The sequence below is a fragment of the Onychomys torridus genome, chromosome 18, assembly GCF_903995425.1.
Source record: "Onychomys torridus chromosome 18, mOncTor1.1, whole genome shotgun sequence".
Taxonomy (NCBI): domain Eukaryota; kingdom Metazoa; phylum Chordata; class Mammalia; order Rodentia; family Cricetidae; genus Onychomys; species Onychomys torridus.
In genome coordinates this window covers 50,546,588-50,690,766 of record NC_050460.1, presented here as the reverse complement: position 1 = coordinate 50,690,766, position 144,179 = coordinate 50,546,588, and the positions used below count along the sequence as shown (strand labels likewise).

General features: G+C 40.3%; 1 protein-coding gene across 1 annotated transcript; it reads right to left on the bottom strand.

Moving 5' to 3' along the window:
- Positions 1-74,971: 74,971 nt before the first annotated feature.
- Tmem26 (transmembrane protein 26) lies at positions 74,972-126,025 on the bottom strand. The gene is made up of 6 exons (XM_036168509.1): positions 125,592-126,025; positions 107,799-107,877; positions 101,901-102,014; positions 97,633-97,853; positions 80,006-80,082; positions 74,972-77,114 (listed from the first exon to the last, which is right to left on the bottom strand). Exons 1-6 carry the CDS (start codon positions 125,780-125,782, stop codon positions 76,699-76,701), a joined length of 1,098 nt encoding a protein of 365 aa, XP_036024402.1. The 5' UTR covers positions 125,783-126,025; the 3' UTR covers positions 74,972-76,698.
- Between the last annotated feature and the right edge of the window lie 18,154 nt (positions 126,026-144,179).

Sequence of the window (144,179 nt, the reverse complement as noted above, 5' to 3'; positions counted from 1 at the left end):
CTAACCTCTTGGACAAAGTTTTAAAAATAACGTATGTATGACAAAGATTGGACCAGAGTTGTACTAACAGAAGGCCCCATCTGTTTTGTTAATCTGAATGGTGTTTTAAATTTTTGCTTATTCAGTTTCTCCGAGAGCTTTTGGTAAACTCATAAATCTTTTGACACATATACATGCCATATATATATATATATATATATATATATATATATCCACTTTTAAAATCTCAACAGTAAAATACAATCAAATAACTCATCCCTTTCCTTCTCTCTCTTAATTTCCCCATTTGAGAGGAATTATCTTTGTGAAGATTTTTGATGGCAGAAGAATTTGCTTCTCAAATAGAGCTCTCATGTCTGTGTTTGTGCTGAAGGCTGCAGGCGTTGGAATGCCTGTTCGCTTCACAGATTCCCATAAAATCCAACTTCTCCTCACCATACATCTTTCTGATTACTGCTCAGCTATATTCATTTTGACAAGGAGAAAAACAGGCTCCATTGTTAAGACCAAAAAGCCTGAATCATTTTGTTTCAGTGACAGCATATGGATCTATTTAGAGGCTGGGCTCCTTCACACGCTTTGTGCCTGGATTAAAATTTCACTTTCTCAACAAGTATGCATGTTTTGAGACATGAATGTTGGTATTAGTTGAGGAAGAAAATCCTTATGTAAGTATCCTACATTTGTACATATCTTATTATGTGTACATGCACAGTATGTGAGCATATGCACTATGACCAGCTCTCACCAAAGAGACCGTCTCCAAAACGACTGTTAAAACTATCACATCCTGAAAATCTCAGCCCTTGGGTCCTCTGGAGAATAAGGCATTGTGGTTTACTCATGATAACCAGAAACAGGGAAAAGTTAACTGCTTGGCAGTGGTGGATCATGTTTCTTCAATAATCCATTACGTACTGGACACTGATTTGTTTCAGGCTTAGCCTTTATTCAGACAGCAAATGTAGACATTTCTTTAGCTGCCTGGCAGTGGGTTTGCCCATGAACTTGCTTCAGAGGACCCTTCTTCCCTTCCTTGTCACTCATGGCAATGGAGGCGGGCATCGGGAGCCCACGTACAGTGAATGTCAGTTTGCAGCCCTGAAATTTTGACTGAAATCCAAGTCTTTTGGCTCTTTACTGCATTTGCCTTTGGCAAAAAGAAACTGTTCTCCAAAAGAAACGAGTCGTAAGAGGACTTTATTAAAAAGGGCTCAACCAGCTGCTTAAAAGGCTATTTTGATGATGTCAGTGCCCGGGAATAAAAAACACATGGGCTTCAATTCCATTTAACTATACAAGCCTTTAAAAATTAAAGGAATTGTGTTGAGAAAAGTATGTTGTGGGCTTATTAACTGAGAATCAGTCTTCCATGGTTTCTAAAGAGCCTCTTGTTGGGGAGACAACCACAACTATTGTTAAACATGAAGACACAGGAGAACGGCTGAGTAAGAACCAAGAGGCTCATGTTTGGGTACCCAATTGAGAGTGGGTCCCTCACAGCCAGCAAAAACACTCATAAAGGCCACCCTCCCCTTCCTGCCCAATAATAAAGTAGTAAAGGAGGGAGACTGAATGACCCTCTTCTAAGGAACAGCCACACTTTCTGTGGTGAATTATTTCCTACGTAAGTGTTGACTCGCTTGTGGTGTAGACAAAGCCCAGAGTCTAGGGAACTGTTGGGTGTTTACTGTCTATGGAAAGTCATGGAGCTTTCTCCATGTCACCCTCAAGTCATGAGCTCATTCTGCTGACACTGAAGGGGGCTTTGGCTTCCATAAACTGAGTGAGAAGAGAGAGTCTAACAATTCACTTCTCAATTCTTAAGGTGACATGACACCTCTTTGCAGGCGAAGATGTGGTGGAGTTTTGACAAATGAGTGCATTCATACCCGGATGCTGTAGCAAACACATTTGGAAAGCATGATTGATGTTCCTGAACAGCCACTGCTTGCTCTTAATTTGGTGAAAAATAAAAGTATGTGTCTTCACCTGCTGGCTCTGAGGTCTCCTGGCCATCTCTTTCAAGATGTTGTAATAGGATGCGGGGAATCTGAGGCTGGGGACAGCAGATGGAAATAACCAAATCAGATCTGTCCCAGCAATATCCCAGTGCAAGTTCTTAGCATGACTTTAAAATGGCACTATCTCTTTAGTTCAATTAGACATATCGGCCCAGTCTGAGCAAAGTGGCAGGATTAGCCCACCTCTGTTACTCTGCAGGATGCCGGCTGTTTAGAAGGTAAGGGAGGGGTTGGCTCTCCCCATTCTTGCCTGGGAGTACAGCGTGCTATGCTCCCCATTGTGGTTAAATGCACACCAGCCTATGGGAGATGCTTAAGAAGAAGTTATCATTTTAAGTAGATGACTGTTCACTTGTCATTCACAGATGGTTTCCATGAAGATAACCGTTTCTGTTGCCAACTGGACAAGAAGCAGACCTAAGAAGCAGAGAGGAGACGTGACTTGCTTGTGTCCACACACTCTGACAGAAAGTGACCCAAGGGTTGTAAAAGTCAAATCCATCTGATTCCGAAGTTCACACGTTTGAAGTTGAACATAGCCACAGAAGCAGCTAAAATGGAAAAGACTGACAATTTGATAGCATGGAGGGACCGGATCTTGCACACTCTCCTGGTGGGAGTGTAAATCAATACAACCACTCTGGAAAACCACTAAAAGATCTTGACTTAGGTTGAGCATCTTCACACCTTCACAGTCCTATCACCCCACTTTTAGGAATACAAGTGTAAAATGTGTTTTACTGAAGTGGACATATAAATGTTCGTAGAAGGCTACCTTATTTATAGTGCCCCAAAGCAGAAACAACCAAAATGTCCATCATAGTAGAATTGGTACAAAAGTTTATTTTATTTATATAGTCCAGTGAAATATGATGCTAAAAATGAGGAGGCCATAGCAGTCAGACACCTGGGTAAAATGTCATATGTAAAGTGCAATAAGAGAAAGCATATATAAAGCAGTATGTTCTACTATAATTCATTTATACAAAATTCAAAATGGTGGAAGTCAATTAGATTGGATGGTGACATCACAGATGTCCCCAGGGGAAGAGGAGGTGGCTGAAGAGAAGCATGGGTGCATCTTCTGAGATAACTCGAAATATTTGTTTCTTATCTGGGTTCTAGTTACTTGGACACAATCACTTAGTAAAATTTTACTGAGAAATATTTGCCAGTGTTACATATTAATGTACAACTTCCCCTTGTAAGATCTTCAAAAACTAGATTTTTAGAGAAGTTTTAGATTTTACATCAGATAGAGAGGAGCCTGCAGTGATATTCCATGTACCTCTTTCCCTCACATGCACAAAGTCTGTACCCTTATCAGTTATGGCCAAGCACAGTGGTACATGGCTGACACCTGATGTTGCTGTGTTAACCAGTGGATTCTTGGTATTGCCAGTCTATTGGTTTGGAGAAATGTGCCTTGGAATTTATCTGCCACTTCAGGACCATTCAGAAGAATTTTTCTGTCGCAGCAATCCCCAAGTCTCAGTACACGAAGAGCATTGCCATGCAAGTGTGATGACCTGAGTTTTGCTCTCCATGTAGAGCTGGGTGAACTGTGTGTCTATAATCCCAGCACTCCTTTAGTGAGATGGAAGGGAGAGACAGGGCAGCTTTGGAAGATGGCAGGGCAGCTAGTCTTGTGTACTCGGCATAGACAAGAGACTTTTTCTCAAACAGAGTAGAAGACAACAATCACTTAAGGTTGTCCTTCCACTTCCATGCATGCATTGTGGCAAGTGGATGCCTGTGCACACGCATGCATGCACACATGCTCATACACACACATTTTGAAGCCTGACTTCTCCTTCATAACCTTTGTCAATCATTTAACGTTTTTCTGTCTATAGTTTGGACTTCTCCACAGTGCCCTATGGTTGACACCATTGCATGCTGGCTTCTTCCACATAGTTTTAAGATTCTGTTTCCTCTGCATTTTTTTCATGTTTGGAGAGCTAACTTTTCAATGGTAAATAATATTCCTCTGTTGGGATGCACTAAAGTTTAATTATGCATCCATTCACAGAAGGGTTCCTTGGTGGTTTCAAAGATTTAGAAATGACTTTTAAAGCTTCTATAAGTGTCTGTGTTCAGGGATTTTTGTGGATATCAATTTTCAGCTCCTTTGGATGAATACAAAGGGATGTAATTTCTTGATTGAAAGGTAAGAACATCTTCACACACATAGCCTTACAGATTGGCTGGTCATGTTGCATTCCCATTGGCAATGCAGGGGAGTTCATGTTGGCCTGTGATTCAAGCGGCTTCATTCTTTCAGATCTCAACCATTCCAGCAGGCTCTGTATGGAATCCTACTGTTGTAGTGAGCATACTCCGATAACCTGTGGGACAGGGCACATTATCCTGTGCTCATTAGTCAGTCTTCCACGTGGATGTTTCCAAGTGAAATTCAATTTATGATGGGGTTATTCATCTTATTGATGAGTTTTAGTTGCTTTTTCAAGTTTTCTTTTTTTGCCTTAGCACTTTTATTTGAAGATACAACTTTTTAATTTTGATGAAGGCCAATTTGTCACTTTCTTTTTCATGGATCGAGCCCATGGTGTCATAGCTAATGAGACACTGTCAAGTCCACTGCCATCTCTACTTTCTTCTATTTTATCTCCTAAGAGTTACATATACTTGGAGTTTATATTTAGGTCTGCTGTCTAGTTTAAGTGGAAATTTATAAAGGGTGGAAGGTCTGTGTTCTGATTTATTGTATTTCATTTTATTTGCATACAATCCACTTGTACCATTAGTTGAGAATGATATCTCTACCATATTGCAATTGATTTGGCTGCTTTTAAAAACAGTTATTGTTGTTTTCTTTTATTTTGTGTGTATGAGAGTTTTGCCTAAATGTCTGTGCTCCATGTGAGCGCAGTGCCTTTGGAGCCCAGAAGAGGGTGCTGGGTTCCCTGGAACTGGAGTGACAGGTGGTTCTGAGCCACTACCTGAGTGCTGAGAACTGAATCTGGGTCCTCTGCAAAAGCAGGACGTGCTCTTAACAACTGAACTGTCTCTCCAGCATGGCTCTTGTTTTGACATAAAGTGGTTAACTGTACAACTGGTGTGTATGGGGGGGTGGGGGAAATGGGGGGTCTTTTTCTGGACTCTGCTGTATTCCATTAATACGTTTTTTTGTTTTGTTTTGTTTTTTGTTTTTTGTTTTTGTTTTGTTTTGTTTTGTTTTGTTTTGTTTTTGTAGCTCCTCACTGCCTCGAGGTCTACAGCTCTGTCCTGAGGCTGGAATGTGTGTAGCTCTGTCCTTAGGCTGCAAGTTGGTGGCATTAATCCTTCCTCTTTTCCCTTCTTCAACATTCTTTTGTCTATTTTGTGCCTTTTTAAATTTTCACATGAATTTCAAGATACATTCTATTTTTAATCCATAAAACAAATCACTGGAGTTTTTAGTAAGGTTGTAATGAGTCTCTGGATCACTTGAGGGAAAACTGAACTCATAATATTGACCCTTTCTATCCATGAACACAGATAATTTCCCTCCCTTTTTGCTGGATATACATATATGTATGTGTCTATGCATAGATATGCATGTGTGTGTATGTGTATGTGTGTGTGTCCACTCATCCATGGTAGACACACGTTGAGACTGGAAGTTGATGTTGGGATGTCCCTTTGTATCATCCTCATCTTATCCCCTGAGACAGGATCCCTTGCTAAACCCAGCTCCCACTGCTGCAGCTGGACTGGCTGGCCAGACAACCCCAGGATCTGCCTGTCTTCAGCCCCCTCCCCGAGGGCTAGGGTTACAGGTGCTCAACACCATGCCTGGCTTTTTACTTGGGTTCTGGGGATCTGAATTCAGTTCCTCATGGTTGCACAGCCAACTCTCTTTACCCACTGAGCCATCCTTAGAGTCAGCCCCCTTTGTATTTTGGTTCTGTGATTTCATTTGTCAATGTTATAGTCTTCCTCTGGTTGACCTTGGGTATTTTTTTTAACTGCACACCCATTTTACTTTATTGTATACTAATACAAATGATGCTACGTCTTCAACTTCAACTCCTCCTTGCTCTTTTTCTGGCTTATAGGGAACCGTGACCTTTGCATAGTAACCTTGGGTAGGTAAGGAAGTGTGTTGGTAGAGACTGGGCTGGAGCCAAAAGTTCTGCACAATCGAGAAGCTGAAGGAGGAGATCCAGGAAGCTGCATGCTGTGCAGAAGAGAGATAAGAGAGGAGACTCATGGAATACTTGCTCAGTTGCAGATCCCTGTGGATTCCTCTATAAGGAGCTCATCTTTGCATTTGTTATTTTAAGATGTGGTGTGTGTGTGTGTGTGTGTGTGTGTGTGTGTGTGTATGTGTGTGTATGTGTATGCGTGCATGCACATATATCCTATATTGTTTTTATGCCATGATTCTCTTACACCTAACCCAGTCACAGGACGACCTAAAGGAATCCTCTCCTTCCACTGTGTGTGTCCCAGGGTTCGAACTCAGATAGCCTGGGTTAGCAGCAAGTACCTCTATCTCCTGAATCATTTTGTCAGCCCTTGCCTTTTCATTTAAAGAAATATTTGCATCTTATCTGGCATTTCCAGGTGTTAGTGAAGAAGTGTTTCTCATGACATTTCTGTTGACTTACTGCCAGCAACAGGAATCTTCAGTATATTCAATTTTTGAGCAAAATCCATTCATTTGACGATATATACAAATTATATTTAGCAATAATATATTCTTCTGACATCCAGAATGCAATTTCCAGGATAACTCTTGGAGGTGTAAATCCTCACAGCAGAAGTAATACTGTCACTTTGTAGACTGTGTGAGATGAATTGCTAAGGACAGTGGGGACGACCGTGGTAATGGCCAAATTGGTTCACTGGACCAGTTATCTTCTGATTTTCACCAGTGTGTGGACAGTGTGAACCACAATGGTGGAGTCCTTAGTGCATCGTCATAAGTGGGAGATGAAAATGAAATGTTTCCGCAAAGTTAAGGTGATAGTAACAAATAGCTTTCCTGGTTTTGCTCTTCCTTGTTATCTTTAAGAAAACAAACATTGGCCTAGAACTTTCTGCCACAATGTCATAAGCAGCTTTCAGGAGCTTTGGAGGTTTCTTTAAAAGCTTATTTTTTAGATTTTCAAAATTTAAATGTGTTTATGTGTTTTGCCTGTATGTATTTCTGTGCACCTGTTACTTGGTTGGTGCCCACAGAGTTCAGAAGTGGGAGTCAAATCCCCTGGAATTGGAGTTAAAAATGGTTGTTAACCTCCATGTGGGTGCTGGGATTCAAACCCAGGTCCTCTACAAGAGCAAAAAGTACTCTTAACACTAAATCATCCTCTCCAGCTATGAAGGAAAGGACATTTCCTTTTCCCACTTGGCCTCATCCCTGAAGCAACACAGAGGGGAATCTGTGATTCAAAAAATTCTGTTGTGATTTTGTGTGAAAATTTTGCGTGACTTTGTGTTGGGATTCTGTAGGAAAAAATGGAGAGGATGTGGAGCTTAAGGTCTCCTCATTGCCTAGTAAAAATAGAAATATGGCAGACAGAGAACAGGAAGGCAAAGCTGCCTTCTGATCACCCCAGATGGGGGAGTCTGTGGATTCCCTGTCTAGTGGCATCAGATAGAGGCTTTTCTTAGGTTTTTGTTTGACTGAGAAGAAATCATGATGCAAACAATACACGGGCAAGTTGAGAGCAGACATCAGCAGCCTTTTCCCATGAAGAGTCAGACAATGAATCTTTTGGGTTTGAAGGCCAGCAGTCTGTGTTGGAACAAGCCTCCTCCACCACTGAAGGGAGATCAGCTGCAAATAATTGGCCATGAAGAGGTTGGCTGTGCCGCAATAAAACTTTATTGACAAAAATAAGCGTTCGACTGAGTGTGGTCAATAGGCTTTTACTTTGCCAGACTCTGATCTGTGTAAAAAGGCTGAACTTCAGAGGAGAGAGGTTTGCCTACATCTGTCTTCAGCTTTCAAGATGATGGCTTCTTTACACTACCACGGTTGTCATTTTTTTTTTTCCTAGCGGTTCATAAAGACTTCATGGAAATTACATACATGTGCATGTATATGTATATGATTCATGCCTTCAGTAAATAAAAATCTCAGGATCACTTTTAAAGCACTACACTGTTTTAACTATTTCATTTTGACAGTTGTGTTGATGTCACTGTTTTTTTAAAATAATCAATATTTTTTACCAGGCTAAAAACTATACAGCTGATTGCCATATGATATTAGAATGAAAACCAAACCTTCTGGGTCAAGGGAGTCAAACACTGTAACAAATCTAATTACAGGACTGCTTGTGGTTCTGAAGGATGACACTGGTATGCTCTAACCCTCATCCCAGCCAGTAAAAACTGTGTCACTTACAGACTCGGAGGCTCACGTAATGCTTCTCAAACTGGATTTCCAGCCAGCGGGCTCAACATTTGACTCCCCAAAGCTAGTAATAACGTAGGACACTCGATACCTTCATGGAACTAGACAGGACTCAGAGACCAACAGCCAGTGCACGGCTCAGGCTCTGCTGCCACTATTGGTGACCCCAAAGGCTCCCAGTGACAGGCGTCTCTGGTTTGTGCCTTTTGTTTCTCTGTCCTACCATTTAAGATGTTATCACTGCACAGGAGCAAAAATGTGCCTTCCTTGAGTTCAAAGATAATAGAACTTTATTGACCTAACAAAGACTCGCGGGAACAATTCTTCAGATAATTAAGGATGACTAGCAATCTTTCAGGAGTAATTGTCCTTCAAGTTCAATGTCACTCATTGTTTCAAAACTCTCTATAATTGCAAAAAAGCATGTCTTGTGTCAAGGAAGAATGTGCATCGGGTAGGATAGTAGTGAACAAGGGAGGTAATGCCCCATAGAAGAGGCAGATGCCTTATCTAAACTAGCCAGCAACTCTGTAACAAAATGCAGGTTGAGGCTGCTAGCTTTTCTTTTTTTTTATTTTATTTTAAAGAACTTGAAGACCTCATTTTCTATTTGCAATATATCAACTTTTAAATTTCGTCCATTAATTTTTGAAAAATGCTTGAATGCGTTCAAAGCCTAATGAGACCCATCTGTGGGCCAGATTTGTCTTATGGGAGGCTAATTCCTGACCCTAAGGTTTGGAGTCTTCTTACCATCATGGTTGACATATTTTGTACACATCACAATTTAATCAGTTGTAACTTGAGGAATTTTAACTATGGGGGGGGGGGGGGGGCAAAGCAATTTCTTAACCGAGAGGCAAGACACACAGAGTAACTTCACCAGAAAGAAGCTACAAAGCTCAACAGTATGACATAATCAAAACTTAGTTCATAAGAAATAAGAAATACGAGGTTAAGTTTTCACTTTTTAAACCATGTAAACTCGAAAAGCAGAGACTACGTGTTAATGGTTGATGTGATGGGTTGACATGAAAACAGATTACTCTTGTCTAGAAGAGGTCTCCCCCCAAAATGGGGAAAAAAGCAGTTAAAGGAATAGAACGTAAAACCGTCACCAGGCCATATGTTTGTGATATAACATGTAGCGTTTTCTTGCCAGAGTATCACATCACTGTGGCAAGCTGCCACTGACTTCCCTCTCTACCATCAGAGAGAGAGAGAGAGAGAGAGAGAGAGAGAGAGAGAGAGAGAGAGAGAGATTCAGCAGACATTCTTAGGATAAATTATATTAATGTTTTATTGTAAGCATTTAACTTATAAAATACATTCCTGGCAGGGGCACTCACTGGACCGCGGGAATATTGTTCTGTCAGTCATGAGTCTGCTTTTTTCCTTGGCCTCAGGAAGACAGATCTCGAACGTGTTTCTGTTGCTCCACTTCCTGCCTGTCTTGCACATTTGGATTCTGAAGTCGGGTTGTCCTTTCCTGTTTCCTCCAGAGTCTGAAAGGCCACAATGAGTACCAGCCACCGCCCCTGAGAGTGGCCCTGGCAATGACTGCACATCACATCTATCAGCAGGCTGTCCAAAGCAAGAATCACCAGCAGGAAGCAGTAGTGAGGGGTATGAGAAGGAAGTCTACAAACTCCATTAAATGCATGTCAGGGGAAGATCCTCTAGAGTTTGAGACACCAGTGGACAAACTGGCAGCTGAAGGTCCCTCATGTGAAGCAAATCCTCCCTAGCCACATCTAATTGCCAACTGTTCCCTAGGGAAGGGTGGGTGGCCCTGGATGGTCAATGCTGGTTGACACCAGGAAATTTTCTTTGTTCAACATGGACAGCTCGTAGATCTCTGTGTGTGAGTGTGTGTGTGTGTGTGTGTGTGTGTGTGTGTGTGTGTGTGTGTATTGTGTCTGTATATATATATATATATATGTTATATATATATATATGTTATATATATATGTTATATATGTGTGTGTGTGTGCCTGTGTATATGTGTGTGTTTGTGTATGTATGTATCATGTATCTGTGTATATATATGTTTGTGTGTGTATGTGTGCTATGTGTATGAGTTGTGTGTCTATGTGTATATATGTGTACGCATGCTTTTGTGTATCTGTGTGCTTGTGTGTATGTGTGTATGTAAGTGTTGGGGACAGGAGTAAAGGTTAGTTTTATAGACTATCTTATTATAATCCACTAGTTTCAAAATAGCTTCCTCTTTAAAGTTCAAATAATGGCCTTAAAAATATTCCCTGGAAACAAAACTGTGAATACTCAAAGCTATCTTATTAAATTAAAACTTTGATCCGTTTTCTAGATATATCACAAAGCTGTTTCTGATAAATGTATAGATTGTGTTGTAGAGACAAATACATTTCAGAATTTAGATAATTTATTATGGCTAGGGTTTTTCTACTTGTGGTTTATATATATTTGGACATGTATATATATATATGCATATATGATGCATGAATATATGTATATATAACTTAGGAAAACTATTTCCCCTCAGCTAATAAGTAGAAAAATCAGGTATGCAAAAACTTGATTCACCTGCTGCTCCCCTCCCCCTCCACAGAGAAACCTGGTCAGTAGTGTTTATAGTAGCTATGGATGGTACACCTGCCAGTTGGAACCTGGAATAAATAACATAGAATATGAAACTTGGAAGGAAAATGCATATATTTTTGTGTTATGTTAACTTTCTCAGAATATTTAAATCAGTTGTGAAAAAAATAAGCAAAATTCACACAGATTAAATAGTCAGAAATTGCCTGTACTTTCAAGTTCTTTTTATAATAAGCCTCGTGACTCCATACAACTTCCCTTCCTGTGAGTTTTTTTTTCCATTGCATGTTGTAAGATGCAATCCATCAAAGTTTTGATTTTGCTCACCCACAAGTGTGTTTGGACTGATGGATGAGCTGTGGTGTGAGGCACAGACATCTCATCAATGTTGATATCCAAGGAAGCAATTACATCCTGATCTAGCTTCTGCCTCCTTGAGGCCACCAGTGCCCAGAGCTTCTACCTCCATCCTGTTCAGGAAGCTATTCTCCTGAGTTAAAGTGTTTTGAATATCTTAGCACACCCAGCCACCTACATGGGCAGTCTGCTGGGAAGAGCAGCGGCAGCTTGCCTGAGTGTTTCTCTGCATTGGATGCATCTTATTCCACAGTGCCTAATGTAGAATAAGCCATGGCATTTTCTATCTCACATGCGCTCACAAGACATAATTGGTAGAAAGCAGCATATTTTCTGATCTTGCTCTCAGTGCCTTTTGCCTCAACAGTTTAGAGAAATGTGCAGTGTACGTGTGTCTGAATAATATAAGTAAAGAGAATATATAAATTACATATATTAAAACAATTTATTTTATTTTTTTATTTATGTGTCTGTGTGAATGTGTGCCATGTGTGTAGGTGCCTGAAGAGTCCTGAAGAGGACATCAAGCTGGGTTTATAGGTATTTATGAATCCTCTAAGATAGGTGCTGGGAAGCAATATTGGGTCTTTGTAAAAAGCTATAAGTATGCTTAATAGCTGACCCATCTCTCCAGCCCAAGTTACACATGCTTATAAGTAAAGTGTAAACTATTCTCAGTGAAAGCGTCTATTAGGAGGATCAATAGATAAGGTTCAGACTGGCAGAAGCATCTGCAAATGATTTATATGACAGAGGACCATGCCTATAATATGTAAATCACTCTCAATCCATAAGAATGCAAAATTCAAACAATTTCAATAGAAAAGGGACAAAAGACATGAAGATATAATTCACTGAAACAGGACAAAGAAAGATGCACACCTGGCATGCCAACAAATCACGTGAAAATGTACTCAGAATCACTATCAGGAAGATGCAAATAAATCCACAGTCAGACATACTCCCGTCTCTTTGAACAGGCAAAATTAAAATGTAGAGCTCCAATTGTTGTCTATGAGGCTGGAAATCTGAATCTCCAATACTGCTGATTGAATGTCAGACCTGAAAACAATTCTGAGAAATAGTTCCGTGGCTTAATTACAGCAGTAAATACATTCTTACCCCGAGTCTGCTAACTGGCTTTCTGGACTCTTGCATTGAAATAGACTCTCTCAACAAACCTATTCATAATTATGACAGAGAATACTCCCCCAACTGGAAACGACCAAAATGTTCTTTGACAGGTCAATATTTAAGCAAAATATAAAAAAAAAATCATCACGTGGAATGCTGCTGAATGGGGAAGAAGAATGGACACAATACACCAGCCAGCTTGGATGAGTCTGAAGGTCATTCCATGCAATGAAAAGTGAAAGTTCCCAAAGGTTTCCTATTGCATGATTCTATTTCTAGAAGATGTTTGTGGTTGCTAAGATTTGGAGATTTGGGGTGTAGGTCTGGGTCTGACTGGAAAGGAGTGACATGAAGGGGATCTTGTAAGCACTGGTCCCTGGTGTCTTGGTTATCATGCTAGAAATTGTATGAACACACACATTGAGCTGATAGCAGCTGGCTCCCATGGGTCTTCCAAGAGTATGTTCTTGGAATCTCATATTTGTGTGTAATCTCAGCAGCGATTGCAGGTTCAATATCTGTGTTTCTCTGCTGGAGTGCAGCCTCTCTACAAGTAGTAATCCCCTGGATCTTGTTTCTGAACCATGAGTCCCATGATGCAACATGGTGGTTTGCTTGTTTTAGGCACCTTTAGGATTTGCCCTCAAAGCAAACTGGAACAATCTTCTCTCTCTCACTTTTGGGGAGAGAAATAGCCTAAGTCTTTGAAAGGGAGAATTTCCCAAATGATTGTGCATTTATTCTCTATCAAGATGTCCCATTAAAAATTGGGTACTTATGAGACAAGAGAGATGGCCCATTGGTTAAAAGAACTTCCTGGTCTTGCCAAGGACCTCAATTTGGTTCTCAGCTCCCACGTCTGGTCATTCACAACAGTCTATGACTCAAGTTTTGGAGAATCAAATGCCCTCTTCTGGCCTCCCTGGGCTCCTAAATGCATGTGCCCATACCCACACCCATACGCATAACTTAATACTAAAACCCAAATCTTTAAATTGCTAGTGCATTTTTTGAAAGATATTTATATTCTGAATTTAAAGAAAGAACTTAAGTAACCTCTGAATGTGTCAATGGGACAACATACAGATGTTGTGACCACTGTGTAATCCACTGCATTTAAATGTGGCACAAGATTCCTTGTCTGCACCAACAGCTCAGGCTTGTTGCTCTGGCTGGTTGAGATTACCTCATAATTTCAAGTCTGAACTCTGCCTCATGCTCAGCCTAATAAAATGCAAAACACTGGAAGTACCACTGGGCAATTCACAAACAACTACCATGATGATTGTGACACATATCATAATATTGTTACTAAAAATATAATTACATGAACAGACAATTTGTAAAAGAGAAGGGACCTCAGAGCCCTTGTGTTGTCAATCTGGCCTCTCTCCTAATCAGGGATAATAATAATAAAAGCTCCCCCCATCTGCAACCAGCTTGTCAACATGGCACTATTTATGGATGGCTGTATGTAACAATGCATTTCCATGCAGATGGATTAAGATTGAAGAGCAGCTGTAGACAGCTGCTCACTAAGTTTGGGAAGAAAATGAATCTGAACAAAGCCACTTATGGAACCCTAATTTATTAGCACAGTAACAGAGACGAGGAACTTCTGAATGGTAGCTGAGAGAGAGAGAGGTGACAAAGATAATTGCAAAAATAATACATTGTATGGCATGCATGTTCTGTAGAATTGCAGGGTCAACAGTCATAAGACCCCATATCTAATCCTCCATTAATTAATTACATCTAACAAAGCATTTGTTATCCATCTACACCCTAAAGTCCAATTGATATTCTGTCATAAAGCCTGCTCCATTCATACATAGAGCCACAAAGGTCTCACTCCCTTCTTGGTTATATTTAATACAGTGCAGTCACACATGCACACACTCACTACACACACACACACACACACACACACACACACACACCCCACACATGCACATACAACACATATTTGCACACATACATACACCACACACATACACTATACACATAACATATTACACATACACCGAATGCACATATTTACATACACATAAAACACACAGGCACACACCACATTAGTTGTGGAATATTTGTTTACACTGTGTGAAGATGTGTCACTGTGACTGGTTTAATGAAGAACTGAATGGCCAATAACTAGGCAGGAGAGAATAGATGGGATTTCCAGAGAAAGAGAGAGAGAGAGAGAGAGAGAGAGAGAGAGAGAGAGAGAGAGAGAGATCGATCTGGGAGGAAGAGAGGCACATGGATTATGCTAGTGCGAGATGCCAGCAGGATGCAGAACAAGTCAGACATACAGGACAGCGGAAATGTAACCAAGCCATGTGATAGAACATAGATTAATAGAAACAGGTTATTTGAGCTATAAGAGCTAGTTGGGTACAAGCCTAAGCTAAAGGCCAAACTTTTGTAATTATTAATAAATCTCTGTGTCTTTATTTGTGGGCTGATGGTCCCAATAAGAAAGTACTACTATACTTGTGCACACATGCATATACATATACATACAAAATACATACCACACACTACATACTACATACTACACACACACACACACACACACACACACACATTTCACTAAATGCTTTCTGGTGTGGCCCTGTGGTGTTTTGAATGACCCCTATAGACTCATATATTTGAATTGTTCATTAGGAAGTGGTACTACTTGACAGGATTAAGGGGTGTGGCCTTGTTGGAGGAAATGTGTCACTGGGGATGGGCTTTGAGGTTTCTGAAGCTCAAGTCAGGCCCAGTGCCTGTTACTCTTCCTGTTGCCTATGGATCAAGATGTAGAACTCTCATCTCCTTCAGCACCATGCCTGCCTACCAGCTGCCATGTTTCCCACCATAATGATGATGGACTAAACCTCTGAAATTGTAAGCAAGCCCCAATTAAGTGCTTTCCTTTATAAGAGTTTCTGTGATCATGGTGTCTCTTCACAGATAGCTTCAAATTCACTCCAAAATTGGATAAAACAGGTAGTATACATACCCAACAAAATGCCTGCCATGAAGATTTTTCATGTTTTTAAATTTATTTGTTTCCCTTCCATTACAGAGCTACCACATGACCACGAAAGTTGCTGACAACTTCACACCTCTGGTTTCTACTTCCCCCACCACTGATGTGATGTGTGGAAGAATCTGCCCTTAGTGGAGATCCATGTTCATGATTTCCAAAGTTGGATGACATTCATAAAAAGCAAACCAAAGCAACTGAGAAGTTTCTAGACAGCTAAATGATCCCATACAGCAGAGCACTGCACAGTAAAAACCCACCCACTACTACCACATGTAACAGCTTGAGTGAATTGCAAATTAATGACACTGCACACAGGAAGGTAGACTTTAGGACTACACACTATTTGACCCCATGTATGGAATTCTAGAAAAGAATAAGCTTAACCCACCGCAACGTGGAAGTGATTGGGAGCTGTGAGAGTGGGAGGTGGGGAACTCCTAGAGGCTGGGGAGAGATGCTTGCTGCTCATAACTCATAGTGTTCACCGAAGGTTGGCTTATTTACTGCATATAAATGATCACGAATACATTTATTTTTGAGGCTCATTTGGTCAAATGTTTGATACATACTATGTACTATAGCCTCTTCTCAAAAGTGTATTAGCCAAGTAACCATTTCATGTGTGTAATAACCATGTTACATGTAGAAGACAACATTCTCACCTCTCCATCCTACAGCTCTTAATACTCTTTTCAACTCCTTTTGTAGAACGTTCCTTGGGCCTTGAGGTTTGGTATGTGTGTTGATTAGGTGTCGGGGGTGCCTCAGACTTTCAGCTGAGGAAATTGGGCAGTTGATGTCACTTTTCTCTGTGGAGAGAGGAACTGTTGTTAAATTGCTCATGCCCCAGCAGAAAAGCCTAGACCCATGCACATAGGGGTAGCACTAATCAGAATGTGGGATATTAAAAATAAAGATATAAAATTGAGAGGGAGGGAGAGATGTTGTGTTGGGGACTTAGGGCAAATAGGCTGGAGGAAGTGGGGATGGATTTGATCAATACATACATACCTATGTGAAATTTTCAATGAACAAAGTAGTAGTAACCATAACAGTAAGTATGTGATCTGTCCATTAAAAGTCTCATTAAGGCAGTGGAACAGGCTTCTGATGGTTTTTGAAAGAAGTCCTCCTGCAGTGTAGAACATTAATGAATTATATCTTCACACACTCTGCGGGTTACATCACTTCTAACTGCCCTTGTGAAAAGAAATCTGGTCACTGTATGAGTTCATCATCTCTGAGACCATGAGTAGGAGACTTAAGATATTTTAATGCAATTTCTTCACCTGAAAAATGCTGGAAAATGGCATGTTAGTTCCTCCTCCAAGCTATGCTGGTGATTACACAAGGTAATGTTTGCAAGGTACTTACAGGAGAGCCTGGAACAACATAACGACTCTCCACTGCCAGCTTCTACTGGACCACGTTTGGGAAATAAAGCCTTTCTTCAGTCATCCGCTCAAGCTGCTGGAATCATGATGAATATGACAGTCTCATATATATCTGAGAAAGAGGGGAAAATGAGCTATATTTCCTAAAGAAGCTGCTTAGGTGACCACCCCATGAAACACACATAATGATGTGGTAGAGAAAATTCCCCCTAATCAGGTGCCCATCTCTGAGGTGTCACAGCTGCCTGAGTGACTTGGGAGTCAGGTTGTACGTCTAGCTTGATAGGGAAAGGAAGTACATTAGTGATTGTTAGAGTTGGTAAGAGGGAGGTGTGGTGAGTGAGCCTGGGGTCTTTGGAAGGGGAAAGTGGACGTTTGGGATTAGATGTTGAGAGACTACAACATTGTGAATGCATTAAGCACTACTGCACAGTGCACTGTGAAGCGGTGACATGGTGAACCTTATGTGGGTTTTATCACATTAAAAACATCAGATAGTTTTACTGGATGAAATGAAGATCCACAGTTCCTTTTTATTGGACTTTTGTTGTATGTCAAGCAATGTAGTACTCCACTGTGAGGAACAGCACTGAACAGTAAAGTCACATGGTGTTTTGAAACTTGTTCCCCAGTGTGGTGGAGTTGTGGTGTCGCTCTTAGACTTGGGTTCCAGTAATAAATGTTTAGGTCCCTGTGCTAGGATTAACGTAGTTCTCAGTGGACTCTTGTTGGTTTCTATGACTTCTTTTAAAAAGATGAAGCTGAAATCACTGATTCCCTGATCCTTCCTGTCTTGCTGAATGACTATTCTCTCAGTCTCTTGAATGCACGTCAGCAGATGCTATCTGTCATGGTGTTATGTCACTGAAAGATCTGCACCAGAGGCAAGCAAATGTTAGGATTTTCTGACCCTAGAACAAGGAGAGAAGTAATTTCTTTGTTTTTAAAGTATTCAGCCTCGAAGGTTTTGGTACAATAACAGGAAACTAACAGACTGTATCTTAGTTAGGATTTTTTTTGGTTGTGAAGAGACAACATGATCATGGCAAATCTTATAAGGAAAAATATTTAATTGCAACTGGCTCACAGTTTCAGAAGTTTAGTCCATTATTATCATTCCAAGAAGCATGGCAGCATGTAGGCAGACATGGTGCTGGAGAAGAAGCTGAGAGTTCTACATCTGGATCTGAAGGCAGCAGAAGGAGACAACTGGATTGAGCTTCTGGGACTTCAAAACCCACCAAGACAGTGGCCTACTTCCTCCAACACAGCCACACCTACTCCAACAAGGCCATACCTCCTGCTAGTGCCCCTCCTTATGGACCAAGCATTCAAACACATTCCTAGTCAGCCACCATAGACTCTCTAACCTTACATAAATCAAATTCTATGAGATTTACATCCTCTTGATGTTAGTAGTCTGAGGCATCATGATGCTTTTTCCCCTTTAAGTCAATGAACAGCTTTAGTGGTTAGAGAGCAAACTAAGCGTTTGGTCAAGGACTATTAGTTGCTCTCCCCATATTAATTCAATGTAGTACCTGAAGTTCTAGCTAGAGAAATAGTTGATCTCATGAACAGAAGAAATAAAAGGGAGGTGCCGGTATGTCCATAGACACAAATAGTGGTGTTCTTAATAGTGCCTAGTTTATTTAATACTTCTTATATTTAGGTAGATTGTGCTATCACTCACATGACATAAATAAAGTAAGCTGTGAGGTAGTTAAGTAGCTTTTAGATTACAGATTTTATAAGAAGAGCAGAGAGTTAAAACATAAATCCATAGATTTTTGTATAACATTACCTGTAATTTGTATAGCCTGACATCCTTCCTAAGATGTATAGACTACAAGTGCCATTAAGATTTGCAGCCTTTCCCCTGAGGTCCAGCCTCACTCTGACACATGCCAGCCAATTGGGCTAACACAGTGAAAAAAAAAAAAAAAAACTAATTTGAGGTCAAAGAACTGATGATGCCTAGAGAAACATGTTTTTTGTGGCCTTTGCATATTCAAGACAAACAGTTAATATTCAAAGCCATTGTTTGGGATGTTTCCTTTCATCCAAGGGTGAACATCTTTCTAAAAATTCTTTCTGCAACCCCTAAAAAGACTGTTGGAATGAATCTGTGGTCATTGTAGTTTTAACCACTACATACTGAACATATTTTGAAAGTCACAGAAAGAACCTCACAGGACATGCTCTCTCTGTCATTAACAGGTTGTACACACACAGTGTGGTAAACTGATGAGCAAACTGCCCAGGAATTTAAAAAAAGTTCAGACGATAAAAAGAAGTGGAAGAACACAAACATTTGCTGTGGTCTCTCATTCAGACAGGAAACTATTACCACCTTGAAGTTGTGTTACCAGTGAGGCTTTGGTGAACGGGCACGTGGTAGAGTGACGCTACATTAACCTTTCACTACACAACTATCATCTTACTGGCTCTAAAGGAAAGTCTCTGAGTGAAAGATGACCCTCTCTATTCTTTCCATGAGGTGGCCTAATTTCCATTCATTTCTTTTCCTCTTACTGTCTTGACTAAACTTGCCATTATAATGTGACAGAGACACATCACTTCTGACTTTAGAGAAAATACTTCTTGTATTATCAAATAGGAACTTGGCATTTTTAGGAGAGAGCTGCTGGGATGTTAAGATAGCATGCTTTCTGTGATAGGAAATCACAACATGTCTACACGGTTGGGCTTTCCCAGCGGACCGCCTAGTTATTTCCGGTTCAAAATAGCCATTTCCAGGTGAGAACATCTCGCATGACTAGGACTCCGTGGCTTTACATGGTTGTGTAAAGCGTGCGTGGCCATGTAATCTACGCACATGGGTGGAGTAGCCACCTGCGGTCCTGTACACATGCGCAGCTCACTCTTTAAAAAGCTGGTGCCATTTTGCACAGGTCTCTCCTCTCTTCTCTTCTCTCCTCTTCTCTCTCCTCTCTTCTCTCTCTCCTCTTCTTCTCTCCTCTCCTCACTCACGTGTGTGATTACACAGGCCTGTCACCTCTATCCTCTATCCTATATTAATAAACAGCTCTTCTGTGGATTTGTCGTGTTCGGGACGTGTTCCTCGTGGGGTAAGAGCGCCATAATAACTAACATTGGTGCTGTGAGGGAACGGGTGCTTCTGGGCACTTTGCGCCTGGGAACCGGGATGGAAACTGTGCTACACTATCCTGGAACTCTGCTCTGTTTGCGACAGACCCCAATCCATTAGCCTGGTCACACAAATCCACATGCAACACCGCTACTGATTGGTGAGTTTTTCCCCTTTTTGGCTAGCGTCTGGCACCTCACTGGTTATTCTTGAGACCGGGGAAGCCCTGGCCACAGTCTTCACTGGCTACAGTCGGCTCCCATTGCAGGCCCAAATTTCCAGCCACCTTCCACGTCTACAGCTTGAGATATTTTTCGTGATAGGACCACCACCGTCAGGTGCGTCCTGGGGCTGTGTGAAGCGGGCATGTGCTTGTGCCCGAGATCTGTCCAGCCTCCGGGAGGTCTTGGCTCTGGATCATGGTTTTTTTTTTTTGTTGTTGTTGTTGTTTTTTCTGCCTCTCGGCTGCAGACATGGGAAATAAGGCTTCCAACCTGATCAGTCCTTCCTCTCCCTTAGGCTGTCTTCTTGAAGCTTTACTTAAAGATTCCTAAGCTTATCCGTCTTTGTACTGAGAGATGGCCCAAGTATGCTTTTAAAAATAACAAAAAAAATCCCAATCTTTTACGGGAGTTATCTAATTCTGGCCAGCGAACAGGCAAATGGAAAGAGTTGCTCTTTATCTTAGCTTTAAAGCTCTAGAAAGGTAACCATGGCTTGTGATTCTTCCGCCAACCAGCTCGCACCCTCAGCTGGCCGCCGCTGGTGGTAAGCAGCCATGAGAATCGCGGCTTTCCACTATTGATACTGCCATGATTTTTCACAGTGAGTCTGCTGTTCTAATGGCTGAAATCTGAGCTATTTGCTTGCGACGGACAATCCCGGGGGTTGTCCAGGTTGTGCTGGCATTGGCGGGCACAGTTTTGCTCCCGAAGAGAAGGAGCAAAAATGGTGTCTGGGGTCTACCGGGTGGACCCACGGCAGCACAGTCGCAGCTCCTCCCATCCCTTGACGAAAGTGGGGGGACTTGAGCTGATCTTAGATCTTACTTCATTCTCAGGACGCCTGAGTTGAAGTCTGATCCCGGTTTGTTATTTTAATTTTTTATTTTCCACTCAGCCACAGCCAAGGGACAGAGGGCAGATACATTTACCACCTACATTGGCGGATGGGGCGGGTACCAATAAATCTGGCCGCTTAACAGCTTTGCGGTACTGGTAAACCTGACCGCATAACAGTGTGGCAGGTACTTCAGCCAGCGAACGGGAAAATAAGAGTTACTTCATCTCCAAGCTTTCTGCTAAAGCTCTAAACCCTTTCTTTCCTTTCCCACTAAGGCATCTGCCACATGTAACCTTTTCTGTCTGACTTCTGCACCAGCGGTGGGCGGGCTCAAATGCTCGGGCTTGGGCAGTTTCTAAGACTTGCCCTAACTCCACCCACTCATTCTCAAACTGCCTTGAGAACTACAGACGGGTCTAAAAGCAGCTGAGATCTAAACAATTAAGTTTACAATAATCAGGATGGCTCCTAAGCAAAAAAAAAAAAAAAAAAAAAAAAAAAAATCAGCTTATAGCCTCAGGCAAGTCTTCCAAAGGATCGGTTTACAGTCTGTCTACTGGCAGATCTTCCAAAAGCTGTCCTTAAGCCACCAAATCATCAGGAAAAATTCAGGACATAGAGTAAAATCCATCTCTTGTTCCCGGCTAAAGTTAAGTATCTGGAGAACAAGGCTCCTGACCCCATGGGCAAAAGAGTCATCTGTGGCATTTAAGGTGTGCCAGGGAAGAGAGAAGAGCCCGAAAACAAAATTGCCAAGTGCTGGTACTCGCTGACTCCTGAAAGCTGTTGGGTCCCTGTTTTAAGTAGAAAAAGTCACAGGCTAGTGAATGCCCTGCCCATCTACAGCCTTGTCCTTGTGCTGCCTAGAAAGACAACCAGTCAGCTGACTGCCCCCAGGCACCAAGAGGCATGGGTACATCAAGCTAAGACCTCCAACAAACCTAGGCTTGGCTACAGACACAGCAGGGAACCCAGAACTCAGCAGGGAAGCGATCAGTTTCTTTCCTTCTGGACACCAGAGCCATTGACTCAGTCAGTCCTGGGAGTTTTAGGATGTCACTCCTCCTTTCTATTGACGGGAACAGAGGACAGCCTTACTTCCCTCACCAGATTTAATTGTACTTTCAGAGTTACTTAATGAGAAAGATTTCCAACTAAGATAAGAGCTCATTGTCTCACTTTAAAGTTACTGCCTGTGTTTCTCATGTGCATACAGACAGGGCCACGATCTTTGCCTTGTCTCTAATTAAAAAAAAAAAAAAGTTCTCTTGCACTCTCAAGCTCCAGAGGACACCAGGATCCACTGCCTTGTCACCAATTCCAGAGGAATAAGGTATCACCCCTTACTTTCCCAACTAGACCACACAGGGCCGGAGGCCAAAGGGACCATCAAAATATCTAGGTGGTAAGGAAATAACAATCTATCACTGTTCAATGCTCAGCAACTGATCACCTGTGTATCCCAAATGCTAAACTAACAAAACAAACAGGTGCCTAAAATAAACTGCCTTAAATAAGGCTTGTCTCAGGTAAAAATTAAGCAGAGTACTAGAACATCACAGCCGCCTTTTAACATGTCTCCATCCAGACAGGCCAGATCTACCTCAGATAAATGTCAACTCCAAAAACAAAATAATAATGAGTCTTTTCTCTAAGCTTTTATGTCACCAGTGTCCTGTCAGACAGAAGGTTCCCAGCCACACCATGAAGGACAGACAGCTACAGGACAAGGCATGACAGAACTTCATCCCAGGACCAGCCACACCATGGAGGATGGACACAGCTGCAGGACTTCATCCCAGGACTTCAGGAGCCAGCTTCCCCATTTCCCCTCCAGGACCAATCAACGTCCACCATTCAGCCTGAAGCAGTCTTTGAGAGAAACAGCGCCCCATACCCACTCATCCACCTTTTTTTTTCCCTTTTTTAAGAGAAAATAAGTCAGGAATGATAGGAAATCACAACATGTCCACACGGTTGGGCTTTCCCAGCGGACCGCCTAGTTCTTTCCAGTTCAAAATAGCCATTTCCAGGTGAGAACATTTGGCATGACTAGGACTCTGTGGCTTTACATGGTTGCGTAAAGCGTGCACGTGCACGGCCATATAATCTACGTGCATGGGTGGAGTAGCCATCTGAGGTCCTGTACGCATGAGCGGCTCACTCTTTAAAAAAGCCAGCGCCATTTTGCACAGGTCTCTCTTCTTCTCTCCTCTCCTCACTCACGTGTGTGCTTCACACAGGCCTGTCACCTCTATCCTCTATCCTATATTAATAAATAGCTCTTTTGTGGATTTGTCGTGTTCGGGATGTGTTCCTTGTGGGGTAAGAGTGCCATAATAACTAACATTCTGACCCTTTGGTCAAGAGCTTTTTCATGAGTGTTTGGTTATATGCCTTTTCTGCCTCTGTTATCACACACTGCTATTATTGTGCCTTTCAGTGACATATTTCCTGAGATCGAACCATCCTCATACTCTTGGTAATTTGCTTCTCTCTAATAACAAACAGTTCCTGCCTACTCCTAATGACCTCTGTCAGAGCCAGGTACTAGTTCAATTTCTTTAGTTCTTTGAGTATTTTTTTCTTTACATCATAGTTTTCTTCCCTCTGGAATACATTTCTGGCATTTCTTCTCTTTCTCCAATATATCAACTTTATCAATTTACTGTCTATTACCTTCACACTTTTTTTTTGTGTGTGTGACCAGTTTATTTTGGTAACACCTGCACTCTGTTCTCTACAGCACCCACAATTAGTTCTCTGACAGCACTTATATCAAATTCCAATAAAGCTTAAAATTTATATTTCATCTAAGATATATTCTATACCATGTGGGAGAAGACAGTAGTTATTTGGATGGTTCGTCTTCATTGTCAAGTTGACTCTATTTGGAATTAGCTCTTGGCATATCTGTGAGGGTGTTTCCAGGCAGGTTTTACCAGAGAAGGGTAAACCCACCTTGGATGTAGATGTTGCTATCATACCAGCAGAGGTCCCAGGCTAAATGAAAAAGAACATGGAAATAATGAACAGAAGACTCAAATCCACCTCTCTTCTGCTTCCTGGCTGCAGACAAAATGAGATCAGCTCCCTTAGGCTCACCCCTCCCCCTTCCTGTCATGACTTCCTCACAATGGTGAACTGTAGTTACTCAAACCCTGAGAAAAAAATGAACCCCTCCCCACTTCTTTACATTGCTTTGGTCAGGTATTTTATCACTGCAATTTTCTCTGAACCCAAGGCTAGAACATTATAAGAAATCCGTATATGTTGTAAGGGAGGGAGGAAGTAGGAAAGGTGAGAAGGAAGAAGAGAGGTGGGGGTTGGCAATGAAAGGGCGCAGGAAGAACAATCAAGCCCGGGAAAGCAAGAGAATGTCTCAATCCAATGTAAACTGCTGAAATTGACAAAGCTCAGATTTCTTGTTTCCAGTCCCAGGAGCTCTGCTTCTACTCTGATTTATAGCTTCTACATTGAAAAGCACAAGAGAGGTTCTATTCTGAGCCTGTGACCAATGATGAAGAAGGAATGTGAAGAGGAAAGGGGTCTCTTTGTAGAATGCTCTCTTCATATAAATAAAACAACGCTGCAGTTATTCACCATTTATTTTTAAGACACACACCCCAACCCCCACCCCGACCCCCTGTGAAGAGTTGCAGGAGATTTGAGATTAGCACACTGGCAACTCCCATTGTGTAATGTGATCCCAGGAGCTGTGATACTCTGGCTTTGCCAATTAAACTGCCTGACATTGGAGTGCCAAGTATCATTCTGTTCATCACCTAAGGGTCAGCAGGACAAGGAGAAAAAGTGGAAGAAAGGACAAAAATAGGGTAATTATTTCCAAGAAGACCCTTGTCAGAATAAAACTCAAGGACTGTGGAAATAAGTGAAGAGCTGGCCTATCTGTAGACCCTGCAGGATACATAGTTATGCTTAAATGCCCATGTGCTTCCTCTTCCTGCTTTCTACCCCACCTGTCACTCATGCCCTGGTGATGTTCTCATTAGTTCACGCCTGTATCTTTGCCTTCCAACTTCCTGTCCTGTCTCTCTTTTCCTAGAAACATACTATTATCTCTTTTCCCTGACTCCCTTCTGGTACATCAATCCCCTCACCCTCACCACCATTGTAAATCCCACATCCCCAATGAAGGAAGAGCATAGAGCATTCTGGATTGAACCAAGGCTGTGTTTCTGCCTCGGGCTTCTTCTTTACCTTATTGATTACTTTCATCATTTGCTGTCACACACACACAAAATTACTTGACAAAAGCAACTCAAAGAAGGAGACTCTGATGTGGCTTTCATTCTGAAGAGATACAGTCCATGGAGGTAGGTGCATGAAGCAGTGGGTGACACTGCATCTCCAACAAAGAAGTAAAGAGGTGAGCCGTGCTTTAAAAGCCAAAGGCATACCCGAAATGACCCAATTCTCCTACGGAGTCTGTAATTCCTACCCATTCTATAGCCTTCCAAGGCAGCACCAGCATCAGCTGGGAACTAAGTGTTTAAACACGTGAGTCTATCCAGGGAACAACACACTGAACATTCCAACTGTACTTCCCAAGAAGGGTTGAGGGTTGCAGGTGCTTGCAGCCTCCACATCATCATGTCTGGGTCCAGCCTCATCTTCCTACCATAGGTTTTTCTAAGATAGGCTTCTCCATCCCCTCTGCCCACAAAGTATTCTGACCTTGTCCCTTCTGTAAAAATCCTATGTGTTTTTCAAGCAGCAGGGATGTCAGAAACAGAGTTAGTAAATAAAAGCCATCAAGGAAGGAGACTCAAGTGAGCTTTGCTGCCGTGGGCATGCTGAGTCAGAGGTGAGCTATTGGCTGATTCCTAGTTTCTAGCTCACTCGTTGGTCCTCCTTCTGCATCTGATCAACAGTCTCCATTCTGTCTTTTCTCCAACTATTTCTATCCTAAATATCTGCTTTTACCATTTTGTTTCCTTTCTAGTCAAGAACCCTGGAAATTCCACAGCTTACCAGATAGCATTATACTGGTTTCTTTCCCTTGCCAACTCTACATAAGAGAATTGTTCACACAGAAAAATGGGATGAGTAGACCCCCATTTGGATGTCCTTCAACACTTCTGTAACCATATAGGTTCTAGCAACAGCCTAGACATTCAAAGGATCAATGAGGAAGTTGTCATTGTGTTAACTCAACCAAAGCCGAGGACTTGGGACTTAATTGAAATTAAGGGCAGAGTCTGAGGGAGTGAAGAGTTTGGTGTAATTTTGTGGTCACACTGTGTTCTTTTGAAAATTTGAGTATATGATAACATAATAATAAATTATAAAAAGACATTAAACACCTTGGTACTGCTTTTATCTGCACTGTATGTTATGTGTATTGTATAGCTGCCTTGTATGTACTAAAATATATTCACATATATTTGTGATCCTAAATATATACTAGATATAGCTAAGTACACTCCCACAAACCCAGAACTATTCCTCCAGGTACCATTATTTTTCTAGTGAACACTCACAGTGTCCACATATTTCACTCTATAAATGAGAACAGTAATAGTCTCTGCACATTCCTAATCCCACTTCCATTTTTTTCCTTTTCCTTTTCAGCTTTTGAAATATCAAGTATATATATTTTGGATTAAAATGAAATGTCTCTTTCTGTTAGTAATCAGAATTAATCTCAAGCAAGGCCAAGACAAGAGTTCCTTTACAAATATGCCCCAGAGACCCCAGGGGGTATCTGATAACATTTAACCCTTCACTAAATACCCAGTATCTATTCATAAAATAATATCTCTGTTTGTATCAGGCTTTGCAATAACTTACTCTCACACACCGGCTAGACAAATAGATTGTTAAATGACGCTTGCATGTCTGTATCTACTGAGTAGTTTCTGCTATGGTGTAAGTACATTGTAAAGATATTATAGATGCCATTTTTTTAAAAAATAAGGAATACATTTTGGACTGACAGCCCAGCTCAACTTCATGATTTAAAAATGGATGAGGAAGCTTTTTCCTAAAACCGTCAGTTAAAAATAACAAATATCTAAAATACTGCCTTGCAAATACCGAGGTTGTGTTTCTGTTCCTGGGAATTTAGAAGCCCAGGGAGTCACTCTGAGGATCTAGGACATTATTCCATTTGCCGTTTTTCCAAACCTATAATCTGGGCAGACATTTGTAATAACTGTTTTTCTTAATCCCCTGCTGAACTGATAAAGGTGGGGTTTTTTTTTGTTGTTTTTTTGTTTTTGTTTTTGTTTTCTTTTCTTTTCTTTCTGAAATCAGGAAGGAAGAGGCATTTCAAGTCATGGCTGACAGTAACAATTGCTGGACAGACTTCAGCCATCTAAAAATAGGAGGACATTAGTTCCTCCCATTACAGAAAGATTCTGATGTCAGCGGTGTCAGGGAATGCAGCCTGAGTGGAGTGGAAACACCCGTGGGGTTCTATAACTCACCAGAGTCATTGTCGACTTCCACATGTAAATTGTATAAAACTCCCAACAATATAATCCTCGGGATATATGGATGATTGGCGGGCTGCAAAGATTTTCCTTTAGACTCAAACAGTTCTTTGATACAAACAATATTTTTCATTTCAAAGGCAATTGTTGATAGCCAATAGGCCCCGATAGTCCCATGTGGGCAGCACAATAAGTACATCGCCTTTCAAAACACAGTATTGCTTTTCATGTGATGGAGACCATTCGTGCAAATGAAAACCCATTCAGAAAACCCACTGATAGACAGGCCCTTTAAAATTCCAAGATGTAAATGCACTGAAGGGCACTATCAGACAGGCGTTTGCACAAAAGCCCCTAGGAAGATAATTTAATGTACACATTCAGCCATCATCATATTTTTTTTTCTGGAAATAATTCATTTCCCCTTATTTTCCAATACCCTCTTTCTTTTCTTTTTACAGAAAACCTCAGCTATGTCTCAATTGAAACAAAGGCAAGGCACAATGCCAATTTTTCAATTTTTATCATTGTCTCAATTACTGTTTTCTCCCTAGCCCATTTTTTTTAAACAAGAGAATTGCAAACAACATACAGGACATTGTGATTACAAATGACCACACAGCCCACCCCTGGGCATCTGTGCCAGGAAAATGTATTTTTTCCAGTGAGTATTGCACATTATCTCTTTTTTATCTCCTAGGGTGAATTTATTTTACACAAGATTGGACTTTTATCCCTTTTTCATTTTATTCTCACTAACACTACTTTTGGAGATAGCAGGCCAAGGAGAGACCATTAGAATATTTGTATGTATTGATGGGGGGGGGAGAAATAGTAACAGGTTGCCACAAGATGAATTATTAAAAGCATAAAGCCAAGAATAAAGCTTTCGGTGTTAGCATACATCAAAAGGTGAGCTATAATCCTATTAAGCAACAAAGTATAGTTCTAAGAATTCCACACTCTAAACTGAATGATTGTGGGCTGAGAGAAAAATCAATCTTTATATTGTATCAAGAGCGATGTCTAATGAATCCCTACAAAAATATCGACAGCCGTGCAATTAAAATAACAAAAGTTCAATGATCATCTTGAGGCATTACTCCATCAATTCTCATAAAATGAAAAAAATGAAAAGCTTATTTAACTAGGTCTTGGCACCTATGGAGAATTAGATCACAATGAGAAACTAGTGTGGGAATTCAATCATGATTTTTCCCCTCCTTAGTGGGTCACTGTGCTACCTGAAGGTCTTAATCTGTTTTCTTTTTAATTCCTGTGAAAATAAGATTACTAAAGCAGAGGTTCAGAAAGACTACTGTCATTATTTTCCTAAAAACAAATCAAAGTAACACCAGTAGTTACCGAGAAACATTCATCCATCCCCTCGAACAACAAATCCACATTTCAAATTAAAGTTGTACTTGTTTCTGTGTGAGAAGGTTCCAAGCGTTCTAATATGAAGGTGAGACTTCTAATGTTATTCTTAGTGATTGTCCTGAGACTCTTTCTGGTCCTCCAGGGGATTGTAAATTGTGTTCCTAATCTAGGAACCCAGCTATTCTTTTGATCAAAATTAGCTTAGTCACCAAATAGCCACCTAGAAACTTGGTGTGCACCCCAGAATATTAGTAGTTATGCTGTATAGCCATTCCATTTTGTGTTCTACAATCTTATTTGCATAATGTTCTCTAGATTAGTGAAAGATTATGTTTGAAGAGTGATGGTTCACCTGTGGTGAATGTGCAGTACTATGTAGCCAGGCTATGGAATGTGTGAAATTGACCTTCAGGGAATCCATAAGGTGAATTCTGCCACCTCCACCAAACTATGTAGCTCAGAAGTAGAACAATCTTCATTGTACAGAATACCAACACATTTGGCTATAGTGGGGGGGTATGAATTCTGTTACCCACAGTAGTCAAGAATCTAACAGGTGTTCTTTGTTTTTGAGATTATAGTACAACTACACCATTTCTCCCTTCCCTTTCTTCCCTCCAAATCCTCTCAAATACCCCTCCTTGCTCTTTCAAATGCATGGCCCTTTTTTTTTTTCCTATTAATTGTTGTTATATACTGTACTGGTGGTTTTATGTGTCAACTTGACATAAGCTAGGGTCGGTCATCAGCAGGGAAGAAAGCTTAGTTGAGAAAATGCCTCAGTGAGATCCAGCTGTAAGGCATTTTCTCAATTAGTGATCAATGAGGGAGGGCTCAGCCCACTGTGGGCAGTGCCATTCCTGAACTGGTGATTCTGTGCTCTATAAGAAAGCAGCCAAGGGAAAGCCAATACAAAGCACCCCTCCATGGGAATAGAGCAGCAATAATCATGGCTGAGCACTTATCCATGGAGTAGAATGTTGGGTCCTTTGGTTATATGCCAAAGAGTGGTATAGAAAAATATGTGGTAAACCATATGTTTTATTTTTGGCTTTTGAGAATTTTCACACTACAGGCCAATATCTCTGATGAACATAGACTCAAAAATGCTCAAGAAAATACTTGCAAATGGAATAGAGACATACACCAAAAAGATTATCCACCATGTCCAAGTTGGCTTTATCCTTGAAATGCAAGAATGGCTAAACATTTGAAGTCAATAAATGTAATAAACCACATAAATGGACTTAAAGACAAAAATTACATGATCATCTCAATAGATACAGAAAATTCATTTTGCAAAATCCAACATGTCTTCATGATAAAAGTACTAGAGAATGTAGGGCTAGAGGAAACATATCTCAATATAATAATGGCATATAAGAGAAGCCCACAGCTAACATCATCCTAAATGGAAACAAGTTTGAAGTAATTCCACTGATGTCAGGAAGGAGTGGATGCCTGCTACCCCTACTCCTTTTCTATTTTGTGCTAGAAGTACTAGCCAGAGCAATAAGACAAGAAAAGGAAATTAAATGTCTATAAATTGGGAAAGAAGTCAAACTATCAATATTTACAGATGACATGATACTACATGTTATAGATTCTAAAACTTCTACCAGAAAACTTCTAGAAATGATAAACAAATTCAGCAATGTGGCAAGATATAGGATCAACTTGCACAAATAATAACTTTTCTTTACACCAACAACAAACACACAGAGAAGGAGATCGTGGACACACTCCCATTCACAATAACCTCAAAGAAAATAAAATATCTACAAATAAGCCTAACCAAAGAAAAAGAAGAAGAAGAAAAAAACCTCTACAATGAAAACTTTAAACTTCTGAAGAAAGAGAAAGAAACTAGAAAATGGAAAGGCATTCCATGATCAATGGCAAAATTAAATATAAAAATGATCAGTTTACCAAAAATTATTTACAGAATCTGGCCACCCAAGAAAAATAAGCCTAAGAGCAGATATTTCTGTAAAAATTTAAAGTAAAATAGTAAATAATGAATAATGAATAAAAAAAAAAAACATATGTGAGAAGTGTCTTTATTTTTATTCTTTTGTATGTGTGTTTATGTGCAGTATGTGAGTGGTATTGTGTTGGTCTGAGTGCACAGGAACAGGGAGACCAGAAGACAATCTCAGGTGGAGTTCCTTGGGAGTTCTCCCTTTCTTCTTTTTAAGACAGGGCCTCTTACTGGCTGGGAACAGGCTCAGCTGCCTTCCTAGCAAGCCCCAGGGATTTGCCTGTCTCTATTTCCTATGCAAAGGTGACATGAACATTTTAACCTATTTTCCCTTTAGAGCACACTTTCAACAGCTTTGTCATGAAACACTGGATTAGGCTACAAGGCCAGAATGTTTCTAGACCAGGAGTCTCCAATGAATGAACCAAAGTCAAACAAACATCAGTGAGGAGAAACGCTGCTACCTAAGCAGCAGAAAGGAGCCTTCTCTCTTCACTTGTTCACAATTGACTTAGAAGTCTGTCTTTTTGGAGGCCATGCAGTTAAGCTATTAGTTTTCTGTAAGATGACGCATCTGATGTGTGGGTTATCATCGCAATTGCCTAGGTTATTTGGGAGAAACTTGAGGGTCACTTATGCTAAATCTCTCATTAGAGCCTGTGATGGTGACCAAAATAAAACAGCAGATGGCTTTCTCATCAGGTGGTCCCTGAGACTGCCTCAGAACCCTGGAGGCAGACTCCACTAAGCTCCATATGTAGACACACTAACCACTTGAGAAATGCTCTGCCCAGGCACAGGGTTAACCAACTTGGGCTATTTCCCATCAGAGGGGATAGTTTTCTTCTAGGCCGTCCTTGTACATTCTCTGCAACTTGAGCACAGTTCACCCTTCAGTATCTCTGTAAGTCAGGGTGTTTATGCACCGTGATGACTCCAGCTAGGACTCAGCAGTTCCTAAACTGACCATTCATTAGCCCACCAAGTGCAAGGCCAGAGTGCTTACATGCAGAAAGTGAAACATCTTTTGAAACCGTGACCTTGACTAATGGGCAATTGTCAAACTCCAGCTCCCCACAAAATGTCAAATAAAAATCTGCTGTGCCTTCTGTTGATAGATCCTCAGCTTGCTCACTTTGAGCAGTGTTAACTCTCAGAGGAACTGACTTTGTTCTTCCATGGTGATACAAGTCTTAGTCTCATCTCTACTCTTTCCATGACACAAGGTCCCACCATTTGGCATCATTGGGACACGATAGTTATAGTACTAGGAATCTCACATGATCAAGAAACGAATTACAAAAATCATTGTTTCCAAGGAAAGTGGAAAGTAAATGTTCATGAATTTCTTCCTCTTTAACCAAACTCTCTCCCCTGTAGGAATAATTTCTTTATAATTTTGGCTTTTATAATTATAAGTGTGGGATGGTGATATGTGGTGATATATTGCATACCCTAATAAACTTATCTGGTGATCACAGGACAGAGCCAGCCACTAGATTAGACATAGAGGCCAGACCATAGTGACACACACCCTTAACCCTATCACTTGGGAGGTAGAGATCTGTGTGTTCAAGGCCACGCTGGAAACAGAGTCAGGCCATGGTGGCACATGCCTTTAATTCCAGCACTTGAGATCTCATGCCTTTGCTTGGAAAGCACACACATCTTTAATCCCAGGAAGTGATGTCAGGAGGCAGAAAGGTATATAAGGTATGAGGAAACAGGAACTCACTCTCTTTTGGAGGAGTAAGAACTAGTGGTTTGCGCTCTGCCTCTCTGATCTTTCAGCTTTCACCCCAATATTTGGCTCCTGCTTGTTTATTAAATAAACCATTTAGCAATTCGTGTTATAGTGATAGTTAAACGCCATAGAGTATTGACTTCATGCTGACTTTTGCTCAGTGTGGTATCTGTTTTCACATGCACTATCACTGTTCAGGACTTCCCATCACTTTTTAAAAGTAATTTAAATTTGTCTTTTTAGTACTTTTTTTTTCATTAATTCTTCAAGAATTTCATGCAGTGTACATTGATCACAGGCATCCCCTTTCCCAAAGTCCTCCCATATCCTTCCCCATTTCCCCACCCAAACAACATGCTTCAAGTTCTCTTTCCCTCTCCCTCTCTCTTCCCCATTCTACCCTCCCTGCTCCCCTCCACTCTCAAATCCATTGTGTTGGGTTTGTCTTGGTTGACTATTCCTGGGCATGGAGTCTTCCATGCAGTATGGTTCACATACCAGATGTTATATCATTAAGCAATAACAACATCAGAAACCTAACTCTTCCTCTCCCAGCAGCCATCAAATGGCAATAAATCCTCAGTTAAGGGTGAGACTTCACACCTGTCCCTTCTCCTCTTCATGTTTGAATTTTGTGTTGTTTGAGCTTGTGCTGGATCCTTTGTAAGCTGTCTCAGTTGCTGTGAGTTTTTGTGTATGCCTACTCTGTTATGTCATGAAACCACTATTTAAAGGTACCCATTGCCTCTGGCTCTTACAATCTTTTTGGCTCCTCTTCTGAGATGATTTCTGGACTTTGAGAGGAAGGGTCACCCCTACTATAAAGCACAAAGTCATTTAACTGAAACAGAAAGGTTACAATGCATTTCCTTTCTTCAGTAGCGACTTCTGATTGCATATCACAAAGCATAGACACTACCATGGTTCAAATACAAATTGTTCCTTCCAAAACTCACATTGTATTAATTCCGACTGTGTGGTGTTAAGAGTGGGAAGCAATCTCTGGTGTCCAGTCTGTGCTATTGGGTGTTAATGGCCATAGGAACTGGTCTCAGATGTAAACTATACAGATGCTCAATGCTCAATATAATGATCCTTTGATTTCCTACAGCTGTTCATCTCACTCGGAAACAGTGATTCCTGTAACAAAAGCATAACAAAGTACTCAATATCCCCAGACTTTGCCAATTACAGTATCTCTGGGTTTTCTAGTTTATAATAATTGTATCTTTCAGCTTGAACAGTCTCGTCAAAATTATCGAGGCAATTCAAAATTCAGTTCCCATGAGCTGTTTCTTTCCTTCTGTCCCAAATAGCTGTGGCTTTCAAAGGTAGTAGGAGAGAGGGATCCAGGTTCCTCACTCTGTGGTCTGGGTGGGACTGAACCACTCATAGCTCTTCAGTGCTATTGCTGAGTAGAAAGTGCTCACTTGGTGAAATTCAGTTCTTTTCGTCATGCTTAAACCTTGTTGAGGATTCCATGGTGGAGTTTGCCATCTTCCTGGTGACATGTTAGTCAGCTTTCCATTGCTACGACAAATCCTTTAATCAGCTTATAAAGAGACAAGGTTTACTTTGGTTTACCATTTTATTTGCTGACTCCATGTTTAGTTGGTCCAAGGCTCTGCGCCTCTGTTTCACATCATGCTGGGATCGCATGGTGGAGCAAAACTGGCAAGAAAGCAGAGAGAAATTGATATGCTGGGACTCCACAGTCTCCTTCACATATCCACAGTGATCTAAGCTCCTTTACAAGGCCTCTTAGAATACTCACCACCTTCCAAGATTGTCACCATGGAGAGTGAGCCTTTGACCCATAAGCCTTTGGGAGACATTCAAGGCCCAAATTGTAGCAAATTAAATTATTCTACTTGTGTTGTTTAAAACATTATTTTGGTAAAATATACATGATAAAAACAACCATTTGTCCCTTTTTAGATGTACAATTAAATGACAAATACTTCAGAGTGTTTTACAACCACCGTCTCACGAATACCACGTCTTTCAATCACACCAAGGAGATACCATATTACCAACAAGCAATCATTTTTGACAACCACCAATACATTTCTGAATACATGGATTTCCAAATTTTCAATACAGTCCATTTATATGGATGCCAAATTCCATATAAATGAAGTATGTGGCCTTTTGTGCCTGTCTTCTTTCACTTAGCCTATTTTCTGTGGTATTATGCATCAGTGCTTAAACCTTTTTTTTTCTAACAGATGAGCAATACCCAATTATGCATTTATTTTAGGCATTACCCATTTCTGTCTTGATGGAAATGTGACTTGCCTCTACTCTGGCTGCTATCATAAATAGAACAGTTGTACAAATTTTATGTATATGTTATGTTTCATGGTTTTTCTTCTGCTCTTTTTTTTTTCATCCATGGGAGAAAGTGTCAAAATAGTCGCCCCCCCCCCGACTCTTATAAAATGTGCAGCCATATTTCTTGCCTTCATGGAGGTATCAGAGTGCAAATAGATGATTTGGTTTTATGAAAATCATCTTTGTGAACCTCCATCTTTCCTATCAGAGATATTGGATTTCTCAGCAGTCCTAATCTGGTACTCAAGTCTTAGAGGGTTCTTGAGAGCTGGTGACCATTCATCTATGTTAGAATTATGAAGAAATTGGCTCTAATATGAAGTAATGCTGCAGCCACAGAATGGATGGACTTTCCGGCAAGAGTGAAGACAGGTTGGCAGAGAATGAAATTTCCTTCTTCCACATCCATTTTCTGAGGCTGCCACCAGAAGGTGCTGCCTACATTTAACATGGGTCTTCCTACTTCCAATAACCTGATCAAGAAAATCCCTCGCAGGAGTGCCCCACATTTTGAATTTTAGTTAATGCTGAATGTGGTCAAGCTGACAACCAAAATTAGCTATCACATATACTTCTCTTAGGTTTTGGTTCACATTTCCCTGGTGAGATATGAAACACAGGTACCGTTTGTCTCATAGACTCACAGGTCACCACTTTGCTCTTGAAAGCCTTGGTCTTTTATTTTTAATTGAATGATTTCTATGCTTCTGTTTAGTGAGTTCAACTGTATATTTTACATAAGTGTTCTCTACCAGACCTCTCCTTTAGGGGCATCTTCTGCTCCTCTGTGGCTTATCTTTCATCACCTTCACACTCTTAATCTACCCTTTGTCTTTGTCCCATGTCACGGATGCAGCAAGGAAGTAAGATCTAGAGTGGACTGGGTATGGCCATTTCATATTTTAAATTTGCATTATATTTCTTTCATCTCTACTGGTAGTCTACCTAAAGAAAACCATGATTTCTTAATTGAAGCCCAAGTATAAGTAAGCAATTATAATTTAAGTAACTATGTGTGTTTACCATCTCTGAGGAAATGTCAGCTGCTCTCCACATCTCTCCAGACCCCACTCTCAGAGAACCCACCAAGTGGTGGCTCCTCCCCTGGAGCTCCTCAAGGCCGCCCTACAGGGTGTTTAAGCTTTCAGTCCATAGACCTTCTGTGTGATTTCTCCTCTTCCACCAGAGATCACCTGGGAATGCTTTGCTCAGATTAATCTGGACTTCGAATCAGACTCGATTTGACTTGTTGCATCAGCTGAGTTACCCATTGCCAGGGAAATTTTCAAAATACTTGTCACTAAGGACATTCACTCTTTAGACTGTCTTGGTGGACAGGAAAAAATCGTCTTCTAGGAGGTACCGTTTCTAGTCCTTGAACCCTCGATGGAAGCTGTGAGAGCATGGCTGTCGAATGCCTCTGACCTTCAGCACTTTCTTCTAATGGGGTGTTGGATTTCACTGAAGATCTACCCTCCATCATTGATGTCCTTTTCCTAAAATCAGTGCTGCTTTTCATATAAAGAAGAAAATCTAGTGCCTCTTTTGCTTAGCCATGTATTTTAGCAGCCACAGGCCATTGTATTCTCTGAATTCTAATATGATATAAAGTCAATAGTTAGCAACCCTATCTGCCTTAACATTGGCCTTATTTGGTTTAGAAGAGTTTAAATTCCCTCACTTCTGCCTCAGCTTTTGGCCTTAAAATATATTTGTACCTTATCTGGCTTCTAGGTGTCTCCCTCTGTCCTTTGCATTTAAGAAGAAGACAGGACATTAGGGAACCAAGTTAGAGGCTATCCTTTGCTCAGCATCATGACTCTTCTGTGGTGAAGTTCTTCCAACAGTGCAGATTTTCATCCAAGGATCTCACTACCATTTTTTTTTTTAATTCCAAAACAAATTTATAACTATCACTTATCAGAAAATCACAGTACTAAATGGCTGTTTGTTGAGCCTGTTTGGATTCTGCCTGAATGTGAACCTGGATGTATGCCACCATTTCCTTAAAGGGGAAACCTGCTTTTAAGTTTGATTTTTTTAAAGAAAAGTCTACACTTATAAATGGAGTAATAAAATTCAGATTTACAACTTAATTTGGAGACATGTAATTTACAAAGGGGAAGAAGGATGGAGGCACAATCACTTTTCACTACATCAAAGCATTCTATGCTGTAGTCTTCATGGTTTCTTAGCTATTAAAGGAATCAACTCCCCAGAAGGACTGACTCAAAACGCTTTAAAGTCAAACAAGTTTGGTGTGTGTCCAGTGCTCTGCTCTCCAATATGTGACAAGTTGGAATTGGGTTCTCAGAGGATCAAGCAGAATATTCCAGAATTATCAGAAAATCAACCAGGCAATTAGCAGAAAATGTAGTTTAACATCAAAGAAACCATGAGATATTGTTGATTAATTGTTTGAGTCAAACAAAATAAGCTTGAGTTAAAATTACATTCCCAACTTTAGTTCTCCTTGACAGATTTGGAAGGTCAAGAAGGGAAGAGGATTCCATGGGAAGACCTGGTTCATTTTCATTGTCTGCACATGTGTCTTAGTTTGTTTAAGTTGTCCTGCTGGAAATCATCTTCTTCCATTTTATAAATATCCTGAGGTTTTGCCAATAGAAGGCATCTATGATGTATAGTCTATTGAGTGAAGACTGATATATGGCAAGTGATTTACAGAATGGTACTCTAAGGCCAGTCCCCAGAGGGATGATGTTTTTTTCATGCAAACATGACTCAAAAGAAAAATGAACTCTCAGAATCTTCCACTGGTTGGCTCCTGTGGTCACTCCCTAGAGTGGATAGGCTCAGAGGACTAATGCTGCCTTTGACTACGTTTTTAATCTTAGATGGTTAATTCTTTATATTTTATATATTAAGAGAACATATTGCAACATTTAATTTTTCCCCTTAGGAATTTTGTCTTCATTGAGAACTGAAAATATGATGTGCTGAAATAAAACCTCTGCTAGGAGGAATTCTGCCTATCCCCTGACTTTTCTTCATAAAGTATTAATGATTCTTCTATTTTTCTAAATTATAGTGATTGATGCATCTTGACAAAGTGAAAATTGAATATAAAATGTTGTGATGAATTATAAATATAGACATATTTCATTCTCTCATCTCAATACTTTGCATTAAATATGAGTGTTGTATTTCTTTCAAGTGATGGAGTTAATTTTATCTGAGAAAATAATAAAGTGATCACTCATTTTTGAAAGGCATTTTTTTTGGGAAAAGTATATACTCATTTCCTTCTTGCTTTTACATACATATGTAACCCACTCTTGAAGAGCCAAGAAAATATTTTACACATATTATAAACACCACCAAGTGGAAAAGAACTCAAAGCAAATGTTGACCTAGGGACATGACCTGCCATATTACTTAGTGGGAAGAAATTTAAATTAGCTCCTTATGGATAGAGCAACACACCTATTGATGAATGACATATGTCTTTGGGAAAGCTTGAACTCACTAGTAGACTTTGGAAAATGGTAATAATTTCTAACCATTCATAACTGTTGATTCGGGCATGCCTTTATGTCTATTTATATGCAAATGAAAAGAAGAGGGGTGGACAACAGAAAACAGCATCTTTCAAAAATCAACTGTGATAAATAAGTACAAAACATATAATGACAATGGACTAACCATATTAAAACATGGAATTAGGCAGTGAGATAGTTCAGTGTGTAAAAGTGATTGCAACACATACTTGGTTATCTGAGTTTGATTCCCAGAACTCTACCAAAAAAAGTCAGATATAATGGCTTGTATCTATACTCCAGGAAATCCTACAATAAAATGGAAATCAGAGAAAGGGTATTCAACAGGTAACTCAAGGCCAGCTAGTCTAGGGTTTAATTCACAGCGGAAATAAGAGAGATCCTGACCCAAGAAGGTTTGGAGAGAACCAACTCCTGAAGTTTGTTCTCTGACTTCAGTGTGGATATGTTTGTGCACACACACAAGCACACCTGTGTACACACATAGCAATAATAATACCAAGAACCATAATATGTTGTTATGATAGCTTAAATATAATAAAACCAAAAATGGCATCCGTGAACCAGATAAAATAGTGTCTAAGTGAGTGTTTCTATTGCTGTGATGAAATACCATGACCAAAAAGCAAGCTGAGGAGGAAAGGGTTTATTAGGCTCACACTTCAGCATTGCTGTTCATCACTGAAGTTCAGGGCAGGAACTCAAACAGGGCAGGATCCTGGAGGCAGGAGCTGATGCAGAGGTAATGGAAGGGTGCTACTCACTTGCTTGCTTCCTCTGGCTTACTCAGCCCACCTTCTTATATAATCAAGGAACAACCGCCCAGGAATAGCACCAACTATCATGAACTGGTCCCTCTCTCATTGATCACTAATTGAGAAAACGCCTTATAGTTGGATCTTAAGAAGGCATTTTTTTTTTTTCAGCTGAGGCTTCTTCCCCTCTGATGGCTCTAGCTTGTGTCAAGTTTACAAAAAAACCAGGCATTAGAGTTAGAACAGAAACTCAGAAAACCAGCTTTTCTTTCCCCAGCACTCTTTGCAGAGGAGCTTGAGAGTTAAAAGTTCACAAAGTTGATAACCTGGCAGCATTTGCCCATAGTTCACGTCTCTTCAAACAAACAGCACAATTACTTGTGTTGCTTAAGTTTGATTTTTTAATTATTTTTTTTTTTGGTTTTTTTTTGGTCAGTTTGGCACAAACTATAATCATTTGGCAAGAGGAAATCTCAACTGAGGAGCTACGTGTAACAGATTGGCTTGTGGACATGACTGTGGGCCATTTTCCTTATTGCTAACCTGTAGAAAGGGGTCAAGTCCACTATGTGTGGTGCCATGCCTATGCAGGCAGATCTGGGATGTATGAGAAAAGTTCCTGAGCAAGTCAGAGGAGGCAAGCTAGCATGCAGTGTTCCTCCACAGTCTCTTCTTGAGTCTCTGCCTCCAGTTCCTGCCTTGACTTCCCTTGACTGTAATCTGTAAGTCAACTTAACTCTTTCCTCTCCAAGTAGCTTTCAGCCAATGCTCTGTCACAAAACCAGAGAACCAAACTTGGAAAGATGAACCGAGGTACATTTGTTTTTCTTGTGTCCCCCCATCTTTTCATCTAACATAATACAGATATTAAGAATCCCATCCCTACCAGCTGCCTGTTGCGCTGCTAGTGCTCTGTCAACTCCGCAGAACTTGGTGATGTGAAACTCTCCATGTTTGTAGTGGTTATAATGAATATGAATGTCACTGATTATCATACCTATTTCCCCACTGACCCACAAAGTTGTATCCTTGTCTTATATGTTCATTGGCATGTTTGGATGAAGGTTGTATCCAAGTGTTCTAACCATATTTTCATTTTTTTCTTATTTTGAGGGGATTCATGATATAGCATGTTCTTGTATCCTTTTTCAAATTATAAGTGTTATGACTACATGGCCCAGTTTGATTTTTTAGTTTTTTTTTTTTTTTTTTTTTTTGGTTTTTTCAAGACAGGGTTTCTCTGTGTAGCTTTGCGCCTTTCCTGGAACTCGCTTTGGAGACCAGGCTGACCTCAAACTCACAAAGATGGCCTGCCTCTGTCTCTTGAGTGCTGGGATTAAAGGCGTGCGCCACCAACACCCGGCCTGACATTTTAGTTCTTATTTCCTTTTAACAAATGAAAGTCTTTAATTTTAGTGTGTACAGCTTACACTATCTTATGGGGAAATGGCTCTGTCCACCTTACTTATGAATGCCCTCTGCCTGGCAGTCACATGATGGACCTCTGCTGTGTTAAACTGGAGGCTTATGGTGTTTTCTTGACTCAAAGATCTTCAGCCTCCTTGGATGTCTGATGTTAGTTGAGGAAGTTTTGCTTTTTCCATGTAAGCAAATTCAACTGACTTAGCAACAATTACTTAGAAATATGTTTTCATCCAGAGCTCTTCAGTACAGATTGATTGTGAATCATACACAAACACATATGTTTCCTTGATTCTGACCAATTTTCTCATCTTTGTGTAGATCCCATAATATTTAACTAGCTGGTGTAGTACCATATCCCACATTTATCTGTGATGGAGCCTTTTTCCTCATAGTGTTTGTTCAATAGAATGTGGGAGAGATGCCATATCTTATTGTTTTGATTTCTCTTTCATTCTTGCTCTCCTCCACCACCTTCCTAAGGTTTTATTTATTTATTGGTTTATTCATTTATTTGTTGAGATAGAGGCTCAGAGACCCTATGCTTCCCTCAAACTCAGCATATAGTAGACACTGGCCTCGAACTCCTGAGTTTCCTACCTCCATCCTGCATGCTCTAGAATAATAGGCACACTCCACTATGCCCAGAGCAGATTCACTTTTGGTCACTCCAAACACCTTCATTGTTGTATATACTTTTGATGATACATACAGAATTCTCTTTTGAATGGATGGATTCTTTTTATTTTATGGCTTTTAGTTAGCAAGTATACTTGGGTATAATACCCATTTGTGCAAGAGTGCATGTTCTAATTCATGAATATGATACATATATATACCATATTTTATATATATATATATATACATGTATGTATGTATATATTTCCACAATTTAGATCTTTTATTTTTCTAAGTTTTCCATGTAGAGATTATTCGCAGTTTTATTAAATTAGTACATTCAGTGTGAATTATCTTTTCACATAGTTTGCCAACACAAACACACACAAGGGGTTGTGTATAGCTTTTATCTCATTTATATATATATATGGATAATTCAGCTACCACCTATGTATAAGCTATCATCTATCTACCTATCTATCTAATTTATTTGTCTGTCTGTGAATTATCTATCCAATATACCTGTTATTCCCCCTCTCTCTGTCATCTTATTGATTTATCTAGTCTTTCCATTAAGTATATATATATATATATATATATATATATATATATATGAAAGTATGTATTTGTCATCTACTACTGAAATTTAATTTGATCATTTGATTACTATGAAGTTCACTGTGAAATGACCATTAATTCCTCATTGCCATTTATATCCTTGATTAATAGCTGACAGTGAAGTGTGGAAAAATACTTTAAGTCTGAAGAAAGGCTTTGTCCTCTTCAACTATCCACACAATAGTTTAAGGAACCATTTGTGATCTTTGTAGGAATTAATTAATGTAAGCGTGTCTCAGACAAAAGGGCTTTTCCCTCTTTATTTATTTGCTGTCATTACTGACTTATGAATTCTCATTATATTCAATGTTAATGCCTGCTTCTACTAACGCTGAGAATAGAGTTTCTTTATGGAGACAGCGGGAAGCCTCCTCAAATTGTCTTTGTAACGTCTTGACACACCCTTTTCTGCCTCTGAGCATTGCTTTAATTTTTGACATAGCAATGTGTTCCAGGCTCACTTTTGACTGAAACGGCTATGAACTGGCTCTTCAAAGAGCCTCATATCCTTTTGACTTGCTAAATTCATATCTCCACTGCAATATTCATTGCAGATTCTTCTGGATCTTTATTCATACCCATGCCATCTGCAAATAATGGAGCTTTCCTTTATTCCTCTTCAAGATTTTCATCATCCATTTCCCCTGCACTCTGGCATTTGGTAGAATTTCCAATATGACATTAAATACGGAAAGGAATAATGAATATCCTTGTTGCACACCTGATTTCAGAGGGAAATCATCCCACACTTGGCCATGGGGATGTTTGCATTGTATATATACAGATGTCTTTTAAAATGAAAGAACTTCCCTCCTGGTTCTACTTTTCAAGACCTTCTATTATCAGTGGTGAAATGTTGCTATTTTAATGCAGCTCTCTTTAAAAATTTTTTCCAGTAGTTTGTTTTTAAAGCAATGTAGGTTTGCAGTCTTATAGTGTTTCAAGTCCAAATCAAACCATTACAGAGACATGCTCCTTCTGCTGGTTCCGAAGAGTATGTTTCCTTCCTTTTTCCACATACAAGAAGTTACCAGCATGCCTTGGCTTGCACACTAGGTCCCTCCAAGTTTCATCTTTGTTGTCATATCCTGACATTGACACTCTTACCTTCTTCATATGAAGACCTTTATGACTATGTTGACCCAACCAGGATACTGAAGAATAATGTCCCAACCTTTAGATCTGTAAGCTGATCATGTCTATAAGTCCCTTTGGCTATGTAATGAATCACATTCATGGGCTATGGGATAATTGCAGATATCATCCATGGGGTATTATTTAGCCTACCACAGAAAGAAAATATTATAAAATCAATTGTCAACACCTACTGAGATGCTACCAGTCTCATTTCCATTTTCTATGAACACCAGCTTCATTTTTTAACATGTCACGTTTATTTCTGGAGCCATTTCATCCCATGTGAACTCTGGGAAATCTCACTTCTTGACTTAACATGGGGTTGCATCCTGGAAAACTCATCACAAACTGAAAATATTGCAGGTTAAGGTTCACTTAATGAATTTAATGTCCTTAACTTCCTGGATTTGGCTTAGTCTAGCCTACATCAATTACATTACCCTATAGTAGGGTGAAATAACATGACAAGCCTATTTTATGATAGCACATAAATAAATGTGATTTATTAAATATCTGTATAAAATATGTGTTTGCAATACAATATTGGAAAACTTTTAATTATTGTGTGGCTGATGGGGTATTTTTGTGTTCATCATGCTAGTTTAGGAAGGTATTATAATCCAAAATATGATTCCTTCCCTTCCTCCTTCCCCATCTCCTATTTCCTTTTCCCTCCATCCCTCCCTGCTTCCCTTCCTTCCCCGCCTTCCTCCCTCTCTCCATTCCTTCTTTCCTTCCTTGTTTTCTTTAGATAGGCTCTGAAACTGTGACTCAGGCTGGTCTAGAAGCAACTAGGTAGTTCAGTCCATCTCACTCCATTCTTCCTGCCTCAACTTCCCTAATTATGCATCACAGACTTGATCCACCATATCTCCTTGTGAATCTGGTGTCTACTGCATTCCTGTCATTTTTGTACTACTGTAAAATTAAATGGTTCTGAGTTGAATGATTGTCCAACTGGGGTTGTTGGTATTTTGCCCAGTATTTTGGGGTCTACTTTCCTAAGTAAATTGACCTGCTATTTTTTGTTCTTTTGATATTTCCAAATAATGAGTTGAAAAGTGTTTTTCTTTTAACCAGTATCATTAAAGTTTTTACTTTGTATTCTTTATTTCCTTGTACTTAAAGGGTTATTAGTTCATTGAGAGTTTTGTACAGTGTGTTTTGATCATATTCACCCCCTGCTCCAACTTGTCCCAGATCCAGTCACCTTTGCAACCCACCCAACTTTGTGTCTTCTTCATTTTCTTAAAAGCTTATCAAGTTAAATGTATAATGCTTGTATATTCTTAAATATGTGGTCTTCCACTAGTATGGTCAACTTATCATGGGGTATATTCTTTAAAAAGCTGACATCCCTGTCCCAGCTGTCATTAGTTACCAATAGCTCCTTTGCTATAGGTTGTTTGGAAGTTTTCCTGTGTCCCAACCAGTCTGCAGCTGCTTAGACCCAAATAAACACACAGAGGCTTATATTAATTACAAATGTATGGCCATTAGCTCTGGCTTATTATTGACTAGCTCTTGCACTTAAATTAACCCATAATTCTTATCTATGTTTAGTCATGTGTACCTTTTCTCAGTTCTTCCTTGTCATCTTACTTTCTCTGTCTCTGGCTGGTGACTCCTTACTCAGCCCTTCCTCTTCCCAGAATTCTCCTTGTCTGTTTATCCCACCTATACTTCCTGCCTGGCTACTGGCCAATCAGCATTTTATTTATCAAGCAATCAGAGCAACACATATTCACAGCATACAGAATGACATTTCACAACAATGGGTGGCACTTCATGCCTACCTCCCTTCTCTAAATTTGAATTTGGTTTGGCTTGAGCTCAGGCAAGATTTTTTTGTGCACACATTGCTTTAAGTTACATACGCAACTGCCCTGTTGTGTTGGAAAGACAGTTTCCCTGTAGCCATCCACTGCCTCTGGCTCATCCAATCTTGCTGCCCCCTCTTCTGCAGTGATCCTGTGGTTTCCTATGGGCTTAATCTGCTATTTTGTATTCTAAATCCTCCAGATGGTTCTTCAGTTCAGGGGAGTGGAACCTCTCTTTTGACCTACACACTTAATGCTGAACATGCATGACTTTACCCACAACAAATGTTTTCATATATGGTGCTTTCCTAGTTACAGTCACCAATTCCGCATACTTAGCATAGCTCACTTAGTTCACTTTGCTCTTTGATTTTCCTTTTGTCCTACAACATATTTTTTTTTAACCCAGAGTGCACATTTCTGTTCCCCTGCAGGCATATTGCTTGAGGTTGTATCTGCTATTATCAGTGTTGATTACTTGAGCTGTTTATAGGCTATGACTATGTATGCATGCGTCTATAAACCACCCCAGTGAGCTTTGTGCTTTCAATTTTGTGTGTAGAGTCTGTTATATCATTTTGTACTTTTCCACTTATCTTTAAGTGTGTGAATTTTTCTTAACATTGCAACATGAACTTCCAGTTCAGTTACAAACTTCTGCACACGCCAGTTTCATTATAAAGGTAACGGCTCATTTTAAAGGTACTTGCTTATTTCCCCTGAGGGAGCTTTATACTTAACTTGCACTTTTGTTATTATAAGCAGTACCCCAGTTCTCTCTCTCTCTCTCTCTCTCTCTCTCTCTCTCTCACACACACACACACACACACACACACACATCAACAGTGCTGTAGTTCACAAACTCATACAAACACATATAAATAGTGTTTCAGTTCACACTCATGCACACAGATATATAAGCAGTGTTTCAGTTCACACACACACACACAAATCAACAGTGTTGTAGTTCACACACTCACATATACATATAGTGTTTTAGTTCACATGCTCACACAAATCAACAGTGCCTGAGTCACACACTCACACACATATATAAATAGTACTTCATTTCACAAACACACACACATGCAGTTCTTTAGTTCACACACACACACACACACACACACACACACAAGCAGTGCTCCAGCTTTCACACACACATATATATGTAGTACTCCAGTTCTCACAAACACACATGCAGCACTTAAGTTCACACACACACATATATAGTGTTTCAGTATGCACACATACACACACACACACACACACACACACACAGTGCTTCAGTACATACTCACAAACAGTCCTGAAGTTTACATACTCACACAGTCCTGCAGTTTATATATTTCCATATTTACACAAACACAGTCCTATAGTTTACACACACACACACACACACACACACACCATTGTGCCTCAGTTCCCAAGCTGTCCACCTCAGTTGTGCAGTTTTACAAGACTCATGTTTTTGACTCCCTGCCTCAAAGAATTCTGACTTCACTAAAGGTTCATTTCTTCAATCCCGTTGGGTAGTGCTAAGTTGCTGAAGAAGGTGTTTGCAGTTGTAGTCATTCACGACTTCCCACCAGAGATGGAAGTCTTGTTTCTTCTTGTGTTTGCCAACATTTCATATCGTCAGAAAACATTCCTCAGTGTTTGCAACCTTGTATGCAAATAATGATTTTGTGTGTCAGTGTGTATGCGTAAGTGTGTGTATGTGTGCACATGACAGCAGGTGCCTGTGGTGGTCAGAAGAGGGCGTCAGACCCCTAAATCTGGAGAAACAGGCGGTTGTGATGTACCCGAAATGGAAACTATCTCCAAGTGCAGTGCTCACTCTTAACCATTGAGCCACCTCTCCAGCTCATGTTCTTTATCTTCATGTTTTAATTATGCAGTTTTACTTAAATTCTAATAAAGTCTACATGCTTGTAAGTCTTCTCTGTGAATTGCCTACTCATGTTTCTCTAGGGTTTTATTTAGGAACTTTCTGTCTACACTCATAATTTTCATGTTTTTATGTGTGTTCTAGTCTGATTCTGATTTCAAGGTTATTTCTTGCCTCATAAAAAACATTGGCAGTTCTCTCCATTTTTATGTTTGGGTAAACATTTTGTATTTACTGGCTTTTAAATGTTTAAACAAAATGAGCCCCAAGAATAGTCAAGTCCTGGAATTCATTTCACTGGAAAGTAAGAAAGGAGGGCAACAATTTTGATTATAGATTAAATTCCTTTAATGGCCATTTGTTACAGTTTCTCAGTTTTGATTTGGAAATTTTCATTAGAAATATTGGGTTTCTAGAGATCTCCAGGCCAGCCATGGCTACATAGTAAGACTTTCTTTCAAAAATAAAAGTAAAAATAAGAAATAAAAAAATAGCAATATTGTATTTCATTAAGTTTTCAATTATCTCTTACTTTTTGTTACAATGCTCCTTTATGGCCACAAAAATGAATATATCTGTGATTATATCATGTTTGTTCACAATGTTTTCAATTCCTCTGTTTTTCTTAGTCATTCCTCTTGGGAATATGATTAGTTATTAGCTCCTTAAAGAAGAATATTTAGTTGGTTGATTTGATTTGATTTTCTTACTCACTTCAATATTTTTCTTACTTAGGAAGATTTCTTCTCTATATTATTTAAGACTTTGTTGTTATTTCTTGCTTGATTTGAAAGCTAAATCCATTCTTTTCAAATATTCTTGGTTTTTTAAATGAAGGCATGCAAGTCCCTAATCTCCTTCTAAATAAAATGCCAGTTAAATAGTTCTCGTCATTACTTATTGCATTTGTAGTTATTCAACTCTAAATATTTTTAAATTTCTACAAGCAATTTAGACATGCCTTCCTAAATTTCAAACATTCTAATAGAAAGCATCTATTTACTCTTGGATTACTAATTTAATTTAATTTTCGAGAGTCAAACAATGTGGGATGTATTAATGCAAGCAACGTTTCCTGAGTGCTTGGAATGAAAGTATGTTTTATATTCTTTTATTACCAGTTCATGTCTCCCTCCCCCTTCCATTCTTTCCCTCTGTTCCCTTTTCTTTCTCTCACACTTTTTATGGCTGTGTACCTCATTCAAAATAGGCATACCTTAACTGTCTTACTTCTGACTATTAGGCTGGTGCTGTGTCTGACAGTTGAGTTAAACTGTTCCATTATGATCCTGTGTTTGAAAAGTTTGACCTTTCCATTCTGCAAGATTTTGATTTAGACAACGACTCAGTATAGGCGTAGGCCAGCTCCTTGTAGGCAAAGATACAGTCGTGATTCTGATGCATAGCTTGTGAACTTTATTTTTTTATTATTATTCTTTGTTTCCGTTCTATTCTCAGTAATTATTGGTCTGTTGTAAAAAAAAAAAAAAATGATCCCTGTATTATTTTTTCTATTGGTTCTTTTGTGGCATCCTTTTCTATATGCATACTTCCAGTTTGCTAAAGTAGTTTTCTCTTGGATTTTGATTAATGAACACAAGAAAGCAATTACATTTTTTCCATATTTTTTATTTCTTTTTTCTTTTTTTATTATTATTATATTTGTGTTTTAAATTTACACATCAGCCATGGGTTTCTCTGTCCTCCCCCCTCCCGCCCCCACCTCCACCTTCCCCCCCATCCCCTCCCCTCCATTCCCGTCTCCTCCAGGGCCAAGACTCCCCTGGGGATTCATTTGAACCTGGTGGATTCAGTACAGGCAGGTCCAGTCCCCTCCTTCCAGGCTGAGCAAAGTGTCCCTGTGTAAGCCCAAGGTTCCAAACAGCCAGCTCATGCACTAAGGACAGGTCTGGGTCCCACTGCCTGGGTGCCTCCCAAACAGTTCAAGTTATTCAATTGTCTCACTTATCCAGAGGGCCTGATCCAGCTGGGGGCTCCACAGCCTTTGGTTCATAATTCATGTGTTTCCATTTGTTTGGCTATTTGTCCCTGTGCTTTTCCAATCTTGGGCTCAACAATTCACACTCTTACAGTCCCTCCTCTTTCTCAACAATTGGACTCCTGGAGCTCCACCTGGGGCCTGGCTGAGGATCTCTGCATCCACTTCCATCAGTCACTGGATGAGAGTTCCAGCATGACTGTTAGGGTGTTTGACCATCTGAACAACAGACTAGGTCAGATCAGGCTTTCTCTCAACCATTGCTATCAGTCTACAGAGGATGTATCATTGTGGATTTCTGGGGACCTCTCAAGTACTCTGCCTATTCCTGTTCTCATGTGGTCTTCATTTATCATGGCCTGTTATTCCTCGACTGCTACACAACTCCAGGGAGGCTACCTAGAAAACGGGACCCTAGGAAAGACACAGGGATCACCCAATGACATAGAAATGGATGAGATCTACATGAACAACCTGGACGACAGTGGGAGTAATGAAGGGCAAGGTTCGAGGGAAAGAAAGCTTAGGGGAGCAGGAGATCCCAGTAATTAAGTAATTAAGTAGCTTGATGTTTTGCCTTTATTGATCTGTTTAATCTTTTTGTGGGGTCTGGTAAGGATAAAATCTGGCTGGCCGGTTTGGAAATTTCTATGTAGCATGTAGATCTAGCTAGTCTCAAATGTCTAACTATCTCCTTGCCTTTGCCTCCTGAGTGTTGGAAATGCAGGCATGTGCTGCCCAACCTGAGGGATGATAGGTAGTTTTATTCCTATCATCTGATTTTGAGTTCTCTGTTTATATCCTTTCCATTTTTCTTCTCCTATTATGATTTAAGTTAATAAAATATTTAATGATGTCTTTTATTTTACTCTACTGGCTTAGAAACCCTCATCACATTGTTTCAGTAGGTGCTCTGGATTAAACCAAACAATGCACTTAGTAACAGTTTCTAACAAATTCTCATGTATGTGACATTTTTCTGTCCTGTACTATATAGAGCCTATTAAAGAATCCATCTTTGTATTAATTATCTCAAGCTCTCTTATTTCAATTAAAGCTATAATTTTACATTCAAAATGTGCAAAATAGAACATTCTGTTAACAGTCAATAAACCATTATATTCAGTGGCATTCTGTCAATGTCCAAATTCACATTTCTTCTTGAAAAAAATTATTCTTTGAGCTGAGTGTTTGTATGAACACTCTTACTGGGTACATGTTCAAAAACCTCGTCTTTTCTTTCATATTTAAAATTTAGCTGGACCTAAAATCCTGCCCCACAGACACTGTGCTCAGTACCTCTAATCCCCAAGTGCATGGCTTTCTGGGATGTCTATTGCTAAAGAAAATTTCCTGTAAGTTTCTATCATTTGTTTCTGTAGTTAATGCTTTTCTTGTAGGTTGAAAGATTATTTCAGCTATATTTAACACTTTGCTTTTGATTTGATTCATTATTATCTGTGTACCACTCAGGATTCAACTCTGTTGTGAGCCGTATGTCTTGATTCAGTGCAGGGAAACTCAGTCAGATGTACGTGAATCCTGGAGTTCTTTCCCATGTCTTTCTATACTCCCCAGAGCCTTTCAGATCTCCTGTTCCTTCTGCAGCTGCTCTTGCATGTTCAGTACAGATCTTTTCTGCTCTTTGTGACGTGTTCTCATGACATCATCAGTATAGCTGCCCTGGCATGTCCGGTACAGATCTCTTCTGCTATTTCTGATGTGTTCTCATGACATCAGCAGCAGCAGGACTGGCTCATTCATGATTTTTTTTTCCCATCTGTGTGGTTGTTTTATCTATTTCATGTCTTATTTTTTAGTGACTACGTTTTTTAACTTCCAAAGGTTTTTTGTTGTTTTTGTTGGTTTTGCGTTAGCCTGTCTTGCCCCTGCCGTGACTTGCTTCCTGTATATACATTTATCTGGAATGCCTCCTATTGACTCTTACTCTTGCTGTATATGAATTAGTTGCTACTCTGAGGCTGTGAACCTGGCTGAGTGGATTCATCCCTGCCCAGCATTTTGCTTTTCACTTCCCCTTCTGTTTTTTTGTTTTGTTTTGTTTTGTATGATTTTGTTGTTTGTTTGTTTCTACAGGAATTTGTCCTGGTAAGCCTCATATCAATGTTTGGAATACTCAATATATTTTATCTCTCGTCTCTATGGTTTAGGGATTATTTGTATGGCGATAATGTAAATTCTGCATTATCATGGCTGTTTTGACAAATCATTACTATTTCATTGAAAATTATGAATATTATTCTATTCCTAGGCCTGGTAAGAAGTTTTGTTAATTCTCTAAATAAAGCAGTTACTAATATCTCTGGCAACTGAACAAAAATTATTTGCTCACCATGAGACAAATTAGAATAAAAATAAGGAATCTTCACTACCATCTCCAGTCCTACAGCTGGGTAAACCAATGTTGGAACAATATCCAAGACCCTAAAATTGCCTGCCAAAATGGACTTGTTGCAAAACAAATTTAAAAAAATTAATGTGGTGGATTCCAAAATTCTGATTTAATATCCTTTGATTACATATTTTAAGATAATGGCATTCCGTGGAATATTAATATATTCTACAGGTAAAATAAAAACACATTTTAGTGGTGGTGGCTCATGCCTGTAATCCCAGCACTCAGGAGGCAGAGGCAGGTGGATCTCTGTGAGTTCCAGGCCAGTCTGGTCTACAAAGCGAGTTCCAGGACAGCCTCCAAAGCTACAGAAAAACCCTATCTCAAAAAACAAAAAACAAAACAAAACAAACAAAAACAAAAACAAAAACAAACATTTTAATCAGACAAGTAGAGAGAAATAGCTTATTTACAGTTTGGAAGCGTCCAAACAATATGCTAATGGTTGACAATCTTCCTGAAAGAACCAGTCACTGGACGTTGAAAGTGTTTACCTTGAAATACAAAGTCAATGTGTAAGCATGCAAACATTTACCTGGAAACCAAACCTTTTCCTTTGGTCTTCAAGGAATATTGATGGGTGATGGGTGTTTTGTTATATTTTTTTTTGCTATGATTTTGGGGATTCGTGTTTTATGGAACAAATGTTGAGTGACAGTGTGCTGTCTTAGAAGAGAATGTACAACAGATTATACACTGCTCAGTTTTGATCGAACCAACTGCGGTAAGCTGTAAACCCCAAACCCAACAGTATGATAAAACCTTCTGGGGACTTAGGTTCATTATATAACCCATTAGCAGATTGTCATAACCACTGAGAGGACTGAAGAGAGAAGGGTGTTTGGGTAGAAGCTTCCTTCAGTACATTTTGGGATGGGAGCCTCAAGCTTAGACAGAGAAAAATCAGTCAGCTAAGGAGAGAAGCTTCACAGGGTGATGATAATGGAGCCTGAAGTGTTAGCTCCCGTTTTTTTATGGATGTCTATTCTAACCAGTTAATTAGGCCAGATGATGCAAGGCTCTCTGCCTCTTACGAGGCAGTATATGCCATTTCCCTATTTTTATCCAAAATGATGATCAACCTCAACTACAAAGAGTTTTAAACAGCACTGGTCAGCAGTCTCAATAATTACAGGACTGGAGCAATAATTCTTTTTTTCAATTAAAATCTTCCAGAGCCCCAAATCTGTGTGTGCTGGCTGTATTTTTAGTCGTAGACTCAAATGCACACCGTATCATGCTCTAACGAGTTTCAGTCTTAGTGTTACACATAGACATCTATAGTCGTACATACCTTTAATAAGTGCTACTTCTTATACTTCTTAAACTAATATTTCTGGGTGCTGCATCCTTCTTGTCATCTTTTTCTCTTGGGCTAATTTCCTGAACTCCTCTAATGTATTTTCTGGAAACCCGCATTTTATTTAATCTTGACTGTTTGAGATAAGGCCTCATACAGCCCAAGCTAGCTTCAAATTTCCTGTAGCTGAGACTGACCTTGGACTCCTGATCCCCCTGCCTCCATCTCCCAAGTTCTGGAACTATAGCCACACCCTACCAAACCTGCTTGAAATTTGAAGTCACTTCTGAGGAACCCTTAATGACACATCATGGTTTGCTGTGGGGTAAGCTTTAAAATCAGAAAAATATTGCAATGCAGGTTGAGAGTGAGTTTTCAGTCTAAAGAAATACTGTCCTTTCTGCCAGCTCCTTGGACACAGAAAACAGTCAGGCCCTAATAATCAGATTACAAAAACTGTTGCAATGGACTCTCAAGGTCCTTTGACTTAGCATTTATGCTTTCTGGTTATACTCTGTAATAACCAATTTGAAAGATGTTTATAGCAAGAATTGTTAATTCTGATGTTGAACTACAAGAGGTTTGCTAATTAATTAATTTCCTTTGAATTTATTTGCTTGCTATTTGCTCCATTTATCCCCAGGCATCTGGATCACATAAGAGAAGAAATGCCTGCAGACCTATAAAAATCATTTATTTAGTTCTTAGTAATTTAACACACTATGTATCCATCTTCCAGACTCTCTAAAAGATTTGAGTTATCTTAGAAAAGGACAATTCCTCAGAAAAGAACCGAGTCTGTGGATTGTACTTCAGCCTCCAGGATTTCACTAATTGTCCCCTGTGGTTGCGTCTCCCATGATGTCCCATCTTGAATTTATGTTGCAGTAGCCCACGATCTCATGCAACTGACTTGATGTTAAATGGTTCTATCTAGAAACAGCCTCTCTCCCCATGCAGGGCTTCTTGTCTCTTAGCCAGGGAAATGCCTATGCATTATCATCTGCATTTTTAAAAATTTGAGTTTTTATAAATTTCCTTTTACTTTCAATAAGCCTATCTTTCATCTAAGACTTCCCCAGAAAGTGGATAGGTATCTTTCAGGGAGTGTTCATAGCATCCCAGACAGAGATACCCTCCTGAAGCTTCCCTGTTCTCTCTGCTTCGTGCTGTTTCTCCATGCTTTAAGAGAAAGGCTTCTTTCGTTCTTTTTAAGTCTTTATGTTCAACTTTATGTGGAAGTACACTACTTAATGAGACATGATGTGAGCTGGGTTTATGAGTGCCATCTGTGGAAATGAAGTATTGGCATGATTTTGAGTTCCTATGTAAATTCCATTTAAGGACTAAAGAATAAAGCCATTGGAAAGCAAGGATGCTATGGAGGTTCAGAGGCAAAAGACGTTAAAGATGGGATTATGGGATTATTGTTGGATCTTTGGCCTCCAAGAGGCATGGGAGTGTGCCGAATCAAAGCCTCTGTCAATGTCGTATGTTCATTAATGGCATGATGAGTGGAATTAAGAAGTCTACTCTGCTCTTTCTTTACACCAAGCTATGCTGTCTTCATGGTTAGCAGTATACCCACTCTTGGGATGTGCTGGATCATTAAAGCATGTCTTGCCACACAACTGTCTGGCTAACAAGTTGATTAGACCAATAGAGAGACCATAGAATAAGTTAAATCATAGTAGTAGAAAAGAGCCAAAGATAGATTTTTTTTTTCAAATTTACTATTCATTGAAACTATATTTGGAAGTAGGCCAGATTTCAAGCTCTCTCTTATATTTCCTGAAGGCAGGGAGTTGCTTTTTTCCTTAAACTTAAATGTAATTATTATTTTTACATTCATTTATTTATTTGAACTTACTTGTCAAGGATTTATTTCTTAAGAATCTTAATCTTTATTAGACTCTGGGAACAGCAAAAAAAACCAGCACTTAATAAATGCTCAATCTTTGATACGCTTATCTCTCATTCATACATCAAAGAGTAATTTGTTAATTATTATCAGAACAATCTCTGTATTTTTCTAACTTAGAAGTCCCATGTGTTCACTAAGAATTTATTTATAGATAAGAGATGCTTTGCCACTGATTATGTTTTGTTCAAAGATAAAAGATATGTTGACCCAAACTAATTGCTGAAAACCAAGAACATCCATCATGACTGGAAATAAGAAAAAAAGTAAATACATTCTCTTGTTTCTCTTCCAAATCTTTGATCTTAAAGGATTACACCTTAATTATTATTTTTTTCATTTTTACTTATTTATTTTGGTGTGTGTACATATGTGCACATGCATGCTGCAGTCCACACGTGGATGCCAGAGTCCACATGTGGGGTCACTTTCCCCCAACGGATGGCCCTGAGAAGGTCCTGCATCAAGAAGTCTTATCTTTGGCAAGCCAAGGTTTCAGACACAGTCTGAATTTTCATAGCTGCAGCTGTTAAACCCCATACAAATTCAGAAACACAATAGACTCCCAGAACCTAGAACCTTGGAGTCTTATGGCACCTGAGTGAAGGGATGCTGTTGAGCAGAACCTCATAAGGACTGCAGGATGGGGTCTATTGATATACTAAGCCTCTGCTTCCATTTCTCAATTTTTATTATATTTATTATTTATTTACTTAGTGCGGATGTGTGTGAGCACCTGAATGCCACTGCACACATGTGGGGATCAGAGGACAATTTGCAGAAATTGACTCTCTCCTTCCTTCTGTGGGTTCCAGAGACTGAGCTCTGTTCCTTGGTCTTAGTTTCAAGTGCAAGTCTATCAGCTGAGTCATCTCACCCGGCCCCCTACATTTCTTGTAAGTGCATTCTTCCTTCATTTCTCTCATGTTCTTTTCTCTGTGCAGGTTAGCTTTTTCTGATCCTTTGCCCATAAAAGATTGAAGCTTTTCACAACCGACCTTCTACTAAACCCATTGGAAGAGAAAAACGTGACTCATCAAGTCCAATCAGGTACAAAGAGAGAACATGCCAGCAAGGTTGCCAGTGATTCTTAGAGTAGGGAATCACGTGACCTGGTCAAATTCCTTTGTGGGAAGAGGGGAAGGCAATTCCCAAGGGACACCACCACTAAGACTGGGTAGGCCTTTACTCAGAAATTCTCTTCTGAATCAGTCTTATCTTCTGGAACTTTCCTATGCATACTCTTCAAGGATTTACCCATAAGTCTTAGCTACACATTTGATGACATCACTTGGGCCTATTGGGTTAAAATAATAATTAATAGTAATAATAATAAATAAAAAAAATACAAAATGTTTAGGGGAAGGAAAATCAAAGAATGGTGGAGGAAGGGACCTCTAACTACCATGCTGCTGTGAAGATTCCTAACTTTCTGCTGACTACTCACAGTCCTGACCCCAGAGAGCCTGGGGCACACTGGAGGATATGCTTCTCTACTGGGGTTCCAGACAGCGTGTCCAGTGTGTAGCATCCAGGGCGCTGGTGTGGCATAATTCTGCCAGAAAGGATCCCAGGCACACTCTATAAAATATGGATTTTATCCAATCTATTTTTCAACTCTATTCCTTTCTGGATAAAGGGATGGAAGTACTTCAGTGTTGTTATTGGTTTATTATTTTTTTTAATGTAATTTACTTTTTTTTTTAACTTTCTGCCCATGGTTTAGTACCGTTATGGCCATTCCCCAGACTTCATGGGAATGTGGCTTCACTAGGGAAGAGTCCATGTAAGATTGTGCACTATATTTTCATGTTGGAAAGGTGGATGAGTTGACACCGTCTAATGGGGGAAGAGAATCGCCCTTTTACTATGAGATGTAATAGAAACAGCCGTCACTGTGGAAACTGCCATAATAACGGCAATGCTCATTTTTTATTGATGACGGATAAAATTCTCCTAATACAGTCGCACAGTAACTTGCTGGGATATGGCTCCAGGCTGCCCCTGGGGCAGGCTTTATGTATGCATCCCAACCTGCACTATTTGTAATGAGAGCAACAGCAATGATGATGATGATGATGATGATGATGATGATGATCAATATCAGTGTTTTCTGAATTACAACACGAACTGAAAGTTTTACTGATTTCACCTGTACCGACTCTGTAGAATCTTCTTTTAAGGATGTATTTGCAGGTAAAGCCCCTCTAAGCCTCATGATTGCTCTGCTTGCTAATAGACCTGTGCTAGCAATTTGGAACAGAAAGTGAAACCTGCCCAGTGTGGGTTTTGCTGGTTTCACAGCTATTACTGTAGGCTTTTTAAAAATTATTAATTTATGAGGTGCCCCTGAGACTTACAGCGTGTGAGCCACTGAGCAGACTGGGGGGATGAAGTTACATAAATTGTTATTAAGTTAGTAGCACAAGCCACAGTGACCTACAATAGCTCCATTGAGTATTTTTTGGGGGAGGGTTAGGGAGTCAAAGCACAAATCATGGAATTTTAAAAGCCTGCAAGAGTATGGTCAAAAATAGGTAAATTTATCAAAATATTTGCAGAGCATCAAGTAGACACTTGAAAGAATTATTTTAAAAGTACTATGTAGAAAATTCTTAGTCATTTGGTGTTTTGGTGACTCCAGAAGTGTTCATGAGAGTTATAAATTACAATTGGTAGTTTTAAAAAGGCAATTACAGCCCCCTCCAGTCTTGTGCAACTTATTACAGTGTGTGTTGAGGATGCTGATTGATGCATGGTGTACAGTGGGACTTTGTCAGGCCCAGTGGGATGACTTCCTGTCCGACCTAGGTCTCAGGACCAGCAGCATTGCCTCTGACAGATGGTCCCTCAGGATCATGACTGACTGGTTTCCTTTTTCCTACTGGCCATGAAAGTGCAGAGTGCTAATTTACAGCTTTCTGCTAGCAGCGTGCGGGTCCTTCAGTGAGTGTTTTTCTCATCGCTCCTGAGTCTACTCTCTGTTTCAACACCAAGTTTTATTGTGTTTGGTTACATTTATATATCTGCCTGGCTGCCTCCCTCCAGTCTTTGTAGTAAGAGAGTGGAGGTTGGAAAAGAAACAGAGGAAGGAAATTGAAATTTGTAAGCCCAGGCTTAGACATAATTTTCCTACAACATATTATAGATTCTAATTCTTCCAGATTTATCTTTTAAAAGGTAATTATATTCTGCTTAAGAAATTTAATTGACTGCAATGCAAAGTAGCCTCTGTAAGTAAGTACCAATCTTGATTTGAATCACGTTCATAGATTGATCTACATATGTTCACATTGACTACTGTCTCCCAATGAAATACCACCACATCTTTGTTGTGCATCCCAAGTGGTATACAAGAAGACAGTGTGATTTTCAGTCTGTATTTCAGTGTGTTCATTTAGAATGATAAAGCTGGGGCTATTTTGTGCCGTACCCCCCCACACACCATGGGAACATTTGGCAATACCTAGAGTGACTTTTGGTGTTGACACATGAACAGGCATGCACTACTGGTATTTAGTCAGTGGAGGCTATTGAGACCACACCATGTTCTGTTTGACATGGGGCAGCCTAACAGCAAGAAGGACTTGGCCCTGAAGGCCAAGAGTGCCACAGTTGAGGATTTCACCTCTAAAAGGAGAAATAAGGAAGGAAATGGGAAGCTTGTAGAAGCCAAAATCTTTTTTAGATAATTCTCATTCTAGCTGCAGCCCCAAACTTAATGAATGAAGTAAGAAAAACAAAAAATTTTGACCCAGTATAGTTTAAAGACACCTAGAGACTACCATTATGCTCCTATGAATATTTATACACAAGTACAGACAAATGATTATTCACAAAAAATTTGACTTTTAGAAATCCACTTGAAGAGAATGACTAATGGGTACAATGTCATAGACAGACAGTCAGAACAGTATCTGAAATTCCATTAAAAGGAGGATGACTCAGTTAATTGTATTATATTTAGTAATTCAAAAGTGCTGGAAGAGAGGATCTTGACTGAACAGCCTCGATGCAGATAAATGACACACATATATAAGATAAAGGAAGATGTAAGTACATCAAGTTGATCATTATACATTACAAACATGTCCTCCAACATCATATCGTACTGCATGAAGACATACAATTACTATTAATAAAAAGCCACTTGGCAGCAAGTAAGAACCTCAGAACTGTCAGTCAGAGCCCACATTGAGTGTAAGTAGTGTGTGTGTGTGTGTGTGTGTGTGTGTGTGTGTGTGTGTGTTTCAAAGAAACTCTTGTCTGTACAAGAGAACAGGATCCGGTGACAGTATAACAGATAACTGTGAAAAGCTAGCTATTACCTGAAAAGTGCTTATAAGAAATGAAATGGCTGGTGAGAATCAATCTAGTAGTATATGATCTAGCCAGCACTACTGGTGTAGGCTGAAATCCGAGCTACTAGAAAAGTTGAGGCAGAAGAAATGCAATGTGTTCAAGGTAGGCCTGAGCTACCGAATGAATTCTAGGGCAACCTGGACAACTTGTTGTGAAATCTTGTCTCAAAAAGTAAACAAAGGAGGGGTTGGGGATTTAGCTCAGTGGTAGAGCGCTCCCTGGGTTTGATCCTCAGCTCCAAAAAAAAAAAAAAAAAAAAAAATCTATTAAAAAATGTAAACAGAGGGCTGAGGCTAGAGCTTGGTAGGGTACCTTCTAAGCATTCATAAAATGTTGTGTTCAGTTGTCAGCTATACACACACACACACACACACACACACACACACACACACACACATACAGCTTTGATAGATAGACAAACAAAAATTTAGTAGAAAAAGTAAGTTTCAAAACAACATGTTAGCATAATGGCAATTCTGTAATTCCCCAAATCAAGGTAACACATCACTATGTAGGACTGCTTGGCTGCGTTTAAAGACAGGCAATAATGGCACTGTTCTAATCCAATGCAGGTTTATACTCTTGTTCTGTTCAGTGTAACTGAAGGTGGCTTACATAAAGGTGGCTTGTAGATGCCACCAACCAGTCACATCCCACAAAGTGAGAGACAGGAGGCTCAGGCAATTAACTCTGTCTGGGGTCAAAGGGGAACTGGGCATAATATGTGCAGGGATCTTTAATTGGTCTATCTTTCATACAGACTTCAACGAGCAGCCAGGGTCTCTTCCACAGTGTTCCTAGTGCATTCTGCTTCTTCTCTTGTATCTTTTCATTCTTAAGATTATAAGATAATAGTTCCTGTGCCAAACAAGGCATCTTTGTTTAGACTCAGTATCGGAGCCTAAAACCTAAGATCAAATCTGAACCTGCATCCTTATATCAAGAAACACAGGCTTTCTGGGAAGCCCAGCTTTTACACCATTTTTTAAATAAATATTTTATTTTATAATTAATTTAATTTTACATATCTGCCATGGAGTCCGCTGACCTCCCTCCTCTCACCTCCGAGCATTCCCCTCCAATCTACCCCCCAATTCCCACCTCCTCCAAGGCAAGGTATCCCCTGGGGATTTGTTATAGATCCCCAGCCAAAACTAAATTTTGTCATTTCTTACCTATTAACTCACCCTTTTAAACTAGAGGCTACAGAGCTGAGGAGGGGAAGTGAATGGGACTTTCTGGAGCATGCTAGGATTCTGAAAAAATGGAAAAGGTAATCCTAAAAACCAGACACAAGAGTAGAATTGTGTGTTTCAGATACTACACATTAAAGATAGACAGTGAAGCTATACGGGAAGAGACTGAATTTATGAGAGTGTTTGTCTCTAGGGTGGAAGACAGAGGAATGCAATTGAGAAGCACAAAGGTTTTTGATTAACTTCTCTATAATTTGTATGTTCCCGTGAAGAGAAAGTCTGGGGCAGACAAGATGGCTTAGTGGTGCTTGAAGCACAAGCCTGGTGAACTGAGTTTGATTCCTGGAACCATATGAAGGAGGAAAAAGACAAACAATTCCACAAAGTTGTCCTCTGACCTCCACCTGTACACCTTGGTAGGCCTGCCCACCTGCACATCACTAATACTTAAATGCAATAACAAGAAAGAAAAGGAACAGAAGGAGGGAGGAAGAAGAAAAAATGGAGTAGTTAAGAGCACTTACTACTCTTGCAGAGGACCTAGGTTTGATTCCCAGCACCCACATAATGGCTCATCACCATATGTAACCCAGTTCCAGGACATCCAGTGCCCTCTTCTGGTCACTACAGGCACCTACACTCATATGTATATGCCCGCACAGACACACATACATACACATAATTTTTTAATACTAAAGTAATCCCCACCTTCTTTTCAACAAGAAAACATCTAAAGTAAATATGACATAGTATTAATGTTTAAGCATAGCTATTAGACACATGAATTTTTTTCCTAACTTTGTCGTGTATTGTGTGTATGTGTGTGTGTGTGTGTGTGTGTGTGTGTGTGTAGGTGCTATGGCAAGCATGTGGAGGCCAGAAAACAACTTGCAAGTGTCTGTTCTCTTCCTCTGGGGATCACACTCAGGTCATCAGGTCTGGCAGTAAGTTCCCTTGCAGGCTAGACACATTAATCTTAGACGTTAATAAAAATAACTTTACTACAGTGTTTCAAAACTAAGAAAAAAAATCACTGAAGGTATTTTGTTAACCTTCAAATCCTGGGGCATCAGTAAGTATTCTGCCGCCTTGAGAGGCGCAAACTGTGACAGTGCCTGCCTAGAACATGAGAAGGGTGGACTGAGAGAGTAACATCCAAAGAAAGTGTCATCGCCATTACCCACTGGACCGGACAGAACCTGGGAAGGCCACCTCCCGTCTCTGCACTGCATCCAGCATCTCCCAGGTGCACACTCAGAAACAATTAGAGTCAGATTTAAACAGAACCACAGGAGAATAATTTTGCGTATTTCATGATTCACCTTGTTCTCCTGAAAGTCACCATGAAAGCTTCCATGTTCCAGGCTCCCAAACAGCGGCCGGTCCTCATGCTTTCATGACAGACGGGTCACGCGGGAGACCCACACAAGAGGTCTTTTTATGTGAGACATTTTATCCTCCTCCCCACCAAAAGGAAAAAGTAATGAATTATTTTCCGAAGCCGATAGTTTGTTTCAGAACATTCATTTTCATGAAAGCCAATGTCACCCCCAACACAGTAATGAATTCCTTTTGGATGCCGGTCCGACTTCCCAAGGTTACCAACCAAGCTTTCACAGAAAGAATTATGCCAGTTTGATGAGAGAAAGCCTGAGGAAGTTGAGGGGAAAACTTCAGAAAGCAGAGGACGGAATGAGGCAGACTCCAGGACGACTACATAAGCGCCGAAGAACATCCTGGCAAAGCAAAGACAAGCCAGTTGGGTTACATTTTATGCAAATGAGGTCTGAGAAAGGAAGCCTCTGTTTCCTGTTCAAGTGTGCTTCCTTCCTGTCAGACTCACCAAGAGGATAGATAACTTGAAGTGCTTATGCATACGGGGAAGGGCTGGGAGAGAAGAGGGAACTTCAGTGTGGAAGCTTCCAAGATCAGTCACCAGAGCTCCGCCTACTTCCTGGCCCTGTGTCCATCTCATGTGTTTCTAACGCTTTTAATTGTCCTACAAATGTGGTAAGGACCTTAGCGTGTGAAGGAGGGAAAATTAGCTTTATTTCCTTTTCCACCTTAATTAAATGCAGAAAAGGGAGAGAATCAAGAGAAAATGTCCTGACCTAATTAATCCCAGAACCACAGAAACAATGGCAGGAGTTATTCTTTGAACAAATGTGCACAATTAAAACATTCCTTTTGAAAGCGGCAGTCGAGCTATGCTTCTCATTTTTCAAGTAGCATTAGAATATTCTAGGAGTTGGAAGTTGTCAATAGCAAACTAGCTAATGATTTAAGGACTTGAGTATAACCCCACTCGGACTGCACCCGTGGATATACCTGCATCTGTGCTCAGATGTATTTGTGTGTGCATGGTGTACATTAGTGTGGATTTGTGCACATGTGAATTCAGATGCGCATGTGTCTGTCTGTCTGTGTGTGTGTGTGTGCAAGCACGCACGCACATGTGTACGCAATGGCTCAAGGTCAAAATCAGGCATCTTCCTTCATTGCTCTCCACCTTCTATTTTGAGACAGGATCTCTCACAGAACTTCGAGTTAATCTACCCAGCAAGGACAGCTAGTCAATGACCTCCAAGTATCCACCTATCTTCACCCTTAAGCCAAGCTTTGGATTTAGAGATATACTGTACTGTTTTGTCCTGCATTGACATGGTTCTGGTAATCCAAACTCAGGTCCTTTTGTTTGCAGGGTAGCACTTCCTTGATGAGCAATCTCCCTAACTGTCATAGTCATCTCTTTTATGGGGTACATTTGGACCCAGTTAGGAGGATAGCAGATCAGCTTTGCTAGTCCAACCTAAGCCTGGAAAAACCTCAGATCAATGGGAAGGCAAATCTATTCTGTTTTGTCTTGGGCTCATACCTGCACACTGATGAAACACAACTACTTGACAATGCTGAATATTCAGACTCAGAAGGCTCGGCCTCATAGAAGCCTGTTGCTTTGCTGTTCACTTCCTTTTTTTTTTTTTTTTTAAGTTGCTTCCAGAATGGTTGTAGAAGTAGATGAAAAAAATATTAAATTATTACCTAAACTCTCAGATCATAGATAAGAATATGTCAAGGACACTAGGGACCAGATATGACAGTAAAAAACTCCAGGTGTTTAATTTTATTCTATTTTGTAAAATTGCCTTTGTAGACAGGCCATTTTTGATCTGGAATTTGCCATTCACTGGATTATGACTGGGGGAACTTTCCTCTCAGCTTACCAAAAGCTAAGGAAATACAATACTGTAGTCTGAATTCAACACTTTGGGAGCCCATGGCTCAAAATAAACCTATACAATGGAGTCTGTATGGTAAACTCCTTAGAAAGCTCCTTCTGACAGGAAGTCAAAGCATTATGGTAAAACAAAGAGCCTCTTTGAGGGATCTGTAGCTTTAAAAAAAAGTTATAACAGTTGATGTTAGCTTTGGCTTCTCCAAGAAGTTGTAGACAAGAAGTTTGTATTCTTTGGAAGACTGATAGAAAGGAGATTTTTTAAAATTAAGTTTGAGAAGAGCCATGGGGCAAGAATGAATTCTCTGATAGCTGCTCAAATATTTCCTGAACATTATCCCTTTGCAAGGACTAGAGCTTTGATGAATGTGACTGTCACCCAGGAGATGCCACGTAGAGTATAATAAATGGATCAGCTCCTGGATATTCAGCCTTCTATGGAATATCAGTGAACACAAAGCTTCCATGGCCAGTTTATTTTGGCAGGTGCTGTTTTACAAACAGGTATACAATTTTAAAATCCAAATTACTATGAAGCATTGGGTCACAAGTGCTCAGGCCATAGAGTCATGTGCACATCAGAACCAGGTGTGTGTGTGTGTATTCCATCCAGTTTAATTTGATAATTTATCAAGAAGCAAGGTAGACTCATCAGGAACCTCAACCATTGCCTTTTCTGCGGTTAACTCCCAAACAAAATTAGTAGTATCCAGTGATTTGTTTTCTCATGTCCAATTTATTAATATGCAGTTGAATGTTGCTTACCTGGAGTGCACTGATGGACACCTGTTCTTACCTAGACTGACATGCTCCCTAAAGTTGTGTTTCTTTTGAAGCTTCTGTCCCACTAGTTTCTGAAGTATAATTGTAAGCATTACACAAAGTGTTTGGAGAGCATTCTGAAAGAAATTGTAATCCTCAAATAAGATTGCTTTGTTATGATTGAGTTTACTGGACTCTGGGGGTCACAACGCTCTTCCTTTCAGTGTCTGCACCCCTCATCTGAGAAAATTAATTTCATTGCTCACTCCTCTGTGACAAACCATATCTTCTGGCCTGGAAATCTCCCAGGAGCTCACTTTGGACTCTTCTGAAGGTGTATGTGATGCTTTCAAGTCTTCCACAATGTTTTCACATGAATGGTCTTTTGACTTTGACTGTGGAAACATGGCTGAGTTCAGACAGAAGCCTCATCCAGAAGAGCTGTATCCCCTGAAAGAAGACTACAGATTATTGCCAAAATCATGACAGGCCCAAGATGGGATTCTGCAATATTTGGGGATCCAACAGTGACCATCCTCCAGAAATCAACTGCCATCAACCTACAAAAATGTGCTTTCAAAAAAAAACAAACAACTTTTATCTCTTTTAAACCAGCTTCCTCATATCTTCTTTTCTGTTTGCCTCCCTTCTCATATTTCAAAGTGCGCGATGGAAGCAGGGCCAGGAACTTCAGATTCTATACAAAACCCAGAGAGGACCAAAAGGAGCCCTTTCTGGAAATGAAGATGGGCAGCACAGGGTAAAGCTTATGGGCTTATAGTGGCTGTTTTTAAAGAGTGATTATATATATATATATATATTCCATGTAACATGACAATGTCCACAGGACATAGATCATGAATAAAATGAAGTCTTGCTTCTTCCACTTACCACAGGGGTACACCATTTAGTCCCAGCTTCAAATTCACAAAGTTTTAAGACATATTTCATTTTTTCCCAGTGAGGTTATGTTTGTCTCCAGATAAGTAGTATTACTAAGATTGAGAGCTGACATTTCCAGAATACAAATTTCAGCCATACTCTTTTTCCAATTCTTCCAGTGTGGTTCCATTTTGTCTTTAAAAATAGTAATATATGATCTTATTTCTGTCTATCTTTCCAGCTATCATTTATCTTTAACAATTCCACAAAATAATTACCACCAGATTGCTGATAATGAATATGGTAACAAAGTAGGATTTGAGATCATTTTGCCCTCTCCTTGTATGTGTACCTGAAATCTTGGCAATGAACGTGTGACTTACAGAATCTGAGAAGTAACGCAACTGTGTTAATTATAAAGCAAGATTACGATTGTTATAATTCAACAAGTACAAGAAGAAAGTTAACCATAGAGGAGTCCCAACACTGAAATGAAATGACTGGAAGAGGGGGATTTCTGTTTACGAAATAGAAGGGAAGAAAGGACAAGAGATGGATTTGAGAGAGGGTTTGAATCTGTACATGATGAGCTGGGGTATGTATGTAGAAATGAAGAGAAGCTTGGGAGAAGCAGTGATGATGGTGAGCATCTCCTCCCTGAGACAGTGAAAGGGAAGTCAGGAAAGGGGAGGTTCCCTCCCAGATAAGATAGGACTTGTGTGTTCTGAGAACGAAGCCACAACCAGACCCATCGGGACAGAGGAGCTGATGCTGATCCTGAGAAAATGTGAGGAGTAGTTGGTAGGTGATGGTTCTTATCAAATCATCATGAGACATGCAAGGAGGCCCCAAGAAGAAGGCAGAGAATTGGGAAGGGTTAGAGGTGGGAAAGCCGGTGGTCTGTGGTTGGCTCTTTTCTATGTTCACATGCAGGAGTAGAGTAGATACTTGGGAATAGATGCTTGCTTGTTTCCTCCCTCCCTCCCTCCCTCCCTCCCTCCCTTCCTTCCTTCCTTCCTCCCTCCCTTCCTTCCTTCCTTCCTTCCTCCTTCTCTCTCTCTCTTTATTTCTCTCTTTCTTTTCTTTCTTTCTTTCTTTCTTTCTTTCTTTCTTTCTTTCTTTCTTTTTTTCTTTCTTTCTTTTTAGTGTTTTGAGACAGGGTTTCTCCATGTACCCTGGCTGTCCTGGAACTTGCTCTGTAGACCAAGCTGGCCTCAAACTCAGAGAAACCTGCCCATGTCTACCTTCCAAGGGCTGGGATTAAATTCATGCACCACCACCACCCAGCCAAGGAATTAATATATTCATATATATAACTATAAAGTATGATTTGCCATATTATAAAAGAATTATTGTGTACATGAGCATACTAAACACAATATACTAAAAATCAACATGTGAGCAACTACTCATGTACTTGCCAATAGCCAGAGATAAACAAGACAGATACTCCTGACATTCAAATTTTACTGTAGGTAAGCCAGACACTATAAAGGTATCAAATAAGAAACTTTGACTTGTTAAAATCTGAGGAAGGAAATAAAGATAAATGTAGTTATAAACTGAAAACTATGAAAATCCCAGTGGGTGATAAGGGATGCCTCCCTATGGACCGTTTAATCAGGGAGGCTTTAGAATTCCTCCACACAATGCCATTGTTCTTGGCTGCCCATCAGAGCTATATGGTAAGACTTTTACTGAAGTTGCCACATGGTTTGGTTGCAAAATGTAAAGGAACCAAACTGGAACTTAGTTGGAAGTTTCTTCCCTGCTGACTCACCTTCACAGTGCTGGAAGGCCTTAGACAGGCTCTGGGGGAAAGCAGTCAACAATGAACTTACTCAGCTGTGGACCGTATGTGCTACAATAATAGTAACATTCCAGGTAAGATGTGCCTACAGATGCATTAGGGGCATAACTGTTATGGGTATAACCAAACACCTTCTAATTAGATTTGAGGCCTAATCTCCTTTTGTAGGATGGAGATTACATCTGCTACTGTAAAAGTCCATTCAAAAGCCTCTGGCTGAGGAGGTCATAGGCAAGAGCCAACCACTGCTCTTTTATTCAATGGACTTGGTGTCAAACTACCTTCTAAATGGCTGTGTTTATACACAGCGCTGCTCTTGGCCTTGCTGAGAAAAGGTTCTGTTTGTCGTGGACAGAGGTTAATGCAGAGACTCATAATGGGTTGATGGGATGAGAATAAGTGACTGTTTAGTGATTACTCCTAAACAAGATATTTATCTTACACTCACTTCCCCAAGGCTCAGCAAACACCAAAGAAAGGGGCGTGGAAAGAATGTAAGGGCAGGAAGATAGGGAGGGGTGCTGGGAAATTCGGTTTTCGGCTTGTGTCAAGGCTGGTGAAATCACAAACTCCCTTCAGCTGTGGTGGTCTTCACAAGACTGGGCCCCTCAAGTGTCTATTATAGTGGATCCTGAGGCCTCTTTCCTGCCCAAGGGGCTGTAAGCAATAAATAATTTCTGAGGAATGAGGGTGAGATTACATTCCTCTGTGGTGTAACCGCTAGCAAGTTGCACACACATACACACACACACACACACACACACGAGGGGCACTTGTTGAGAAGAAGAAAGGGGTCATTCATTGTGATGGAAGAGCAGGATAAGAGAGAATAATGGGGAGTGAATGTGATCATACATACACACACATAGACACACACACACACACACACACACACACCCGTATGGGGGAATAAATTTATGGCAAAATGTACAAGAGAATATTATGAAAAGAGAAATGTGTTGGCCTCCCTGAGGGTCTTGTATGTAAACTGTAATCAAATGAGAAGTAATCGGCTCAGAGTAGGGAAGAAGGGGGCAGGGTTGTCCCAAGAAGTAACGGAAAGAAAAAATCCTGGTGAATTCTGGGAACCAAATTGTGGTTATTATAAGGAAGTATAAGTCATAACTTGTGGCCTCAAGGCAGCTGACGGCCTGACAGGAGAGATAGGGTCACAGTCACACTGCCACAATCCAGAGGATGAGAACAGGGATGGAGGTAAGTCCATCTTGCTGTAAACCACAGCTGAAGAAGAGATCCACTCAATTCTGGAAGCAGGAGGGTGCAAGGTCTGAGCTAAGCCTTCATGGAGGGTGGTCCCAGCAAGGTAGTAAAGCTTGAGTGAGAAATGTTATCGGAAGAATGAAGCAAAACCTTTGTAGGGACCAGGACTCAGTGGGCAGGCAGAACCTAGGCTGTCTAAGCAGAGGTTACAGGATTAGTGAGCACTGGAGAAAATGTCCAGCTTATCCAGCCTCAAGAAGAGGAAACTTCCAGATATCCAGGGCTTGTTGTTCCTCCTGAAACTGAGGCTGGGCTTCCTGATAAACAGGCAGTCACAGCCCTGTGTCTGCTTTCTCTTCCGTTGTTGATCCAATGCAAACTCCATAAAGGAAGAGTCAGGGCTGGGGGCCTTCTGCTCACAGGATGGAGAGTGGCTGCCGAGGTTCTTTCTTCCCTTGGGTACTTGGGAAGTACTGTCCATGGGAGGAGAAGGCAATTAGACATGAATTGACTAGTGAAATAGGAGTTGTAGGGAGTTAGCTGGGAAAAACAACAAAAATGTAAACAAAGAACTCTGCTTACAAGCCCGTGGTGTAGAAGATAATGATAGGCGCCGGAAAGTTTATTATGGTGGCTATTTTGTGAGAGGCAGGGGCAGCCTGTCATGATAGAGAACGGAGCTGAAGCATTGGGTCCAGGCTAGCATGTCTTTATGAATGTCTTAGGGACTTTGATCTTGTTGATTCAGAGATGTGTGATTGGATCTGGAATGAACTAAGCAGGTTCCCTCTGAGAAATTACTTCCTGAAAGAATGAGTAGACAGGGAACACCCCCCTAGAGTAAGCAACACCTTCGTGGGGGTAGCAGCCCGGATATAAATATGTCTAAGCAAAATGCAGGACTTCTTTCTCCTGCTTGCCTGTATCCCTTGCCGGTAAGTGCATTTGCTGTGTTTCTGTTAATGCTGCCACCATCGCTCACCAACACTGGAACCCAGCTTCTTCAGCCTTCCAACATAGACTGGAGGGACTCTCAAGGAAACCCCTAGTTCGACCTTTAGCAACACTTTGCAGCTAACTGCAGAGACATCTAGCCTTGTGTCCCAAGTAGCGCTGTCAGTTTTCTGGCTCTCTAGTGAGCCGATAACCGTGGTTGAACTCTCCAGCCTCCAGCCTGTATGACATACGCCAATCTAATAAATCCCCTTCATAATATACGTTCATTCACTCAGTTCTGTTCTTCTACAAAACCCTGGCTTTATCCACGTCAGGATAACGATGGAGGAGAAACACAAGCAGAAGCAAACACACAGACACCTTGCAAAAACTGAGGGCTGTTTAGGAAAGGAAGTAAGATCAGAGAGAAAGGGTCATGGGTACATGTGATTCTGCCATTGGTGCCTGAGCAGAAGAGCCAGTGAGTTTGCTTTGTAGAATGTGCATGCTGCATCTGTGACATATAGAGCAAACATGGCATCTGTCAACAAAACAAAACAACAACAACTTAGATAAACCAGGAAAACCCACTAGTCGTCTGAACCAGTTGAAACCAAGACAGCTGATGACATCATTTTAGCTTTTGACCCAGCTTCAAGCTGTCACTCAGGTCACATGGGAACTCTTAAGTAAGAGAGAGCAGCAATTTTTGCCAGAAGGTAGGAACAACCCCCAAGATACCAGAACCACAGCCATCTGAATTTTCCAGCCACATGATTGGCAGGAGCTGAGCATCGTCTCCACAGAGAAAACATATTTTTCTTATAGCTCCAATTTTCCTTGGCCCAGATTCTTCATTGGATATGAAGTCTATATGGTATCTGACATATGGTTGGCTTAGGAATTTTTGTTTTGCTCCATGATTTGATCAGATTTGCATATGACCCATTAGATCATGCACCACAACCCATTGTACATTTAGTAAATATTTGACAAAGTCTAGAATGGCTACATACTCAAATTTGATGAGCTGTGAAAATAGACTTGGAAATGAACACATCGATTCTTTCAGAAGTCTTCTCCCCCCAAGGCTCCATTCAATTTTCTGTCGTTCCTCGGAAAATAAGTTTTGCTATGTAACTCAAAGCTACATTTCTGTATGGTTTGTTTTGGTGGCTCCACAAATGTCAGAGAGTAAGGATTTATTGGATGAGTAATTACAACACAGTCTCTATGATGCTTTTCCATCAGGACCCAGTGAATCCTTTAGTATGTTTGATTTTCTGGACTATTATAGATCTACTCATGATGATTTCATTTCCCATGTGTTCAATACTTCATGAGGCAAGCAGAATTTGACATGGTCTAAGCTGTTGGTTTATCAAGTGTTTCATGGGATTTTTCTTGATTAAAGTGGTGAGGTCTTTATTTTCTTGGATTAAATAGAAGTGATCGCTGCTTTATTTGTAAAATGATATCAATGTTTCTATACAAGAGAAAAGATTCTTGTAAAGATTATAAGGTAACAAGATTTCCTTTTATTGACAATTGGTTTTTCTATGTATGGAAGGTAATTTGTCAATTTCTAAAATCCAAGCTATTAAAAATATAAGAGATGAAGAGATGGCTCATCTACTAAGAGCCCTTGCTGCTCTTGCAGATGGCCAGGCTTGGTTCTCAGCAACCATCTGCAACTCCAGTTCCATGGGATCTGACACCCTCTTCTGGCTTCCACAGGAACCGAACACACATGGTGCACATACATACATGCAGGCAAAAAAAAAAAAAAGAGACCCTAATGAAGATAAATACATCTTTAATAAAGAAGTAAAGAAGTAAAAGCAAATTAAAATCAGAAGTGTCTATAATTTTTAAAATAAGCATTGTTTCACTCTTATTAGCCACTTATGCAGATGTTACTAACACAAAAAGAGCAACACACAAAGTTGCATTCATCCTTCATTTTAACAAAAATCCCTAAGTGATGGTTTCTGCCATTGATTTTAGATCAATCAGTCTTTCTGAAATTTATAGAGTATCATATTTCCATTGTTAATTCATTACTCCAGGGATTGCCTGCTCTCACATTTTGCATGAATACAGCCATAGGATGGTTGCTTAGACACAGAGTTGCTAGGTCAGGTCACAAATGTTCATTTCCATCTCAGAGTTCTAGTGTCAAAGTGAACCAGTGTGGACTCTCACTGCCCATGGACAGCGGTATCTCCTCCTAGCTTCCTCCTACTGTAGAACCACCCAAGATGTGGCCTCTTTTTTCTGCAAAACATGTGAAAAGTTCTTATTCACAGTTTAGTTTTCATTTGACAAATGGTATTTTGTTGTGGCTTATTTCATGACTTTATTCACTCTGCCTGGAATCATATGCTAAATCTTTTGCTCCTGTTTTTGGTTTCCAGTGGCATTTTCCTTTTTTTTTTTTTTTTAATAATTTCTGGGAGCTGTTTGTTCCTTAGGAAAACTCATGCTTAGGTATACTTGTAGCAAGGCCATCCACCCAGTTTGTGTTTAATTTCCCATTGACTAGTTTGTTGGTCAGCTTTCTTTGATTAGGATATTCCTATGATGCATAATTTTCCATGAGCTGCTGTGTGAATCCCCTCTGCATCCTTGTTTTATGTCTTATTAAAAAGTCATTCTTGCCATTTTAAGCACAAAAGCAACGTTCTCTATGTTTTTTTATTCTAAATCTTTAATCATTTGATCCATCTGGAAGTAGTTTCAACATATGGATTGAAGTAAAGATCCAATTTAATATTTTACAAAACCTAAACTATTCATAATATTCTACTCCTGGCCTGTGATTTATCATGTAGCTGAATCCCTTACATAGTTCAGCATATTTATTGACTTTATTCCATCCAAAGTTTTGGCTTGCCTCTTCCTATGACAGAACCAAATTGTCTTGTCTATTGTAACTGTGTAATGTAGTTAAATCTACTGAAATCACTCTCCCATTTGCCTTTTAAAAACATGTTCCAGCTATTCTTTTGTACTTATTTCATTATAAAATATTCTTTCTAGCATAAGAAATAGTCACTAGAACTTAAGCTTGTTGTTAAAGTTGATAGTAGTCACTAGAAATTAAAGACTTGGAATGGGAATATAGTCCAGTGGGTAAGGCACTTGTCCTATAAGCAGGAGACGCAGAATTTGAATCCCCAAGGTTCATGAACATGCCTTCCTGTATGGCAGGCAATTGGTAATCCCGGTGCTAGGAAGCAGAAACAAGCAAACTGGCTGGTGGACTGACTGGATTCGCTAGTACTGGCTTCATGGAGAGATCCTGCCTCAGTCAACAAAATGTGTAAAGCAACTGAGGAAGGCTTCTGACAGCTGTGAAGGCTTTCACACATGCTCACACATACATACATGCAAAAAGGATTTTATTACTACCATGATGGAGATGATGTCAGATCAGATGAATTCAGAAAAGCTTGGCACTTCTAAATTATCAGTGCCTCTTATTACTGCCCAGTAGAATATGTCTACTTGGTAACTTACTCATTTATGACTCTCCACATCATTTGAAACTTTTCTTAATATTCTGAAGTTTAAACTTACACATTTTAAGGCCTTAATTCATATTGTAATGGAAATTTGTTCAAAAGTTTGTTGAGTATTGTTTGTTCATACATGCTATTGGGTTTGTTTACTTTTAAATAAGTTGTTTAAATTGTTACTTAGGTCTTAGTAATTTTTAGATGCTGTCTTTTATGGATAAATATACTTTTGGCTTTTCCTTCTCAACATCTACCCTTCTCTTTATTGACTACATCAGCTTTTTTTCTTTCTTTCCTTTTCTCCAATGGGTATGTTCATGATACTCTTTGCCACTCAGAAATGTGAAGTATTCATGTAGAAAAAAGTCTACCAGCCAACCACTTCTGAGTTTTAGGTCTTGCTTCAGAGAAAGTTGCCCATCCCCCACATGCTCAAGACACATTCTGTATTTCCATCCAATATTTATAGTTTTCATTTTACAATGAGATTTAATCCATCTGGAATTTATCTATAGATTTCATGAGATAAAAATCCCACTTTATGTTTTCCAGATGGATAGCAACATTTTCCAACATCATTTATAAAATTGGTCATTCTTTGCTCGCTGGTTGGAAATGCCACTTTAATCATGTTCAAAATAGATCAGTTTTACTTATTAAGCCAGAGCTTACAAACCATGACGGAAATGAGTTACAGTAGAGAAACACGCAAAGTAGGCAAAAGAAAGAAAGGCACAGGGAGAAAGCTGTATACAAGTATTTAATGTTCACAATAAAACAGAAAGGCAAGTCACTGCAAAATATAAAAATACTCACAGAAAATACACTCACATATTGTTTCAGTAAAAAAGATCTCAAAGATAAAAACTGATGAAGTAGAAGGCCATGGTGGCTCATTCCTCGATCATTGTGAAGCTGCTGTTGCCGTCCTGAAAGTTAAATGAGCCTCTAGCTGCCTGATCTAACCCTAATCATACACGTCTAAGGACAGACCAAAAGTTCCGCTAAGTGGAAAACAAAGCCTAGACCTAGAAAACGGCAGAAGAACTAACAGTGTCTTTCCATCTCATAATCCAAGGCTGTTTGATCTGTAAGGCTGTGCCGTCTAACTTGAAGGAGTCCTGGAGTGGAGTGGAGGTCAACAGGCCTCATCTCAACAGTTCTCTCTTTGCACTGGAGAATCCACCTAACAGTTCTTGGTACTAAATGCCCAAGATGATTAGAGTCCACACTGACCTCTAGACCGTGACAATCCTAACAGGTTCACACCTGTGATGTGTGCCTTCCCAGAGCTCTGAAAGGTTCCTATTGAATAAAGAGGTGTGTTGATAATAGTGAATCCCATCATCATCTGGACATGTCATCATGGCTGCTGAAGGGCTTGTGGAGGGACGACAGAGCCAGTGGCCGAATTCTCTTAGACTTCTTCCTAGAAGCTTCCAAAGTTATGGGTATGGGCCAGTTCACCTCCACATTCCAATGCTGTCATTTACAACTGCAGCAGAACAATCAACGTGGCAGGATAGTCAAAGGTAGAGCAGTGTGCTCATCCTAAGCATTGGTATTGTGGCATTTAAGATTCAGTCAATAGGTATGAAGCCTGAGAGGACCCTGAGGTGTGTCCACACGCAGCACCATGTAAACATGGACACCGGGCTCTCTCACAAGTGGAAGGACATGTTTATAGGAAGGACATTTGATTGGACTTTAATCAACCAGTAAAGTCTCCAGCAACTGCAAGTGAGTGCCCCTTCCTCCTTGGGGCTTGGGGCTCGGCATGCACTGTGGCTGGGGACAAAGGATGGCGTCTGCATCCTACTTGATGTAAGCTCTCTCACTACAAATGAAATGTAAACATGTCTCAAGATGCCAACATGTGGAAAGAAGACTGACGCTCCCAATCAGCTTATGACAGCGCTTAGAGATCTAAAACATTTACAGTGTGCACCAGTCGACAACAAAAACATACAACTTTAAAGGGTAAAATAATAGTAATGATTACAAGCATACAACGAACTGAATACATTTTTAACTTTTCATCAGAGATAAAAACTAGACTAAGCAACAGACATTTTTGCTATGTTCAAAGCAGCCAGCATAAGAAAATGGAAACACTGGCAGTTAGGCTAAATGCTGCCTTTAGCAGATTTTCCTGGAAAAGCCTTGAAGACTGTGTATCTATTTTTGACCATCCATTAATTACCAAGCTGGTCCTCGGTGCTCTCTGACTTCCTGACATTCTAAGTTAAGCCAGATTTTGGACAGGCCCGAGGAGGGGAGCTAATTACAAAATACTTCATTTAAACACTAGAGAGTCATGAAACCAAGCCAAGCCTCGGATTTAAAAGCACTTACAAAATCCTTTCAATGGTCATACTACTTTATGTTCTATTTTTAGGGGCTCCGTGTTTGTTTTTCTGGGGAAAAGATAAACCACAAAAAAGTATGTTGTGAGCAAACAGGCAGTAAGGGGTGGCACATGCATGTCATGGGAGAAGGCATGCAACACAAACAGCCAGGAGTACAAGAGAAGACTGGGGCAGTTTGACAAATAGCAGGTATTATTATTATTTTTTTCCCTTTTGCTTCCCATTGCGGAGTATTTTATTTAAAAATATTTTTATTATTTATCTCTCTCTCTATGTGTGTGTAAGTATGTGTGTGTGCTTGTGCATGAGTATAGTCAGTGGCCACAGAGACCAGAAGAGGGCATTGCAAGCCCTGGGCAGTGGGCGTTAGGATGAACTCCAGTCCAGTCCTCTGCAAGAGCAGTTCATGCTCTTAGCCATTTCCCCAAGTCCCATTGCTAAGAATTTTAAATAAGACCCCTTCAAAACTGTCCCATTCTTCACTTCATAGAAATACAATCTTGACCTTAGCTTGCATACAATTATTATGACAAATTATAAATGCATTCCATTTGTTTCCTGCATATTTTACAACTGTGACATTGTTAAAATGGAAAGCACAAGAAATAAAAGAAGTAGAAATTATTAGAAAACAGTTGCAGTTTTGTATAAAATAGAATTTGTTTATAAAACGTGTTATCAAATGAGGTGGATAAATACCATGCTATATTAGAAATTCATAGATTAAAAAAAAATGTCCCAACTGATCATCTAACAGTCACATCTAATTTAGGAAGTTCCCTGAATAAATGTCTCTGAGTTCCTGGGAATGCTAGTGTGGGCTGATTGATACCTTGAACTCTAACAGTACAGTTTTAGGATTGTTTACTAGATTGCCAAGTCCAGTTTTCACCATGTATTTAAAAGCAAGAGCTGCCTCTGAAGGTTTGGAATCATTTTCACCCAGAATGCACAGAGGTGTGTAAAGGAAGGGGAAGACTATTTCAGTCATGGGAAACAAAGCCACCGCAATTCCCAGGAGGTGATAGGGTGCCATGTGGTGACTCTCAACATTGATGGAGGCCCTGTACATGAGGCTGGCACCACCTCCCATCACCTTGTTCCTGAAACCAAACTGGATCCAGGGATGGCATTTCCCAGGAGCTGTGACTTACTCTGGTACTGTTGCTACTCCTGAAGTGGCTACTGGCAGCTACCAGAAACCATAGCAACACTAAGGGCCACGGATACCTTCATCACTGCATGCCAGGGCTCCCTGAAACCTGATCATGTGGAGCACCATGCAGAAAAAGTTAACTCACTTGGTATTCAAACTGAAATGGCCTGCTGCCAACCTTGTGCTACCCAAGCCCAAAGCTGTCACTCTTCTCTAAGAACAAAGGTACCATGGCTGAATACCACCTTGGTCCAGAGGAAGGAGATTCCTTGGAGGACCTATGCAGCCACCACGGTTATTTTCTGCACTGAAGAAGCTGAACGGCACCTGTTCCCAGCTTCCATCCCATGGCAAGTTGAGTTTAAACATGTTTCTCCCTCATTTGTTCTGTGTTCATTGAAAATACATTTTTTTCAATGCAGAGAAGATCAGATGAGAGAATCTGACAGTCCAGCCACAGTTAAAGGTTTCTGTATAACCAGCTCACCCTAGAGGGTTGGTAGTGGGGATGGTAATTGTCAGCCCTAACTAAATCTTTGGAGGGTGTGCTATGACACCCCTGTCTACCACTTTCCAAACAGTCCCGCAGTACCAATCACTTGCAGTGGTTCTTAGTGTGGGGGTAATGTCCACTATCATCACAGGAGGTTGTAACGACAGTCACCTGTCCAAGTTTCTTCCATGTAGATGAAAAAACAAAGAGCACGTTGGCTTTGATACAGGATCATCTTTTCATGTTGTTTCTTTAAAAATTGTTGTATGTAAAAAAAAAAAATGGGTGTGGGCAGGGGCATGGGGGTAAAAAGAGAATTAGTCTATAAGAAGAGGAGTTGAGCCTCCCGGCTGCATTGCATGCTGGGAACAAATAACTAAGGTATGGGGTAGGACTCTTCAGAGGTGACAGGTGAGGCTTGCAGAGGCAAGGCCTCTCTGGTAGTGTCCTCGAACTCACTGGGCCCACTCTCAGAGGGTTGGTCTGGGCCACTGTGCCCTGTCTGGAGGCTTTCTGGACGACCTTGCATGGAAGCACGGGTGGCCATGATCAACGCCACCAGCCGGTAGAAGTGCAGTGCCATCACCAGGGAATTCTTCACAGCAAAGAACACCAGCATGTGGTTGATGACTTTGAAATAGATCATCAGGACAAGGCGCACAACGAGGAAGGGGCCATCTTGGATGAAGAAGCTCAGGCCAATGGCCCATAGATCCGCACTGTACTGGCACAGGAACAGCCTGAGGAAGCCCCTGGCTTTCACAGAGGAGGGGCAGACCAGTTTCAACTGGACTGAAAAAGGAAGGCAACAACAATTACCATTCTGAAATGCAAGATGGAAATAGACAGCTGAAAAGTCACTGACGATGGACTGATTGTGAAGGATGGTATTTAATCCTGGGAGGAACAGAGGAGATTTCTCTCTGCCCCAGCCCTCTGCATCCTGGCCACGTGGTTCCACCCACTTTAAAGGTTTTACATCATCTTTCAACCTCCCTGTAGGGAGGGAAGGACCAATTAAATAGACTGAAGAGCATAATATGTATAAGAAACTGGTGTGTGTGTGTGTGTGTGTGTGTGTGTGTGTGTGTGTGTGTGTGTGTGTTTGGGGGTCTGCAGAGTGGGAAGGCAACAGAGACCTGTCTGTACTTGGGGGGGGGGGCTCAAGTCAGAAAGCCTGGTACTTCTCTCGGCTGCCTCATTTTCTGGCATTGAGATACTGGCTATGCTGCAGAACCTCAAGGTACCTCAGTTTCTCCATTGAAACCTAGGATAGCACAAATCCTATGATGGGGTCTCTAGTCATTGGCTTGTTTTCTGTTAGACTAGCACCCGGTCTCCCTTTCTGTCTCTGCTTCTTCCTTCTGTCTTCCTCTTGGGGGAATGGGTGACTGACTTTCTTGACTGGTAAGTGCAGTATAAGGATGGCAGAGTTCCCAGCCAGACCATCACAGGAGCTTTCTCTAGAATGTCCTGCTTCTTACTTCACTCAGGTGCTCAGAATTCAAATGCAATCTTAACTCACATTAAACATATTTTTCTAATGGCGGTGATGGTGTGTATCTGTGTGGGAGCCCAAATAAAGGCCATTATTTCATTTTGTCCTCATTTTTTTTTTTCTGCTTTTGTTTCCCAGTTTAAAAGAAAGACTGAGAATAATTGCAGATTTTTTTTTTTCTTTTTGGCCATTTGAACAAAAGGAGACTCCATCAACAGAATGAAACTTTTGTTTTAATTTCAAAGATGTAAATTAAACTCAGGGTCAAGGGTAGAAAATAATCCTTTTTGTAATAATAAAGCCTTCCATTTGGAGTTTTCCAACAAAGAATGTCTCAATCCAGCAAGGGCGTGCAAATCTCATGAAGCACTTTTGATAGGGGTGAACGTAATGTACTGCTTGTTGGAGAGAGAGTACAATAGTGATTTAGTCAGAAGTGACATTTGGTCTTTGTTTTTCAAACAGCTGCATAGCATTATCACCTCTGGACATTTACACAATTTCTTTCTTAAATAAAAATTTTCTTAGCAAGTCTGCGAACCACACCATAGGAGAGGGAGGGTGAACGACAAAAGAGAGACACACACAAAGGTCAAGGGAGTGGAGCACCTTTCTTGGGAAGCCTTGCTCAGGGAATCCCTCTCCCACAGGGCCTCCTCCCCCAAGGGTATTACTCACTATCTGAACAGCAGCTGGCTGGCTTCTAGTTGGGTAACCAGTACCATGTACCTAAAGCACACTTCAGCAAAACATCTGCATGTTGTTTGCATATATTTGTTTGTGATTATTAATCTGTAATTGGATTGGTATTTTCCTCTTTTTTTTTTTCTTTTTGAGAAAGGATCTCAATATGTAGCTCTGGCTGGCATCAAACTCAGAGATCTGCACACCCCTGTCTTTAGAGTTTTGGGATTAAAGGAGTGTACATCTATGCCCAACTTTTTTTTTTTCCCCTAATTTGAAAAAAGTCAGGCAACTCTTCCCATCCATTCAGAAAACAATTTTATCCAAGAAAGTATGTGCTTAAGACCCAAGATTTTCACAAGACGTCTGAATCTATTAGTGTGGACCCCTAAATTCACATACTCTGTCTTATTCTCACCCTGAAGCCAGCAGGAAAAGTGTCGCAAAGAATAAAATCAATTAAGATAAAGAATTATTACCGTCTGGGGCTCCTCCAGAGGCAAGAACCAAGGACAAGAATTGCCCAGTCACATTTCTAGCAGACCAAAAATCAGGGTGTGATTCCAAGCTGGAACCATTCAATAGAACTCTATGATGCTAACACCGTTTCATATCTTTGATGTCCAACATGAGAGCTACATGTGGCGATGGAGAAACTGAAATATGGCCGGTGTCAGTGAAGAGTTGTTCCTTCTGTTTTATTTAATACAAATCCACCCAGCTTTGTGTGGCTGGTGGGTACCATTCTCTGGGACAGCACAGCCATAGGAAAACAATATTATGGAATGCCAGCTGAACAGTTCACTTTTTGCCGACCCTTAACAATTCACGTATTCATTAAAGTTAGAATAAAGGCTGCCATTGAAGAAACCATAACTTTGCACCTGGGGCTTGACATTACACCTCTTTTTGTTTGTGGGGTCTCACAATGTGACTGGCTGACTCACTAAATTATTGAGTCATCCCTTGAACTGCTGTGAGTGTCATCCCATTTCACAGATGAAAAACTGAGGCACGTACATCTTAATTAATTTTGGCAGGATTACAGATAATAAGTAATAGAAGCATTAGTTGAGTTGAATATAAAACAGTGTAGTTAACTGCTCAAATATTTATTATTAGTATTATTAGTATTAATATTAATTTGGGGCTTCTTTTTGGAAACAGAATCTTATATGCACCAGGTTGACTTCAAACTTGCTATATAGCCAAGGGTGACTTTGAACTCCTGTTCCTTCTGCCTCTACCACCAGTGTGCTGGGATTAAGGGTACACACCACCATGCCTGGCTACACTCATTTATCTTAGGCTTAATTGTACAACCAAGTGGGTCTACAATTGGCTTTCCCGAGTCTCAACCTGCCTTCCTTCTAAGTTGGGGTAGAACTAACACTAAGTTATCAAAGCATGAGTTCTCTCAACTGCCTCCTTCATTCTAGGATGGGTTATATTTAAGAGTCATAATTTTCTGGGTTTTTTACACAAATATGAATACATTTACCTGCCAGGTCCAGGGGAAACTGCAGCATACTCCAGGTCCATACCACAAGGATGCCAGAGACCAGTATAGTGTTATTCCTAGAAGACAATAGCATTTTAAATTAGCAGGAAAACATATGACCACATGCAGAAGAGAGAGATCAGCTAAATCACAGATTGTTATGCACTAAGTAAAGCTTTTGTGAGTTGGCAAAATATCTTGTGTTATACTAAGTCCACGAAAAAATAACTAAGCAATAGAACCATATAAAAGATATGATCCTTGGCTGCATAGCAAGTTTGAGGCCACCCTGGTCTACATGTGATCTTGTCGTTAATAAGGAAAAACAAATCCTGATAAGCATAAATGAGGACAGAGCCTACTGATCCCATATTTTTTTCTGATCTGCTCACATTGTAGAAACATTACAGGAAGGAAATGCTATAAGAAATAGATACAGACATAAATATTCAGACTCCCAGCTTCAGTAATGAGAGCCTCGAAAAGTAGACTATAGTACCAAGATTCCAGGACTCTATTAAAAAGATAATCCAAAAGCCTGGAGGGGTGGCTTCTTGGTTAAGAGCACTTGCTGCTATTGCAGAGGACCTGGTTTTGGTTCCTAGCACCCACAGGGTAGTATTGGTGAAATTATTAAGGCTACTCCATGTAGTTAAAAGGGAGGTTTATTTTGTGGGGTAACTTACAAATGAAGGGGTAGGTTGTAGGGTCTGGCAAAGGTATGACGCAGTCTGGCGGTGTTCTCTGGAGAACTCTGCTCGTTCTACCTCCTGTGTCCAGCATCCCAGAACCAAGAGAGAGCCCTCCTCTAGATCCTGGCTGGGTCTTTCTGCTTCCTCCTCCACCCCACCTTGTGGGTGTGACCATTATCAAAGCCTCAATGGGGGTTGGAACTTCCAGGCCAATGCTGGGATGGCTATCCACTACATCTCCCCCTTTTGTCTAAATAAGAAAGTTCTAACCTAATACAAGACTATATACAAAGAGATGGTTATCAAATATTGTCCAGGAGTAATGAGGGATAATGACCTAGATAAGTTGGAATTACAATAAGTGCAAACAATATCAAGCAAAAAACACATAGTAAAATCCAGGCAAGTCTAGAGCATGGGTAGGTGGCATGTTACAAAGATCATTCTTGTGGCTTAAGGGTGTCTTTACATGTTGCTTCTCATGGCGACGGCTGGCAGCTTCTCTCCTCCCCTGCCTTCCACCTACCAGAATTCTCTTCTCTCTTGTCCCTCCTATACTTCCTGCCACCTGTAAGCCACAAGCCACATGGCAAAGTGTAGATTAATAGAAATGGGTTAATTTAAGATAAAAGTAGATAACAAGAAGTCTGCCACGGCCACACAGTTTATAAGTAATATAAGTCTCTGTGTGCTTACTTGGTTGGGTCTGAGTGACTGTGGGACTGGCGGGTGAGAGAGATTTGTCCTGACTGTGGGCTAGGCAAGAAAACTCAAACTACAAATGGCGTCCAACGTGTTGGCAAGAGTTTCCACCTAAAACCTGACAAAAGAAGATTCTAAAATGGAGCTAAAAACAGCTTCCTAGTTGTCTCTCTCGAGTTAGCGGCAGCCTGTCCATTTGAGCTATTATGGCGGGTTCCTGGCGTGTGTGTCTGACCTGCAGTGTGGTGGGTATGAGGAATCTACAAGTGGCACTTTATTCTGCTACATGGTGGACTTAACCTTTGCTAGTTAAAAAAAAGTTTCTGGGCTATGCACTGCTTTGATAGAACTGCTTCTGATAGTTGATAGTACACATGGCTCCAGACCCAGAGCTGGCAGTAAACTGTACCACCGCCATGTTGGGAAGCTGAGGTGGGCGGAGCCAGCAGCCACAGCTGCCATTTCAGTCTTACAAAGATGGATATTACACAGAGAATCTGGTTTGTGTTGTCTTTGGAATTTTTAACTGCAGAAAAAGATTTGATTGTTAAAGCTGTTGAGTTAAACAAATATGTAAATTTTAAAGGGACCTTGACTTCAAAATTTGGATATAAGGATATGTTGCTTTGGAAAAGAGTCTCTGCTTTTGTTTCCACAGAAAGCCAGAGGCTGTGGATTTGTTCCAGATTAAGATATATCAGGTTTGATCAGCCAAGACCACCTGAAAGGTCTCCGATGACACCATGGCCCAGATGATTCAACATCTAGAATGGTTTCAAGGCAACTGGCTCAGAGGTTTACCCTCATGGACTACTCCATAATCCTAAAATTTTCTGTGTTCCCATAAGATACAGCGCCCCCCTCAAGCAGGAAGTAGTAAGAAAACATACGCCCACATTCCCAAAATTATCAAGCTCACTTTGGAGATGAATTGGCTCACTCCTTCTCTAAACCCAGGCATATTGCTAAAAGAAAAGGTTAAGAGATTTTTATGTCCCAAATCAGAAGAGCCCTCTGATGTGGGACAGAAAAAAACAAAAAAAAACAAAAAAAAAACCCAGTATTTTTATTTAAAGCAGTTTGATTATAAATGTGATCTCTTTCTAAAAAAGAAAAGGGGATATGATTTAGATATAATAGGATGAAAGGGTAGATTAAGGAACTTACTTCTAAAGAGCAACAACTTGTTTAAAATGTTTTACATTGGTATAGATTTTAGTCTATTGATAAAAACTTAAAGTTAATTTTGTTATACTGTGTGTATATTTCTACTCTTGTTTAAGGTATTATGTTTATATAGCTCATTTTAAATTATAATGGATAATTAAAAATAGATTAATAATTAGTCATCTATGATAATCATACTCACAGCCATGTTAGTTAAGTCTTCTAGGTATACATAGAGATATTTCAGATAGATAGGTAATCTTCAAATACTTCAAAGACCTACAGAATATGGCATTTAAAATATTTTTAAAATTTAGACTTTCTGGACAGTGAGACACATCTGCTCCTGGCAGCACCAATTTACTTCAGAGAGGAAGATGGGCATTAAAGACACTTCATATGGAGTTTATCTTCACCTTGGCAAAAATAGCCATTTGGGCAAGAAACTGTTCTTGCCTGGACTGCTTGATCAACTGGACATGCAGGACCCATAGAAAGATGACCACAGAACTTTGCTTGGCAAAATGGTCTTTCAGGTTCCTGCTTTGCAGAGGAAACTGCCAGACATTCTACAGGACACTGAGAGAAGTGATTGAGAGATTCTAGCCCTGTGGGCTGAAGACAAATGCCCCAACTTTACAAAGGAACATTAGGTGACTGTACAGGCTGCCAGCTGTCTCTGTCTACCCTGCAAGACTCCTGAAAGTTGCTTGCATCCTTCTCCCAGTTCTCAGGTAATATTATATCCTTCTGAGGTCTTTGATGTGGTTGAAGACTAGACAGTTATAATTTTCTCAGTTATGATAAAAGATAAGTTAGATATAAAACCTTAAACTCACAAATATAAGATAGTTAGGATATCTTCTTTAATATTGTAACTGTAATTCTTGCTTGATAATTGTTCTGTTATCTGTAATTTTACTATGTGAAAGTTAACCTTCCTTTTTTAAGAAAAAAGAAAAGGGGAAGTGCTGTGGATATCGCTCTGTATAAATAAAACGCTGTTTGGCCAGTGGCCAGGCAGGAAGTATAGGTGGGACAAGAGAGAAGAGAATTCTGGGAGGTGGAAGGCAGGGGAGGAGAGAAGCTGCCAGCCGCCGCCATGAGAAGCAACATGTAAAGACACCTGTAAGCCACAAGCCATGTGGCAAAGTATAGATTAACAGAAATGGGTTAATTTAAGATAAAAGTAGATAACAAGAAGTCTGCCACGGCCACACAGTTTATAAGTAATATAAGTCTCTATGTGCTTACTTGGTTGGGTCTGAGCGACTGTGGGACTGGCGGGTGAGAGAGATTTGTCCTGACTGTGGGCTGGGCAAGAAAACTCAAACTACAGGGTAGTTCATAACCATCTATAACCATTGTCCACAGGGATCTGACAGGCTCCTTTGACCTCTAGCATCAAACATACACATTAACACAGGGCAACACTTACATACATAAAATTAAAAACAAATTCTTACAAAAAGACAATTCAAAAGGGTGGAATGATGCTCATCTACCCTAAGGCTCAACATAATAAAAGAGAAGCACCCTTAGGTGGGAAAACCACTGTGATAATTTCATTAAACAAGGACTTGCAGCAGAGAATAGACTATGAGGCAAAGGATAGTGTGTGTGTGTGTGTGTGTGTGTGTGTGTGTGTGTGTGTGTATGTATGTGGTGTGTCCTTCACTATTGTGCCCTCAATGCCTAGAACAGTACCTGACAATGATAGATATTCAGTATATATTTATAGAAAATTTTGATTGGACATATAAAAGGAGGGTTCATGTTTAAAGAAACCCACAAATGCCACAGACCTAGAAGAACAATCCGGAAAACTAGAGTCAGAAACAATGGAAATGGTACAAATTCAAAGACTATTAAAGAAGAAACAAACAGACAAAACAAAGACCACATGGTATAACAACAGATTTTGTGTCTGACTTTTTCCAAGAGTTTTGATGGGCGATGGCTGGAGAGGCATCAGGAAGTGTGCTCTGAAGCAGACTGGTGGTTTTGGGAGGTATCAGTAAATGCACCGAGTGTGGAGACCTTGAGATATTAAACTCCAAAACTCTGAATTTGGGAAGAAGACATCTAAGCTGTCCTTATCTGCCTCGGCAGTTAATGTGGTGAAGGGGTTGTTGACAGAAATAAAAATAAAAGGAAACCTTCACTTTCAAAAGGAAGCAGAGACAGATCTCAGAGTACAGAAGGCAAGTTACTATCAACACCTCCCTCGATTATGTAAGTGAGTCTCTGGGAGGTTTCTAAGAGCCCTCGGAAAAGGCAGTAATTACCAGAGGCATGTGGGTTATCTGACAATAACTGCTCTCAAATAAGCTTACTTCTTCTTTATTTCAAAAACTGACTTGGGATTACCAGGCAGGTAATGCCATAAATTGATAATAGACACTTGGATCTAAATAAGTCTCCCTCAGATATCTCCCATCGTGTCTTATTAACAAAATTAAGAAATATTGCAAGGGAGTACGGCTAGGTGGATTTCTGACTGAGCAAATGCCTTCCCGAACAGAGTGCATTAACTGATTGCTGCGGGCTCTGTCTCTGACTCCGCTCCACTGTGTGTTTGATCAATGACCTTGTTGATGATGCAAATGGAAGGCTTCTCATGAGCATGTAACATACACACAGAGACAGAGAGCTGTTCTCTAGAAAACTCAATCACAACTCCAAAAGATGTAACTGAATAACCTAAATTGGGGTGGAACAGAATAGGGAAGATTCCATTTCCCAGAAGCAGCTCGTGGCTTTTCCCTCGACATCTAATTATGCGCCCATGGCGTGACATGATTTATGGTGTTCCAGAGTCAAACGCAACCATAGGTCAATTCACAAGAAATATGAAATCGGATTTTAAGTGGAAGTCCTTTGAAAATGTAGACTAAACTTCTTCTTTGCTGTGTCAATGTCTGTACACAGCAAACCTTCCATTTTTAACTAATATTATATATGGTTTCTGATTTCAGGCTTACACAGCAGGCATTTTTCTCCATGTCTAACTCTGTGATTACACCTAATCCTCTAGTAACTCAACAAAGAAGGCATATGTGTTATTTGTGTTTGATCAAAAAGGAAACTGAGACATAGAGAGTTGGGGAAATATGTCCAAATTGATTTTCTTGGAAGAATAAATCTAGATAGCAGATTTCAGCACCTATCCCCTTAAGAGCGTTGTTTTTAATTTTTAAAAATTTCTCTCTATCTATGTGTGTGAGTGTGTGTGTGTGTGAGTGTGTGTGTGTGTGTGTGTACATATGTATATGTGTGTACTCAGAGTCCCATGGAAGCCACAAAGAGGCATTGGTAGATGTGAGCTGCCTCATTTGGATGCCAGGAAGAGAACTCCACACTTCTGGAAGAGCACTATACACTCTTAAGTACTGAGCCATCACTCCAGCCCACATCCAGACTTTTAGCTAGTAGTGATAGTTCATTTTCTCCTGGCTGTGACAAAACAGATAACCAAGCAAGTTTAGAGGAGAAGGATTTGTCCTGGCTCACGGTTTGTGTGACATCATCTAGAATGTTGGAGCAGGCATTCTGTATTCGGAGACAGACAGAGGCGAATGCTGGCGCTCTGCGCATGCTCTCTTTTTCGGGCTTATCATTCATTCCAGTCTCTTCACACCCTCGTGTAAAAACTAAACAACTCACTGGAGAGTGTACCCCTCCACCCAAATTCAGAGTATGTCTTCTTTCTCTGTTAAATCTGTTCGGAAGTACCCTCACCAATATTCCCAGGTATGTGTCTCCTGGGTGATTCTAAAGTGCCATAAAGTTGACAATCTAGAACATTCACCACACCGGCCTCCTATAACATTTCCAGGAATTAGATTCAAAGTGTTAGTCCTACTGTATGTTAGACTGTTCAGCACACATCTGAACATGCTTCAGGCTTGATGAGAGAAATGTATAAGTTAGCTTGCACAAAAGGACAGAGCCTATGATTGCCAGGGAACTTAGAATGGTGTTATATATGTTAAAAGGATCCAGTGAGGGAAATAAAATAAACTTCATTCTCATGAGTTCAAAGCAAATGCTCAGGCTCAAAGGATGTTAGATGCATAGATGCATACATCATTTCTAATAATATTGCCTAAAGATATAATGTGTCACTTCTGGGGCAGATAGCCTCTGTTAGGATTAATCCCACAGAGCTTACAAGAAAATGGCTGATATTTTAGAGAGGATTTTAAAAAATAAAGGCAAAGAGAGTTTTCCTAAAATGGTAATTTTTGAAGTTTCTTGCAATCTCAAACTTCAACCCCAAAACATTTGTCTGTAAGGCAGCGGTGTGCAGGGGCAGTGCACAGTCTCTGGTTCCTAGGGATGGGAATGCAAACACCAGATCCACTTCCCCTACAGAGAAACAGACTAAAGTTCCTAATGCTATACTGATGCTTACAGGCTACATTATACGCACACGTCATTTAACATCTGCAGGCTTTTGTGTACTCCTGTGCATCATGAGGATGACAATTACGACAGATGCTGGATTTCATGGGATTGTTTCGGTGTATTATTTTACTGTGAAACATACCTTGATACAGCACCTGACTCTGGCTGTGTATGAGGAAGCAATGCACATTAGTTATTCTTATGTTATCACATACAACCCTGAGACTATGTTTCTAACACTCATATTTACAAGATAATAATGACAGTGCCTGCCTCAGTGTGAAAGCAAAAACTAAATAACTCATTAACCCAAAGACTTTAGAACAACTCCAGGTACACATCACGATGAATAAGCAGTAACTGGGACTGTTATTTATTTAATGAATATGTTACTTTTATGCTGCCATCTGTCTACAATTCTTGGTGTCTCAATTTCATCTTCTCATTATATAGAGATAAATTGTAGACTACTCCCAGATCTAAACATGTCCAACTGTAACCATATCATTTTCTAAATTAGTTACTTTTTCTATTGCTGTGACAAAAGCAACCTAAAGAAGGAACTGAGGGTTGATTTAGCTCACAGTTCAAGGGTGTATTTCACCACTGTGGAGAATCTTAGAGGCTGGAGCAAGAGATGGCCGATCACATTGCATCCACAGTCAGGAAGCAGTGAGAAGAAAGCAAATCCTCAGCTCAGTTTTTTTTTTTTTTTTTTTTTTTTAGGTTTTTCTTTGTAATTCAGTCTCAGAATTCAGCCCAGGAAATGGTGCCACTACCTTCAGGAAGGCTGTTCCCTCATCTGCTAAACCTCTTCACAAGGACCCTCAAAGATACACCCAAAGCTGTGTCTTCTAGGTGACTTCAAATACCATGAAGTTGATGGTCAAGATTAAGAACCACAAATAGTGACTGCAAAGTTTCACATATGCACTCATGAGCTGTCCACACACAAAATATGGAAGAATTCAAGTGCTAAGGAATAAAATTATCAAAAAATAACTTTGAAAAGGTACATCTAAAATAAACCTAAAGAAGAATAATGAACTATTAGATCAGAGAGTGAACCCAGGACAGTTAACATTGGAATGTAAACAAGTTGCTGAGCTTAAGGACCATAGGTTGGATTTATCTACTACTGTTGTAATATCAATCGACCTTTAGAACTATTATCCAGGAAGCACAACTTACAGTGGCCTTCGCATTGTATCCTCAGGAAACAGAGGCAAGGAATGTTAGTGCTCAGCTTGTTGTCTCGCTTTTTTCTTTTCTGTTCAGTGTCAAATCTCAGTCCATGGAGTGGTACCATCTACATTCTGGATGATACCTGAATTTCAGGTCTTCTCATCATGAAATAAGGGATCTTCAGAGGTAAAGTTACTGTGGTAAGTACATACTTTTTCTTTCTGGTAACCATGGAGATAAGTAATTAGCCTTTGATAGATCAACAAAACCAACCTAGTAGGTGAAAATTAAAAATATGAATTCATACGGGCGGGAGTTGTTTTCCAAAACCCACATGGAGACTCACAACCATCTTTATCTCTAGTCCCAGGGGCTCTGACACTGTCTTCTGGCCAAATGGGTATCAGGCACACACACATGGTACACAGATATGCATGCAAGCAAAACACCCACATACATAAAAGCAAAATCTAAAAGAATGCATAAGAGAAGTTATAATTTAATCCTTTTCTTAACTAATTCTTTTTGAAATATGAGGGTTTTTTAATATAAAAGAGAGAGTGAATAGAATTCATGTACATTTAAAATGTGGCAAATGAGTTAAGATAATGAAAGGGAGAGAGAGAAGAAGGATGGGTACAAAGCTCTCAGAAGGAACATTTCACTGAGAAAACTGCAGAGGAGAGAGACTGAGCACAGGAGAAATTGGAGGAGGGCCTCCTCTGCATTGTCAAATATTCTGAGATACAGTAATGGTGAGGGAACAGACTTTTTCTTTTTAATAAATTGTCTGTGTTCAGAAACCCTACAGAGTGTTTCCCAGAGGTGATGAACTATTTCTCCCAAAGATGCTGAATTTAGACTCATGAACATTTTGGAAGAGAAGCTACAGTGAATGAAAAGGTCAACAGATGCCTCTCCCCCTTAACAAATATGGCTTCTATTAGACACGCTGTCAGAGATCACCATTCATGCTGTGGAAATTAACCAGAGATGAGCAACAATTTCAGGAACATAGACTCTCCTTAATGTGGCAGAATTTCAGGTAAGAGCAGTGAGAATCTGCAGTGTCCTTGCTCGTGGCTCAGCTGTGTGAAAGAAAAATTGTACAGAGTGGAGTTAAAGGAGCAGAGAAGAATTTATTACAGATGATTGCAGTCAGTGGGAAGACTGACTCTAATATGCTTCAATAAAAGGTGGGAGAGGTTTTAAACCCTAAGAAAGCAAGTACTGGAGGACCATTGGGTGGCAGCTGATTGATTTGGGTGGAGGATTTCTGTTTGCTAATTAGGATTTAAAGTGTTTCCACAAACACTGTACGATTGAGCCCAGTTTTTCTCGATGACACTGCCTCCTTATTAGAATATACAATACAGTTGGAGGACATGGATCCTACATCCTTAATCCTTGAGAACAACAAGAGGTGGGAGAAGACTAAAATTCAACAGGGCAGAGAAGTAAAGAATCTTATCAATTTTCCTAAAAGAAATGCTCCAAGGAAGAGAAAACCAAGGCTGACTGTGATTTGAACATGAAATATTGCCCCAACTGTGTTTGAACATGTGGTCCACAGCTGGTGGCACATTAGGAGGGTTGTGGAACTGTTAGGAGGTGGAGCTTGGCTAGAGGAAGTACGTCACTAGAGATGGGGTTTGAGGTTTGTGTATAGCTTGGTCTCACTTCTCTTTTCTCTGATTCCCATTTTCCAGGCCAGCTTCCTGTTCTGCAGCCATACCTTCCCTAGCATGATGGGAGGTATCCTGTCAGAAAGTTTAAGACAAATAAACCCCTTTTGCCCATAAGTTGCTTTCTGTTGGGGTATTATACTATGCCAACAAGAAAGTAAAACTAACTAGATAGGAAGGAAGAAAGAGAAGAAGGAAGGGAGGGAGGGAGGAAGGGTAGCCACATTTCTAAAGATTATGCAAATAGAAAACATGTTAAGGCCACCTCGGCCAATCTGAGTAGAATGTTATAGGAGAAGACTTGGTCTTGAAGGAGGAGAACTAACTTAGAATGCAATATGAAACCAGACACCCAGGTTAAGCATGTTGGTATGTGCCCTTAAGCCTAGCATTGAACAGGCAGAGGCAGGTGGATCTCTGTGAGTTCAATGCTAGCCCTGTCTATATAGTGAGTTACTGAGTTGTTACAGGATAGCCAAAGCTACACAGAGACCCTGTCTCAAAGGAAGAAAGAAAGGAAGGAAGGAAGGAAGGAAGGAAGGAAGGGAGGGAGGGAGGGAGGGAGGGAGGAAGGAAGGAAGGAAGGAAGGAAGGAAGGAAGGAAGGAAGGAAGGAAGGAAGGAATTTCACACTCAGAAATGTGGTGGTCCTCAGGCATGATGGGCTTGTTTAGAAATAAAAGGGAAATGTACAACTTCTGCTTCAAGGTTGTAAGCCCACTCATGTGAGCAATGAATAGACTTCAACTTTAGTAGAGAAGTTCTAAAACAAGGAAGCTATAGAGGGATGGGTTAAGTTCTGTGTGCTCAGCTGATTAAGAAATGGAGGCAGAAAAGGAGTAAGAATAGAGGGATAGAAGAGAAGCAGGGAGGGGGGCTGGGAGGAGAGGAGAGAGAGGAAACTGTGGTCAGTCTGTAAAACAAATGGAAAACTATTACTTGAATAAAATTTCAAAAAGAGAAATTATAGGCATGTCCAGCGAAGACCCAACAGTTCCCAGTTTAAATGAAAAGATAAGGAATACACAGACCTTTCCTAAATGTGCCTCTCAGTACATCATGTCTTCAGTGGGTACAGCTGTTAGGAATTTAAAGGTCTCATCACCATTTCTGCCTAAATTATAGACTGACCACAAACTATATAATTTTACTGGAATTGTGCAGGATTCAAGCTAAAAGTTACACTGGTAATAAATAGATAAATGGGTGGATGGGTGGATAGATAGATAGATAGATAGATAGATAGATAGATAGATAGATAAGCAAGCCAAAGCATCAACCGGTGTCACCCAGAGGTTGGTAGGTTCCTCAGATTAAAAAAACAAAGGCGAGGGCTGAAGAAGTGTCTCAGTGGTTAAGAGCACTTGCTACTCTCTTACAGGACCCAGGTTTAGTTCCCAGGATCCACCTATAACTCCAAATCCATGAACCATCTGCTGGTCTCTGCAGGCACGGAACACATGTGGAGCACATACATGTATTCAGGCAAATGAATATGCATAAAATAAAGCATTTTTAAAGGCCACAAAAGAAGAGGCTTGTGATGATGTTAGAGATAGAGGGAAAATGTCCAGTTATCAGCAACATATGTGATATGTCAAGAGCAGAGGTGAAGAGCCTGTAACTAGAGATCAAAATGTTTAGCAAAAAATAAGGGCATCAAAGCAGCTAATATTTTCAAAAGTGAGAAACCGTTAAGTGTATAAATTGAAGAAATATGGTGTGTCAAAGACTCAACAAATTCACAATCTAAAGATACAGCAACTGTACAAAATGAGTATGATGACACTCTGAGACAACAGTCCAGGGATTGTCTTGAAGAATCCACTAAAAAGACATACAGTTTGACTTCACATCTAGTGTTGAGACCATAAAAGAAAGGAGTGACCTCGAAGATAGACACATAGGAAATATCTGATCTGAGGCTCGGAGAGTCAAAAGTGTCCAAGAAGAAGAGACCAAACATTCAACCACTCATGCATTCAACAGCCACCTTAGAAAGGGGAGGAGTAGAGACAGCAGAGTGAGTATGTAGAGACAATGGTGGAGGGGGTGTGCCCAGTAGCACAGACACATTGCTAGGCAATGGAGAAAAGGAAACCTAGAAGTCAGCAGGGGCAAACTGATCTTTGATGTGCAGGACAACCATGAACAAGCAGGGACGAACATAGGAGAAAATAGCAGTTGGAAAACAATTGGATGACTGAATTACATATACGTAATGTAGATATTTGTACCGTATATGTGTATGCTAAACAGGAAAGTTTGTTGGCCACATGTTCTGTGTAAAATAAAGCTATTCTTCAAACATAAAGACAACTTTTTTTTTCTAGTTAAAGAAAGACTTGCTAAGTTTATCTTAGTAGAAACAATAAATGATGTCATGCAGGATCGGAAGGGTTCTCACCTTTCTAAAATGAAAACATTGTAAAGGACAAAACCATATTGTATGCTATAGCACACCAAGGCATGATATGTGTGTCACTGTAATAGAACAAAGGAGGCTGTAGTCCTTCACGAAGTGGATGGAGCCAGGAGTGAGGATGAAATGGAATGATGCTGTTGCATTTTACTGTAACCACATCAGCATGAACCCATTGTAGAGTGTAGACAAGAACACATCCTTTCTAAGCAAGAAGTATGATACCCCATGGCAGTGGTTCTCAACCTTCCTAATGCTGCGACCATTTAATATAGTTCCTCATGAAATAAAAATTATTTTCATTGCTAGTTCTTCACTGCAATTTTGCTTCGGTTATGAATTGTAATGTAAATAAATATATGCGTTTTCAGATGGTTGTAGGCGACCCCTATGAAATGATCATTGAATCCCCAATGGGGTTGTGACCCACAGGTTGAGAACCCCTGCTCTAGAGGCAACCATACACCTCACCATAGAACAAGACATAGTAAATTTATATTATTGAACCAATTTAAATTATAATAACAGACTACAGTGGAATTAATAAAAACAAAGGAAAGAGAAAATTTTATTTGAGAGATGTTTATTTACTTGGAAATTAAAACATGTCCCTTCCAAATAATCACAAGCCAAGCAGAGAAAACAGGAACAGCTCCAGGATATTCTGAATTATATTAAATAAAGTGATAACACATCGGGATTTAAAGGATGTTGGGATAGCGGTGTTGAGAAGAAAACATATGGCTTCGGAGGCTTATGCTAGAGAAGAAAGATTAGTAATCTAAGGTCTCAGTAAGAAATGAAAAACTGCAAATAGTCCAAAGCAATAACAAGAAAGAAAAGAAAATCCCTCAAACACCAGAGCAGAAAACGAATAAAATGTAAAACAGAATATCCATCAGGTCAGTAAAACCCAAAGCTGTTTACTTAGAAAAATAAGAAGAATCCGTAGTCCTCACGCAACAAGTAAACATGCCCATCCCCCCTTGGGCAAGGGAGTGAATGAGCATGTAAATCCAGGAATGAAAAGGAGGCTCAGTCCTGACTCCACAGAAATTAACACCTGTGTATTAACGGTAGGATAACTTCATGACAAAAGATGGATTATTTAGGTGAAAGAGGAAAAAAGATATCCTAGAAAGAACAACACACACCTAAACTCAGAAAAATGCAAAGCACTGATGAGTCCTAGGGAAGCAATGATACTGTCTTAGTAATTAGATAAAATGAAGAAAGGAAGGAGAGAGGTGAGAAAGAGAAGGAAGAGGAAGGAAGAAAGGGGAAAGGAAACCGCTTCCCACAAAGGCTCGATACAGCTTGCTGCCTTGGAGAATTCTGTAAAATCGTCAAGGAAATAATATCAATTATGCAAAAATTATTTTCAGAAAATTTAAAAAAAAGAGGGAATTCTTCCTGAAGTGTCTCTAAAAGCCAGTGTTACCTAATTCAAAAGCCAGAACAAGGCATTGTTAGAGATAATACTAGGAAACAGTACACCACATAAACAAGCTAGAAGAAATGACACATGTTGGCAAATAAGACCAAAAAGTGTGTTATAAAGGATTATGCAGCACAACTAAATTCAATTCATACTGACATCAAGGGCAGTTTAATATCTGAAAATCAGTTAATATAATAGAGGGCAACCAAAATAAAATCATATTAATAAAGGCAGACTTCACGATATTCAATACACGTAAGAATAAATTCTCAATAACCTAGAAATAAAAATACATTTCTTCAAGTTAATAAAATAGTTTGTGCATATCAAATGTTAACACCATCCTTAAGAGAGACAGACAGAATGCTTATCTCTAGAGATCGACATGTAATAATCTCACTACTTCTGTTCAACGCAGAGAAAGCTGCTAGGTAGTAGAATAAGACAAGAAAAAAGAATTCATGTAACATACGATGGCAACAATCAGAAGTGCCTTTCCTAATGAACAGCATGATATAATATAGAATAAAACCTAGAGATAAAACAAAATGAGCAAGTTTTGTATGTCATTGCTAGTTATAAAATCATTATGGAGGTGCCGGGAGGCAGAGCCAGGCAGATCTCTGTGAGTTCGAGGCTAGCCTGGTCTACAGAGTGAGATCCAAGAGAAGCACCAAAACTACACAGAGAAAACCCTGTCTTGAAATCCACCCCCCAAAATCATTATGGAGGCAAATATGCTTTTATTAAAGCAACTAAAAATTAGAAAATGGAAGTTAAAAAAATTCCATTAGAAAGAATATAAGAAACAATAAAAGATTCAGGAGAATGATTTAGAAAGTAGAGAAAGACTTGAAAAGCAAAGGTAAATGGAAGAGTATATAAGCTCAGAATCTTCACATTCACCGATGAGAGGCCTTCATAATGTCAAGATTCTGAACCTTCGCAATGGACCTTTAAAGTCACCTCACTTCCTTCCAAGACCACAAAGTATTCCTTTTGTGTGTTTGATTTTTTAAAAAACTTTGCAAGATAATCACATCTGTGCGCATACACAAAGGCCCTGGGTTACCAGAAGCAATGATTTTAGAAAGTAATGTTATGTGTCTATAGTACCCTACTTCAAAAATCACCATAAACTACCATGACAATGGTGTGATATTCATATAAAGACAAACACAGGCTCCGTTGGCACTCTTACACCTGTAGTCAATTGATTTTGAGTAAATATGGCAGCTGAACTCAGAAAGAACATTTTCAATAAATATTTTTGAGGCAATTAGTCGAATCTGGTTCAACAACTAATTCTGGGTCAATGCCAAAAACATTGAACTTGAAAGTTTACTTCACAGTGTACACAAAATTAAATCAAATGGAAACACACACACACACAGACACACACACACACACACACACACACACACACACACACACACACACACACTTGACATTTTGCTTATCTTCTTAAAACATAGGTAAGATTCAAGCCAGGAACTTAGAACTTGGAAGCAAGCTTTTTGAAGAGAGAAAAATCTTGAGATACATTCTGGGACTTGATCACGGTGTAAGGTACTTTGGAGTCATGGAGGTGTGAGGGGGCACATGGGAAATTGCACATGGGCTACTGGCACAGTCCAGGAGCCTTCTAAACAAAATGACTTCCCTTTGAGAAGACACAATTGAAAATGATATTTAAAAACAGAACCTGTAACAAAAATCCTATACTATCCACGGGAAGGTGTTTGAAGGACACACAAGTTCTTATAAAATATTGTATAACATTAATATATAATCCACACACATAGTACAATCAACTTGGAATCGTCTATAGTATACTTTCTATCCATGGATGAGAAGCCTGCAGATACAAGGGCCAGCTATAATTTATTCAGCCCCATTAAGCATCAACTTGCATGAAATGCAAGTTCAATTTTTCCAAAATATATACTCAGAAAGTATTCAGATTGAATTGTAAGTGACAGAAAAATTTGGGGGATTGATGGTGTTTTGAAACATCAAATGCTCCCTAAATTCTTGCTGAACTAAAACAGTCCTGTTCTGGCTGAACTGCATGTTCTCTGGTTCATAAAATGCTTATGGTTTTGCTCCCCAGGCTCCACCCTACACAGTACCTGGCACGTGTTACATAACAAACCAGTTCTTAGTCAATTAAACAGTGCCTAGTGACTTCCAAGGGTCCTTTTTATGGGTCAAGCAATTAAATAAACTTATTTAATAATCAACATTTATTGGTAAACACGGGATACATTACTCTTTGATGATACTTCTGGATGGGACTCGAAAAGCCCATTAAGATAACTGGGTTTGGCATTTCTCTCATTTTATGATTAGCTCCATAAAACATAGCCCTCCCCAAGCCCTTTTACTATCCCATGCCGCCTCTGTTCTCTGTAGATATTTAGCATGTATGCATTCATTCCCAGATAGGGGTAATTTGTTATCATCATGGTGCCATGTCTCTGTAACTATCCACACTCATTATTTCACATGCTACATCACAATCCACTCATGTTCTTCCAGTAATGACATTGTATTATAATTATCTTAAACATATTTGAAAGCATTATGCAATGTAAAGGGCTGATCCACCATAAGGCATTGAAACCACAAGATTAAAATAAACACTGTGATGACGGTGATCCACTTCATATAGGATTCCTCAAAAAAGAATGCCAATTTAATAAACTAAAAGAAAAATTAGTATGCACAAAACAATGAGTGTTCTTGAAAAAAAAAATATCCCTTGTTTATAAATAGTGATTCACACTATAATTGAGAAATTAAGCTTATTCAATAAGTTGGTGTGTTTTGCTCAGGCTTTATGCTATGTTTTTGAGGAGTGTGGGATAAAGTAAACTGTAGCATTAAAAGCCAGCCTCATTCCAATTTATTTTTATAGCATCATACAAAACAACCCAAGCTTAAAGTACATTCAGGCACGGGGACTCAAATCCCTAATGGGAAGAAAGCGGCTCCGTAAACAGATGTGATCATGGATTCTGAGTTTATTTGCTTGTGGCAAAAATAAAAGCACCAACTCAATAAGTTTTAATTTATAGGCATCTCCACCAGAAAGCCTTTGGGCGCTTTGAACAAAACTGACTAAATATAAAATTTCATACAATAAAACTTCATCTGCTTCATTCTTCTATCTTATCAGGAAATGTAAATTCTTTAGCTGCAGAAAGGGACAATTTCTCCATGTCTCTTGGAACTATGCTGTGATCCAAGAGAAAATGTTGCCATTGGCTATATTCCTGACACCTGGCTGAAGATGAAGGAGACACCAGAGAATCTCCAGATACCTCGAGTCACTCTGGTTCTGCCCTGGCCCTACTGGATTGCTGGTGCAAATATATGGTGGCTGGTTCTAATCGAGGTTGGATATATCCTGTCCCTTTTCTCCCCTTTTTACTGTAAAGATTGGTTCCTAGTATATAGCTAAAGATATGTGTGTATATATAGTACATGCGGTGTACATGTAAATACATGTTCATGGGTGTGCATGTGCTGATGTGACTGCACATGTGTGAAAGCGCATGCAAAGCCCAGAGGTTTGATGTTGGGTGTGCTCCTCTATCTGTATTCACCCTATTTCTGAGTCGCTCTCACTGAACCTAGAGTTTACAGATTTGGCTTGAATGGCTAGCCCCTGAGTCTTAGAGATTCTCCTGTTTCCATGTTGCAAGTACTGGGATCATAGACACACACCACCATGCCTAATATTTACATGGGAACTGCAGATCCAAACTCAGGTCCTGATGCTTATGTGGCAAGCAGTTTACTGAATAAGTCATCCCTGGAACCCTCATATAAAGATACCTTTAAAAACCTTATTCACGCAAAGTACAAATCAGAGACAATGAGACAGAAGTGTGGTGTCGACTTAGAATCAGACCTTACCTGACATTATTTTCCTTCAGAGTCTCAGTGGTGAATTCCAGTATGTCTGCTGCTGTCCCCACAAACATCAGAAGAAGTTCTGAGAGTTGGTCTCGAGTAATGGTGCCTCCAATGGGCAGAAGCCACCGTCCAATGATCAATATTAACAGCAGTGTTTGATGGAGTCCTAGGGTCCAGACTGGTTCGCAGACCATGGATAAGTTTTCTACAAGCACCAAGGCCTGTTGAACACAGACATTAGGAACCATCAGTGTGTAGAAGATTACCTACTTCAACATGGCTTTCAGTCAACAGTGTACTACTGTCAACATTTCCCATGAGTCATTCTTCATTTACTAAAGAAATAGCTCTTCTTTTAGATGAACACTCTAAAGAGGAACTATAATGGGGTCCTTAAGGTAGAACTTACTTAGCATGTGGCTAATTTAAACCTTAAACTGTTAGTAAGACAATACCTTGTAATGGTTAAAGGACCAATGTAATAATGTTTTAAAGATCATTATGTACTTTATTATACTCCATAATAAAGTATAACACACAGCAAAGTGTGATAAATTCTATATTAAAATTATAAAAAAATCCAATATTTTCCTTTTACTGATTTTAAGTCTGAATTTACTAAGATTGGAATTTTTAGTACAATATAATCTTCCTTTTTTTATCACTGCTTTAAAACTCTAACCAGAAAAAAATTAGCATTTATCTGTTTACTTAATTGAAGGAAATAATTGTAATACTTCCTATCTTTACTCTGAATACATAGCATATTATTCAATAATCCATAATTTAGCAAGAAAAAAATCAGTCTACTTTTACTCTTAGGTTTTGAGAAAAACTTAGGTCCGCTAATATATCCTGGAGGAAATATACTTCCCATTTAATTTCTAAGTAAATTTCAAATTATGTTACTACTGGCTTAGGCTAAAATATTTAAAGATTACAAGATCTATGGCACAAGTAGACAAGATAATGATTCCGGGTGACCTCTGCAAAAGACACAGTTACCCTTGGGCAAAATTGGCGTATGCTTCTTGCTCAGTTGTCCATCCCAAAGTCATAGTACAAAGGAAGAGAAATGACCAGTGAAGAGGAGGAGGACCTGATTGAATCCATGCAGGCAGATCAGAATTTTTTTTTTGTCACTTTCTTCTTAATGTTTCTCCTGTGAGGCTTTGCATATAACTCATTCAACTCACAGGGGCAACCCATTATCAGGATAAGGTGAAAAACTAGTGACTTGTCCTCAGTGACATAGGTAAGTTCTAACTAGAACTTGAACAGTAATGCATTCACTGCTCTAGTCTATTCTGGGGTTCAATAACGTATCTTATTTTAGAAAACGTCTTTCGGTAGTAGAGACATTTGCTTGTCTTGAGTCTCTTCTGTGAGCTGTTTTCAAACAGGTCACTATCAGCTGGCTGACTATAAGATGTGTGAAGAAAAAGAGCCACTCTATCATTGTATTTTGACAAATACCCTTTTCTATTACAGGGATATTATATACATACATATATACATATTTATATATATATAATGAATATATATTTATATATTCCTAGCTACTTCAATAAAATAAAAGAAAATAAGTTATGTTCATTGGAAGAAGAAATAGAACTGTCTTTGTTCAGATATCACATAATTTTATATGTACAAATTCCTAAAGAACTGGTAGGGGAAAGAAGAAAAAACTTTCCTGGAACAAATAAACAAATTGTAGAATAAAGATTGATATTCAAGAGTCTATCTTCTTTCTGCATATTAGTAAAGAAATAGATGTTGAAGCTAAAATTCAGAATCCCTTACATTGTCACTGTGAAAAATAAAACACTTGGTTATGAATCTAACAAAATGTTAAAGTACATATGTGTTGTACATACATATATGTTGAAACATATGTTATATTAATACATATACGTCAGATAGATAGATAGATAGATAGATAGATAGATAGATAGATTAGATAGATAGATAGATAGATAGATAGATAGATAATAAAACTAACAAATGTTGAGGTGTTAAACCAGTCTTTCTGTTTTCTAGATAGTACTAGGAGTCAAACACAGGCCCTTGTATCATGAGGCACATGCTCTAGCTGTAAGCTATGTCCACAGTCCTTGAAGGTTGCAGTCATCACGGACTAGCTGGAGAGATGTCTCATGTTCATTGATAAGGAGACTCACCATTGTCAACATGTCAGTTATTTTGTGAGTGTTGAAGAACTGAGTCTAAGGATAACACGGAGAACTAAAATATCCACCATAGCTCACACATTATTAAAGGAGCACAAAACTGGAGTTTTGTAATTACTGCTGCAATTACAAAGACAGTATACTTTGGGTAAAAAGTATAGACAAATAGGTTTGTAGGACAGAATGGAGACCCTAGAAACAGACTGCACAAACCCACAAGTAATTTTCAATGTGTTAGCAAGTGTAATTCAGTGGAGATAACTGTTTTCAGAAAATAGTGCTGGAATAACCAGGCCTCAACAAGCCAATGAATAAATAAATGAGCCACGTGGCTCTATGGAGCTTCCAATTTCACAAGATTCAAAGAACTAGACAAAGCTGTAAAGTGCTCAGAAGGCTACATCAGGGAACAGCAGCATGGCATGTGTTATGATGGTGATTTTAGATACAATATCCAAGGTAGGATCTGAGAAAGCATTAGTAAGCTGATCTTCACTGTAATTAAATCTTCCTATTCTACAGAATAGGAAAAGAATGAAAGGACAAGTCAGAGGCACTGGAAGAAATATTTCCAAGAGAGGCACATCTAAAGGACTGTTACCCAAAGCGTATAAAGACCCATATAATTCAACCGGAAGGTAACAGACAAGATAGACAAGTGGGCCTATTTAGGGCAGGCTGCTCAGTGGCTGGATGTACTTAGCATATGCAGAACCATGGGCTTGGTCTCTTTCATCAGAGAGAGAGAGAGACAGAGAGAGAGAGAGAGATGGAAGAAGAAGGAGGGAGAAGAAGGGAAGGAAGGCTGGAAGAAACAAAGGATAGAGCAGTGTTCTCTACCTTCCTAATGTGGAGACCCTTTAATACGGTTCCTCATGTGTGGTGACCCCCAATCATAAAAGTACTTTTGTTTCTACTTCATAATTATCATTTTGCTACTGCTATGAGCCATATTATAAATATCTGTGTTTTCCAATGGTCTTAGATGACCCCTGTGAAAGTGTCTTTTGACCCCCAATGAGATCATGATCCACAGGTTGAAAACCAGTGAGATAAAGGGAGATGGGGAGGGAGAGGGAGAGGGAGATGGAGGGAGAGAGGAAGGGGTCTCCCTTGTCAGAAGTGGTTTGGATGGGTGGAAAGGGAGGGTCATTGATAGGCTAGCACACATTTTGGACAGATACTATAATACATGTGTCTAAAAACCCACAGAACATGCAATACCTAAAGTGGGCTCTTACCTAAACTATAGACATTTCATGATAATGACACATCCATGGAGGTTCATTAATTTTTTGGTTAAAAATATTGGGACTGGTGAATATAGCTCAGTTGGTAGAGTACCTATAATTCATGAGGCCCTGGGTCCCATCTCCAGCACCACATATACCTGATTATAGGTATATGCCTAAATCCTAACACGTGAAAGGTAGAGGCAGGAAGGTTAGAAGCTCAAAGTCATTCTTAGCTACCCAGTGAGTTTTTTCTTTATTGAGAAATTTTTTATATATTTTACATACCAACCACAGATGCCCCTCTCTTCCCTCCTCCCATCCCCTCCCTCAGCCTTGCCCCACAACTTACCCTCATTCACTCCTCCAAAAAGGTAAGGCCTCCCAACCTTGGCTATGTGATAGCCTGTCTGTAATCTATACAGATGTTGGACTAATACCACTAAGGTGCAAGATATGTTAAGAGGGATGATTGTATATATATGAAAGAAAGAGGTATAGAGGTAATTAGCCACCTTCCTCTCAGTTATGCTGTGAATTTGAATTTACTCTGATGAAAGGAAGATAATTATTATGCACAACTGTATATAAAGTATAGACATAATTAGATCACATAAATTTGTAACAATATAATTAACATGCTGCAATATGATACATTTTAGTTTACGGTTCTATACACTTGTTGTAAGAGTTGTGTTCCTAATGCATGTGTTTATTAATGTCAAGTACATCATCATGTAGGTGATGAATGTGGGTTTAATGAATGAAATACATCTTTTACAATTCTTATGCCCCAAACTTTTGCAGCTTTATGAAACTTTTCATAAATGGTGGAAAAAGCTCTCACCATCTCCAAGATCTTTTCCATTTCATTGGTGTGTTTGTGGGACACCAGGGTTTGATTGACATCTCCTCTTCTGCTGAAGTTCTGTGCCAGCTCCTCAGACGGGGTGCTGCAATACTAAGAATTGAGGGTGGGTGTACAAAACTATCACAACGAAGTAACAGCAAAGTAGCTTCACTCCATGCAAGAGACAATGAAAGTATGGGACATTTACAGAGACCTTGTGAACATAACATGAGACCAGAATATGAGGTGGATAGTGCTCACTGCCTGACTCCCTTTCCCATGGCATAGGAAAATACAGATGCTGAGCCATCATAGACAGCTGCAAAATCTATGGGTTAGTAACTGGGGTCCCTTTCTTGAATCTTTGTTGGAACAATTGTGGTACAAACGCTGAGAATACATTTGAGACTGTTTCTTACCAAGAAAGCTCTCTATCTAAAAATATCATTCCAGTTAAGTAAATAATCTAATTACTTTTCACCCTCTGGGCCAGGCATCAACACAAACAAAAAGTCAGTATGTCCAGTGTCCCAGATGTCGGTGCTATTACGAAGCCAACTTAGGGCTGTAGGAAATTTGGTAATTGAGCTAAAAGATGCTTTCCTTCTTTCCTTTTTTCATCCTGTACATGAATTTCTGGAAACGAACTGTCTATAATCTTATCTAGCCAGATATTGGGAAACGGAGATAGAATATGAGGTGGAAAAAATCTGTAAGACAACAAGGAGACACAGCTGGCTGTGTAGTCGTTGTGGTCGTATACTTTACAAGCTGGCTTTGGAGAGTGGTCAACTCTTTTAAGCATCTGCAGTGCTGGCATGTTTTATAAACACACACACACACACACACACACACACACACACACACACACCCCAGAGACAGAGACTGAGAGACAGAGAGAGACAGTCAGAGACACAAAGAGAGAGTCTGAGATGAGAGAGACAGACATAGAGTTCCTACCACCACTATTACCACAATCGCCACCATCACCACCATACTTCATGATTACACATTTCTCTAGAGAGAAATTATTGGGAAAAAAGAGCTAAAGCTGTAAGAAATGGGTTTTTTCCCTAGTTATTCTCAATGTCACACCATTTATTCTATAAATGCTGTGGGATGTTCTGTATGTCAAATGTGTTGCTCTGATTGGTTAAAATAAAGTGTTGATTGGCCAGTAGCCAGGCAGGAAGGATAGGTAGGCCGGGACAAGGAGGAGGAGAATTCTGGGAAGTAAAGGCTGGGGCAGAGAGACACTGCCAGTCGCCTCAATGACAAGGAAGATGTAAGGTACTGGTAAGCCACAAGCCACGTGGCAAAGTGTAGATTAATAGAAACAGGTTAATTTAAGATAAAAGAAGCAGATAACAAGAAGCCTGCCAAGGCCATACATTTTGTAAACAATATAAGTCTCTGTGTGCTTACTTGATTGGGTCTGAGCCACTGTGTGACTGTTGGGTAAGAGATTTGTCCTGACTGAGGGCCAGGCAGGAAAACTCTACCTACAAGTAAACAATAAAGTTAGCCCAGAAGCCATTGTTTTCTTCTTTCAACCTATATGACTACTGTTGTAAGTGAAGTAACATGAATTATTAGGAGTATGAACACTAGGTGTATATGTACCTGTGTGTGTACATGTATATATGTGTGTACATGCAATTGAAAGTGCAAGAAAGTGTATGTGTGTGTGGAATGTGTATGTGTATGCACATGTGTGTGCATGTGTGTGCATGACTCTGTTCATATTCATGTGAATGAATGTAGGTGAATGTGTGTGCATGTTGTGGTTACATGCGTATATGTGCACATGTGTATACATGCATGCCATTAAGGTTTAAAAAAGAGATAATGGAGACAAAACATTTCATCTTTGATCCAAACCCCAAATCATATCGTTGGCAGAGTATCATTGTGAACCTAAGTATCTAATCGTCACTAGAGATAAAATTTTGACCACCTTTTTGTTACAGGCATGAAAATATACTGTGTGTTAAAAGTGGTGAGGTGATAGGTTCTGATAACTTTTATCTCTAAAACTCTAAAACATCTTGTTGTTAAAGGAAAATGTAACCCTTGAAGGTGGTGCCTTCTGATGTGGAAGCAAACAGCTTTGCATGTTCATCATAGTGCTAATTGAACTCTTCTCCTTTCCTGTTACTCAATTTTAGATTAGTGGGACTCTTCTTTGCAGGACATTAAGGCTGCCACAAACAGGGGATGGACTTCTTAACCCTAATTTGACTTTCTCTGCTTTTGTGTCTGTCATTCAAGTAGGCATCATTAATACAAGGGATTTTATGAAGCATGTTACTTATTTATAGCTATGTCATTACAACCTAAAAATATACCTTTGACTCAACGATAACAAGGGCATCACAAAGAGCTGGGCGTTTCTGTTGCTTTCAGTGAGCTCTGTCACAAGCAGAGCTCACATGTGGTTAGAATTGAAATCCTTAGGACATTTTTGTTTATGTGTGTGTAGATCACATTACTTCAGGGATGAAGGTATGAAACTGGTCATCCAGAACAACTGGGATATAAATAAATGGAGAATACAAATAGAAATTGAGATTCATTATTTAGTTTTAATTATGTGTACATGTATGTCTCTCTGTGTTTTTATGTCACATGTCTGTAAGTGACTGAAGAGGCCAGAAAAGGGGGGTCAGAATTTCCTGGAGCTGGAGTTATAGGAAGTCAAGCGTCCAGTGGGCGTCAAGACCTGAACTCGGGTTCTCTGCAAGATTAGCAAGTGTTCTTAACCACTGATCCATCTCTCATTTCATATATGGAAAGGAAATGATCCTATTCCATCATGGATAAACTCAGGTGATCCTTTGCAAGCTCCCCTGAAACATTAGAGAGTGTATTCTGGACCAGGTGTTGGTTCTGAGCTTAAAGCCTTCTAAGCCCCTGGCTTCTCATTGATAAAACAGAAATATCTGGACCATGCCTAATGTACGGAGTCATTAAATCTTTAAGTGGGAAGAATCTATCTGAAAACTCTGTGAAATGTCAGTTTCTATGCAACAAAATGGATTACCACAACCACCAGAGGACAGAGGTGATTTCTGTATCTCCCTCAATTCCAAAATGCCACTTTGTATTTCTTTAAACATACTGCCAATATTTCTCTCTCTCTTTTTCGACTTCCATGCTGCCTGCCCTGCCTGCTTCAATCTCCAGGTATTCGTTTTAATTTTCAGTGTCAAACCACGGCAGTAAAGGTTCGATTTCTTCTGTAGTATGAAAATCACAGGAGCTCTGCCCAAGGCTCAAACTCTCTCTCTCTCTCTCTCTCTCTCTCTCTCTCTCTCTCTCTCTCTCTCTCTCATTACAAAGAGAGTTTTTGGTTGCATGCTCTTGGTTGTAATGGGATTTGACCTGTGTATCAATTAGCTGTGTAATCCATTTATATTATGAAAGCATTTGGGAGAAATGAATTATTATTGTGGATGATAGCCATGTCATAGAATTGAATGTGTAGAGGGGAAATTGATTCAAATCACCACAGCATATTTTCATAGTCCTGAAAGGTGACTCAAATGGTCCTCTACCACGTTGTGGGCTTTTATCTATCTATCTATCTATCTATCTATCTATCTATCTATTTATTTTTAATCAAAGCCATGGTGACTTAAGTCAACCAATCTACAGTTACAAAACTACTTTAATGCAGACATTGAAGTTGCCTTGGACTTTAATGAATTATAGCATGAGATCTGAGAAGGAGAAAGGTTTTCTTCATAGCTACATGATTGATATTTGCTTGGGAGTTACATCAAAAGCAACCCACAAAGGTAAATGACTCTCTTTGTGCTTCAAGTTTGCAGGAAGCGTTTTCAGATAAAGTTACATATAAATTGGAGATTCAACCTTGATATAAAATAACAACCGTAGCAAAGAAATATATGCAGGGTCAATTTTGAGCAAATCTTGCCTAAAGCATTTTATCATTGAAGCTTCCGAGGCTCGTATGAGAGAGTTAACATAACAAATGACAGGCTCTTGAGTCTGTGAGCCAGACAAGTCCATGGAGAAAGCAGGTCAATATTTAAACCATTATATAATCCAGGTATACTGGGTGATGCCTGAAGTCTGGAAGGTGAGCCAGGAGGATTACTTCAAGTTCAGGGCCAGCCTGGGTTACAAAGCAAATACCAGGCTAGGCTGTGGCTCAATAAAACAAACATGAGTGATGGTCACTGATTTATAAATGGGGTTTGGATTGCAAGCCATGGTCATTTTCCATGTGTTTGGATAGGTATGGTATGATATATTTTTCTATAATGGATCCATGATATCACTCCCTTATGTTTAATATCTGGTCCATAGAAGAATATTTTATTCTATTTCTATCTTGTGTGTGTGTGTGTGTGTGTGTGTGTGTGTGTGTCTGTGCACATGCACATGCCCACACATATGTGCTGGTCTCTATTGAGGCCAGAAGAGGGCATTAGAGATCCTGGAAATGTTACAGGCAGTTGTGAGCAGCCAAATGTGGGTGCTAGGATGTGAACTCCAGTCCTCTACAAAAGTTTCCTTTTCTTAATGTAGTTTCATTTTTCTTTTTCTTTTTCTTTTTCTTTTTTTTTTTTTGTTTCTCTGTGTAGCTTTGCGCTTCTCCTGGATCTCACTCTGTAGACCAGTCTGGCCTCAAACTCACAGAGATCCGCCTGCCTCGGCCTCCTGAGTGCTGAATTAAAGGCGTGCGCCACCACTGCCCGGCTTCATTTTTACTTTTGTATTTCTCAAAAATGTCTTCCCAGGAATGCCAGAACAGTTCTTAGCAGAGTGAGACTCTCTGCACAACTTCTTGGAATCCCGTAAACTGTAGGAGCTAAATCATATTCACAGAGATAGAGAGACAGCTTAGGGGCAAGAATGATAGACTGAGTTCAAGTTCCCAACACCCATGTGGAAGGTAGGCTTTTCTGCAAGATCCTGTGATCCCAGAGCTGGCAGGGTCAGACACAAGAGAATCCCTGGGCTTCCTGACGGAGTTCAGTGACAGATCTTGCCTTGAGGAAATTTGGCAGAGAGGGACAGAGGAAAACATCCTTTATCTGCTGTTGGCTTCTGCAGGAGGAACACAGTTTCAGATTTGCACGTGCGTATCTACTAGACACATACACATACATCACATCCACACATATACTTACAGACATAATAGATAAATATATCATGGCCACATCCCCTGGTGAACTCTAGCTAGCATGTTGGGAGAAAAGGAGGGTAGATCTTAGAAGAAGATCACTGTGCTGATTGGTTCATTATTTTGTCAACTTGATACAAGCTAGGGTCATCTGAGAAGAGAGAAACTCAACTGGAAAAAAAAATGGCCTCATCAGACTGGCCTGTTGGTAAGCTTAGGAGGCATTTTCCTAATTGGTGATTGATGTGGAAGAGCCCAGTTCACTACAGACAGTGCCACTCCCAGGCAGGTGGTCCCCAGTTCTATAAGAAAGCAGGCCAAGCAAGCTGCGGTGAGCAAGCCAGTAAGAAGCACCCCTCCCTCCATGACTTCTACTTCAGTTCCCGCCCTTAGGCTCTTGCCTTGCTTGAGTTTTGGCCTTGGCTTACCTCAATGACTGTGATCAGTCATATAAGCCAATACACCCTTTCCTTCCCAAATTGCTCTGGGTCATGGTTTTAACCACAGCAACAGAAAGCCAACTAAGATAATCACACACAACAAGTGCTAATTAAATAATCATAACTCAAAAGTGATTGTGACTGCTTCATTTCTTTTTGATAGATTATGACATCACTTTCTTTTGCCCCTGATCTCTTATTTCTTCAATTCTAGATCATTTCCAAACCCTTGAAAAAGCATATAACTGAGAAGGGACTGTTACTGAACATCACCACCTTCTGCTTTTTAGAAAGGAGTACCTGGTTTCCGTGGTGCATTTCAAGGAGCCACAAGGACGGCATGATGTTGATCAGGTATAAAAAGATGGCTGGAGAAAGCCTGGATGGGGAGAAAGGGAGTTTAGCTTTGATTTTTAAAATTTCAAAACAAGAAAAAAATTAAGGAAGGGGCCAAGGAGACGGCTCAGCAGATAAAGTGATTGCTATACAACCAAGGATCTAAATAAAGTCAGACCCCATGTACCTATGTAAATGCCAGGTGACCTTGGGTAATCCCAAAATGCAGAAAGTGGGGTCATAAAACCCCCTGGGTAAGCTGACTGGCTAGGATAGCCAAATGGGCAAATTCTAGGTTCAAGTGTGACACCCTGCCTCGATATGGAAGGTGAAGAGGGACTGAGGAAGGCATCCAATGTCAACCCTTTGCTTTTCATGTGCACATGCACCCCTAAACATTCAAGCTCCCGCAATGTAAATACACATGTACATCATTCTCTCCTCTCTCTCTCTCTCTCTCTCTCTCTCTCTCTCTCTCTCTCTCTCTCTCTCTCACACACACACACACACACACACACACACACACACACACACACACACGGGTGCCTCTCCAAAAGAAGGAAAACAAATGACCGAGCCCAATCACCATCACTATCTGTTATTGTTAATCCCTGTTTCTTCCACAGGGATTACAGAGACCCACAGTAACTGCAAAGCCTCTACCAGCTGCCATTCTCACCGAATCCCTAATCCAATTAATAGAAGCTGACTGTAATATGGCTTTGGGGACAATGCCAATTAGTTTCAGGCACAACACTGCTTATTTTGTGTTTAAGATGTTTTAGAGAAAGTAAACGCAGCCAGAGCAAATCCTGGATTTGTTTCAACATCGCGATTTCAGGGAAATTGATGGTAATTTTTTTCTTTCAATTATCAACATAAATTTCTGAGATCTTGCTAAAACACAAAACCCAAATGATGGGGACAAGAAGCGAGAACAGTTCATTGGTTTCCTGTGCATTTCTTAAACCTGGAAAATTAAAAGAAAAACAACAGTTGGAGGCTTGGCAATCTTTGAGAGGTTAGTTGAGTGTTTGTTTTTTCCTGATGTAAAATTCAGAGGGAGAGCTGAAGAGTGGGCTGATAGACACACCCTTACTTACATTCAAATGGCCCGTGCTGCTAAGCCTACTAATTTGTTTCCCAATCTACACAATGGAGACAAATATGGCAACCACCAACTTTTAATGTCAAGGAGCAATCTGCATGGCGTGGCCAATGGAATTGACTTCCTTAGAGTTCAGAAGGTTGAAGCTCACCACAGTGGGCCAGCATGGCGGGGTCAGGTGAGGCGCCCATTCTGGCTCCTACATGAGAACTTTTGGCTGTTGACTTTGCATAACCATGTCCCAGACTGCATCTTGGCAAAATCCTTTCACTCCCCTCTTTTTAAAGCAGTTTCATAGGACTAGGAGCCACTTGTATAACATAATTTAATCTCTAAATCCTGTCCCATTTATACATGAAATCTGGAGGCTGTGTGCCTCGGTAACTGGTAGACGAAAGTACTCAATGGAAGGGGGATTATACTCCTGTTTATTGTAGAATCGTGCCTGCACTCTTTAGTTTCACACTCTGGAATCACCAGGGGATAGAGTCTTAGTGAGGGATTGTCTGGATTAGGTTGTGTGTTGGCATCCGTGAGAGATTTTCTTAACTGAGTTAATTGACTTGGGAAGATCTGCTCTGAAGGTGGGCAGCACCATCCTCTAGGCTGGCCTCTGAGCTGTGTTGGCGTGGAGACAGCTGGCAATAGAAGAAGCTGAGAGCCCAGCATTTTCTCCCTCTCTCTGTTCTGACTGTAGATACGGTGCATTCCATTCTTGCCTTGACTTAGTCCATAGTAATGGATTGCAACTTAGAATCAGAGACAAAATAAATCTTTTCTTCTCTAAGTGGATTTGGAGTCAGAGTGTTTTTATCACAGGAACAGAAATGAAACTAGCACAGTTGTGAAATGAAAAATGTACCCTTAAGACTTTGAAATAATAAATTGGGCACGAGGATGCACACCTGTAATCTCAGTACCCTAGAGGTTTTTGCAGGAGGATTGCAAACTTGAGGCCAATTTGTCATGGATAGCAGGATTCCTTTTAAGACCAAATAGTAATAAATAATAATAATAATTGAAATAAGAGAAATGTTCTTTCCAAATTTATTTCTTCAATTTGTGTTTTGCTTTGGTTTTGGTTTTGTTTTTTTCAAGACAGGTTTACTCTGTGTCAGGCTGGCCTTGAACTCACAGAGATTCACCTGCCTCTGTCTCTTGAGTGCTGGGATTAAAGGCGTGTGCCACCACCATCTGGCTTGTTTTGTTTTGGATTAAGCTCTTTCTTGATTAGAGTATCTCAGAGTCAAATTTAGCAACTGTAGAGTTGCTAAAAACAAAGCCTCTGCCAAACAACCAAGACATGTCCTTTGAAAATATCCAGTGGAGTGTAGATCCAGGAGCAGACCTTTCTCAGTATAAAATGGATGTTACTGTAATAGATACAAAGGGTGGCAGTCATTCTAAATTAGGAGAAACGGTGGACATGGACTGCACATTGGTCAGTGAAACCGTGCTTTTAGATGAAGAGACAAGAGCAGGAAGCAGAAACTCCAAATGGAGACATAAAGATGAATGATAGCTTAGAAGAAATGTTGACCAGACATCACATGAAGAATATGAATCCTGTTTGGCAGATAGCTTCCCCCAAGGACCAGATGAGGAAGAATTGTGTGCTGCAGCAAAGAAACCAAACATACATGGTGATCAACAAGATAAAGTCAAGCAGAAAGCATTCCTGGGGCCATATTTTCAAGAGAAAGAGAGAGAAAGTAGCATACAGAATTTTCCTTATATTGAGGTAGTTCAGAAAAAAAGAAGAGAGAAGAAAATTGCTTGGACACACATGTAAGGAATGTGAAATTTACTATGCAGATATGCCAGCTGAAGAAAGAGAAAAGAAGTTGGCTTCCTGCTCCCGACACCGATTTCGCTACATTCCACCCAGCACACCAGAGAATTTCTGGGAAGTTGGTTTTCCTTCTACTCAGACATGTCTGGAAAGGGGTTATATCAAGGAAGATCTTGATCTTTGCCCTTGTCCCAAAAGACAGCAGCCTTACACTGCAGTGTTTTCTCCAAAAGGCAAGGACCAGAGGACCTAGATGTTGGAGCAAAAGCAGAGCAGACAACCTTTTTTTTCCATGATAGTTATTTATAGTTAAAGTTGTAATGAACATTGATCTTTGGTTTTTTGATCTTCTAAAAAATGTTTTTAGTATAAATCTGTAGTTGTGAGAGTTAATATTACTAGAACTACACTATTATAAGCCAGAGAATAAAGATAAAGGGGGAAAAATTGGGGTAAAGTTTTAAACGCTATTAACCCTTTTGTTATCTTCTTTTACCTTCTCCAAAGAAAGGCCAAGAAAAAAAGCGAGATCTTTAAAAAAAAAATCAATATTTAATATAGACACTCTCCTACTTTTGATTTCTTGCCAAAACCAATTTTGAAGCAAAAGGTTACGGGTCAAGATATTATTAAAATCTGATGTGGAAGATGTCTGAGCTGCGGGGAAATGTCAAAAACCCATGTTGAGCATGCTCTTAAAAGAAAGGAACCATCAACTGTTTGACCTTATATACCACGGAAACATGAGGAAGAGACACCGTGTGACATGGGGAAGGAAGAGAAATTCTGGTCAGAGGGTAAGCTGCACTATGCCAGTTGTTGTTTGGACATGCCGAATGTTGTTGGCCGAAGCAAAAGATTGTTAACCTGAAATTAATTTGGGGACTAATGCCTAGTACTACTGTTACGAAAATAATCTAGGAAAGTATTAGGCTGAGTATACAGTAGCTCTCAAAGGAAGTTGTGACTAAAACAATGACCTTAATATCTTTGATGCATTAGATTCATTTCTATAATTAGAAAAATATTATCCATTTCCGTGTATTTCCCCTAATTAGGAGGTTGGCTGTGTACACACACACACACACACACACACACACACACACACACACACACACGCGCGCAACTTGAGGATTTTCCTTATGGTGTAATATAGAAAGTCTAACCTCCTTCATCCCATAGTCAAGGACTCCATAACCTGTCTTTATGTCACTTTCCTTTGTCCCTCCCACATCCCCTCAAGACTAGCGACTCAGTGGCCCAACGTGCTGTGTATTTAAGACAAAGGAAAACAGATGGAAATGTGGACTAGGTCAGCAATACCGTGCTTTGCTGGAGCCTTGGATTCGAACTCCAGTGCTGCTAAAGCAAAAGCAATTTGGGAGAGGTTCCCTTTCTTCAACCCTTCTTTGGGAGAGTTATCTGACATAAAGAAGAAGGGGAGAAGAAAGAATCAAATCGAGGAATTAATTCACTCAACTCTGTCCACAGCCTCCTCTAACAAACAAAGGTTCTGGTTTAGAGTAGCATCCTAGTTAGGCTGAGCTGCAGAGAGGAGATGTGAATTGCCTTTAAACGGGAACATCTGCCCCAAACGTGAAAACTCTATTGGAATGGTCTTCTGTACGTGTCTGTCCATTTATGTTGGACTTGGACTAGCAGCACATGGCAGGCATTGTTCAGAACTTGCATTGCTCTTGCTGAGAACACCGCACTACTTTGCACCCGGGTGGTTGTTAGACTAGCTTTCTGAATTCAAGCTTTCTGAAGGCAGATCTGACCTTTCTCTCTCTCTGATTCTTCATATCCTCATCTCTAAGATCTTACATTATCGTGTTTCGTGTTCTGTTAATGTTTGTTCAGCAGATGTTCAACTGTTTAAATACTTGTATTTATGAATAAAGAATAACCGAATGGATAAAAAGGATGAATCTACAACACGCATATGGACCTTTTATTTCTGGAAGTCCAGCACCAACGTTATTCTTTGAGTCATGACCTTTGAAGAACTATTACTCACCACTTATTTTTTAATAAAGATTAATATACATTTCTATGCATGTGTGAATGTATACACATATTTGTGCAGGTATCCACAGAGGCCAGCAGACAGCATCAGGTCTCCTGGAGTTGGAGTTACGAATGGTTGTGAGCTGCCTGAAGTGGGGCCTAGGGACCGAAGTTGGGTTTTCTGGATGAGCAACAAATGCTCTTGACTACTGAGCTGCCTCTCCATTGACTCATTATGTCTAAGGCAAATGGTCACATTTGGACAACATGAATTAGAATACCACCTCTTCCTTTTCTTCATGTAGGGAAATTTCTTACCTTTTGAGACATATGCTGGTTAAGAGTGTTAGGAAAAGCAATGTGACCCAAGTGGCCCACATTTTAGATGCTCAATTATATAGCTTCTGCCTTCCCTGGGCTCAGCTCTGAAATTTTACCCATGGCTACATATTAGTGAGTATGCATAACTATTATTTAGTTTATTTTAGTGGTATTTTTTTTTCAGATATCCTAAGAGCAATCCTGTTTTTAAACCATGATTCTCACAACTAAACCTATTTAAAACTGTTTGAATCAGAGGATGCTGTTAGCACAGCTGAGAACATCGCAACTGCTGGCTTCACATATGACCTGTGCAGAGTGGAGAAGTGTGTGGGCCACTTGCCTGCTTTAGGTTCTAAGATGCAGCCCACTCCAGGCCCTGAATGCCTCTGGGCTGTTGTAGCTGGAGTTTTCCTGCCTGGCCCACAGTCAGGACAAATCTCCCTCACCCACCAGGCCCATAGATGCTCAGAACCAACCAAGTAAACACACAGAAACTTACATTGTTTAGAAACTGTATGGCTGTGACAGGCTTCTTGTTATCTACTTCTTCTATCTTAAATTAACCCATTTCTATTAATCTATAAATTGCCATGTGGCTCATGGCTTACCAATACCTTACATCTTTCTTGTCATGGCGGTAGATGGCAGCATCTCTCTCCAGCTTTTCACCTCCCAGAATTCTCTTCTCTCTTGTCCCACCTATTCTGGCCACTGGCCAATCAGAATTTTATTTACACAGAGCGCTATCCACAGCAGGCTGTGTTACTTTTCTTCCGAGCCAAGCTCCTGCAGCATTCTTCCAGTGCTAGAGATGGCATGTCGCCTTCCTGACTCAGATCTTCATGTGTGCATCTGCCTCTCGGGAATTCTCTTTCCCCCAGTGCAGCCTGATTATTTCCTTCTGCTGGTTCATGTCAACCATGTAGGGTGGAGGGACTCCCTTAGAAACCTTTTACATGTCACTCAAGTCTCAGGCTTTCCTTTCATGTGTTTTCTCCCTATGCTTTCAAAATTTATATATTATAAATATATAATAATATTTATAAAATATTAATATAATTAATAAAATAAAATATAAATTTATAATTATATATGTGTGTTAGTGTGTGTTCATGTGTTAGTTATCATTTACTTACATATCTTCCCCCAAGTAATCCTAAAGTTTAGTGCACATGGAATTTTGACAGTCTGCTCCTAATTAAACAATAGCCTCTGCTCCCTCAGAGTGCCTGTCACATGTGAGGTCCCTACAAACACTTAGTGATTTGATAAAGACCCTCATTTGATTAGAAATATCTTCTCAAAATAAAACCATAAATTAATTTTATTAGAAATTTTATTTAGTGAAACTAATGGTTTTTTTTTTTTTTCTGCTCTTATGAAAGTTCAGTGTCCCACCCTGAGAAGATAGTTATATTAGTTTGAAGGACTAGAGTACCCTTTAAAATGCTATTATAATTTATTTATTCTGTGTATGTTGCATGCAACCATGATATAACCCAGGCATGCAGGTCAGAGAATAACTTTATGGAGTTGATGTCTTCCCCCACCATGTGGGTTCTGGGGATTGAACTTGGGTCCTAGGACTTGGCAGCAAGTGTCTTTACCCATTGAGCCAGCTTTCTGTCCCAGGTTTGTAGTATTCTTGACTTTATGTCATCAATATTATTCAGTTTCAGGACCAAGGAGAGTTTGGATTTTAAAATGAATAAATTGAACCTTTCCCCATATTTGGCTCTGTAATTAATAAGGTCACATGGTATTTCTCAGGAGCTTTCAGGTGATAGCAGCTTTCAGATGATAGTCTTTTTTTGCGGGGGGGGGGGGGGGGTTCTTGATGGCTTTGGGAATCATTAGGTTCCAAGCAACTTACTTGATGACTAATGCCACAAGAGGACCAAGCCAGCTCAGAAGTCAAGTAAGTTAGGTTAATTATATGGACACTTAATTATAAAAATGCCACACGGTATACTGCTGGACAATGAGCGTGACACATTCAACTGGGAAATTTGTACAAAACAGACAATAACCTACCATCAATGAGCTAGTTTCTTGGAGAAACTCAAATGCATTAAGATCTCAATTATTGTCAGAAAATTAAAGTTGCCAGGTGCTGCTATTTTAAGACCAAATTATTTTGCTTGGATGTGTTTTCTAAATTAAATTTCCTTTACAATTCTTTCCTGCATACCAATTCTCTCCAAAGAAATACCTCATAGGGTTTTCCTTTGGATACTAATGTAATTAGTTGCTCATTAATAAATTAAGTTACTTGGTTTTCATTCTTGACTATATGAGCATCTATGTCTTGCTGGACACTGCTCTGACCTCTCTCACTTCCTGTTTTATTTTTATCTTTTAAAGCAGGGTCTCCAACAGCCCAGGTTGATTTTGAATTTTGAATTCTTTATCCTCCATCTTGCTGGTGTTGGGATTGTTGGCGAGCACCACTACATTCAGCTTAGTACTGATTCTTCAAAAGATGTACTTACTGAATCTTTTCCTTTCATTTTGTACTAAAACTAAAATGCTATTTATCATACAAAGTAGTCATTTCAACAAATTATAATGCTTTTCATAGAATGATTATGTCATGACATTCAGTACTTTAGTGCTGGGGTGGATTTTATTTATTTCAGTTCAGCATTAGTCTAGAATTAGGATTCAATTTTGCTCTTTCTAAGAATGACAATTATTGTTCTTATTGAAAATGTAACACCCATTCATTTCTAGACACATAACATTATATGCACACATGCACAGGGAAATTAACCATAATATCACTTGTTACATTCGTTTTCCTTTTTTTCTGGCTTTCAAATCATGTATACAAATGTGAACATGGAGTAATATTTAAATGAAGCAAAAAATAACAGTCAAAAGTTACTTCTTTGTGAATATAGATTTAATTTCTATTTCATTTCATGGTATTTGACACTCTACAGAACAGAATGGAGTTGCAAGGATCATACACTCTAATTCTAAAATCTGATGTTAAAGTCCATTAAATACGGTCAGTATGATTTCTGGAAATATTATTTTCTTGGAAATTAAGAAGCTATGCCAAGTCATCTTTTTTGGAGGTCCTGAGTTCTGATTTAAGGATTTCTTGGTGTCTTCATCAGTGGGCTGGTTTCTCTGGGTGGATTTCAGATTGTGTGACTTCCATGTTGGCTCCTCAGCAAAGGATGTCCATGAGTGTCAGGGGATTTGTGGTTGTCAACACCATGGTACTTTACCTGCCCTTCTGTAGCATCTCAAAATGAGCCCAATTCTTTTGTAGGACTATAGCCTCTGAACTCCTGGGAAGTCACTGTTTTGACACCAGTAACCATCCCTTACTTTTTACAGAAAACTACCTTCCCCTCTACCCCTACCCCCAGATATCTTTACATATGTCTTGGACAGGCGAGGGAATCCATTACTGAGTGACCATAAGCTCACGAGACTCCCTAAAGAAATAGACTGGGCATATTTTCATGACTATTAATCAGATGATAGATTCTTTTTAAATTTATCCCATATAAGTCGACTAGACAGATACTGGCCAGAGAGAAAAGGGAACTTTGAAAATATTTAGACTACACATTGTAATAAAATCATTCATTGTATTTTAGATTCCTTGAGATCTGCTCACACATAGGTTTTATCAAGAAAGGCCATCTTGGAGGTAAATGTTAAAATTCTTAATTATTGATTTCTTTGTTAATAATTTTTAAAATAAAAACCACACTCCCAAATTACAATGTAAGTGGAAAGGGAAACTTGTGCTCTCCATACTGCACCCAATCTCAAAATTTCCAAGAGGGTGTCTGAAGCAAGGGCAGCTTTATTACAGACAGCTGGCATTTGAACTTCAGGATCTTGACTCACAACCAAATCAGTGATGGGGAAAAGTATGAATTGCTTTGGGGAGCCATGTATAGTTCTTGACATGAACTATTTCTTCGCAGAGGAACTCATGACATCTTTCTACATGAATTAGCTCTGAGAAAAACTTTGGGGGTCCCTGTCAGGACAGTTGCTCAACTTGAGTCACTACGTCTCAGCTCCTCTTTCTGATGACAGCACCATCATGACACCTCCTCAGCCTGTGTCATTGTGGCTCTTCTCCCTCAGACAACAGCTGGCTTTGCCATTGTATCTTTACCCGCCAGCCTTTCTGCACCCTGGAAATCATTAGCTGGAAATTCCTTTTTTTCTTCACATGTCGCTTTGCTGCACAAACCTTATATTTCTTCAAGAATATCACAACATCTCCTGTGAGGAATGCTTGTTTATTGAGAATAAATGTTTGTTTAATAATGCATAAGTGAGAATAAGTCAGCCATGATTATAGGGATTTTTGAAATCTCTGGTAACATAAACTATATTATGAATGTTATGTACTCTAATTTATTTCATTCTCTGTAAAGACAGTAATATAGGTTTATTCTTTTCTGTAGACAAGGTTGAGTCTTTGCTTGGAGATCCAAACTGAAGCCACCTAGAATTTCTCTTTCCTCATTTTTTTTCTTTATAACCTGCTTAGTTTTTACAAGAACATCTGCTAGCACATGAATGTGTGAGCCATGTGTGTAGCATGAACTTTTCTGCCTTATGGAAAACATCCTACACCTGACAGCAAGAGGAGAAAACAAAATGGAGATCTTAGCCTACTGTGACTGTCTGTGACCTTAGGCAAGTCACCTTGCTGTGAATAGGTAGAGATACACTAAGATGGCACTAAAAAACGGAAAATGAATTTATAATGACATTTGAGGATTACAGAAGATATATGGCTGTGTGAAAAGTTTGGTATGACCTCAGTGTTCTATGACTAGTGACTGTTATCACCTCCATCATCACCTCTTCATCAACATCCTCATCACTATTACCAGAGACTGCCCGAGAATAACACAGCCAAGTCATCAGTTGGCTAATCTAGGTAAACCAAAATATTATAGAAGACAGAAGGATATCTAGGAAAATAGAAAGCAGAGGGGAGGGATTACAAATAATTCAATCAGGGATAGTAGTCCAAGTTAGAAGAGGAATTTCATTCTCTTAAGAATAACTAATCTTTACTGGAATACAATTACACATTGTCTGCCTGTGTCAGGCCCAACATATAAACCACAATTAAAATATAATACCCTTCTATAATGTGTATATATACACATATGTTATATATATATGATATATATATATATATATATATATATATATATATATATATATATATATATGATATATATGTAATGCATATATATGTGGACATACACACACACACACACACACACACACACACACACACACACACGTAATAAGTTTACATTCAGAAAAAAGGAACCAGGTCAGTACCCACCCTGCTACTCTCCATGAGCAATTTCCTGTATTTTAAATATCATTTCTATGTGACCTTTAAACAAGAACTTCGTATGGTACATACATTATGACTTTTAAAAGAAAAAAAATACTAGTTTTCCATAACATCATAGTTGATGCACCTGGGGCTTCAGTCTCCTGATACTAATACTTCAGAAGAATTTATAAAGTAGTGTGGGGTACCCACACGAAGAGCTCAGGCTTGATGTAAATGTGAATTCTTCACTGCCAGAGAAAAGTTAAACAGTTCATATTCTCCTGTGTGAGGAGAAACACAGAAGACGTAAAAATAGGAATATTTTTGTGCTGATGTATTTGAGCTACCCACATTGATTTGTTTCTTTGTTTTTCTCTAAGACAAGAAAAACAAATCAAAAGATGTCTGTCACCTTGACTTCAGTTCTAAAAGTTATCAGCTGTATATAATCATGGACAAAGTTGGGACATCACTCAGTGCTTCAGTTCTAGATACCCTACTCTAATTCAAGTGTAGTTATTATATCTGTCCCCAGTCCATCATGAATAAAAGGAGAGAACACTAGCTTTACCTTGACAGTCCGTCACAGAAGTACTACAAGAGAAGACCAGGATTGAGCCTCGATATGAGTGACATAAAACAAAGTCACTGGAGGGAGGTATTCCATGTGTGTTTCCAAAATCACCATAATCTTAATTCATCTTTTTAGCGTGAGACTGAAGCTCAGGGTACAGCACACATACCTGCAAGTACACCAGAAGAAATAGAGAACCCAGAAGATAATGTTATGAGACTCAGGATACACACTGACTGTCTGCAGACAGGCCTGGAAAGCCTGGTTCATAGTGGAAATTTCACTAAAAAAATAAAAAAAAAAAAAAAAAAACCAACAACAACAAAACAAAAAACAAAAACAAAAAAACTAAAAATCCAGAGAACATTCAGGACATATAAACAGCAAGTTAGATAGAGATTAGGCAGAGCATAGCCTACTTTCTGAGAAAACTTCCATGGCCCAAGTTGGCCACATGGAAGTCACTGGGTCTCCCTTCAAAGGTCTCTATTTCATCCTGTCTGGAATCTTGAAGATTAGTGGGATTGAAAATAAACATTGTCTGATTGGAGTTAAGGCCCACTCCATGAGATGGAAGCTGTCTTAGTCAGGCTTTCTACCACTGTGAAAGGACCCCATGACCTCAACAACTCATAAAGAAAATGTTTAATTCGGGTGGCTTGCTTACAGTTTCGGGAGGTTCAGTTCATTATCATCATGATGGGGAGCATGGTGCCATGCAGGCAGACATGGTGGTGCTGGAGTAGAAGCTGTGAGTCCTACATATTGCAGGCAGCAGGAAGTCGATTGAGACACCAGGCAGTATCCTGAGCATAGGAAACATCAAAGCCTGCCCCCACAGTGACACACTTCCTCCAACAAGGCCACACCCACTCCAACAAATCCACATCTCCTAATGGTGTCATCCCATACAAGATGAGGGGAGCCAATTACTTTCAACCTACCATAGAACCCATGCCTGACACTCCTCTGGTGGCCAAGAACCTGAGACATGGTAGGCCATAAACCAAGGTGAAAACTAAACACTACTGTTTTGTTAAAGGAGCCTACCAGTAAAATGACTCACATTTGAGAGATGTGTCATTAGTATCTCAAGGCACATAAAGACGATCCCCTTTTAATTATTTCTTCTCCCTAGATGACTGTAATATGTCAGGCTCTTGTAGCTTGAATGAGAAACATCTTGCACGGTCTGAAGCATTTGAATACTTGCTCCCTAGCATTCAATACAGCTGTCTGGGGAAGTTTTAAGAGGTGTGGCCCTGCCAAAGGAGGTATGTCACTGAAGGTAGGCTTTGAGATGAAAAGCCTTGCACCCTTTCCGGTTTACTCTCTCTGATTGGCCTCTGTGGTCCAAGATGTGAGCTCCCAGCTTCCTGCTCCTACCAGCATGTCTGTGGCCTGCTGCCATGCTCCCCACCGTTGTGGACTAACCATCTGGGGTCAGCAGACAAAGTTGTCTTGGTCGTGGTGTTTCTTTAAAGCCACAGAAAAGTAATGGATACAGACCATTTGGCTTCGAAAACCTCTGCCTAGTCCAACGACCCCTCCAGCTACCGAGCAGAACCTGCCTGTTTCTCACTCTGTAATCCACACCACACAGGTGCCCATTGTTTCTGTCAATCATTTGTTCACTTGCTATGTTAGCTCATCGGTTGTTAGTTACGCATTTCTTCAGCGATTTTCTCATCCCTTCATTCAAAAACAGTGAGGTGACTGAGGGAAGGAGTTTACTTCTGTTTATTTCCATATTTTCCACATTTGCATATCTGCTACATCTAATGAGTGTTGGCAGTCACTGTGCTTGAATGAAGGGTGAGGCTCAAGGCTCCATGCTCTGCCAGCTGGGCGTGTCCTTTCTCCCAGCTGGGTTTTGCATTCTTCCCTCCAGATGCAAGTCTCATCCTCTTCTCCAGTTGCAGCTCAAAGGCTGCAAAGTTCCCTCTCCTCCCTTCTCTTGCTCACCCACCCTGACTCCTCTGGAATGTTGAATCACATCATGCATCAGACAAGGATGGGAGCTCACAGTCTTCGGGACTCCCTCCCTCCTCCTTTCCAACTCTGTGAGCCTGGGTGAAAGGGTTTAGTAAAAACTCTGTGCCTCAGTTTCCCTTATGAAATGGGGAGAATAGAGGGGAAAAAAAAAAAAAAAAACACCTACAGTGCTTGTTGGATCACATGGAACCCAACCACCTGTGTAGAATCTGGCAAACCTTGAAACTTTATAAACGCTAAAGGTGCACAACAATTCTCATGGCACACTTAAGAGCACTTCATCAAAATGCTACATTTATTTAAATTTTTCAGGTTTTTGTTGTTGTTTCCTGTTACTTTTGTCAGGCTGTAGTACCTTGCATAATATTGTTGTTACTTACCATGCAAATAACTGTCAAACCTGGTTTGGTGGCCTATATCTATAATCACAACATTAGCTAAAGGCTACCAGGAGTACATAGGACTGTGTAGAAAACAAAACAAAACAAAAACAAAAATAGCTTTTGCCTAATCAAACATAAAGGAAACAGAAAGGAGAGATGACAGAGGTCGTTATCTACTCTCTCAAAAGCTCACAAAACGAAATCCTTTGCATTATTAATGTTCTGATTAAGAAAGATCTGTGTTTAAAATTCTGTACTTTTGCCAGTAAACTCAATTTGGAATTTCTTTCTTTTTTAATTCTCAGATACTACCTCCTTCCAAGTAAACAAGCCTCAAACTTGTCACAAACTTGGGTAATCTTTCTATCCCCTCAGGATTATTGTAACATTGTCTTGTATTTGATTTTACCTAAATGATAATTCACAGATCCATTGGCTCTTTGCCCAGACAACCAAAAATCAAGAAACAATTAAGCTAAGTGATGCCAATTTCCATCTTGGAGAAACACAAATGAAGATCCAGGTAATGTGAACACTGGGAGAATGAAAAGCAAGCTCCCCTGGCATTCCTTACGGGTGTGTCGCTGGTGGGTCCACCCTCTGGCTTCTATAGGATTCCAGCATTAACCTTCCAGCTGGCAAGTTCCTCGGGATGCTGTAATGCTCCTTGTCCCTGGGCAGCTGAGCTCAGCATCTAGTTCCACGTTTCCCTTCCAAAGGGCTGGGAAGATGTCCTTGGGGACATGTGCATGCTTGCTACATTGAGAAATTGAATCCCCACTGTCCTTTATAGTACTGGGGTTTGTTCCATCCCTCGTTTAATTGTTCAGGGCCCAGGTTTAAATCTTAACAAAAGGGAATAATATTCAAATTAGCCTGGAGTAGTCCAAAGGAAGTTCATGGATGTGATAGTCGTTACAGGGGGATTTCTACTCCCTGCGTGCGCATGCTCACTTACGGAGCTGCTTGTTTCGCTCTGCTCTGTCATAGCCATTGATTGGACTTCTCTGGATTTAATTGATCTTTTAATAGAGGAGAACGTCCACTGCTGAGATAGCCTCCTTCTCCCAAGCACTGTTGGCTGGAAAGCAACACTGTCTTGTGTGTACTTTGTCTTTACCTAAATGACAATCCCTAGATCAGTTGGATTGTTTCCCAGATAACTGAACCAAAAAAAAAAAAAAAAAAAAAAATCAAAAGAACATTGAGTTCAATGATAATTTCTAATTTACTCCTCCCTTCCTTCTCTTCCTAGTCTTCCTTCTCTTCTGTAATTGTTCTTATTCACCCACTTCTTTTTCTTCTTCTTCTTTGATGGGTATAACAAGTGTCTCCAATTGGAAAAAGTGTAATTCTCCTCCGAGCCCATCCTTGCAACAAATGAGCCACAACAAAGAAGTCTGTAACTTCTGTGTCCTGAAGCTATACAATGGAGAGCCCTCTACTGCAATGGTTAAAATGCACCTCACCCTTTTCAATTGTATCAGAACGAATAAACCACAATTTTCTCACTAGTCCTTTGATATAAATCAGGATGTTTTCACTGGTATTTTCTACCAGTATGTTGGAGAGTTAATGTTTTTGCTCACTTCTTTATGCACAGATACATTTGCTTCTATAGGCAGATTGCAAAATGGAAAGAAAGCCCATGGTTCAAAAACTTACCTACCTATTTATCTACTTCAGTTTATGTGAATCTACACATACAACTCTATAAAATCACCATTTTCCCATATAGATACTATGTGTCAGATCTCACTGTATATAGTTAGCATAGATATTACTGTAGTGTTTCTTTTTTTTCTCTCTTTGATTCTATCAGCTAGTAATTTGGGATAAAAATGGTTCTTAACACTCTCAAACAGAAAGTGATGATGCCGTGTTTTTTCTCAGAAAACTCCAACCTAGAATGAAATAGGCCCCAAATCAAAACCTTTCTCATTGTCATCATGCTATTTCAAGGTTAATTTCATTTATATTTTTCCGCAGTCCATTATTTCACTTTCCCCTTACTAGCTTGTGGGTTTTTTTTATCCACAGTACAAATGATCATCTTTGCAAGCTGGCTTACAGCTTATATTCTGTAACAGCAAAGTGTAGCCTGGGGATGGGGTAGAACTAGGAGCAGACCATTGGCACCACTTTACACACACTCATTTGTCCCTGAATTTCTGCAATAAGCCAAATGTATCAACTTCCCCCCCCACCCCTTTACTTTCAAATATTAGTTGGGATATCAAGCCAGCAAACTTTTTCTTGAACCAGTGATGTAGAGGTCTATAGCTCGAAACAGAGCATCCCCCCCCCTCGTCTTTACACACTGAACTAATGGTTCATTAGACTCACATAAGAATAAAATGTGTCTAGTTGGTATTTTAGTATAGAATATTATAATATGAAAGAAATGAAAAGATCAGGATATAAAGAAAGCCTCCTGTTATTCATTAATTATCAACATATACAATTTCACATAATTCTTCAACAACCTATGAAATACATATTTGCAGATCTGAAATTGAAGTTTGGAGACTCTAAGTAACTCCCTTGGGGTCACACAGTAAGTAAGAAGGAATGCCCACAATCTGTCCTATGTTTAAGTCCAATTCTGCCTCCTACACCTTAAATACTAGCATGCCTCCAGTCACCCAATAATGTGACTCACTGGCTCATTTACATTTTGTCTAGATTATTTTCCCCTTCTTTGTTATAAGTGCTATGACAGCCTGAATCAGCAATACACACAAAAGTTTAACATTCCACCAGCTATGGTATTTCCACACAGACAGAATGGCTCTGGCCAACTCTTGGGGAGGAAGGGGTTAGTTCAGGTTTTGCTTAGCTGGCTCCTTTCTGAGATCTACATTTGTCCCAGAAGTGCTCATGGTTGGTGTCAGAACTACTTCACACTGGACAGATTTTGGCCTCAGACTTCCTCCTTCAATGAAAGATATGTCTACTCTAGTGTATTACAACTAAGAGAAAAAAGACAAAAAACATCTCAAATGTATCTATTATAGGATACACAGATGAATGTAACATTTCTCCCCTTTATGAGTCTTCATTTGAGAAGTAAATAGCATTTGTCTTTGTGATACCAAGAAGTCAGATTAGAAATGACCACAAAAGCCTTATGCTTAAGAAACTGTTGGTGGGAAGCGGGATGGAAAGTAGCATGCCTACCCTTGCTGTTGGCTATCCTAAGCCCTCCAAGGACTTGAGCATTGACAATTGAAGGTATTTTTCAAAAGCAGAGGTTTTCAGTCATGTTCCCATCATCTTCAAAGGTAGCCCATTTTCTTCCACAGTGTCTATTGAAATATACAACCTTGCTGCTCTCTGTCAAGGAAGGACTTCCGTCTCTGAATGTGACAGCTAATTCAACAGCAAAGTGCACGCAATTAATAAATGAACTAATACCACTGCCTCCTTTCTTGAGGAAAAAGGCCTAACTTGGAGAAAGTTGAGATGGAACTGCCCCTAGAAGGTAAGGGTCAGGGGCTTGGAGGGGGGGGGGGGTGCTTTCTGCAAATGGCCAGGCAATCTTTTCGCTTGCATTTAGTCTATAGGAGGAAATACAGCCGCCAGCAGAACCCTGAGTTCCCATGCTGAGGTTAAGAATAAACCACTGCTGGTCCCTCTTGTAGTATCGCTAGCACAAACCATGTCCGGTGAGGTAGGCTGCCAAGCTTCCAAGCCACCAAATCCAGACACCTGAAACTGGTTTCACACAGGAGAGCCAGGGACATTTGGGGTTGGAAGGAATTGGAAGTGGCTAAAACCACAGGCGCACTGAGGTCTGACAAGACAGGAAGAGGCTAAAACCAAAGGTGGGGGTGGAAGCCACTGGGCAGTGGGAGCTCGGGAGCGCTCAGCTCTGCAAGGCATCCCCACTCTTGCAAGCACACACATCCTGGACTGGTCCGGGTCGGTCTCACAACTTAGAAAGCAGTGCAGCCAGGGATCAGCTTCACTCCTCTAGTGAAGACAGTTTCAGCTGGATCATCCAAATACACAGGTCCAGACTCCAGCCTTCCCAGCGCTTCACTGGGGCCCAAGGTACCACTGGCTTGCTCAAAAGATGCACCGGCATCCCACGTGCTGGCGAACGGGGAAAGCCAGCAAGGAAACCACACACTGCGGGGGAACCAAGGGCTTTGGTGCCACCTGCTAGGACCATGATGAACAATGCCCAGGACCCTCTGCACCCTCCCTTTCCAGGACACTCACCATTTGTAGCCTCTGCCGCGCTTGAACTTGAGCGTGAGCACGGTCTCCAGGACCAGCAAGAGGTTAAGCAGGGCCAGCAGCCAGTAACGCTGCTCTTTCTTCACCCAGGTCACTCGCCAGACCGCAACCAGAGAGTGCAGAACGAACAGCAGCCTGGTGACCAGGGCCTTGAGCAGAACCAGCCCCTCCATCCTGTCCCCGCGTTCTGCTATCCCGGCGCCTGCGCCCTGCCGACCCCCGTGGGCAGCACCCTGTGCCCACCCCTGCTCAGGAGCGGGACAGCAGCTGGACAGCACTGGGTCTGGGACTGCAGGCCGAGTTCTTCCTTACACTCCCGCGCGGGACTCCGGTAGGACAGGAGAGCGCTGCTCGCCCCGCCCCTCCAACTTCCAGAGAACTCTTCAAAGACGGCGTCCAAAGGCAGCTTCCCCTGATTGCTGGGCTCCGCACGCCTCTGCTGCTGCACCACCCAGGCTCCCCTGGGTGTTACTCTGCAGCGCTGCCCATCCTCCCGTAGATGCTCCGGGCTAGCCTCCATCCCTGCCCTCTTCCCCACCCCCAGGTCACCAGGGAGTCCACAGGAATGCCCTCCACGTCAGCAGACGGTCAAGGTGCTGCAGGTCTGAAAGGGAGAAGAAGTCGCACAGCACACACTCTCTCTTCGCTTTCCTACCCAAGTGTTCTCTCGGTCTTCCCCCACATTCACAGGAGCACAATTGGCCCTCCTGGTGGCTCGCGAAGCTGGGACTCAGGAGAACCAAAGAATCTGCTGCCCAAGCAGTTTTAGAACTGAAGTTTTTGCCCCGTTTGAAGAATTGAAACTTCCAGGGACCAGAGGCAGTCAGACCGGCTGGCCTTTCCCAGCATCTCATTCAGTGAGTGCATGAGCAGCCTTGGCAGACTTATTCTTAACTGGTGGCTCCGGGACTCCAGGAGGTGGAGGCAGGAGGATTGCTGCGAATTCCAAGCCAGCCCGGGCTACAGTGTGAAACCGTAACTCGGAAAAAAAAAAAAAAAAAAAGTAAAGGAAGGTTGCAGCTTTAGCTTAGTCTTAGAATTCTCACCTAGCATGGGGTGGGAGGAGAGTATTATAGGGGGAGGGGGTGGGGAGGAGGGAGGGAGGGAGGGCGTTGAACGTATTTGAGGTAGAGGTTTGTGATCTAGAACTCTTGCAAGGAAGATCCTGTAAGTTCAACTCCAAGCATCAGAGCCAGAGAGGGAACTGAATTCATGGCTCCGAAGCCCGCATGATTTTTATTTCCTTGTTTCCTTGTTTGATGTCCCCCAAGCTTTTATTATCTATTTTGCAGGGTGTTTTTTTTTTTTTTTTCTTTAATTGGATTCGAAATCTCACTAAAATATATGTGGAAGAGAGTTATACTGTTTGCAAGCTGAAAGGCTATGCAGCTGGGAGACAGTTGTAAAAATAATTAGGTGAACGAAGTCATGGGACTCTTGCCAGATTTACCTAGGGCCTTCAAAGCTCTGTGTCACTACCCCACCCCCCACCCCCCGCCGTTTGGTGACACAGAGAGATTAGAAAAGGAAAGCCACAGGACTGTGAGGCAAGGGTGCTCTCTTGTCCATATAGGTAACACGCAGAGAAAAGCCTAGAGGGATGTTATCAGAGACCTGTATACAGCATCTATGGGATCACAGACCGGGAACATGGAGATTACTGCCAGGTCTAAGGAAGTCACTGCTCTTTAGTGATTGAGACAAGGAAAATCAGAAAGGGTTGAGAGAGCCACAGCATTCCTGAGGCTTGTCAAATGCTTCAGCAGAAACCAAGCTAATCCCCCTGGAGCCACATAAATTGGATTTGCTATGGTTTCCTGGAGAAAGACACTCCATGGAAACTAGAACAGATCAGCAACTCGGGAGGCAGAGCCAGGCGGATCTCTGTGAGTTCGAGGCCAGACAAGTCTACAGAGTGAGTTCCAGGAAAGGAGCAAAGCTACGGAGAAACCCTGTCTTGAAAAACAAAAAACAAAACAAACAAACAAAAAAAGTGTTAGAAAAGTTTTCAAATGTCAGAAATGACTTAATTTGGGTTACCATAGGGCTTAAAGATGTCAGATGCTACAAAGAGGTGGAATTAATTTCATGACTGGCTTTCTTGCTAAGTCTAACTTGGATAGGACATTATTTGGTCATTTGTAGCTTGAATAATTTGTTTTGATTATGTTCATAACTGAGCATAAAGGGACACTACATCCTGATTTACAGCAACACAGAGTGGGCCTTTTGACTGTGGTCACACCTGAGTATAAAGGGACACTGTTCATGTACCCATCTACAGCCATACAGAGTTGACCTTCTCTGGTGTGAAGTTTCCCTTGTTCAAGAGGAGGAATTCAAGAGATGCTGAGAGAGCCATATCAGTCTCTTACTGGTGGGGACTTCTCTGTACTCCATGTGTCCCAGCAAGAGCTGTCCAGAAGGGACATGCAACAAGTGACATCAATCCAATGTCTTCTCAACATTTTCTTGGTTCTGATTTTGAAAGTTTGACTTGTGTGCAGTCCTTTGTCTGGGTCTGAAAGACAAAACTGTCATTAAAAACAGTTGAAAGGTTTTCTTTCTTTTCTTTTAACACTGTCTAAATAGAGAAGAGACTTGGAGAGATATCTGGAGATCTCCAATAATCCTTTTAAATGTATAAAAACATTAAGCAATTTAAAATATCCATAATGCTTGGGAAAAAAACAAAAATGGTCTCAGTGTCAATACCTAGGCCCTTTGGTGCCAGCTGTTGTTACACATGAAACACACCAGCCACTTCCTACCTGCTCCCCTTGTAGCCACCAGAAGCCCTCTGGTCACTTCTGAATGCCAAGTGAATAGCGCTCTTTCTCAGGCTTCTTTTTGAAATATTGTCATTTGGGTTGCAATAAAGCCTTTTCCAAGCTCACTCAAGTAAAAGGAGTGGCTGCTGGGAGGGGATGCATGTTCTAAAGTGGTGGTGGAATCCCTGAGAACCAAGAACAGGTGATGGGAGCTGGAAGCCAGCTTGTGGACTCCCGAGTGGCACCAGAGATCCGAGAGTTGTAGTTTGTGGATCTGTGCCCAGCAACTCTGACCTTGTTGGTTTCCAGCCAAATGTTTGAAGTTGGAAAGGGATTCTATTAACTTCCTTTAACTCTAGATACCAGGAGCTATGGGCTGCATTTGAAACATTACAGCAGAGGTTTATGTGTTAAAGGTCTAGTCCTGAGCTGATGGTATTACTGAGAAGGGAGTGGATGTGTATGGTTGTCTTAAATGATGGGTTGATCTATGTATGGACTCATGACCGGGTCGACCATTGGGAGGTATTCGAGATGGCAGACACCTGGGCCTGATTTGAAGAAGTGTCGCTGGAGTTGGGATTTTGAAGGTGTATTTTGTCTCCAGAGAGCCTGCCTTCTGTTTCCTGGCATCTATGGAATGAGTGACATAAATTCTACTCTATTCCACATCCACCATGGCATCTGCCTTAACATGGATGGACCCAGATAAGTGGAGTCTGCTGACCACTAATGAAGGCTCTGAAGCCATGAGCCAAAATAGAGCATTCCTCCCTTCCGTTGTTCAGGTTGAGTACTTTCATCACAGTGATGAGAAAGTAACTAACCAGGTCATGTCACCAGCACTGCACAGATTACCGGTTGACTGCACTTCAGTTACTGGCCATCCCTATACAATGCTTTAGTGCAGCTTTCTAGGTCCATCAACATGGGCTTCTGGGAAGAGCTGTTGAAGCCGTGGTAGAATGGAGGATAACAGGTATGTTGACTGACACGTGTAGAACCTCCATATCTGTTTACACGCTAATATAGAATACTTGCCATGATACAGGTGTTCCTGCCTCATACTGCTTACATCATGGCATGTGATTATGAAGGCATCTGTGTGTTTGCAGTAGGGATATAGTCCAAGGTTACCTCTCCATCCAGAGGTTACCAAAGAGACAGGTTGGTGTTAGTTGTCATACTCCTCTGGCGTGGTAATCTCCACTCTTCCCATAACTACATGTACATATTATTTAGATATCATTTTGATACATACATGCGTGTCCAGATGTGTAGGACAACAATAGAAAAAGTCAATTACTACACAGAGGTGTACATCTATTCCCCAGAGGAATTAGTCTCAGTCAAGACCTTTTATTGCTACTTTTTCTGGTGGCTACAATCACACCTCTAAAATATATTTTACATTCCTCCACTTTAGCTCAGTCAAATCTCCTAATATTTCTTTGGTAATTTCTCCATTGCATCTACTGACTTCCTCTAGAATGTGGTCATAGCTAGAATCAGTTGTTAACTTGATACACCTAAGAAGGGATGGGAGAATTGCCCCCATTAGGTTAGTCTTTAGTGTGCTTTCATGATTACTGATTGATAAAGCATGGCCCAGCCCACTGAGGGTGATGCCATCCCTGGGCAGGTAGGTCTGGGCTGTCTAAGAAAAACAGCCGAGTAATCCAGGGGAAGCAAGTCAGTAAGCAGCATTCTTCTATGGTCTCTGCTTCAGTTCCTACCTCCAGATTCCTGCCTTGACTTCCTGTCTTGGCGTCTCTCCATAGACCATATCTAACCTGAAAGCCAAATAACACTTTTCCTACTCAGGTTGTTTTTGGACAGTATTTAATTTATTTTTATTTTTTCACAACAGCAAAAAGTAAACGAGATAAATGTCTTCTATATTTCCTTTTGTCTGTTTCATCTATATTCTGAGGGTGTTTCTAAAATTTATCTCTGGGATGTCTACATTTATCTATCTACTATTATTAAACTTCAGCAGTGAATTTTGTCAAGTTATTTAATTGTGAATTGATACCTTATTTTTTTTTCCACACTGGCTTATTCTTGCTTTGTGTATTCTAATACCTTTTAAACTAACTTTAATAATATTACTTACAGCCTTCAAGTAATTCTGTCCTCCTGAATTATTTTGTCCCATTGCTCACATTATTCGAGCCGCGTTTCACTGTCAGTGTTTTGTAGTTGATATATTCTCAAATAATCTGAGGATGCTCTCTTGCTTCTCACATCTGAGAATCTATGTCTGGGGTGACTGTTGGGTGGAATGGGCTATGATGACCAGTTCTCACCATCAACTTAATTGGATTTAGAAGCATCTAGAAACACACCTTCGAGGGTGTGGTGTGGTTGGGCAGTTCCAGAGCAGTTTAAGAAGAGGGAAGAATGGTACCTTGAATGTAAGCAACACCTCCCTACAGGCTGGGATCCCAGCCTGAAGAAAGAGGGAAAAGAAAGAGAATGGCTGAACTCTGGCCTTCTTCTCTCTCTCTGCCTCCTGGCCACTGTGTTCCTCGGCCAGATTCTCCTCAACTTGATGAACTGTATCCCCCTAAATGGTAAGCCAAAGCAACCTTTATCTTCCCTAAGTTAGTTATGTCAGGTCTTTTTACCACGGCAATGACAAAGACAATTAACACACCCACATACATGTACATCAACATGGACATGGACATAGTCATGTATGGTGATATTGTGTTCCCCAATATATTGTGCACTCTAATAAACTTACCTGGAGTCAGAGAACAGAACAGCCACTAGATATAGAGGCCAGAAAATGGTGGCACACACACACACACACACACACACACACACACACACACACACACACCTTTAATCCTATCATTCCAGAGGCAGAGATCCATCTGGATCTCTGTGAGTTCAAAGCAACACTGGAAACAGCCAGGCATGGTGACTCACGCCTTTAGTCCCAGGAAGTTATGGCAGAAAGCAAAAAGGTATATAAGGCATGAGGACCAGGAACTAGTGCTGGTTAAATGCTTTTAGGCTTGGAGCAGCAGTTCAGCTGAGATCCATTCAGATGAGGACTCAGAGGTTTCCAGTCTGAGGAAACAGGATCAGCTGAGGAACTGGCGAGGTGAGGAAGCTGTGGCTTGTTCTGCTTTTCTGATCTTCCAGCATTCACCCCAATACCTGGCTTCAGGTTTGTTTTTATAAATAAGACCTTTTAAGATTCGTGCTACAGACATGGGCATGGACACTCCATTTGCTGTTTGTCCATTGCCTGGGCTGTTGTTCTAGACTGAGGAGCAAGAAACACTTGTCAGATCCTTTCCCTTTCAGGGTGCAATGAAGAGGGGCAGGCAACAGGCTAGAGCGGGGCTTCATAGACGTGATTTAAGCCATGGTTCTCCCCATACTCCTCAGACCAGCTGTGGCTTCAGAGAAGATCAGCAGCTGCCCACCTGTGATACTTCTCTTTAGCCTTCTCTACAGCTTATTAACTTAAGGCAAGACCTAGCCCCTGCCCCCTCCTTTAGAGAACTGCTCATATTACTTTGAGGGAATCACTGATGGCACCCTTGAGGAAGGTGGCAGAGATAAATGGCAGCCATTTCCCCTGCTCCTGATATAGCTGCTGAACGAACTGATCATGCCTGCTGTCTGCTCTTGCTGGTTACAGTGTCAGCTTCTCTGGGGTCCTCGGAGGAGGAGCTTGGTCCCTTTGCTGTCCAAGGCTGTCTTATTTCGCTGGTTTCTCTACTTAACGGTTCTACCCATATTGTGTCTTCCTGAACTTCCTTAGAATTCTTCTCCTGTGCTTCCCACCATTGTCTCTATTCTGTTCTTCTAGGCTTAAGATGCTCTTCTGTCATTTTAAAGGTGGAGTCTTAGTGCCTGGTTCACAAACCAGAATATAAAACTCACAGATTTACTGATTATCCTAAAATGTGTGGCGTAAACATGAGACATTAACTGCACCTCTCCCAGGAAGTTTATGATGGAGAAGAGAGCAGTAGGAAGCTTAAATTAACTCCAGCGATTGTTTCTCTCTCTCTCTCTCTTTTTTTTTTTTTTTTTAAAAAAAAGCCAATGCAAGTGTAATTATCAATAGGTGGACACTTTGAAGCTAGAGAGATGGAGAAACAGCTAAAGTCTGGATAAATATCTAGATGTGTCTAATTTCTGCTCATTTTCTTCAACTCTTGGCTCTCCTCTGTCTTAAGTGACCTGCCTGTTGTGAAGGCACTTCACTGGAGACGTGATGGTACCTTCTTGTCTATGGTTAGGACTAAACTGGTCAATGTTTTAAAAGGTGCGCAGAGAAATGCCCGAAATGTGAGCCCTTAGCAAATATGTGCTAAATAAACAAATGGAATTATCGAAAGGGTTGAATGAACAGCACACAAAGCATGCATGTCATTCATTCCCCAGAGAATTTTATTGCTGAGTTTTCTCATAAGGCCAGCTTCTTGTGTGACATAAAAAAATAAAGCCAATGAGTGCTCCCTGAGAGCATGAGAGTCTAATATCCTATTCTGTCATGGTAAGCAAGACCATCATTTAGACAAAATCCTGCCCCATCTTTTGTGATAAGGAATACTAAACTTGCTGGTGTTTTGGCTGCTCCAGTGACACACACATCCAAGAACAGTTGAGTGGTTTAATTAACCTCTAGTCCATATGGCTAGATTTGAACCTTGGATCTGTCATAGGCTAATTGTGCTCCCTTCTGTGTTATATTTAAGTCCTTACTCCCAGTGTCTCAGAATGCAGCTATATTTAGAAATAAGTCAACTTTTGTCCTTGTCCTTGCATTGCCTTAATTTATAACAATTATATATGAGTAGGTTTAGTGTGATGCCTTCAGACATGTGTACAACACTTGGGGACACACCCCATTACTCTCCCTTCCATTTATCACTCCTTCCCCTGACCTCTTACTCTTCTTAATAGTTCTCTTCCCATTGATTGCTATCTTTTCTTATGTTTTTTACATTCAACACATAAGAGAAAACTATAATAATTTTCCTTCTGAGACTGGCTTCCAAGGATCTCCAGTTCCGTGATTTTTCCTGCAAGTGCCCTTATTTAGTTCTTCCTTGTGGTGAACATTGCTCTGAAGTCTATGAGATGTCTACCCCATGTCTTCTTTATTCATTCATCTGTTGGCAGGCATCTGGGCAGATTCCATAACTTGGCTACTGTCACCAGTGTCATGATCAGCACGGATGGAAGGGTGTTTCCCTCACATGGTGCCTTTGCTGCCTTCAGACACACACTCCAAAGTCATAGAACTGGGCTTCATGCTTCTTTTAGGATGCTGAGAATCCTCAATATTAATTTTCAGAGTAGCCAAACTAGTCAACATTCCTATCAACAGTGTGTGAGGGGCCCTTCCTCCATCCTTACAAGCATTGCATATTTTTTTTTTCACTTTCTCCATGATAACTATTCTGATTTAAGTGAGATGGGATTATGGTGTAATTTTAATTTGTCCTTCCCTAAGAACTAAGGACACTGTGCATTCTTTTTTCATGCATTCATTGGCCATTTGCACTTCCTTCTAAATATCTGTTTGTTTCATTTGCCCTTCTGTTGGTTGGGTTGCATGCTCTTTGTGTTTTAAATAGTTTGAGTTCTTTATACATTCTGGATATTCAGTTTATGTTAAATGAGAAGCTGGTATATTCTTTCCCATTCTATAGCCCTTTTGCTCTCTGTATATTGTTTCTTCTGTTGAGCAAAGACTTAAATTTGACTCAATCCATTGTCAATATTTATTCATTATTTAATCTCTTAGTATCTTATTCAAAAAGTAGTTGCCTGGGTCTATATACTTAAGCATTTCCAGGTTTTTCTATAATAACACCAAAATCCCAGGCTTCATGTCTAGGTCTTTGTACATGATAGAAAACAAAAATCTAGTTGCAAACCTATATGTGGTTTCTTCAGGAGTAGTTATAAAATAAAGTCTTTAGAAAGATGATTAAGTTAGAACATGACCTTGCCTTAGTCATGTTGTTACCACAACAAAATAGACAGTCTACACAATGGAGAATTTGTGACTTATAATTCTAGGTGCTGAGGAAATCTCAGAGTCTGGCAGGGTCATAGGTCTAATATGCAGTCTATTTTCTGAAGGGCAGTACAGGATGTCATTAAATTACAGAGAGCAGGAGGGCAAAACCAACAAATTCCCTTGCCTTGTCATTGTACAAGGCACCCAACCCATACAAGGGAGATGAGCTAGGACCCCACCTCCCAAGCAAGATCATAAGTAATTGCAGAATTTGGAAAGTAACACATCCATAAGAGCAAAGCCACCACAGTATAGGCATTCATTTAATCTCACCATGGCCTTTAGAATAAGAGGAAATTGGATCCTATAGATTCCAGAGGAATTGGCTTCAAAAAGAAAGAATATGGAAATAAAAATAAGAACATAGTTCTGTCTACAAGCTAGGAAGAAAGCCATCAGAATAAATCAACCTGTCAGCCCTTAGTCCTTAGCCTGAGGTCCTTTAGCCTCCAGAACATGGGAAAGAGAGTTAGTGATGGGTAAGCCGTCTGTGACAACCATCTGTAACCCCATTTCTAGGAAATCTAGCCCCCTCTTCTGGCTCTGAGAGCACTTTATATGCATGGTGTACTGACATATATGCAGGCAAAACACCCATATACATAAAATAAAAATAAATAAATCTTTTTTTAAAGTAGCCATGAATCTTGAGTTACATACATTTTGACTGACACACACACAAAAAAAATAACAACTTGAAGAAAGACATTTCATTTTAAACCTGCATTTGAATCAAGATATTTAGTTACATAGCTCACCATTTGTTACTTGGTTGGTTGACTATTCTGTTGTGGATCTTTCCCAATGCTGGTTATACTATAGTATAAAGAAACCACGGATCATCAATGCCTGAATTTGGCTAATGGTGGGACCATAAGGATGGATCACACTTTGGAAAGCAGATACTTTGTAAGATACTGCTTTCTATTCATTTATATGTCATTTCAAGGAAGTTGTTGGAGTTCTATTGGGCAACCAGTATTTCCAAGGCCCTGATGCCACCTCAAAGTCCTTCATTGTAAACAGAGCTGGAGATGGCAGCTTTGTCCCTTCCCTGATCATTAAAGGAATCAAACCAGGGACAGATAAGGAAAATTCTGCATAGCATGAATCTTAAAAGGTCTTATTAATAAAAACAAACCTGAAGCCAGGTATTGGGGTGAATGCTGGAAGATCAGAAAAGCAGAACAAGCCACAGCTTCCTCACCTCGCCAGTTCCTCAGCTGATCCTGTTTCCTCAGACTGGAAACCTCTGAGTCCTCATCTGAATGGATCTCAGCTGAACTACTGCTCCAAGCCTAAAAGCATTTAACCAGCACTAGTTCCTGGTCCTCACGCCTTATATATCTTTTTGCTTTCTGCCATAACTTCCTGGGACTAAAGGCGTGAGTCACCATGCCTGGCTGTTTCCACTGTTGCTTTGAACTCACAGAGATTAAGACAGATCTCTGCCTTTGGAATGCTAGGATTAAAGGTGCGTGTGTGCCACCATTTTCTGGCCTCTATATCTAGTGGCTGTTCTGTTCTCTGACCCCAGATAAGTTTATTAGAGTGCACAATATTTTTGGGGAACACGATACCACCACAATTCTGTGTACACCAAGGTCAAGGTCAGTTGCAGTGGGGGTTAGTCATACTGATCATGGCGGTCTATGCTGCTGAATAAATCCATTCTACCCAAAATGTATCATTTCAGTCTCACCATAAGAAACATACCAAAATCGGATTGAGAGATTTCTTGGAGGGCACACTTCTCAAAACACTTAAGGCTCTGAAAAACAGATTGGGAGACCCCCTAAAGAACCAGCTAAAACTGAAAAGACAGTGGCAGCCAGTAAACATCATACAATATCGAGAATGCTATTCTGGAACACACACACAAAAAAAATGGCATTACTTGCAAGAACTAGTGAAATTCATGTGTGGTTGAGAGAGTTTGCTTAGGATGGCAATTAAAAAAATCAATGTTGGTTCTATATTGGTGGGAGATGTAGCACACACAATATCGTAAAATGTTAACCTGAAAGAAACATTTGGGTGAAGAAACATAAAGAAACTATTATTGTCACAATTTGTGGGGAGGAAGGGGTGGTGGGGGAGGGGTAGAGAGATGGGAGAAAGTCAACGTGAGGTCATTATGCATTATGTCCATGTGAAATTTTGTCAGAGCCTATCGAATGGATTCAAAGGGTCAAATGGTATATAAATAAAATTGTCCATTGGTATCCAATTATTGGTCCCAGAATCGGAGTACCAAAAGCCGTGGATGCTTAAGTACATCTCACTATGCAGTAGGCTGTTGTATTACCCATCACATACAAATCACTGCTGTGTGCTTTCAGTCTTCTGTAGGTCACTCATGATACCTAACACAAGCAATATGCTATGCGCAGAGTTCATAGACTGCGTGGGCAAGGGAATAATGGCAAGAAGAATGTCTGCTCACATTCAGTGCAGATGCAATTACCCTGTGGAGGTTTGAGGACTTGGCACCAGCCCAAGCTGCAGGGCAGTGTCCATGAAAGTGTGTGAGGGAAGCAGAAGGACTGCAAGGACACAACAGGGATCCTTTCCCATGGCATAGTTTGTGTGGACTCAGCAGAGTCCTCAACAATAGGAAAATTTCAAGTTTTGTTTTGTGGAAATTTATGAAGTCTTTTCTTAAGTTCATAGTATGTTGATTCCTTGGGTTAGGAACCCCTGAATGTGAAAAGAACAAGCTGCTCACAATTTTATTTACTTACTTCATTTTATTTGAAATTAACTTATAAGGTACAGCCTTGTCTTTAGGAGGTGTCAAAAAGAGAAGTATTACGTAGCACAGTACTTTGAGACTATCAGATTTGATTTTGCTATTTTTCCATGGGAAGAGTCTCTGTGTTGTTGTTGTTGTTGTTGTTGTTGTTACTGTTATTATTATTATCATTGATGAAATTGGTGCCTCCATGTGGTAAAGGCCACAGCGTTTACCTAATCTAACCTTCCAGCTTTGTAAACCGAGGCGCTAAAAGGACATTTGACAAAAGCAAAAACCTGTCTTTTGACAGCATTAAGAATGTAAATCCAGAAATCTATTCTTAATAACAAATAAAGTTCAAGGAAAATAGGAATGCACCTATGTATTTCTGTATGGTTATAAAGAAGCACACATATAAGTATTTTATTTCAAATTTAAAAAAAAAAAAGGAATGAGAGCCTGAGACATCCCTGCTGTGGATCCGTTTGACTTGCTTTTGTTCTGTCTGTCTGTCTATTTGTTTGTTTGTTTGTAGTGCTGGGTGAAGAACTCAGGGTCTTGTGGATGCCAGGAAAGCTCTCTACCACTGAGCTACATTCCCAGCTACTTGGCCTGCTTTGGTTTTGATTTGGGTCCAGGCTTTTAAGGGAATACAGCCAGGCTCAATTAAGAATGAAAGTGTGATTTTTTTTTTTTTTTAAAGCAGAAAAGTAAAACTGTCTCTTTATCAGGACAGGTTTTCACCAAGCACTGGGTGAGAAGAATCTGACCTCTCATCCCAAGGACCTCCCAACAGGAAACAGACGACCCAACAGATTTATGACAGTGTCACCGAGAGGATACATGTGTGCCCTTGGAAGGCTCCAAGGAGCATCACCCAACCCAACTGTGGGGCTGGTCTTAAGAAACTCTTTGAGAGCACATGAAGAGAAAAGGGATGGTGTGTGTGTTGGGGGGGGGGGGTGACGATTCCAGATGGGAGAAGCGCCATCGTGTCCTCCGAGATGGCAGGGAGGAAGGAAGGGTGTGGGTTGAGATAAAGCGAAGACTGGAGGGAGACAGGAAGTTGGCATGAGTCAGCTGTGATGACCTCAGTCATCAGAGTGAAGTAGGACATGAGGCCGTTAAGTGAAGGGAGGGGTAGAGGCTGAGAGTGGGAACCAGAGGAACTTGGTGAAGATTTGAGCTTGACTCCGCGGACCAGAAAGTCTGCAAAGGGAGGTAAGAGGCTGATGGGTGATTCTAACCCGGCACCAGCACAGACATGTAAGGATGCACTATTTCTTCCAGCAGTGTGCAGCAATCCCAGGGTAGAGGAGAAACAGGATGGCATCATGGCTGAGGACTTCACCTCCTTAGAGGCAGCAGAGAAGGGGGATGGGACAGATCCAATTGGGCTGATGAGGTTGATGACAACAGGTCCCATGCTGTTCCACAGTATGTCTGACAGCAAAGGAAGAGGAATTCAATGGACTGAAAGACAATAGAGACAGCAAGGAGGTCAGGTTTTCTTTATTCTGAAAGAAAAATAAAACATCTTAAAACTGAATTTGATCAAAGAGAATCATAAAATCCGAGCACAGCTACCAGGGGATGGAGTGAGATGGGGGATGGAGTGAGATGGGGGATGGAGTGAGATGGGGGATGGAGTGAGATGGGGGATGGAGTGAGATGGGGGATGGAGTGAGATGGGGGATGGAGTGAGATGGGGGATGGAGTGAGATGGGGATGGAGTGAGATGGCGGATGATGCCAGGTGAAGAGAAGCAAAAGACATTACAGTTGGATGCCAGGCTGGAGGATTGGCAATGAAAAGCACTCGTTGCTCTTCCAGGGGACCTGAGTGAGTCTCCAGCATTCACACCAGATGGCTCACAGTCTCCTGTAACTCTACCTTCAGGGGACCTGACTCCCACTTCCAACCTCTACAGGTACCCACACACAGTGTCTTCTGTGCACACAGACTATACATACACATAAAAATAAAATGAAAACTAATTTAAAAACATCTGGTGCCACTGACCCTAAAGAGGTTGTACCTCAAAAAGGATGAGAAGATTTGGAATAGATATCATAGAAGGGGATAGCTAGATCATATAGTAGACCTACTTCTGAGGATCCTTGTTGCTGGCTTTCACAGTGGCTGGACTGGTTTACGTTGCCAGCGGCAGTATATGAGTGTTGTCCTTCACCCATATCCTCACCAGCATTTGTTGTTATTTGTTTTCTTGAGGACTATCATTCCAGCTTGGGTGAGATGAAATCGCAGTGTAGTCTGCATTTCTTCCATAGCCTATGAAGCGAAACATCTTTCTTGGGTTTATTGACCATTGTGCTGTTTTATCATTCTATAAGCTATTTCTCCACTCCATTAGTTACTACGTCACAGAGATGCCTGCACAGTGGTTTTGTTTTTATTTTTTGTTTTGTTTTGTTTTTTTTTTTTTGTGGCATTTTAGTTAGGTGTTCATCAACAGAGGAACAAACCAAAGTTATGGCTTATATACACAGAGCAGTGTTTTTCAGCTCTGAGGAATAAAGTGATGTTGTTTGCGGGAAAATGGATGCAACGTGGAGGACGCAATATTACTGCTAAGTCAGTCTCAGAAAGACAATTACCACGTTGTCAGTTGTGTGTCACAGCTCTTCTACATGCACATAAAATGCTAATGTACAGATGACAAGGAAGTTCCCTTGTCTGGGAACAAGAAGGACTAATGCAAGGAGGGCCAAGACAGGGGAGGACAGGAGACCTCAGGAAGAGACAGACACTGAACGTGTCACATACTTGCTTGCAAAAAACCTTGTACAAACCAGAGTAATCTTTTTTTTAAAGGGTAGGTACTCAGTTGAATGCCAAAAGAATATATCCTAACATTTGGAGTCATTCCTGGTGCAGAACTGTGTGAGAGTGAGGTATAAAAAAATAGTCAGGAAGGTTGGGGAGATGACTCAATGGGTGTCTCAGTGAAGAGGCACCTGGACAGAGGCAACTTGTACAAGGAAGCATTTAATTGGGGGCTCGCTCTCAGTCTGAAGGCTTGAGTCTGTGACCATCAAGGCAGGAAGCATGTCAGGAAGCAGGCAGGCAGGCATGGAACTGGAACAGTAGCAGGGAGCCTACACCTGATCCTCAAGCAAGAGGCAGAAAGAGAAAGACTATGTCTGGTGCGGGCTTTTAAAGCCTCATAGCCCACCCCCACTGACAAACCTTTTCCAACGAGACCACACCCCTTAAGCCTTCTCAAGTAGTTCACCAACTGGCAACCAATGATTCAAGTATATGAGCCTATGGGGGCAATTCTTATTGAAACTGCCACAGTGGGTAAAGATGCTTGCTGCCAGGTGTCATCCTGAGTTTGACCCCTGGAGCCTACCTGAATGGTGGAAAAAGAGAAAAAACTCTTACAAGTTTCCCTACATCCTCCAGACAGGGATGTTGGCCTGATCACAAAAATTAAATAAATGATAAACAAGGCAAGGACATGTGGTGGGAATAACTTTTGCTGAGTGATGACAGGTTGCAAACAGGAGAAATAACTGCCTAAATGCCTGTCATGGGCAGGGAAAGGAGCAAGACTCAGTAAGGGTCTGGGCTGGCTTTGGTTAACAAGCTGACATTGACAGGCTGGTCTCAGTGCAGACAATTATATTAATGTTTCTAAGTTTCCCCTTTTAAAAGGTCACTTTTTATGATTTTTAATTATAGGTGTCTACATGGAGGTATGTGCACAAGAGTGCAGGTGCTTGAAGAAGTCAGAGGCTTCAGAACTGGAACTGGAGTTACAAGAAGTTGTGAGCTTCCCAACATGGCTGCTGGGAACTGAACTCCAATCCCCTACTAGAGCAATAAAGCTGTCTCTTCAACCCTACCCTTTTCTCACTTTTAAGAAAACTTTTAAACAGTGTCCCATAGCTCTGAAAGAGGAAATATATCAGCAATGGTAGATATACCATAAGTAAGAACTAGTGACTTTCTCTGTCATTGTTAATGAGGGTCGCCAGGTGGCTTTGCCTTCATTCAGGAGACACAGGACCAATGGCATCCTCATGCCAAGTGGACAGGACACCAATGGGGGTCTTGTACAAGTAAGAGTTTTCCATGGAGTTTAAAATCTTAGCCAGTACAAATTTTAAGTCTAACCTACATAAAAATAAAATAATATCAGTCAACAAGTCATCCCTGCAGATAGTGTATCTTAAAAGAGATTCCGTTTTGTTTAAACTAATACCACCTCTAAGAGCCAAGGGTCTGTAGGTAGGAAGAAGGAATGTACTTGTCAGAAGGTAAGAGGACAGGAAGGTATTAGCCAAGTGAAGAGGCAGAAGCAAAGGGACCAGGAGAGTACACATGGAGACAACACTGTCAAGTGAGCTCAGCTGAATTCCTGAATTCTGTGGCCCAAGGCTTGGATGGAGTTCACTGAGCATGGGCCATGTCTGCCATCCATGGAGATTTAGATATCATTGTGTCTAACATGCTGGTTATATTTATAAAACAGAATTGTAACTACATCTGGAAACTTTACATAAGAAATTAAGGTTGACTTGCATGCCAGATCGATTTATATTCCCCGATAAGATGGCAAAGTAAAGATTTATTTTACTTTGCACTCTTATAACTAAGATTATTATTCATACTTTATTTTTGCAAATTGGTGGTAACCCAACTGCAGTCACATCGAGAGCTCCCATGCCAAGTTTTGGTCTGAACAAGTTTTGTATCCAATACACACTTGGCCACAAAAATGAAGAGATGGAATAATAGAAAAGAAAGTGTTTGCTTAGTCTGAGGTCAAAACCAGATATGAGTGGGGTCCTTGTGGAGTGTGGCTAGTTAATATCTGGTAACCCCCAATGTATTTCACCATCCATTTGTGATTTTCCCCTCATGTTTAATATCAACAGCTGTTCAGTAACATAGTGAACTGCATGGAACAAAATTTATAGATATTGAAGACAAAGCCAGAAAATTACGCTATTCTTGGCATTCTTCCTTCCTGAGAAAGCACTACATATTTTCTTTCTGTTGATGCTGTGTTTAATAAAGCTATGTGATTGGTTAGATTTAGGTTGAGCTGAGTGTGTTTTGTTTTCTTTCTTTATGACTCAGTGACAAGAGGAAACATAAAACCTTCTGCTAACTTTAATCAGAGAACTCTGGTTTTATTCTTTTTTTCTATGTAATTTGAACAGAAAAAAAATGGGAAAACATTCTCAGATGTAGTCATGTTCATCATAGTGGTGGGTGGAAGTGAGAAAGGGTGGTAGATTAATTTAGCATATTTTCTACTCTTGGCATTTTATCTGATGTTGCTCTTCCTTTGAAACCACTCTCTTCTGGAGTGTTAAGCCCAGGATCTAGAGTTCTGCAGAGCAAAGAAGAGCTGTCCATCTTTCTGACCACCAGAGCTTAACATACTGAAAGACATGCTATGAACATTTTAGAAAAGCTGATAAATATGTAGCCATGTTCCCATTGTTAACAACAGTGATTTAGATCCCATTCATTCCCAACTGTATCTACACCTCCACTGAATGGCACAAACAGACAGTCATCTAGACGTGACTTTGACAGAACAGCTTGCCCACAGAATCAATCAGTGAGCAAATAATTTAGAGATAACAATGCTTTTATATGTGTGTGTGTGTGTGTGTGTGTGTGTGTGTGTGTGTGTGTGTGTGTGTCTCCTCTGGTCCTCTAGTGGCTTATGGGAACACTTGTTATGGAAGAATTCTAGAACCTTCCCCAGAAAAGTAAGTCTGTGCTTTATTTCCAAAGTCAACCAGGACAATGAATGAGAAGGAGGAATAATCTTAGCTGCCTGGAATTTAGGACTCTACTCCCAAAAGATGTTTCCTAAGTCCTAGAAACTTACAAACATTTTAAAATGTTTATTTATTTTTAGTGTATGTATATGTATATGCACCACATGCACACAGTGCTTGCTAAGGCCAGAAGAGATCACTGAATTTTCTGGAACTAGAGTTGATTGAAGTTGAAAAGATGATTGCTAGTCTCCATGTGGGCACTGGGAACCCAACCTTATTCTCTGCAAGAGCAGCAAGTACTATTAACTGCTAAGGCATATCTCCAACTCCAGTTTTAGAAACTTTTACTTCAAGATTAGACTCATGATAACCAAGTCAGACACATATCACCCAGCATTGCTACCAAACTCCCAGTTCCATGACAGACTCTTGCCTTTAAGGAACCTTGACATGTGCTATCAGTGACATCTAAAGAGATTCAGTGAGATGAAAGGGGAATACATTTCATTCCCATTTTACAACAAAGGATCTTTTGGGAAAAAAAGATATCATAGCAGACAAATGATTTCCCCAAGGTCATGTAGCATTGGAGGATTGAGGAAATTTTTCTTAGTCATTTAAATATTGTGTAACTGCTCAAGCTTCTGATTAACACAGGAGTCATAAAACTAGAAATTATGGCTGAGGTTTTCTGATTTCTAAATTTTGCAACAACAGAATACAAATATGACAAACTAGGAAAAAGTTACAATACCCATGATTAAGTGAGGAGGAGGGGACAGCTGGCCTTTTAGAATCACATCTGCATTAATCAGAGTTCTCAAGAAAATCAATAGGAATGGGAAAAGTCTTTAGACTGTAGGCACAGTCTGAGGCTGAGACTGGGATGGATCCACAGAGAGGGGAAGTAACTATGAGTCTCAGTTTCAAGACTGCCAGAAGCCAAAGACTTGCAGGCAGGAGAAATCTCTTTTATCTTGGGGAAAACTCAGCATCTTCTTCCATTTAAGTCTTTAATTTATTGCATGAGACCTTTGTGCTGTGGTGCAGGTCTACCTGGTCTAATACTAATCTCACCCAAAATCACTCTTGCAGAAATACATAGAATAATGTTTGACGGACTTCTTGGGTGTACAGTGACCCAATCAAATTGACATATAGATGTAGCTCTCATAATTGTCCTCTTCTGAACTTATACATCATCGCCAGCTTACATATATAGCATCATAA

What these genes read in the sequence shown, in the direction of transcription:
- Tmem26 (XM_036168509.1), bottom strand. Translation starts at nt 125,782, where the DNA reads ATGGAGGGGCTGGTTCTGCTCAAGGCCCTGGTCACCAGGCTGCTGTTC. An exon ending in CGCGGCAGAGGCTACAAATG is followed by an intron (nt 107,878 to 125,591) that starts GTGAGTGTCCTG and finishes CTCCCCATCCAG; the next exon opens with GCTTTCTCCAGCCATCTTTT. An exon ending in GTTTCCCCTGGACCTGGCAG is followed by an intron (nt 77,115 to 80,005) that starts GTAAATGTATTC and finishes TTCCTTTTTCAG; the next exon opens with TCCAGTTGAAACTGGTCTGC.